The following is a 140373-nucleotide window of genomic DNA, read 5'->3' as shown; positions in this document are numbered from 1 at the left end:
ACAGTTACTGATATTTGTATAATACAGTAAAATATAACTGTAAGAATTAAACAATTGGAAGCTTTTTTCTATATTTCAGATTGAATTAACACTGTATATACTGTATATTTTCTGATGGTCGATTTTCTGATGTTTTTCTTATTTCCTGAAAAAAGTAACACAAGAAGATCATCAGAGGATTCAACACTCATTTTGAGGTAAGCCTATTTCACACGTGTTCTTACCTCTGATACACATGACAGCCCAAACCAACAGAAACTCCTACGATCAACATACATGCCAATACGATTCCAGCAATGGCACCATCAGAAAGGCCAGGATCTGCTCATAAACAATAAGCACATGATAACTTATTGTGTTTCGTTACGTGGAAATCGCTTCACACCAGTTGATTTTTACCTCTTATAGACAGGGTGTGTTCCACAGACAGTGATCTCCCTGTGACTGCGTTTGATGCCTCACACATATATTTACCGCTGTCAGACTTAACAATGGTGCTTTTAACAAGAAACTCTGAGTTATTGACTTGCTGTTCACCATTGAACACCCAGGAGTAAGTGGCTGCTGGTACAGACTCTGCAGAGCACAAGATGGCAAGGGACTGCCCTGCTTCAAGTCTGTTTGGACACATAATCGTAACATCATAGGGCCCATCTGAAAATACAGTTGGATTAAGTGGATTTTAGAATTTTTGTGTATGCTTTGTAAATTACAATTATGATGTTTTTACATTAACACTCAAGAAGCAAACAAGGGTTAAACAAAATGCTAACATGAGCAGTGAATCATCAAACCAGAGCCTTATAATACATTTGTTACCTTGTCCCCAGAGGATTGAACAGGTTTTGTATTCACCTTGTGTGTCTGTGTATGTGTCTGTGTGTCTGTCCACCCGTGATAATTTCCGCCGTTTATGGACCGATTGTGACCAAATTTGGTAAGTGGGTCAAGCCCCTGCGCCCAATGCCGCAAAAAAAAAAAAAGGTTTGGTGACGATCCGAGGTCATTTGAGGTCACACAGGGCAATTGAAAGGTCACGCCATTATAAGGGATAGGCGATATCGACAATTTCTGAACCATCTGTGGGCTAAAATATTCACCCAATCATCACACAAGTTGGCACACACATAATCAAGGTATGGGCTGGGGTGCTCATAAGCTGGCTTCCACGGTTATGAACTGCCCCCACCGATGCCTCATGGGGGACCCGGTTGTTATCTCTGATTGCGCTTGTTTATTTAATGTTAACTAATAAACAAATTAAGGTTAGGTGTAGATGACATTACATTGTTTTTTGTTTTTAAATGCTGTAATTAACTTTTTCTGACTTTTTTGTCATGAGATATCCGCAGCAACATATCCAGCTACATTTCAATATTTTTAGCATATGTATTACTGTTTTGACATTTTTGTGTGTGTTAAATTTATACCAACAGTATAGTCAGTATGTTATGTCTCATACTGCACTTTGAGCATTTTGCACATGTTTTTTCAATGTGTTTTTTAACTACAAATGGCAAATAAACAAACAAACTAAACTAAACTAGTTCTAAACTACTTTTCTCATAGCAAGAAGACCTGATGAACCTGAAGTCTGATGTCCTGGTTCTGTTCTGATGTTTTTCTGATACTTTTCACCACTGGAAACAGTAAGTCAATAGATCTTTACATTCCTTTACTGAATGCACCTAAGGGTGGTTAGTGTGTTGGTTCCGTTTTGATCATTATCCATTAACCAGGCTCCAGCTCCTGTGATCTTAAGTGGAAGAAAAGATGAATGAGTCCCATGATCAATATTTTACAACTTTTAACTCACAGATTATAGGCACGTAGACTTCTTTGCTTGTGCTGTTACTGACAGCATTTGTCACTTGGCATCTGTATGGTCCCTGGTCATAGCGCCACACAGTGTCTATAGTGAGAGTTGCGCCTCCATCAGTGAGGTGCACTCGGTCACTGGCTGTAACTTCAGTGCTGCCATTTAACCAGAGGAAAGACAGAGAGGAGCCAGAGGCAGAACAGGAGAGACTCACAGAACTGTTGAACTCCACTAAGAATGTATTGTTGACGCTTACTGTGACATTGGACACTGGATCTGTGGGAGGAGACCAAAATTGTCACTTTCATTGTTAATTCATTGTGACTTTATTTATTGGTTTAAATTAGGGCTATGCAATTTATCAAATGTTAACTGAGATCAAGATTCAGTTATTTTAATTGTCAATGATCAGCTTGAGTACTTTTAGTCCACAACCAATAACCATAACCTATATTTAAGCAATACTACCAGACATATTTTTTGTTTTAATAAGCCAAAAAATTTTGAATCAATAAATTGCAGTTGATCAATATGCAGGAATAAAAAAACTTGATTGCATTTTTTGTCGTATTGTCCAACCCCATTTTACAGCTCTACATGACTGAAGAGTTTGTCATTCCATAAGGTTAAGGTTATGGTTAAAGTGTCCTTCTTAGAATATTTGTCCTCTGTATTTCACTCATCCTTCAATGCTGCTGGTACAACCTGTCAAGAGCAGTGAGCAGCAGCAGAGCTCTGCCTTATGGATGGGTTTAATCAGGACTATCTAGCTGGAGGTTTACCATTTATGCCAGTTTAGGTTAGCCAAAATAGTTATGTTAAATCATTTTTAAATTTCTGCTAAATCAAGCACATCTTCTTATACATGTTAACCATAACATTCAATTTAGGGGTGGGCAATATTGACAGAACCTGCTAGTAATATCATGATTTTATTTATTTTATTTTTTTCACATTTTTAGATCCCTATGTTGATATTCAGACAATATTACACCAGTCAAAGCATGTCTTTAAATGCATTGGTTGAGGTTTAAGTATAAGACAAATCAGTAAAATTACCCAAAAGTGCAGAAATGTCACTTTATGCCTGTTTGAAAGCTTGCAACACAAATATTGTATAACTTAGTTCAAAACATCATTCACAATACTTATTTATTTCCATATTTTGATAATCTGCCCACCTCTAAGAACTGGACAAATCTAATTACAAACAGCGACTCACAAGTACAATTACAACTTTTAAAACTGCTCCACAGCACAGTTTTTTTTTTACACAGTATTCACTTGCCTTGCACAGTGAGCGTTGCCGTGCCGAACATTTGAGGGCCTGCTGCCGGTATTACTGTAACTCTGTAAGTCCCGGCATCTTTTTGGACCACGTTCCTTAGCGCCAGAGATCCAGTAGCGATGAACAGAGTGATCCTGCCTTCATACTCTGGAGCAGTGAAGTTACCAGTATTGGAGGTGATAATATTTTTGGTGCCAATTTGCCATGTTATAGAAAGAAATGGAGTTTGTGTTGGAGCCAGTGATGTGGTGAACATGGCAGTGTCGCCCACAGCTGCATCCACAGAGTCAGGTAACAGAGCATCTCCTGATGCTAAACCTGGTATCAATATAATACAGTTAAAATAGTGCTGGTTTCATAATTGCAACCATAACAGAAATAGCTACATTAAAACGTGACTTAGTTTGTGTCAAATATGTAATGATAAATGAATTATTAAAATAGAATTCTTACCTAAAAAACCTCCAAGGATTATGACATGTATAATCCCCATTGTCTACAGTGTGTCTTGTTGGTTTGGTTGAATAGAGGAATTTGTGAGGTACAGAAAGCACAAGGGGAGCACTGTGAGGGGTTTTACAACTAACCCTCCCCTGTGTAATCCTGGCCCATGTGTACTTTAGTTAATTATTGTCAGTGTGGTCTGTAAATGACTGCATAAAACAAACATAATAATCTTCCATTTGTAACTGTGATAAAACCATTAGACCTAATGTGTTTTATTGATTAAAAAAAACAGTTAATATAATTTACTACACAATGAATGGAATTTTCTTGGGGAATCCTCTCTGTCTTCCATGTGTTTGAAGATGTTTGTGAATGTGAGTAGCTTGATTTCAAGTTCAGTAGCCCAGTTTAGTCGAGCTGCATATGTTCTCATAGGCCAGATGATATGTGGTCAAGTCTGAACATATCTGTACAGGCAATGAGTATGAGGCTTTGGGTTTCTCCGGGATTAATGTGTGTAAATATGTGAATGGTCTAGCCAAAGCATTTTATATATTTTCTTAAACAAAAAGCACATAACACTGATATTACTCTGTCAGGGATCTCCAATAAGATACAGTTTGACAGTTGGCCTACCCTCTATTCTCCTTAATATCATACAGCTACTTATACATCATACTACTTACTGCTGTATCTCTCCTTACCAGACAGATTAGGTCCCTTATTTATGCCTTATTTATCACTGATGCATACATTTTTATTTTATTTTTTTTTACTTTTTAGAGCAATGCATCCTGGGAGCTACAGAAATTGTTAGCTGAAGTTGCTGTTTTATAAAACTAATTCAAAATTGCCTAGCATTTACACCCATCTCATTGTTGTGAGTAGTAAACTGATTAGTGAATAGCAAGATAACTTCTTTTAAAAGGCTGGAGAAATTATGGTTCATTTTACCACCAAATCAAACATGTTTATTTTTGAATGTGTCCCGCAGTATTTTAATTACAATTGATTGATTGATTGATTCATTCATTTTTATTTCGAGTTTGTGCCAAGAGAGAAACAATAATCATATATACTACATACACATTGTAAACAACAGAAAAGCACATTTCTCGAAAAGGAAAATGGCAGAAAAGGTTTGTGTGATGTTTGGATTTTTATTATTACAAGTGTCTCTTATAAATATTAAAATCATTCTCATACACATTTTCTTCTTTACTGTTGGACTTGTGTGTATTTGAAGTATTCTCGTAGACATGCATCTCCTTCTGACCTGTATGTGGAGGTGTAATAACACTTAAATCATGTTTTTTTTATTTTTTATCAGAATATTTAATAAACTACAAGGATACTTACTGTTATTGCTTAACTTTCTGCCTTTTCTAAAATAAAATTCAAACATACCATTATCAGTTTACATTATATGAATATTATAAATAAAAGGCTAAAGATATGGTGCTTATAACTTACTGGTGTTTATACACATAAAACCCTCCCACTGCAGCTCCAGCAACAAACACTAATACTGCAACAATTATCCCAGCGATGGCTCCAGCTGAGAGACCCTCTGGAGGTGCTAAAGAAATACAATGAGATACAGTTAACCAGTGACCACAACACCACCTAGTGGCCTCATTCTGTTACTGCAGATTATGTAGATAGTGACTAGTGAATGTTGAATTATTCTGACCAGCACAGTCATGTGAACAGTCAACAAGGAAAACACCACAGATCCAGTGATGATTTGTGTTCATATGTTTTAAAGAGAACATATTATGCAGAATTTACTTTTATAAGCTTTTAACCATGTTATATTTTTTCAGCATTAATTTGCTCATAGTTGATCATAGATTGCATGTCTGAGGCATTGCTCCTGATTCTTGCTACGTTGAAATGCTACTGTGAGGAGGAGGGGGTCTCTCAGTTTTGAACAAGAAGTCAATGGATCTATTTCTATGATTTAACTGCTTTAGATCAATACGTGTATTTATGTTATAGTTTAATACAAAATAAATATCTTATAATGTCTGCTTTAAAGAATTTGTAGGGAGTCTGTTTGTCAAGTTGTGATTAAACATAAATCCACTTTTTACCAGTTACAAGCACTGTCTGTGATGCCTCAGATGTTTTCTTTGTGATTTCATTTGAAGCTCGACAGATGTACTTTCCCCTGTCTGAAGATCCAACCATAGGTTTAATATATTCAGATGAGTGAGTGAGAACAGTCCCACTTTTTATCCAGGTGTAGTTAGAGCAGTTGGTACAGAGTCACTCAAGCAGGTTAATTTTAATGTTTTCTTCAGATGAATCATTTTTGTACCTGAGATTCGAACATTTTCTGGCCCATCTGGAAAACAATGTTGAGATAGGAAGCAAATTTTTTACAGTAAAGGAATGAAACATGAAATGCCATTACACTTACAGATTACATCCAGAGTGTAAGCAGTTGTCTCAGAGCTGATGGGGTTGCTGATTTCACAGAGGTATCTTCCACTGTCTGTTTTGTTCAGGACTTTAAAGGACAAGACTCGTTTTTGGTCATAAAAAACAATGTTTTCAGAAGAATTTAGCTCCTGTCCATTTATTGACCACTTTCTGATGAAGATGGCACCAGAGGCATCACAGGTTAAGTTCAGTGAGGAGCCCTCGATTGGCTCATTGGATGATGACTCAACATAAATATTTGTGATTCTCTCTGTGGAAGGAAAATAAAACAAAATTTCCTCAGTTTTCCTCATTGGGCATTGATGTAAGTGCTGTCAAAGTCTGAGAGGAGTTACTGTAAATATGAGTAATTTAATGAGTTTATCTTGACTCATGCAAATTATGGCCACTTCCTCCTTTTGATGTTTTAAGAAAAGATCAGCAGGCCAATGTGATAGATAAAGACACATTTTATGGCCACTGTGGTGTCATGTAAAAATACATGAAGGTTAACAACAGCTGATAAGAGACAGGTCATAGCAGTCACCTGACACCTCTGACGAAGGGGGAAATGCTACCTCCCAAACCTGTCAGAGAAATACGATCTTTTTACAATTTGTCTTATTACAAGAAAACACTAAGTTTCTATATAAAAGACTAAAATCATTTTCTGAATGTAATATAAGGGTTCTTACTTCAGCACAGTGGTCCTTGCAGGCTGAGATGTTGTATATCTCAAAGTTTTGCTGTTGAAAGTACTGTAGTTTCCACTTGTACATATGATCCCTAGTCATAGCACCATAAAGTGAAGTGCACTCTGTCACTGGCTGCAGTGCATGATAATATAATCTATATATGAAAATAGAGAATGGCTGGTGTTTTGCTCAGTAACAGTAAAATCACTGCTTTTGACCAATAACAGTGGATTATGACAAAAATGAAATGCCAAAAGGGTGCCGTTATCCCCAAAGAAAGAAGACTCAAAAGTCTGACAAGTCTCTAAAAAATGACCTTTTACTGAGAAAAAATAATGTTATTTCTAAAAAAGATGAAAATAATGATGAATGACTGACTTCTTCTGAACATGTTCCAATAATGTTGATGTATACAGAAATTAATATGAGGCAGATGTGGATGCCCATAAAATGAATTGTAAATAATAATGCAAAATGTATAATTACCGTAAACGTTCAATGTAGTGTCTCCATTTTGTGCTGCGCCTCCTGCTGGGAAAATGTTAACAGTGTAATTTCCAGTGTCATTAAGAGTCACGTTCCTGAGCTCCAGAGATCCAGTAGAGATGAACACAGTGATCCTGCCTTCATACTCTGGATCTGTGAAGTTACCAGCAGAATTTGAAGTGATGATATTTTTAGTGCCAAAATTCCAGACTATTGATATAAATGGAGTTTGTGTTGGATCCAGTGATGTGTTGAACATGACTGTCCCTCCAACAGCTCCATTCACAGATTCAGGTAACACACCAGCTCCTGAGGTTATACCTGCAGAGTGGATAACACTGTTAATGAAAAACTGACAAGATTGTGTAATTTAGAAAAGTTGAATTTAGTTGTAATAATGTATTTTAACAGTTCTTACCAAATGTAGCACAAAGAATAATAATTTTGAAATACATATCTTCTGTAGGTTTTGTCTTCACTGCAACACTGTGGCGATATAAAGAAAGTATCAGGAAGTACTATCCTGTTTTGTCATTTGATTGTCAACTAGTCCTTGATTAATCATTACACACAGCTCCATATCCCATATCAAGCTATAAAACACACCTATTTTGTGCTAAGCTAGCTTCACTCAGTCATTATTAGAGTTTTTAAATACTGAAATACTCCCTACTGTAATTGTATTATTATGTTTTGGTACATTTTAAAACAGTCATATTTACTTACCACTTCACTCCAGCCCATTTTCCCTAAAACATCTGACTAAAATGACTCTCAGTTCAAACTAAATCTGTTTCTGAACCTTTTGGAGCACAAGCAAATGGCTGGACTCTGTGTGAAGCTGAGGCGCTGTAGTTGTGGCCTCAGGAGTCTGATCTTCTCTAGTTTTAAGTGGAAACAAGCTCTACACAGAGGAAAGTCAGATTTAAAATTCTGCCAGAATTTTTTGGGAGGTAAATATAAGAATAGGTATCCCTGGGGAAGATCTGAGAGACAGTACAGTGAGCATTTGTTTGGTCTTGACAATTCCCATGGCAAAGCTGAAGCTCATTGCACTAAACATGAGATTTAGGGACTTGTGATTGGGCAAGTTCAAGTAGAGTTAGTATAAAAATGCAAACTAGAGCTAGCAGATAATCAAGCTGTACATTAATTAAGATATTCATGTATTTTTGCTTTGATTTTGTCTGAATGATTCAACCATTGTCTCATAACGATTTGAAAACTGTAAGTTTGTGAATTGTCGATTAGCATTGTAGTCTGTAGGCACAGAGAGAGTACTTTGAATGCAAACAGTCCCAAATCATTTTGCTAAACATTTTTAATGTATTTAACATGAATTAACTGCTTAGAAATGTGGATTGTACATGATAAAAATCAGACTAAAAGTTAAATACATTTTTGGGTGTTACATTAATGTGAGTGATTTCATCTGCTGTGTTACAACAGCTGCACAAAGTGTTTCCACTATTTCATCAGTTTGATATCATTTAATGTCAGTATCAATAAATGTTACAGTTATAGAGCTTTATAATCAAGTATATTTTTCACAAACATCTCCAGAGACTTGTTTGATGATTCCAGCTATCTTTTTTTAAAATAGCACCGGTGCCAGGAAAGAGTCATGCTTAATCTACTTATCTGAAAAATAAATTTTATTTAATGACCAAAATAAATAAATAAATAAATAAATAAACCTTCAAAAGCGAACATGGCATCCCTATCAAATTTAGTCACATTATAAAATGCACTCGAACAGGTACTACTGTCTTCCTTTTTTTTTTTTTTTTTTACTGTGATTAGCAATATAATTGTTTATTGTCCCTTCCCTGCCATAGATATTGTGCTGTTAACATTGTGCTTAGAACACTCCTGCAGTTGCACTAATGAGGCAACACTTACCCCAACAGTAGATGGCACTAGATGAAAGGCCTTTCTTAAAATGTTTCTGAAGGAATAGAATGAAATACATAATTGAATTTTCCTGACTAGTATTGCTATGGAAACAGCTATTAAAAATAGAAGAAAGACAGAAATCCAGAAAAAATATTATAATATATATTTATTTTTACAAGTTACAAGCACTATATGTGATGCCTCAGATGTTTTCTTTGTTATTTCAATTGAAGCTTGACAGATTTACTGTCCACAGTCTGAAGATGGATTATCCAGGTGTAGTAGTAGTCGTTTATTTGATCATTTTGCACTACAAAACAATACAAAACATAGACTACAACCCCATGGATCATGACTGAAAGGGTTTAGGCTGAAGTAAAAAGTACTTATAATGGCTTAGCCTAGGGCTGGGCGTTATGGATCAAAAAATATATCTCGATATATTTTGCTATATCTCGATATACGATATATATCTCGATATATGTTCAAGAAAAAATAACCCCCTAAATCTGTAAACTGCAAAAACAAATCTGCCAAATTCCACAAGGTCCTTTTTTTTTAAATTGAAGTGTAAGAGGTCGACAGTTTAACATTTAAGAACATTTAAGATTACAAAAAACCCTAATTACATAAATAATAATTTAACTGTAAAATAAAAGAAATAATACATATTTTCTTCTTTTCATTCATAAATAAAACAACTCAACACAAGTTCATCTTTGCATTAACTCTGTTATCCAGACCATAATCATAACCATGAGCTCATTTAGCAGAAGCTCAGGATGTTCCTTATTTCAATAGATCCATGTTATTATCCAGCAGTGAGGAGCTCTGAGGTTTAATCTCACAATCCACTGCAGATCAAATCAAACGTTTCCAAACACTATTGTACAAGTGACACTGCAGCAGATTATTAATTTAAATATTCTGCATAAATAAACTTTACATTGCTAAACTTTACAATATATAAAGCATAACGACTCTAGAGCCACATCAGCCTGTTTGCGATAATAATGTGTTTAATGCAGTTTTGCGCACGTGTGTTTACATTTTACAGAAACGAAATTTAAGCACATGGCTCATTTGCATAAACAGCGCACTTCTCACGCAGCTCAGCTCGTTTAGCTTCTTTCTGGCTAAAGGACGCGACTCGGTGGAATATGAGGATGTGCTGCTGATGTTCTTGTCTGTAAATGGTGGAAAAGGTTCGTGGTGCTTGAAGTTTTTCACTGGCACCAACTTTCGGCGTTCACGGCGGTAGTGATGAGTGAAGGAGACACGAGCGAACAAAATCAGGGAGGCGGAGGCGACGAGAGAGAAGGTAAACAAGCGAAGCGGCGAAATCAGAATTGAATATAAGCATTATATCGATATATACGATATGTCAGAATTCATATCGAGTTTAAAAACTATCTCGATATATTTAAAATATCGATATATCGCCCACCCCTAGCTTAGCCTATTAAATAATGACAGAATTCCAAGAAATAAAGGCATTGTATGAACAGCAAGTCTGCATTTACAATTTCACTTATGACTTACTGTATATATAAAGAGACAAAATATAAATTAAAACAAACAAAATGTAATGCATAATTCATTTATTCCAGCTTTATACTTTTTTTTTTTTTCTCAAGCCTTCTGTTAGACTTTTTTAAATCATCACTCAGATTTTTCCTTATACTAACCCCTCTAACAGAAATATAATACCTTTTTTTCTTAGTTCTTAGCTTCATTTTATTTTCTCTCCGTTTATGGTTATATAAACCAACAGCAATATTAACAAAGGCACAAAAAGTGTAGTTAGCAGTTGGTACAGTGTCACCCAGACAGGTTCATTTTAGTGTTTTGTCCACTTGAATCTCTTTTGGACCTGAGATTTGAACATTTTATGGTCCATCTGAAAAATAATATTAAGTTAAAGGAAATGTTTTACAATAAATGAATTAAACAGAATGTGGCCCCAAACACTTACAGATTACATCCAGAGCATAAGCAGTTGTCTCAGTGCTGATGGGGTTGCTGATTTCACAGAGGTATTTTCCACTGTTTTTTCTGTTCAGGATTTTAAAAGACAAGACTCGTTTTTGGTCATAAAATACAATGTTTTCAGAAGGATTTAACTCCTGTCCATTTATTGACCATTTTCTAATGACGATGGCACCAGAGGCATCACAGGTTAAGTTCACTGAGGAGCCCTCGATTGGCTCATTGGAGGATGACTCGACATAAATATTTGTGATTCTGTCTTTGGAGACAAATAGAATAAATATCAAATCATTTGTTAAATTACTCAAATCATTTCTGACTAAATGGTATATGTTTTATTGAAGATTTTGAAAGGTTTATAGCATCATTGAATGAAAAGCATCATTTAATCACTGACATACTCAGCACAGAGATCCTCACAGGCTGAGACGTTGTATATCTGAGAGTTTTGTTTGTTGAAAGCCTGACAGCTGTAGTCTCCACTCTGGCTCATCTGTATGTTCTTCAGTTGTATCTGTGCTCCAGTAAAAGACAACAGCTCTCCATTTAAAAGCCATTTAAACTGAGCTGCAGGTCTGGAGTCAGCTGAGCAGGACAGAGACACGTCTGAACCTTCCTCATAGTGATCAAGAGAAGGAGAAGTCCTCAAAATGACATCATCTGGTCCATCTGAAAATATAAATATAAGTTACATAGTTAGACATGGGATTGTTTGTGCATTTTAACAGTAGACAGTTTTTACTCACAGTTGATGGAGAGTTCTGTTGGGACACTGGTGCTGCTACTGACAGGATTAGACACTTCACATGTGAATGGTCCCTGGTCATAGCGCCACACAGTGTCTATAGTGAGAGTTGCGCCTCGATCAGTGAGGTGCACTCTGTCACTGGCTGTAACTTCAGTGCTGCCGTTTAACCAGAGGAAAGTTGGCAGCCTGGTCCCATCAGCAGAACAGGAGAGACTCACAGAACTGCTGGACTCCACTAAGTCTGAGCTGCTGACTGTGACTCTCACATTAGATACTAGATCTGAGGGAGAAAAATTGCTATTTATTCATTTTAGCTGACGATATGGCAAAAAAGGGAAAACTATGTTTAGTCACTTACACTTCTGATTTACTTTTTTTTTTTTACACATAAAGTGGCTTTTAAATATTGATTTTGTGAATGTAAACAAAAAAAAGTTTCTAATCAGTGCAACAAATTATTTCAGCAGACACATTTATTTATTACCACTAATGTTTTATAGATTTGTTGGTGTTTCACTGACCATATACATTCAATGTAGTGAGCCCAATGACTGCTGCACCTTCTGCTGGTATCAGGGTAACACTGTACTCTCCAGTGTCACTAAGAGCCACGTTCCTGAGCTCCAGAGATCCAGTGGAGATGAACACAGTGATCCTGCCTTCATACTCTGGAGCAGTGAAGTTACCAGCAGAATTTGAAGTGATGATATTTTTTGTGCCAAACGACCATCCTATTGCTATAAATGGAGTTTGTGTTGGAGCCAGAGATGTGGGGAACATGACTGTGCCTCCAACAGCTGCATTCACAGAGTCAGGCAACACACCAGCTCCTGAGGCTAAACCTGCAGATTGGATAACACTGTTAATGAAAAATAACAACAAGAGTAGGATCATTTAGAAAAGTTAAATTTACTAGTAATAGTATTTAGTTCAGTAGTATTTTATTCTAACAGTTCTTACCAAATGTAGCAAAAAGAATAATCAATTTGAAACACATATCTTCAGTCGTTTTCACCTTCACCAGTACACAGTGGCAATATATATCAGGAAGTACTTTGTGTTTTGTTATTTGCTTGTTAATGCTTCCTTGATTAATCATTACACACTGCTCCATCTATTATCACACAGGTAAACTGGACTCAAATGCAAAATAAATCATACAGGCAAACAAAGTCGTAGTTCAATAACAGAAAGTGTCCTTTAACAGGTAATGTTTAATATGGCAAATCAGACTGAAAAACAACAAAGGAATATATGATTTTATAATGTGAACTAAATTATCCTCCTCCTTTCTACTCTAAGTAGAAAATGGGCTGGGAATTAACTCAGAAACAGGCACTACATCAGGGAATAATGCAGAATTGCAAACAGCAGATATCAGATACAGAGCTTAAGTGCCTCTCTTGACTGGTTAACAATCTAGGAAAGACTGAATGAACAGGGGGAGTATGTACAGACCATTGTTTCTCAAATATTGGATAAATTTGTTTTGAGTCGCCTTGTCACAAACTGCGTGTAGGTCTGCAATAAACAGTTCTACAGACTATTTTGTTCCAATATTGGTTCAATTGAATGTTGAAAAGAAAAAGAAATGGGCAACATTTAATGTCCAAATAGGTGATTTATGGATCCCTTTTATTGCTGCTTCAACGACGTTTTCATTGTTTAAAACTTGAGTAATACTAATTGTTCAGAGAGACATGATCACTCAGTCAACATTAAATATCCTCATTAATATTCAATAATGGTCAAACCCACCTTTATTTTGTGATTTACAAATAATGTCTATTGACTTGGGTCATGAAGGTTTGTGACTTTTAAAATATGGTTTCCCAGAAAAAAAGTTTGGAAAACCCTGATATAAACTACTCTGGGATGATTAGAGAATGAGAGGCAGCTGTAGGAAAAGGAGGGAGGTAGCAAAAGAAGGAACAGAACAAACGGAAAACGGAGCTGAACTGAGGAAAATGTGTAAACAAAAGGCAAAACTGTGGCACATATCTCATATCAAGCAGTTACCTGCAGTTTGCAGTTACCTGTTTTATGCTCAAGGCAAGTTTATCTGTCTAGCACAATTTGTACACAAAATATTTTTTTTTACGGAATAAGAAAGATATTAAAATTGCAGTACAAACAAATCAAAACATTAGACAAACTGATGCTGATTTCTCTGCCTTTGATAAGATGTGACATTTTAATGGAGCACCTTGCTACTTATTGAGGTTAACTTCCTGATCAGATTTTATTGTTCCTCTTAAACTTTTTAACTAACTGAGAACAACAAGTTTTAGTAAACAGACAATTATCTGAAAGTGTCTTCTTTAGCACTGGTGCTACTCAGGGTTGTGTCCTTTCTCTGATTCTTTCTGTAATGGACACAGACACTTGTAGGAGCAGCCAGCAGGGCAACTTTTCAGATGACACAGCACTACTGCAGGGCACAGACACAGGCCATAGTAGTGCCCTCTTTAGTTTTGTCTTTGTATTTTTATGTTATAATGTTATAATACAAACTCTAAGATGTGGGGTTTTACAGTTTTGTTCTATTGATCAAGGCTTATTTAATCCAAGTGCAGAGACATTGTATTTTACAGTATGTACATACATTCAGTTAAATGCACGAGTCTACACAAAACACAACCAGATAATTTATGTGATGCACCAACTGAAGTTTAAAAAGCTAAAGTTACAAGTCTCGATTGTATGGATTTAAATTATTCTCATATACATTTTCTTCATTGTTGTTAGAGTTGTCTGTATTTGAAGTATTCTCATAGACATGAATCTCCTTCAGACCTGTATCTGTAATAACATTTAAATAATGTTTTTTCTGAATATCTGATAAACTACAATAATACTTACTGTTATTACTTAACTCTGCCTTTTCTGAATAAATAAATAAATAAATAAATAATAATAATAATAATAATAATAAATCACACATAACATTGCCAATATACAGTAGGCCTACATTATAAATAACACTCAAAGATATGATGCTTATAACTTACTGGTGTTTATACACATAAATCCCTCCTTCAGTTCAGCATACAAATAATACCAGAGCTGAACCAGAAGTGAACTAGGACTAAAACAGGACTCACTGTCAGGATGGGCTCGAAGGTGACCGCAGGAGAAAGGAGCGGCTCTGCTCCACACCTCACGGAGGTAAGAGCGGCTGTCACCCGATCGCTCTTTATGGACCCTGCTGCTCGGGCTCGCGGCCCTGATTTCAGCAACTATTTGCAGGTACCCGAGCCGGTGCAAGAGTCTGTTACAGCGCGTAACTTCTACCTTCCTTCAGCGTGTCCAGAAGTCCAACTTTTTGTGTGATGGTTGCATCTTCCTCTGCCTTTTAGGTGCGAGTGCAGGAGCCTTTGTCGGTGCAGAACGTTTCGTCGACGTTGTGGGTTTCGTCGGGGAGAAAACTTGCAACCGTACAACACTTCAGAATCACACTGCTACAGATTGAACATGTATTTAAATTTGGCAGCTGAACACATTCTGTACTGTACAGGAGACAGGAGTCCCTTGGCCAGTCAGGACGCAGCGGGAGGAACGCAATACGCATTCATACAATGTAAAAAAAAACAGGGCATGCAAAATTGCACAAAAAAATAAATAAATAAATAAATCTGCGAGACAGTGAAAAGTGAACTGCGATAGAGGGAGGGACGAGTGTAAACCAGGTCTAAACCAGAACTGACCCAGGTTCAATCCAGGTTAAAAAACACTGTAACGCGCGTTACTCACATTTGTACCGAGTAAAATATTACTATTTTTTCCCCTGTAATGCCTTACATTACTGCGTTACAGCAAAAAGTAATGCATTACTGTAATTCGTTACTTTTATAACGCGTTACTCCCAACACTGGTGCTGCTACTGACAGGATTAGACACTTCACATGTGAATGGTCCCTGGTCATAGCGCCACACAGTGTCTATAGTGAGAGTTGCTCCTCCATCAGTGAGGTGCACTCTGTCACTGGCTGTAACTTCAGTGCTGCCGTTTAACCAGAGGAAAGTTGTCAGGCTGGTCCCATCAGGGAGGGAGGACAGCACATGTTAATCTATATGAAAATAGAGCATGGTGGCTGTTTTGCTCAATAACAGGAAAAAAAATCATAATTTTAACAGATAACATATGATTATGATAAAAAATGAAATGCTATGAGGGTGCTTTTATCCCCAAGGAAAAAAGGCTCAAAAAGTGTCAAAACCCCAGCCCTTTTCACTGAGTGAAAAAAAAGTTAATTATAGAAAAGATTAAAATAATGATGAATCATTGACTTCTGAATTTTCCAGTAATGTTAATGTAATATGAGGCCAATGTGGAAGTAACATACATATAAGCCCATAAAATAAATAGTGAATAATGCTAATGTATAATTACCATAAATGCTCATTGTAGTGACCCCATTTCATCCTGCACCTTCTGCTGGTAAAATGCTAGCACTAAGGTTGGTGGTTCGATTCCTGCTCTTGACATAAATATCACTGGCTGAGTGGTCAGATCCACTGACCCACAGGTGAATGCTGTTCTTGTGTTCTTGGACAAGACATTTAGCCCACCTCAACCCCAGTGTCTGCATACAGTGGTGTATGAAATATGTGTGAATGGGTGAATGGTTCCTTGTTGTAAAGAGCTTTGAGTGCCTTGAAGGTGGAAAAGCGCTATATAAAAATGTGACAATTTATGAAGAGCCATGTTCCTGAGATCCAGAGATCCAGTAGAGATTAACAGAGTGGTCCTATCTACATACTCTGGTGAAGTAAAGTTACTACAAGGGTGTAAAGGGAAAATTGTACTAACTACCAATCTATTGATATAAATGGAGTTTGAGATGGAGTCAGTGATGTGGGGAACATGACTGTGCCTCCAACAGCTGCATTCACAGAGTCAGGCAACACACCAGCTCCTGAGGCTAAACATGGATCACATATTGCTCATGAAAAATAAAAGTATAATAAAAAAGGATTCTTCACATAACTTTTATATGAATTAGTATTAAAATACTATAGTTCTTACCAAAGAACAGAAACTTGGAAACTCATGTTTTTTGTTGTTTTGAGGTCAGACAGTCACGGGCCAAATGAAACACACATAAAGACGTACTGCAGTGGTTTGTTGTTCCCTGTATCTACTTTGATTAATTATTTTCCTGACAATTTTATTTTGTCCTCTTTGTTGTAAAGAGTAACTGTCCACATTATAAACACAAAACTCAAAACTCTCTTTTATATCTAATTTTTTAGCCCCTGGCCTTAATGTAAAGGCAAAACTGACTCCTGTGAACTTTAAGTCATGCATACCTGGAACATACCTGGAATTGTTTTATGTCATTCACACATGCTTGCGTAATCCTGGATTATTAGTCTGTCACTTTCCAAAACTCAAAATACTCCACTTATTGATGTCATTTAGTGATAGTTTTCAAGTTAACAGCTATTTGTAAAAAAAATCTAAGAAAATATAATCATTTTAATCATATGCATTAACTACACTATTAAAGAAATGAACAACAACATGTTTATGTTAATATGAATATGTTATTTATTTTTTTTATTTATAATGAATTAAAGATTTCGGTCATATATTGTTGAGGGATTTTCATAGACATTTTGGTTGCCTTCGTCAGTGTAAATGTTGCTTATTCTTGAAGAGTTTGGTTGTGTTTGTCTCTCTACTGAACCTGTGCAACAGTGGAAAATTATAGCACTGTAAACGACTGCTCTTCTTTCTAACTCTGAATTATTAATACTTACCACGTTTCTTTTGCCTACCGGTGCTAAAAAGGAAATGCAATAGTGTCAGTAATTTTTCCTTAAAAATTTAAATTCATTTGTTCATGACTTACTGATTTTTATAAATAAAGATCGCCGCGACCACAGCTCCCACAGAAACTGCTACACATGCTATAGTTATTCCAGCAATGGCTCCAGCCGAGAGAACGGTCTTAGGTCCTTTAATGAAGAAATGGAAACATTAAACTTTGCTTTTTTAATTGGAACTTAATTATCTTTATCAAAAATACTTGTAGCAAATATAGAAAGTGAAAAAAAAAAAAAAGATCTGATTAAAAAATGCACATATGGGCACATTTTGTACATTTTACTGGGTGGGGAAAATATCATCTTTAACATATTATTGAATGTAATTTATAATTTAAAGGTACCAGCCAAGTGTATACATTTACCTGATACAAGCACTGTATGTGTTGCTTCAGACGTTGCCATTGTGATGTCATTAGTGGCTTGACAGACGTACTCTCCACTGTCTGAGAGCTCGGTCATGTGATTTATGTATTCAAATGAACTAGCTACAGTTGTCCCATTCTTAATCCAGATGTAGCTGGCTGCAGGTAAAGATTCTGCCAAGCAGCTCAACTTGAGGGTTGTTTCTACTTGAACCTTGTTTGGACCTGAGATTTGAACATTTTCTGGTCCATCTGGAACAAATAAACAAGAAATGCAAAAGCCAGAACAGAAGTATCTAATGTAAACTAACAGATACATACAGATCACAACCATGAAGTAAGTTGCTTCCTGACTGCTGACGGGGTTGTTGATTTTACATGTATATCGCCCGCTGTCTGTTCTGTTCAAAACTCTGAAATACAAGAGTTGTTTATCACTCGAGAAATATATATTTGTTGAGGTATTTAGTGGTAGACCATTCTTCATCCACTCTCTGGTGACGATGGAGCCAGAGGCGTAGCAGGTCAAGTTTAGTGAAATATCCTCTACCGGCACTTGTGCAGTCGATGTGACCAGAACATCAGATATACGCTCTGTGGGAGAAAAGATATTTGAAATCATATATCAGCTCTTATGATTCAACATGAGATAATAATAATAATAATGCCTTACACTTGTTCTCTGCTTTATAGGCATGACAGAGCCTCGTAAAGCCCTACACTGTAGTCTTTATTCATTCACTCCACACTTGGTGGTGGGACGCTACTATTGCGGCCACAGCTGCCCTGGGTCCGACTGACAGAAGCGAGGCTGCCAAACTGTGCCATCAGCGCCATCGACCACCACCATTCACTCACGAACGCACCACTGAGCTCTTAACACTGAGTCACTGTCGCCCGAAGATACTTTCTTAGATTTTATGACCTGTACTCTTATATAATCTGGTGCAAAACATATTTTTTTATGATTTTGTATGAGCTTAATGTCTCTCTCTGTACATTGTCCCTTCTAATAAGGCCTAAACTAAACTAAATGACAGAACAGGACCGCTGTAGGGTGAAATGGGGAAAGAGTGGGTGGAGACATGCGGCAAATCTCAAGGCTGGGAGGTGAACCCACAACGGCAGTGTTGTAGTAACACCTTAAACCACTACATCACCAGTGAGCAATTCATTATTACAAACTTTTATAATCAATAATATCTATAGCTAAAATGATCATATATACAATGCACTATTAGGTTATTAGATTAGAGAGTCGTTACTGTGATTTGTTCCACTTACCCCATACGTTTAATTCGATGAGTCCATTCTTTATAGCACCGTCTGCTTGTGTTATGGTAACATTATACACTCCAGTGTCATTTAGAGTCACGCTCCTGAGCTCCAGAGACCCAGTAGAGATGAACAGAGTGATCCTGCCTTCATACTCTGGAGCAGTAATGTTAGTAACATTAGAGGAGGTGATAGCTTTAGTGCCAAACATCCATTTTACTGATGTAAATGGTGTTAGTGTTGGATAAAGAGACGTGGTGAACATCACAGCATCTCCCACAGCTGCATCTATAGGACCTTGTGGTAATACACCAGCTCCTGAGCATAAACCTGGAGAACAACGGAGCACAATCCTAACTTTACTTTAGTATATAATGTTAAAATAGTCAACTTGATGCTATTCATTACAATTTAGAGGAGACTACCTGCAGATTTCGTGCTCTTACCTTCAAAAGACACTCCAATGACAATCAGATATATCAAATACATCATGACTGTTGGTTTTCTAATGCGTTAGGTGCCAGCAAGGCTAGAACTAAAGTGAAAGTACTCCTGAACAGGAAGAAAAATGCTCGATTTTACAACAGTTACGGTCATTGTCCTTATCTAACAAACTTTTGCTCTGAGTTCAGTTTAAGCATATCCTGATATCTTTAGACAGTGTTCTCTGATCGATATAAGAGTTTGTTTTTCACTGATGCCACAGCTCAAAAGTTGCACAGGCATCTAGACAAACTTTTATTATTGTAGCCAGACAAAACATTTGGCTTAACACCAGTCTAGTCAAAACCACTTCTGGCTTTGGGGGGACATGTTCTGGCTGAGCTACTGTTGTGATTAAGAGTGTTCAGTGCAGGAGTTAGCAGAAATGAGATGTTTACTGAAGGTAATACTACAGAATGCTTTGATAACCTGGGTTTCTTCCTTGTATCTGTAGCACATAAAACAAAACAAAACAAAACAAAAAAACAGCTGAAAACATCACAAAGTTATTGAATTAAGCACTAAAAGCTCCTGAAGCTAAACCTGAAGATTACACACAGCTACTAAATAATTGACTGAAAATGTAAAATGTATGATTCAGTTAAAGTTAATATTTGAATATAGTTTTTCAACTTACCAAAAATAGCACAAAGAATAAAAACTTGGAGACTCATATCTTCTGTAGTTTCACCAGCACACAGTGGTAATGTGAAGTATTTAGCAAGATGTATCATATTGTTTGTCATTCATCTGTATAATATACTTTAGTTAATTATTATACTTTAGTAGATTCCATATCAACCTTTGGCTCTTTGTTCTCTTAGAGCTGTACTTAATTAATGTAGCTTCACTGAGTGTGTCATGTGTAATCAGTATTTTATTTATTTATTTTTATGAAATTGTAAATATTCACTGTTAATGGACTGAAAGTGAAAGTGACAAAGAAGGATCAGTGCTAAACAATGTCACAAACATCATTATAACAACACAGCATTGCACAGATTTCATCCAACTGCAGAGACGTTGTATTTTACAGTATGTACATACATTCATAAGTTAAAGTTAAATACAGGAGTCTTCGCACAACATAGCCAGATAATTTATGTTATGTAGATTAATTTAAACATAAAATAAAAGTTACAAGTTTAGGTCATTTTCAGACACTTTCTTAGTTGTGTGTATTTGAAGTATTCGTGTAGACATGCTGCTCCTTCTGACCTGTAGGTGGAGGTGGAATAATACTTACAATAAATAATGTTTTTGAGAATGTTTGATAAACTACAATAATATTTACTGTTGTTGCTTAACTCTCTACCTTTTCCTGAAAAAAAAACAAAACAAAAAAAACCAAAACACCACATTGTCAATATATAGTAGGTCTACATTACAAATAAGACACAAAGATTTGCTATAGCAACAACCACTAATAATGCAACAGTTGTACCAGCGATGGCTCCAGCTGAGAGACCCTCTAGAGAGACTTACAAAATCAAATAAAATAAGATACAGTTAACCGTTACTGCTTGTAGTGACTGTAGTGACTTTAGCAGAGAGCACAGCACCATGTAGTGGCCTCTCTGTGTTACTGCAGATTGTGTAGATGCTGACTAGTGAAGGTTGATTTATCCTGACCAGCTCAGCCATGTGAGCTGCCAAACAGGAATGCCACAGATTCTGGTGATTTGTGTTCATATAGTTTAAAGAATCTGTAGATAGCAAGATCAACATCTACTTGTTTTTACCAGTTACAAGCACTGTATGTGATGCCTCAGATGTTTTCTTTGTGATTTCATTTGAAGCTCGACAGATGTACTCTCCACTGTCTGAAGATTCAACCATAGATTCAGTATATTCAGATGAGTGAGTGAGAACAGTCCCATTCTTTATCCAGGTGTAGTTAGCAGTTGGTCACCCAAGCAGGTTGTTTTCTTCACTTGAATCTCTTTTGAACCTGAGATTTGAACATTTTCTGTTCCATCTGAAAAATAATGTTTGCATTATTTCTTCAAAGTGTTATGTTTAACGTTAATAAGTTAACCTAAAGCAGCTTGTCTACACTTACAGAATACACCAGAGCATAAACCGCTGTCTCAGGGCTGATGGGGTTGCTGATTTCACAGATGTATCTTCCACTGTCTTTTCTGTTCAGGACTTTAAAGGACAAGACTCATTTTTGGTCATAAAATACAATGTTTTCAGAAGGATTTAGCTCCTTTCAATTTATTGACCTGGTGAAGATGGAACCAGAAGCATCACAGGTTAAGTTCACTGAGGAGCCCTCGAATGGCTCATTGGAGAATGACAGAACAGAAATATTTGTCATTCTCTCTGTGGAAGAAAAACAAAACAAAATCAAAATATCATTAGTTTAAAATTAAACTAGAACTGAAGTATGTTTTCTGTGATTTGATGAAGTAAGATTTTGAATGTTTTATAGCTTCTTTCAATGTGTACTTGAATGTTGACTTACTCACAAAGATCCTCACTCACACAGTGACTTTTAAATATTAATTTTGTGAATGTTTCCAATTAATTTAACACAAAAAGATGCAATTTATTCCAGCAAAACAGGAACAAGTAACTGAAAAAGCTTTATCAATGCACCTCCACCTGTTTCAAGCACAAACATATGCACTAAGACACATTTATTTATTACCACTAATGTTTTATATTTGTTGGTGTTTCACTGACCATATATCTGTACTCTCCAGTGTCACTAAGAGCCACGTTCCTGAGATCCACAGATCCAGTAGAGATGAACACAGTGATTCTGATCCTGGTTTCATACTCGGGAGCAGTGAAGTCACCAGCAGAACTTGAAGTGATAATATTTTTAGCACCAAAACAACCATCCTGTTGATATAAATGGAGTTTGTGTTGGAGCCAGTGATGTGGAGAACATGACTGTGCCTCCAACAGCTGCATTCACAGAGTCAGGAAACACACCAACTCCTGAAGCTAAACCTGGAGATTACACAGCTATTAAATTACTAACTAAAAGGTAAATATATATATATATATATATATATATATATATATATATATATATATATATATATATATATATATATATATATATATATATATATATATAAGTAAATTAAACTTAATATTTGAATATAGGCTTTCAACAGTTCTTATCAAAAATAGCACAAAGAAAAAAAACTTGAAGACTCATATCTTCTGTAGTTTTCAGATTAACCAGTTTGATCAGAACGCAGTGGTAATATGAAGTATTTAGTAGGAAGTATTGTGTTTGTCATTCATCTATATCAGTGTTTTTCTTTTTTTTTTTCTGGGGACCCATATTTTAAAAGTCACAAACCTTTGCAACCCAAGTCAATAGACATCATTCGTAAATTACAAAATAAAGGTGGATTTGAGCATTACTGAACATTAATGAGGATATTTTATTGTTGACTGAGTGATCATGTTGTTCTAAACAATTAGTATTACTCAAGTTTGAAGCAATGAAAAACAGTAATTGAACCTGCAATAAAAAGGTATCCAGAAGTGTCCTGAAGTGTAGTGACCTTTGCTGAATTATCATCCTTCTTTTTGGACAACCAAGCAAGTTTTTCTCAACTTTAGCTGCAGGAACACTTGTTCTGGGCAGGCAGATAGGATTCACTGACTCAGCAGTTCTCTCATGTGTCAGAAGTGTATACTGCAGACCTACATGCAGATCGTGACGAAGCGACCCCAAAAAAATCTCTTGCAACCCCTTAGAGCTGTACTTTATTATTGTAGTTTCACTAAGTCCACATCAGCCACTACATTTTTTATGAAAGATTTATTTACTTTACATATATATATATATATATATATATATATATATATATATATATATATATATATATATATATTATATATATATATATTTTTTTTTTTTATAAAATTGTAAATATGTACTTATTCAGTTTTAGTTTTACATTCACTGTTAATGGACTGCAAGTGAAAGTGACAGAGAGGATGTACAGATGTAATAGTGTTAAATTACACAGCTTTTGCTCTTGATTGATCAAGGTTTATTTCATCCAACTGCAGACACATTATTGTTTACAGATTGTACATACATACATTCATAACTATTAAAGTTAAATACAGGAGTCTACAAACAACAATATTTTATGTGATGCGGAAATGTAAATAAAAAATTAAATTAAAGTTACAAGTTTCGACTGTATGGATTTAAATCATTCTCATACACATTTTCTTCATTACTGTTAGAGTTGTGTGTATTTGAAGTATTCTCGTAGACATGCAGCTCCTTTGGACCTGTATGTGGAGGAGTAATAACACTTAAATCATGTTTTGAGAATATTTGATAAACTACAAGAATACTTACTGTTATTTCTTAACTTTCTGCCTTCTCTAGAAAAAAAAAAAAAAAAATCAAACATAACATTGTCAATATACAGTAGGTGTACATTCATATTATAAATAAGACACTAAAGATATTGTTTTTATAACTTACTGGTGTTTATACACATAAAACCCTCCCACTGCAGCTCCAGCAACAAACACTAATACTGCAACAGTTATTCCAGCGATGGCTCCAGCTGAGAAGACCCTCTGGAGGTGCTAAAGAAATACAATGAGATACAGTTAACCAGTGACCACAGCGCCATATAGTGGTCTCATAATGTTACTGCAGATTGTGTAGATAGTGACTAGTGAATGTTGAATTATTCTGACCAGCACAGTCATGTGAACAGTCAAACAAGAAAACACCACAGATCCAGTGATGATCTGTGTTCATTATGGTTTAAAGACATATTCTGTAGAATTTACTTTTATGAGCTTTTAACCATGTTATATTGGTGTTTCCTCAATATTAATTTACTCATAGTTGTTTTTGGTTGATCCTGCATGTTTGTGTAATCCTGTGTTGTCCTGTAGGCTTCTGTGCTCAGACAATTTCAGATTGTTCAAACAGTGGTGTGTAGAAAAGTCACACTGCCATTTTTAAACTGTAAAAAATTAAATCTGCTACTTGCTGTGGTCAAAAGTAATTTTAGGTCAATACTGTGATTAACAATGTACAACATGTAAATATCTATGTATATTATAGGGAAAAACTAAAAAAATATATGATAAACAAATATATCTTCTCTAAAGAGTTGCCTGTTTGACCAGAGAGAAAGTCTGAACTACAGGAAAATAAACATAAATCCACTTTTTACCAGTTACAAGCACTGTATGTGACGTCTCAGATGTTTTCTGTTGTGATTTCATTTGAAGCTCGACAGATGTACTCTCCACTGTCTGAAGATCCAACCATAGATTTAATATATTCAGATGAGTGAGTGAGAACAGTCCCATTCTTTATCCAGGTGTAGTTAGCAGCTGGTACAGAGTCACTCAAACAGGTTAATTTTAATGTTTTCTTCACTTGAATCTCTTTTGGACCTGAAATTTGAACATTTTCTGGCCCATCTAAAAAATTATGACAAGTTAAAGTACATTTTTACAATAAATGTCTGAAACATAATATACCTAGACACTTACAGATTACAATCCAGAGTGTAAGCAGTTGTCTCAGAGCTGATGGGGTTGCTGATTTCACAGAGGTATTTTCCACTGTCTTTTCTGTTCAGGACTTTAAAAGACAACACTCGTTTTTGGTCATAAAATACAATGTTTTCAGAAGGATTTAGCTCCTGTTCATTTATCGACCACTTTCTGGTGAAGATGGAACCAGAAGCATCACAGGTTAAGTTCAGTGAGGAGCTCTCGATTGGCTCATTGGAGGATGACTCAACATAAATATTTGTGATTCTCTCTGTGGAAGGAAAATAAAACAAAAATGTCTCATATCAATGTTCAGTGAGGAAACCTTTCTAAGTGCTGTCAAGATGTAAGAGGAGTTACTGTAAATATGACTCATTTAGCTTGACACATGCAAATTAGGGCCACATCCTCCCCTTGACGAATTTAGGAAAAGTTCAGCTAACAAATCTTATAGATAAAAGACACAATTTACAAGCAGTGAATTTTATGTCCTCTGTGTTTCATGTAAAATATACATGAAAAGACAGGTGTATGAAACTGTATTAGTTCTTACTCAGCACAGAGATCCTCACAGGCTGAGACGTTGTATATCTGAGAGTTTTGCTGTTGAAAGCCTCACAGCTGTAGTTTCCACTCTGGCTCATCTGTATGTTCTTCAGTTGTATCTGTGCTCCAGTAAAAGACAACAGCTCTCCATTTAAAAGCCATTTAAACTGAGCTGCAGGTCTGGAGTCAGCTGAGCAGGACAGAGACACGTCTGAACCTTCCTCATAGTGATCAAGAGAAGGAGAAGTCCTCAAAATGACATCATCAGGTCCATCTGAAGAAACAAAATATTCATATTAGTTTATGTAAAATTATAAAATGGAAAGTCACTGTGTTTACTGTAGACAGTTTTTACTCACAGTTGATGGAGAGTTCTGCTGGGACACTGGTGCTGCTACTGACAGGATTAGACACTTCACATGTGAATGGTCCCTGGTCATAGCGCCACACAGTGTCTATAGTGAGAGTTGCTCCTCCATCAGTGAGGTGCACTCTGTCACTGGCTGTAACTTCAGTGCTGCCGTTTAACCAGAGGAAAGTTGTCAGGCTGGTCCCATCAGCAGAACAGGAGAGAGTCACAGAACTGTTGAACTCCACTAAGTCTGAGCTGCTGACTGTGACTCTCACATTAGACACTGGCTCTGAGGGAGGGGGGACAGTGCATGTTAATCTATCTATGAAAATACAAAGTGGCTGGTGTTTTGCTCAGTAACAGTAAAAACACTTCTTTTAACCGATAACACATGATTATGATATAAAATAAAATGCCATTGATTATAAACACACAAGGAGACCACTCAAAATTATATTAACATGACTGTTTGGCTTCTCATTTAAGACATCAAATACACTATTTGAAGCACTGGTTCATTTTGTGTCCAGATGCACAAGACGAGCATGCATTTTCAATCACAATATGTATTTATGACGTTACACTTTTTCAGTATCGCAGTATTGGTATACAATCACCCAACTCTAAACAGTGAATAATAATAGAAAATGTATAATTACCATAAACCTTCAATGTAGTGACTCCAGTTTGTCCTGCACCTCCTGCTGGTAAAATGTTAACTCTGTAATCTCCAGTGTCACTAAGAGCCACGTTCCTGAGCTCCAGAGATCCAGTAGAGATAAACAGAGTGATCCTGCCTTCATACTCTGGAGCAGTGAAGTTACCCCCAGAACTTGAAGTGATGATATTTGTTAAGCCAAAATTCCAGATTATTGTTGAAAATGGAGTTTGTGTTGGAGCCAGTGATGTGGAGAACATGACTGTGCCTCCAACAGCTGCATTCACAGAATCAGGCAACACACCAACTCCAGAGGCTAAACCTGAAGGAGAATCACACATTGTTCATGAAAAATAAAAGTATAATAAAAAAGATTCTTCACATAACTATATATTATATTAAAAAGTATTAGAATAGTTCTTACCAAAGGTAGCACAGAAAATAATCACTTGGAAACTCATGTCTTTTGTTGTTTTGAGGTCAGGAACTCACTGGCAAAATGAAATACACATAAGGAAGTACTGCAGTGGTTTGTTGTATCTGCTTTGATTAATTATTATCCACTGGACCAGTATATCCGTATTACAATTTCACTTACGACGTACTGTATATATAAAGAGACAAAATATAAATTAAAACAAACTAAATTTAATGCATAATTCACTCATTCCAGAGCTCTATATCTTTCAAAACATAACTCTTTATACTCTTTTTTTAAACATTTCTACAGTGTTTGACTGAATATTCCATATCCTCTCCAACAGAAATACAATCGTTTTTGTTTTGTTTTTTTTCTTTTTTCATACGTCTACTTCTATGTCTGGTTCAAGAGAATAGTTTTTTTTTTTTATTCATTTGACCTCTCAGGTTGTATTTGAATTCATTTGTGCAAAACAGTTTTTGAATATTATCTGGAAGCAGGTTGAGTTTCACTTTAAATAAGATTTGGCAAGTTTTAAATTTTACCAGGTCCCCAAATTTCAGTATCTTTGACTGGCAAAAAAGTGCATTTGTATGTTCTTTATATCCGATTAGTGGTTTGACAGACGTACTCTCTACTGTCTGAAAGCTCAGTCATGTTATTTAAGTATTCAAACAAACTAGCTACAGTTGTCCCATTTTAATACAGATGTACCTGGCTTCAGGTAAAGATTCTGCCAAGCCACTTAACTTGAGTGTTGTTTCTACTTGAACCTCATTTCTTTTATTTGAAAACTGCTGGATAAGATATGACTTCTAACATATAAATCATTATAATAAGAATATTTACTGGTCATAGTTGGCCTAAAAAGTCTCATAATGTTTGAATTTTTCTTTATACAGAGATGTTCAGCAGTCACTTGTGGGATAAATAACAGTTACACAACACATTTATGTCAGTGTTCTTATTTTACTTTAGTTTAAAGAAAATAGATGGAGTTATTCATCTCTGCACTGGTATCAGTTGATGGCGACAATCAGCAGATACTTAAAGCTCTAGTATCGAAATCGGTATCAGAGCTGAAATAACTGGATTGGTGTCTGTCCCGATTTGCCAACATGGAACATTACAAACAAGTTTTGATATTTCCTTTATCATACTTGTCTTATGTGTATTAAAGGCATGTGTGTTTGTAGTATTCACATAGACATGCTGCTCCACAAATCCAGTGGAGATGAACACAGTGATTCTGATCCTGGTTTCATACTCTGGAGCAGTGAAGTCACCAGCAGAACTTGAAGTGATAATATTTTTAGTGCCAAACAACCATTCCTGTTGTTATAAATGGAGTTGTGTTGGAGCCAGTGATGTGGAGAACATGACTGTGCCTCCAACAGCTGCATTCACAGAGTCAGGAAACACACCAGCTCCTGAGGCTAACCTGGAGATTATACAGCTATTAAATTACTAACTAAAAGTAAAAATTATAGTAAATTTGAATACAGGTTTTCAACAGTTCTTACTAAAAATAGCACAAAGAATAAAAACTTGGAGATTCATATCTTCTTTAGTTTTCAGCTTCACCAGTTTCATCAGAACGCAGTGTAATNGTGTTTGTTGTATTCACATAGACATGCTGCTTGAAGAAATCACACAGCTTTTTTTTCTGTACAATCTGTGGCAATTATCACTCAAACAGGCACTGTCTTTCTTTTTATTGAGATTAGTCATATCATTTGTATTGTCCCATCCTTACCATTGGATTATGTTGATAACATTGTGCTTATACACATAGAACCACCCTGCAGTCACACTAATGAGGCAACACTTATCCCAACACTAGATGGCACTAGATGAGAGGCGATGAAAGTGTTTCTGAAGGAATAGCATGAAACTTGACTGACTGACTAGTTACAGTTTTTTGTTTTTTTGTTTTTTTATTCTTATTTTAGTAGAGTTTATTAATATTAACCATTTTATCGTTTTACCCACTGCCTGTTTTTGTTTTTGTTTCTTTTTTCCATACATTTTAATTACATATTTTAAGTCTCATCTCCTTTTATTTACAGACTTATCTGTGGCTTTGGGCATTTTAATATTTATTTATTGATAAAAAGGGTGCCTTAGGTCACACTTTACAATCAGTGATTTACTCAACACAGAGATCCAGAGATCTTCTTATTGCAGTGAGTGTTGGTCAAATGTTCAGTAATGTGAAGGAAATGTTGGGGGCCAAACTCAAAAGTTAAAAAGATCTTGGGGAAACTAAGATATTTCTTTGGCATTGATTGTGCCCTGACAAAAAAAAAAATCAAAAAGAATCAAAACAGAAACATTACTAAAATTCTTGATCAAAATCAACACCATGTGAAATGAATATGAAATTTGATGCTGCTAATCCAAAGAGGTATTGTGAAGTAGTGGCATTTTAATCACATGACATATACCCTGATCTAAGTTTTATTGTCAGTAAATTATCTGTTTTTTTCTGAACCTAAAGAACAACATTGGGTGGCAGTTAAACATGTGTTGAGGTATTTGAAAGGCACCGTGCACCAGGAAATATGTTACAAGAAGCATGAGGTAAACCTAAAACTTTGAGTCTACAGTGATGCAGACTGGGTAGCTGACCATAATTACAGTGTTACTGGTTACAGCTTTAGCTTGTCTGAGACTGGACCTATTATCTCCTGGAAATCTAAAAAACAGCCCAGTTGCTTTATCCACATGTGAAGGTGAATATGGCTATAAGACTCTGTCATCTACAGCTCAGGAGAGCTTGTATCTTTTGAACTTACTTACCGGAATGGACAATACATTTTGATTTACACCTGTGATAATTTTTGGAGATAATCAGGGTGTTATTGCTCTACTAAAAAAACAACAACAAACAAACATTGTGTCGCCAAAGGTGTAAGGACACTGATATCAGATACCACTTGGTTTGATCTGTAATCTCTGATAGCAAAATACATCTTTATTATTATTATAATAAAGATTTATAATTTTTTTTCAATCGCTTTGGCACATTTATCCACTGAAAATCGACATTTTCAAAACAGCTCTAAGTCTAAATCTAAATTAGCTAAATGTAGTTTTACATTGAAAACTGATCAACCATTTCCCAAAAGGAAATTTTACCATCAAAACCCTTACACTTTGGTCATTTGTTTTTCTGTGCTGTTAAATTAATTTCCCACTGCAGCTCCGAAGTTTTAATCCTGCTCTCAGAGACTACAGAGAATAATTATTGCAGTTGGCCTACTGCTGACTATGCCTATACATTTCAAATAAAAAGAATAAAGTGCATTTCTAGGCATTTTCAAGAATTAAACATACGTGAACATAAAACTGCGCAAACAAAACCAATTGCTGAGGTACAGATCCAATAATTAACATTCTGACTTAAGGTTATGAGACAGGTCCATCTTTTTGAATCCCTTGTGTATTCACACATGCTGTCACATGATCTATTTTTACTTTCTTAAAAGTGAAAAGAAAAAAAAATAAAGTCACAACGTGCAATATTTTACTTACTTCTTCAAAATATAGTATATGATGCCAAATACAATTCCCTCAAGCACCATAAGACCAAATACTATTCCAACAATGGCCCCAGGATGTAGAGGTTTGTCTGTGTATGAATGAACAAATAACTTTAAAGATCATTATTGTACATTTACAATACAACATGACACTTGTTGAACATTACCATTGATAGAGAAGATGTAGTCCCTGCTTACTGACTTGCCAGTGACCAAGTTTGATGCCACGCATATGTATTTACCACGGTGAGATCTGTCAATGTTGTGTTTTTGAGACACTGAACCCTTTGATATGCTGTTATCTGGTTCTGACTCAGCAGAGCAGAACGTAGAGCCTGACCAAACATATATATCATTTCCTCTTAAAATGAACAAATTGAGTTTCACTGAGTGTTCCTAACTACTAATGAACTTCAGAAGTAATGTTTGGATCCTGTCATAATTTGCAGTGTCAAGGCGATAATTTCGTGCACTTCTTCCCTAAACATCTGGAATTCGGGTCAATATTTGATTGCTATCATTTGTCTGAAGACTGGTCCTTGCAGCTGAGTGTTTTAATGTGCCACCAAAACCATCACAAGCAATGTACCACAAATAATCAACAATTGTCTTCCCTTACAACAAGCAAATAGCATTTAAGTCTATTAAAGGTAATTTAACCTTTCTAGGAGATGGAAAAGTACCTAAGCTCCACCAAAAATTACCTGTGAGAGCTCCGTTTGAAATGAAGGAAGTTAGTAGATGTTTTTATTACCTTAAACTAATCAGAATATGCCAAAATGTCTCTGGTAAAAATTTTATCCACATCTAACTGTGCCCACATGGGGAACTGAGGGTCCAAAGAAGGGGCCAAAAAGATCACATTTGGTCTGTGACCATATTTGGGGCTCTACACCATACACATGAAAGCTCAGAAAAGTGTGAGATTGTTGTCAAGAATGGTCATTCTCTCATAATTCAGGTTAACAGTTAGTTGTAAATATCTGCTTGGAGAAATAGATCTTAGACCTCAAAAATTGAAAAAATTATAATAATAATAATTGAGCGGCAACCGAATGTGACATTTTGGGGCCCATAGCGCCCCCCCTCCCCCACCCCCCTTAATAAATTAAGGTGTCTGAAAAAGTGAGCATGGCCCCAAAATTTCAACAGCCCATAACTCAGGAACGACTCAAGGGATTGAGCTAAAATGTGAAATTCTTTCATTTGGTCATTTTATAAATTTTTAGAATTTTTTCAGCCAAATCTGAGATGGCTCATAGGGGAGGGTGGCTGATTTCATATGGACCGACCCATGAGATAATGGACCAAAACAAATCTGCAAATAAAACTTTCTATAAACATAAGGCCGTTCAAAAATAAGTATAAAATGCAAATTTTCAAAAGCTACATGGATAAAATGGGAGAGAAACACTAGGAGTACTGTATAGTTATTGTCTGCAGAAGTCTGTTGTTTATACACAGCAATGTAAAATCCTGTAAATAAATGTAAAGTAAGGCTGTGGGATTAAAATACCTTTTTGAATATATGCGATTTCATAATCTTTTATATCACGTCATGTAAGTATATTTTTCTATTGTCTGCAGTGTTTAAATGAAAAAAACTTTTGAGTCCAAGAGAGATGTAAAGTTGTATTTTAAAATGGTTACTTTATTGTACAAAAAAAAAAAAATAAAATAAATAAATCATGACTGCTCCAGTGTTCATTATAAGCGAGCTTGTATCAAATATCTAAAATAACACTGAATGCCATAAAAAATATTCAAGGTAGGATTAGGGGTTAAAATAGTATTAGGGTCAGGGTTCAGTCTTAACGTAGAGTTAGGGGTTAAGATATGGTTAAGGGTTTAAGGTAGGGTTAGGTTAGGGTTAGGAGTTTAGGATCATCGTTAGGGGTTAGCGGTTAAAGTAGGATTAGGGGTTAAGGCAGGGTTAGGTTTGGGTTAGGGGTGAGATTAGGGTCAGGGTGTTGTTTCTCTATAGATCAAGTTTTATTTAATCCAACTGCAGAGGCATTGTTGTATTTTACAGTATATACATATATTCATAACTATTAAAGTTAAATGCAGGAGTCTACACACAGCACAGCCATTTTCACACAAATAATTTATATGATGCACTAATTTAAAGGTGCACTGTGTAACATTTGTGGTAGAGGGTTTGCCACTTGCTTGTCTCCATGGAGATGATTGATTGATTGATTGCTTTCCCTTCAATGCTCTATTGTATGACATTAAATTTAAATCTTACATTTAATACCTTTTTGTTTTTATCGCTCATAAATTTAACAATGCTATCATAATGTAAGCAGGGTAACATCTCCACAGATCTGATCTGTAACTTGGCCTGGTGGTGTCACTTGCCTGTTACCATTGAAATAGACATGCTTTATGTCTTACTGTGGAACATACCAGGCAAAGCAATAAACTTTTTCATGGAGACAAGCTGGTGGTAAAACCTCCACCACAAAAGTTACACAGTGCACCTTTAAGTTAAAAAAATATAAAAGCTACAAGTTTCGATTGTATGGATTTACATCATTCTTATACACTTTTTCTTCATCAGTGTTAGAGTTGTGTGTATTTGAAGTATTCTTGTAGATATGCAGCTCCTTTTGACCTGTATGTGGAGGCATAATCACACTTAAATCATGTTTTTGAGTATAATATCTAATAAATACAATAATACTTACTGTTATTGCTTAACTTTTTGCCTTTTCAGGAAAAAACAATGAAACATAATATTGTCAATATACAGTAGGCCTACATACATATTATAAATAAGACACTAAAGATATTGTGCTTATAACTTACAGGTGTTTGTACAAATAAAACCCTCCCACTGCAGCTCCAGCAACAACCACTAATACTGCAACAGTTATTCCAGCGATGGCTCCAGCTGAAAGACCCTCTGAAGGAACTAAAGAAATACAACGAGATACATTTAACCAGTGACCACAGCGCCATATAGTGGTCTCATAATGTTACTGCAGATTGTGATGAGTGAACGTTGAATTATTCAGCACATGAACAGTCAAAAAGGAAAACACCACAGACCCAGTGATCATTTGTGTTCATTATGGTTTAAAGAGGACATATTTTGTAGATTTTTTTTGATGAGCTTTTAACCATGTTATATTGGTGTTTTCTCAGCATTAGTTTGTACTTGTACGATATCTCTGTTCACTGCTCTGTATTGTGACTATTTCAAAAGATTCAGACTGAGTTATATATGTAGGGTGCAGAAATGTCATTTTTAAATGATAAAAACATAAAAATGAAAATGTGCTGTTTGCTAAGGTCAAATCAAGGACTTTATATATAAATGGAGATAGTTAATGTGCTTACTGCCGCATTCCAAATAGGAAGTTCGCATGCGGGCGCTTCCGGCTCCTACTGACCCTGGCTCCCTTTGACTTACATTGGTATTTTGTGGCTCCTCTCTCTGTAATTGCTGGAGTGAGCCTTGTCATTTTGGTCTTAAAATGTACGTATTTACCCGCACTATCATGACCCTGGTGTTTTTATTTCACAATTTTGTCCGTTAAACAAGTCCTATTCACAATACTGAGCCGGGGTCCAAATTCACCTCTGTAAATGTTAGCATCCCCCGCTTCATTTGAGTGACGTTGAATGCTATGGATGATGTCACACTCGCTTAGTCCACTTTTTTATACAGTCTATGGGTGAAATGCTACTGTGAAGAGATGAAGTCTCAGTTCTGCAGTTTTGAACAGAAAGTAATTGGATCTGTTTCTCTGATTTAACTGTTTTAGATTAATACTTTGATTAACAATGTGCAAAATGTAAACAATTGTCTATTTATGTTGTAGTTTAATATTAAATAAATATCTAATAATGTCTTCTTTAAAGAATCTGTAGGGAGCCTGTTTGTCATGAAAGTTGTGAATAAACATAAATCCACTTTTTACCAGTACTCTCCACTGTCTGAAGATTGAGCCATAGATTTAGTATATTCAGATGAGTGAGTGAGAATAGTCTCATTCTTTATCCAGGTGTACTTAGCAGTTGGTACAGAGTCACTCAAGCAGGTTAATTTTAGTGATTCCTTTACTTGAATCTTTTTTGGGACCTGCAATTTGAATAATTTTTGGTCCATCTGAAAAATACTGTCCAGGAAATGTTTTATAATAAATGACTCAAACATAATGTGCCCAGACACTTACAGATTACATCCAGATTGTAAGCAGTTGTCTCAGAGCTGATGGGGTTGCTGATTTCACAGAGGTATCTTCCACTGTCTTTTCTGCTCAGGATTTTAAAAGACAACACTCGTTTTTGGTCATAAAATATAATGTTTTCAGAAGGATTTAGCTCCTGTTCATTTATTGACCACTTTCTGGTGAAGATGGAACCAGAGGCATCACAGGTTAAGTTCAGTGAGGAGCCCTCGATTGGCTCATTGGAGGATGACTCAACATAAATATTTGTGATTCTCTCTGTGGAAGAAAAACAAAAAATATCTCAGAAAAGTTTCCTCACTGGGTGTTGATGTTAGTGCTGTCAAGGTGTAAGAGGAGTTGCAAATATGTCTAATTTAGTAAAGGTTTGTCTTGACCATTGACAGCCTATGACCTTGACACATGCAAATTGCCCATATCTTTTCCTTGATGGATTAAGAAAAGGTTAAATGACAAATCTTATAGAAAAAGACAGTTTACAAGTGGCAAATTTTATGCCTTCATCTTGGAGTTAAGAAGGGTCAAAAAGTCAGCTCAGCTTCTGACAAATTTACTTTTTACTGAGAAAAATAATGTTAATTCTGAGAAGATTAAATAATTCAAGAAAAGATTAAATAATAAAACAAAAATTAAAAAGTAAAAATAATGATTAATGATTGACTTCTTTTGAAAGTTTCAATAATGTTAATGTATACAAAAATATAAAGTGGAAGTAAAAAATATGGCCATAAATTAAATTGTAAATAATAATGTAAAATGTATAATTACCATAAACGTTCAATGTAGTGTCTCCATTTTGTACTGCACTTCCTGCTGGTAAAATGTCCACTTTGTAATCTCCAGTGTCACTAAGAGCCATGTTCCTGAGCTCCAGAGATCCAGTAGAGATGAACAGAGAGATCCTGCCTTCATACTCTGGAGCAGTGAAGTTACCAGCAGAACTTGAACTGATGATATTTGTTTTGCCAAAATTCCAGACTATTGATATAAATGGAGTTTGTGTTGGAGTCAGTGATGTGGGGAACATGACCGTGTCTCCAACAGCTGCATTCACAGAGTCAGGCAACACACCAGCTCCTGAGGCTAAACCTGGAGAGTGGATAACACTGTTAATGAAAAATGGACAAAAATAGTAGTTTTATTTTAGTTTAAGTATTTTAGCAGTTCTTACCAAACATAGTGTAAAGAATAATCACTTCGAAACTCATATCCTTGCTAGATTTTTGCCTTCACCAGGACACCGTGGCAATGGTATCAGGAAGTAACATTGTGTTTTATTATTTGCTTGTCAATGCTTCCTTGATTAATCATTAAACACTGCTCCAAATCTCATATCAAGCTATGATACTTACACATTTTGTGCTCAATGCTTAGAGACTTTTTATCTTCACTCAGATAATCTTTATTGCTAAACACTCAATTGTATTTTATATTTTATATTTTTGATAATATGTTTTTGTTCAATGAAACAATGATGTTTAATTACGTCATTATTTTATTCTTAATGTGGTAAAGCCGGACATCTGTATTCTTCATTCTGGTTCGGCTGTATGTTCTTCAGTTGTATCTGTTTTATCAGTACAAGACCGCATCTTACAGTTACAGTTAGTTTACAGTTTTTCTCAATAACTTTGGCACTTTTATCTATTAAAAATTGTCCTTGACAAAACAGCTCATACAAAATCCTAAACAGCATTTTAATTTTCCAAAACAATGATGTTGTGTTGACGGCTCCATCAGACCAGGACCTGCAGCATGCACTGGGGTGGGCTTCTGCAGAGTGTGAAGTGGCTGGGATGAATATCAGCTCCTCCAAATCCGAGGCCATAGTTCTCGACCTGAAAAAGGTGGCTTGACCTCTCCAGTTGGGTAGAGATCCACCCAATCACAAGTGATGCGAGGATGGAGCATGAGATTGACAGGCGGATCGGTACAGCATCGGCATGCGGTCGCTGTATTGGACTGTTGTGGTGAAGAAGGAGCTGAATCGCAAGGATCTTCATTTCTACCCTCACCTATGGTCATGAGCTTTAGGTAATGACTGAAAGGAAGAGATCACGGATACAAGTAGCCAAAATTAGTTTTCTCCACAGGGTGGCTGAGCTATACTCACCCTGTTTCTAAGGGAGTGCTCAGCCACACGGGAAGAGCTTGGAGTAGAGTTGCTGCTTGGACATCTATTCTTGATGCCTCCTGGTCGCTTCCCTGGGGAGGTGTTCCAGGCATGTCCCACCGGAAGGAGACCCCGGGGAAAATACAGGACACACTGGAGGGGCTACGTCTCTCAGCTGCCCCTGGGAGGACATAGAGGAAGTGTCCGGGTGAGGGAAGTCTGGGAGTCCCTGCTTAGACTGTTGACCTTGCGATTGGCATATCAGTCATATAAAAGGCCTACTGTAACCCAGGTTAACAGTGACTGTCAGAGAGAAATTATGATAATAAGAAAAGCAATAAATATATAGAATAAAAGCTCAATAAATATGTCAATATGGTTAAATATTAGTTAAAAACATTTGCAATAATTATTTTATTTAAAATACGTTAAAAGCTAAAAAGTATACAAATTAATTGGTTAAATATGTTTTAAAATAGTTTTTGGACTCTTATTTTGGGGGGGCACGTTCCATGGATCCATGTGACTGGCAACAGCCAACCGGATGTTTCTGGGTTTTTCCCTACTAAGCGAGGGAGATCTGGGCCAAGAGGGTCTGGCTGCAGACCATGGATCTATTAAAGTTGCAGACACATGGGGAAAGTGGAGCTCCACGCCAGACCGGAAACACGTGACCTCCACTGAAGACGTCATCTCTACTTTCATGTAGACCAACGGGGCGACGAAACGATTTATTTGGACCGCAATTAAATGTTTATTAAATAAGATTGTTTTTACGTTATGGAATTTGTTCGCACATATAAACACAGAGCAAAAGGACCATCTGAAAGACGGAGAAAACATGTGAGTAACACGCTTTTAACTTTAGGCAATCATTACTAACACAACTGTAAATGTAAAATACAGCCATAACTCCCACAAAACTGTCAAATAAGTTTATTTTTAACTGCGTGAACCTCGGAGATTTGAGTTAAAAGTTTGATTAGTAATCTGCAGCTAACGCGATGAAAAGTCAGCTCAAACTTTCATATTTGGACAGATTTCCATCAAACACTAATCATGTTTTTACTGTTAGGGGTAAAGAAGCTCACGGAGTGATTTAATGAAGCTACGAGGACCGTGGTGAAGTTAGTTTCATGTTAGACGTTCGATATTCAACAGATATTCAACAGCGGAGATGTTCATTGCCTGTGTCCCGCTTGGTCGATCACGGTGCGGGGAGCTGTCATGCGACCACACGCACGGAGCGCGGGATCGTGTATCACGTGATCGCTTTGACCAATCAGAGCGAGAGGAACTAGAGCGGAGCAGTGCGTAGCCGAAGCTAACGATTATAAAGTGTTTTTTTAAGACAACTCAAGGATTTTGAGCGAGAAAAAGTTTATGATCTAAAATAGGTAAAAAATCGCCAACAAATCCGATAATTTTGAAAGCTGTAGGTGACCTGTCAGACGAACCCGAGCAGTTTGTGATTATATTGCGCTCTATGATAAAAATCTTGTCTCGGCCCACGGGACTTTTTCTGCTGAAGTTCCAGTGAGTGACCACTACGTCAACTGGAGGCAGCTACAAGCTAGCAATACTGTATCCAGTTATTTTAATAGATCCATGGGAGCTGTACACCAAAGCTCCGCTGAGTCCGCGGGTTAGGCACCGTCAATAAATTACCATTGCATTGAATGGAGTCTGCTAAAAAAAAAAAAAATAATAATAATAAAATAAATTAAATAAGAAAAAAGAAAAAGGGAATCAAATAAAAAGAAACAAAAAAGGGATTGTGCATGTACGTTTTATAAAATATTTGTTATTTTTATGTATTTTGAGGGTTAATTAGCATTTTTTCAATATCTTCCAGGTCAATTAATCTAAAAACGCTAAACCAAGTTATTATAGTAGTCCTACTCCTCAGGTATCACGCACACCTTTTGGTTTTCCAATTTAACCCTTTATGGAATTTTTAGGAATTTTTAATCTTGAAAATCTGTGATTTTTTTCAATAGCTTCTAAGGTAGATGACCTACCAACTCCAAACCAAATTATTATAATAGTCCTACTCCTCAGGTATCATGCACACCTTTTGGTTTTCCAAATTAACCCTTTGTGGGATTTTTAGGAATTAAAAATTCAAGATTAAAAATTCCATAAAGGGTTAAATTGGAAAACTAAATGGTGTGCGTGATACCTGAGGAGTAGGACTACTATAATAACTTGGTTTGGAGTTGGTAGGTCATCTGCCTTAGAAGCTATTGAAAAAAATCACAGATTTTCAAGATAAAAAAAATTCTTTAAAATCCCACAAAGGCGTAATTTGGAAAACTAAAAGGTGTGCATGATACCTGAGGAGTAGGACTACTATAATAACTTGGTTTGGAGTTGGTAGGTCATCTACCTTAGAAGCTATTGAAAAAAATCACAGATTTTCAAGATTAAAAATTCCACAAAGGGTTAATTTGGAAAACCAAAAGGTGTGCGTGATACCTGAGGAGTAGGATTACTATAATAACTTGGTTTGGAGTTGGTAGGTCATCTACCTTAGAAGCTATTGAAAAAAATCACAGCTTTTCAAGATTAAAAATTCCTAAAAATTCCATAAAGGGTTAATTTGGAAAACCAAAAGGTGTGCACAATACCTGAGGAGTAGGACTACTATAATAACTTGGTTTGGCATTTTTAGATTAATTGACCTGGAAGATATTGAAAAAATGCATTAACTAATTAACCCTCAAAATACATAAAAATAACAAATATTTTATAAAGCGTACATGCACAATCCCTTTTTTGTTTCTTTTTATTTGATTCCCTTTTTCTTTTTACTTATTTAATTTATTTTATTATTATTATTTCTTTTTTTCGCAGACTCCATTCAATGCAATGGTAATTTATTGACGGTCCCTAACCCGCGGACTCAGCTTATTTATCAAATTTAGACTGGTTTTTGCTTCACGTTTGGTCTTGCTCTTCTAATCAGCAAACACTGTGGGAGGGGCTTGTGTTCGCTGTATGCAGGAAGGTGAGAGCGTGAAAAGGCGAGGGGCGGCGTGCTGACGTGAGGCAGATGGACAGGTAGGATGTTTAGGAAGTTGAACCTGCCCTGTGATGCACGCTGGTACACGAGGGCACACGCTGTTACAGACAAGCCGTGCGTAGGGAGCGTGTGTGTTTGTGATGTGCCGTAGAGTCTCTGCGGGCTGCACTGAGACGCCCCACACTCTCTGGCACACCTGTACAAGTTTATTGCCAACAGCAGCGGCCTTAATGAAATATGATCGCACTTGTTGAGTGTCAGACCTTGAGTGACAGACAAGACCGAGTCCAAACGCGAGTCCGAGACGAGACACCGCGATCTACCCACACGACCTTGGCGATCGACTGGTAGATCGGGATCGACGTATTGAGCACCACTCGTTTAAAGGAACGAGGCAATTAGCTGCCTGTCGCCACCCGGACGAATATTAGATCACTCTGCCAGTCATTATATACTACACTGTACTACAGCACGGACACTCGACAATGACATAATATTTGCAGGTAATAAATAATACATTTTAATTAAAAAAAAAAGTGATATTGGATAATTTCTCACGGCACACCTGACGATCTCTCACGGCACACTAGTGTGCCGCGGCACAGTGGCTGAGAATCACTGCTTTAGAGGTTGCACTGAACGGGCCCGCCCGCTCTCCCGGAGCCCTGCAGAGGGCCGGGAGGTGGTGGGCCCTCCGACTCTCCCTTCGACTTTAATTTTAACATTTGTCACTAAAACATAGTAAATGTGTGGTCTTAATAATGGGTTTATATCTTTATTACAATCCATATCATCATTCCATTTTCTCGTTCCAGATCGAGAGATCGCAATGAAAATACGACAAAACCTGTCACAAAACCTGGTCTAATCTTGTCTTAATTTGGTCATAATCCCAAATCACCATCTCCACCGTTTCAAAGGTGTTCTCAGTCTGGTGTGGGATTACTGCAATGAGCCATCCACCTCTGCTCTTGTCATTATTGTTATTATGATTCTGTGATGGGTTGGGAGGGATTTTTGGGCATACATTTGTTAGTAGTATTAAAGATGTACTATGTAACTTTTCTGATGGGAGCGAAAATGGCAGTGTTATATTGTTCCTCAGTATGGCATTAAACTTGTCTATCTCCATGGAGACAAGAAAGTGGCGCATCCAGGCCATGTTTACAGGTCAGATCTTGGAGAGGTGGTTATATAGATTATATATATATATATATATATATATATATATATATATATATATATATATATATATATATATATATATATATATATATCCTGCAACCACTTCTTCGAACTCAGGTCAGATGGCCTTAAGACTTCCTTTTAAACCTAAGTCTACTTTTTGCCCTGTAGTACAGAATGCCACATTAAATACATTTGCAAAAAAAGTTAACTTTGAGATTGATAAATTGTTTAGTAACCAAAGAAAACCCACTACCTCTAATATTTCATTTAAAAAAAAAAGTGCTTTGGAAGAGCTTTCAAAAAATGATAATATTGTTATTAAAAAGGCAGACAAAAGTGGAGCTGTAGTGTTGTGGGATAAAGACATGTATGTAAAAGAGGTTTATCGCCAACTCAACAATGAAGAATTTTATAATTGTCTTACATATAATCCCACAGATGATCTAAAAGTAGAGTTAAAACAGATACTTACTGAGGCACTGGAGAAGAACTGGCTCTCTGAATTAGAAGTGAAATTTCTTTTGAATGAGCACCCTAGGATGGCATCGTTTTATATGCTGCCTAAAGTTCACAAGTGCCTCACTAACCCTCCTGGTAGACCAGTCATATAGGGCAATGACAGTCTTACAGAACCGATTTCTAAATACATAGACTATTTCATCAAACCTTACTTGCCTTCCCTCCCAGCTTATATCCAGGACACATCTGACGTCCTTTTAAAAATCAAGCAACTAAAAAACATAGGCCCAGAGTCCTTTTTAGCCACTATGGATGTTGAATCCCTTTATACAAATATTGAACACGAAGAGGGATTGGCAGCTTTGTGGTTCTATCTGAATAACCGCCCTACTAATACAATGCCACCAAATGAGTTTTTAATCAAACTCACAAATTGGACATTGAACAACAATATTTTTGTATTTGAAGATAAAATTTTCAGACAAGTAAAAGGTTGTGCTATGGGTGCCTGTTATAGCCCATCATATGCAGGCCTGTACCTAGGTAAATGGGAACATGATTTTATCTTTAATACTGAAAGAAATAAGTTTCACAATTCTATTGTTTGGTGGGGACGGTATATTGATGACATATGTCTGTTTTGGTGTGGATCAGAGACAGAGCTAAAAGAATTTCATTATTTTTTAAATAGCATAAATTCTAATATAAGACTGTCTTTGGAGTATAGCCAGGAAAAAGTGAATTTCTTGGATACTACAATTTATAAGGACAATGAAGGAAATTTACACACTACTTTGTTTCGAAAACCTACAGACAGAAATACAGTTCTACATGGTAAAAGCTGTCATCCAAAGCGGCTTAAGGAAAATATCCCGTATGGACAAATGCAGCGTGTGCGGAGAATTTGTGATCAAGATTGTGATCTTGAAATAAAATCATGTGAGATGATGGACAGATTCCAAGATCGGGGATATAAGAAAGAGACCCTCCTAAAAGCTTACCATCGGGCAAGCCATTTAGACAGAGATGCTCTGCTTATTAGAAATCCACCAAAGACTACCAAGGAACGTGTCATGTTTAGCACCAAATTCAGCCATGAGGCTTACAAAATCAAGCAAATTATCAAAAACAACTGGGACATTATTGAGAGTGATGAGACACTGAAAGAAATCTTCCCACAGCCTCCCTTGGTTAGTTTTAAAAGAAGCCCTACTCTGCACGACAAACTGGTCCACAGCTACCAGCCACCAGCACCTAAACATACTTGGCTTGGACCTCGACCAACAGGTTCTTTTAAATGTAACAGCTGCCCCCACTGCACAAACGTATGTCAAACTAAGTGATTTCTGGACTATCATTCACTAAAAGAATACACAATAAAACATTTTATCAACTGCAAAACAACTTTTGTTATTTACAGACTTGTTTGCCCTACTTGTAAGGTATTCTATGTAGGGATGACAAAAAGACGCCTACAAGACCGCTTGGCTGAGCATAAATATGCTATCTGCACAGCCAATACCAATTATCCTATGGCCAGACACTTTTTGGACTTCCATGACAGTAACCCATTGAATCTACAGATACAAGGAATTGACCATATACCAGACTTGTTACGAAAAGGAAACCGGATTGCTAAACTCAAACAATGTGAAACTTATTGGATCTTTAAATTGCAGGCAACAAAATATCCTGGGCTTAATGAAGATTTGGACTTCTCTGTGTTTTTATAACTGCGTGGCATTTTTTATACTGCATGGTATATTTTGTATATATTTTATTTATATTTTTTTGTAAATATTTCATTTTTATATTCTCTATGATGTTCCACTTTTTTCACACTGCCATCTTGTGGCGTTATTAGGTGGTGTCCACAGGTGAGTCTGCACTCCTCCTCTTCCAGGTGGAGCAGCCCTATTGGTGGGTTTTTTGTATTTAATTCACATGATTTGCTCTCAGTTCTGCTTGTCCCCTGAGGAAAGCCATAGGCTGAAACGCGTCGGGACTTTTTAATTTGTCCATTAAGACATGCCGTAAACTAATAAAGGCATTTTATTTTGGACCAGTGAGTGCCTTGGTTTTTTTGCATCTTTTTTCATTAAAGTTTATGTTTGGAAAAGGAACAAAATTAAGGTGAAACTACAAGGAACTGTGTTAAGCCAGACAACGAAAGCATAACAAAGTAATAAAGGTGGAATTCATGCATAAGAAGTTCAAAGTTTACCCAAGTCAAGCTTACAAGTTTAAAAACCACAAGTATTAAATCTGTAAAGTATCGAGAATATTAAACATGTTTGAAATAAGTGAAACTGAAAATGAAGGAACTGTTGTAGACGGGGTAGCAAAGACAGAGCTAGTAGATGAAACTTGTTTAGAGCCAACTGTGCAGACGGAGCCACGCAGAAGTGAAAGGACTCGCATACTGTCAGAAAAAGGAAAGGAATTCCACAAAGATAAGTTACAAGGACTGCAGCTTCGCTTTCACAGCATTTATGACAGATGGAAGGCATTGAGTAAAGTTGCTAAAAAATCTGTACTCAAGAAGGATCCAGATGATGTTCTCCAAGGACACATGAACATTATTCAATGAGAACTGGACGAACTGAACCTTGTTTATGAGGAATATCGCTCCATTGACGGTCCACCTCATGAAATGCATTCCAGGTTAGACAAGTGCACATCAGTGACCAACATTGTTTTGCAGAACACCAAATCTCATATTGAAGGAGCAATGGAAGAAGAGATTATATGGCCTGATGCCGGCTCAATATTTGCACCCTCTACCTCAAGTGCGTCACTCTCAGCTGGTACAGTACTCTCCCAAGTATCATCTGCAAAAAGACAAGAAGCTGCTGCAGAGTATGAAGCTACAAAGGCTGTACTGGAAATAATGTCAGAACAAGAGAGACACAGAGAGAAGATTCTAGAACTTGAAGAAGAAGATAACCGCATAACTGCAGAACAAGAAATAATTGCACTGTCACAGCGCCTCCAAGAGGAGAAGGAGGAAACTGAACGCAAGATTAAAAGACAACAAGAGAAAGCAGCTATTTTAAAGAAACAACAAGAAGAGAGTACTGCAAGAAAAAGGTCAGTTGAGGATTTGAAAAGAGAAGTAGAACGTCTGGAAAACCTGAAAAGACACAATGCTGCTAAAGCCAAGCTCCAAGTTTATGATGAAGACTACTTTTCAGTAAAGTTTGTCACTCATAACCTTCATCCTGTACAAAAAGAGGTAACAGAGCACTACTTACACCCACCAAGAGACTCTGATGTCACTCCTGAGAGTACAGGTGAGCTAGTGAAAGTTTTGGCAGAAGCTATGTCAGCAAATAGACTACCTATTCCAGAGCCTTCAATATTTAGTGGAGATCCACTTAAGTTTAAGCACTGGAAATTATCCTTTCAGACTCTAATAGAGAGAAAGAACATTCCCACCACAGAAAAGATATTCTTTCTACAGAAGTATGTAGGTGGATCTGTTCGAGATGGCATATGCTCAATGAACGTTATGGTGAGCCATTTGTCATTGCAAAAGCATTTAGAGACAAGCTGCATTCTTGGCCAAAGATCACAGGCAAAGATAGTGCAGATTTAAGAAAGTTTGTGGACTTTTTACAAAGCTGTCCATCTGCAATGGTTCACAATAGTAATCTGAACGTCCTTGATGATGGAATAGAGAACCAAAGACTTGCTGCTAAACTACCGGACTGGTTAAGTAACAGATGGAACAGAAAAGCCACAGAGTATCAAATGGAGTACAAGCAGTTTCCACGCTTTAACTATTTTGTGACATTCCTATCCATGGAGGCACGTATTGCATGTAATCCTATTACGTCATACCATGCTATAAGACAAAGTGACTTTGATAAAACCAAGACAAAGCCTCCACTCCCGACCAAGAGACAAGACACAGCTAAAATCTTCACTACTAACACAAATGAGAAAGGTGCCCTCTTCTGTGTGTTCTGTAAAAGGGCAGGACACAGCTTACACAAGTGTCGTAAGTTCATAGAGAAACCAGTTACAGAAAGAGTCAAGTTTATTCAAAGTGAAAAACTGTGTTTTGGCTGTTTAAACAGTGGCCATCAATCCAAAGCCTGCAGCAACAGGATGATATGTGGCACATGCTCCAAACGTCATCCGACATGTCTGCATGAAGAAAGACAAAGACAAGAGACAAAGAAAGAACAACCTAAAGAACAACAAGTAAGTGAACAAAAGGAAACCACACCACTGGTAACACAGTCACAATACATAGCCACTGAGAGCACCTCTAACCGAGTGATTCATGACAGCAGTAACACACAGACCTCCGCAATCGTGCCTGTGTATGTGTCCTCACAAAGTGATCCAAGTAAAGAAGTGCTTGTTTACGCTCTGCTGGATACACAAAGTGATTCCTCATTTATTTTAAATGAAGTAGCAGAAAACTTAGAGACAACCAAAACTCAAGTCAAACTTAAACTATCCACAATGTCATCCAAGAAAACTACTGTTCCATGTACAAGATTAGAAGCTCTACAGATAAGAGGACTATGCTCCACTAAGAAACTCACTGTTCCAGTAGTTTACACTCGTGACTTTATACCTGCAAATCGTAGTCACATTCCAACCCCAGACACTGCAAGGGCATGGCCACATTTGGAGCATCTTGCTGAATATATTGCTCCACCATTGGACTGTGAAATTGGACTCTTGTTAGGTTACAATTGCCCACAAGCTTTAATGCCCAGAGAAGTTGTTTGCGGTGAAGAAAACCAGCCCTTTGCTCAAAAAACAGATTTAGGCTGGAGCATAGTTAGTTACTGTGATTCTATTGTTACAGTCAGTGATGTGATTGGAGTCAGTCACCGCATCATTGTACGACAAGTTATACCAGAGACTGAGTCAAAAACAAACTTAAAGAAAGAAGTTCATTACATCTGCAAGACACAAGTAAAAGAGGTAACATTCCCAGATGTAATCAAAGCACTTGAATCAGACTTTACAGAGAGAGCAGTGGAAGAGACATGCATTTCACAAGAAGACCTCCACTTCCTAACAAAACTAAAAGAAGGCATTAAACAGAAGCAGAATGGACATTATGAAATGTCACTGCCCTTCAAAAGTGATAGACCAAATCTTCCAAACAACGTGTCAAGTGCAATGCAATGCTTAAACAGTCTTGAACGGAGATTTAAAAGGGACCAAAGGTACTACATGGATTATGTCAAGTTTATGGAAGACATAATCACACGCGGAGATGCAGAGAAGGTACCAGAGAATGAACTTTGTAATAGACCTGCCTGGTACATACCGCACCATGGGGTACACCACCCGCAAAAGCCTGGTAAGATACGTGTAGTGTTTGACGCCTCTGCACAATACAAGGACACTTCACTAAATGAACACCTGCTCACAGGGCCTGACCTCACAAATACATTGGTGGGAGTACTCTGTAGGTTCAGGAAGGGTTCAGTTGCTGTGATGTATGACGTGGAATGTATGTTTCACCAGTTCCATGTTAGACCACAAGACCAGGACTATTTACGTTTTCTATGGTGGGAGCATGGTGATATAAGCACTCCACCCTCGGTCTTCCGCATGAAGGTTCACCTTTTTGGTGTATCCTCATCACCTGGCTGTGATAACTTTGGCTTAAAACATCTAGCCACACAAGGTGAAGACAAGTTTGACCCAGGTACCGTTAAGTTCATTCAAAAGAACTTTTATGTAGATGATGGGCTTGTCAGTGTGATGTCAGAAGAAGAAGCAATACATTTAGTCAAAGAAGCAAGAGAGCTTTGTACAACAGGTAAACTAAGACTCCAGAAATTCATATCAAACATTGAAAATGTGTTAAAATCACTACCCAAAGAAGAGTGTGCTGAAAGCGTTAAAGATCTGGACTTAGCATTTGGAGAGTCACTCCTGGAAAGAGCTCTTGGTGTGCAGTGGTGCGTGTCTTCTGATGAGTTTCAGTTCCGAATAACAGTGAAAGAGCACCCTATGACAAGAAGAGGAGTCCTGTGCACCGTAGCTTCAGTCTATGACCCGTTGGGATTTGTAGCACCGTTCATCTTAAAGGGGAAGCAAATCCTGCAACAGTTATGCCAAGAGAAAGCTGGATGGGATGAACCACTCTCAGACCAACTTCAAATCCAGTGGGAATCCTGGTTTCAAGATCTTCAGAACTTGTCAAAGGTGAGAATTCAGAGATGTTTCTTACCTACAAACACAGACATCAAGCAGTGTGAACTACACCACTTTTCGGATGGTAGCGTCACAGGCTACGGACAGTGTAGTTATCTAAGAACTGTTACATCCAAAGGTGATGTTCATTGTGCCCTAGTATTGGGAAAGGCCTACTAAAGTTACTACCGTCCCTAGACTCAAATTAACAGCTGCAGAAGTCGCAGCAAAAACAAGTATAATGCTCAGAAATGAACTGGAGATAAGTGACCTACAAGAACATTTTTGGACTGATTCTAAAGTTGTGTTAGGTTATGTGAATAATGATGCAAAGAGATTCCACGTGTTTGTGGCAAATAGGATTCAAAGAATAAGGTCACTCACAGACCCACAACAGTGGCATCATGTGCCATCTGAAAGTAACCCTGCTGATCATGCATCAAGAGGTTTAAATGTTCAGCAGCTCCTTAACTCAAACTGGTTCAAAGGTCCAGAGTTTTTGTGGCAAAGTGAGCTACACACTGAAAATGTCCAAGTTACTGAAATTATGCCATGTGATCCAGAGTTAAAAACAGTGCATGTGCTCAACACTAACACACAGCAAGGAGAGAGAACAATACTAGACCGCCTCACAAAATGCTCAGATTGGAGAAGAGCTGTTAAAGCCATTGCGTGTTTAAGAAAATTTGTGAAAGACTTTAAAGGTGTCACACAAACAAAGGGTGAAACACACACAAGTATTCAGGACAGACAAGAAGCAGAACTGTTTATAATAAAACTGGTACAAGACAATGCATTTTGCAAGGAAATCCAAAGTTTATCTCTAGGAAAAGACATTCAGCTCCAAGATAACACACACAAGCTGTACAAACTAAGCCCCTTTGTTGATGAGCAAGGAGTACTCATGGTGGGAGGACATTTAACCAGATCATGCCTTCACCCGCATATTAAACATCCGGCCATCATACCTAAATCAAGTCATGAAACACTATCATGAAAGGGTGCATCACCAGGGAAGAGGAATAACAGCAAACGAGCTGCGCTCCAATGGACTATGGATCATAGGATGTAGCAGTGCAGTCGCTTCACACATCCACAAGTGCACAAGCTGTCGTAAGTACAGGAGAAGTACACAAGATCAGCGTATGTCAGATCTGCCAGAGTGGAGATGACACCTCCATTCTCTTACTGTGGTATTGACTGTTTTGGACCCTTTTATGTTAAAGAGGGCAGAAAAGAGTTGAAAAGGTATGGTCTTCTTTTTACTTGTATGTGTTCTAGGGCAATACATATTGAAATGTTAGATGACCTTACCAGTGATGCTTTTATTAATGCTTTTCGTTGCTTTATTGCTATTCGTGGACATGTAAGACAAATTAGATGTGACCAAGGCACAAATTTTGTAGGTGCTAAGGGAGAGTTTTTAAATGCTATGAAAGACTTTGACCAAGAGCAGTTGAAACAATACGGATGTGAGTTTGTCCTAAACACTCCTTCATCAAGCCACATGGGAGATGTTTGGGAGAGGCAAATAAGAACTATTAGAAGTGTGTTAACAGCCATTCTTGATCAAACCTCCAAGAGACTTGATAGTACCTCCCTTAGAACATTTCTTTATGAAGTTATGGCTTGTGGTGTGAATAGCAGACCATTAACGGTAGAGAAACCTAAATGACCAACTAGTGTTGAACCACTGACACCCAATCATATTCTTATGATGAAGTTCAACATTATACTGCCCCCTCCTGGTGAGTTCGTAAACCAGGACTTGTACCTAAGAAAGAGATGGTGCCAAGTTCAGTTTCTTACAAATGCATTCTGGACACGGTGGAAGAAGCAGTATCTTCTGAACCTTCAACAACAGCAAATATGGCAAAAGGAAAAGAGAAACTCAAAGGTTAATGACATTGTTATTCTTCAAGAGGAAAACTCTCCCAGGAACAAGTGGAAGCTTGCACGAGTAACAGGAATCTATCCCAGCGCAGATGGACGAGTGAGGAAAGTCAAGCTTTTACTCAGTGACTCAACCCTTGATAAGGATGGAAAAAGGACTGTAAAATCAGTATATCTTGATAGACCTGTACATAAAACTGTGTTATTACTTGAGGCAGAGTAATAAGCAATAAGTTCTCTATTGTTGTTAATTGTAATATGTTTGAGAAATCACAATAGGTATGTGATTTGGTGGGAGTTTCACTGCATAATTTTGATTTACTTTTTATTTAATTCTTGAATAATATGTAATATGCACATAAGAGAAGATTTCGTGCTTTTATTTTGGTAGTCAGCAGTTAGGAACTGTTATTGTTTTGTTCGATTCCGCTGGACCCCTTGATAGAGACGCACGCCTGGTCAAGAAAGTAGTGTGGCGTGTCGGCAAAGAAGTCAATTAAAGTTAAAATAAAGTGAATAGAGTTATGTTAAATGTCATTCTACCTCCAAAATATGGCAGCGAGGTACGTTTTTTGTAATTGTTCTGTCTTTATTTTATGTCTTTATATTTCTGATTGTACATTTATGTTAATTATTTTAGTTCGACGGTGGCGTTGGTGATATTGGCATCAAAGGCATCCTATCAGTCTCAAAATTGTACAAGCCACAATAGAGATTAAGCAAGCCATCAGTAAAAAGAACTCTTTATTGACAACACGAGGAGGTGGAGTGATAGGCACTATTTTGGTCCTTAACAGCTCCACTACACTGCTTGACACTTGTCAAATATAAAATGTAAAGTTTTGAAAACTTGCTTAAATTTAATCAAATGTTAGCCTTATTTAAAATTATTCATAATTCAGCTGCTCCCCCATTGAGAAAATTTGTGGTGCTTATTTCAGAGAAGACCTGCTGAGTCACACGGTCGACAGCCAGAGGAGAGTGCAGAGTTCCAAGATGCAGAACCTCTTTTGGTCAGTCAAAATTATAGAGCCATAAGCCATCGGAACATCCTCCCACATGAAATCATATCATGTACAAATTATGAAATGTTTACACGACAGACCAAACAATGACTTTTAACCAAAAAAAACAAACAAAAAAACTTTACACATTAAACTGCCTTGCATGAATGCAGCAACATGAACTGTAAAGTCGTAAATAGCGTATGGATGTGGTGGGCTGAGAGTGATTGGGAGTGGTTGTACTTATTGATTGTCTGCATGAATGATTGCATTAATATACATTGTATTTTATTGGCATGTATGCCATTTGTAACATCAGCCTGTCCGAGACTGAAGCTGGAAATTAGCAATTTTGCTATAATGGCACAAACATATTACCTCTTCTGTGTAGGTCATTGTTTTTTTATGTGCATTGTCCTTGATAAATAAAGAACTAAACTAAATAAACTAATTATTTTGGTGTATCTAGAATCCGTGTATCATTCGTTCATTTGTTTTTCAATAACCAAAAATAAGAAAACAAAAAACAATTATTTTCTCCTAAACCAAAAATGAAAAAACTGATAACGATTTGTTTTTTCAGTTTTCGATTTTGTGTTTAAATGAATAATGGAAAAAACGGCTGTTTCCCATTTACATGACTTGAACTGCGACGTCAGACTGAATCAGGACTGAACCAGGTCGAGGACTCAGACCAGGACTGAAAACAGTTCAGTTCTGGTTCAGTTCTGGTTCAGTCCTGGTTCAGTCCTGGTTCAGTCCGGCATCTCACTTTAAGTCACGGAAACGGCCATTTTTTTTCCATTATTCATTTAAACACAAAATCGAAAACTGAAAAAACTAATCGTTATCAGTTTTTTTCATTTTGGTTTTGGAAACAAATAATGAGGAAAATTGTTGTTTTTTCCTTTTCTTATTTTTGGTTTTATATTGAAAAACAAATGAACAAATGATACACGGATTAGAGCATAGAAGAAATTAAAATCTCATTAGATTTCTGACGTGTTCAAATTTCAATTTATCTACCTGAACCTAAATGCCTTTTGTCTTCATTTGAATTGTTTTAATCAAAAAAAAAAAAAAAAAAAGTCTTGTCTGCTCTATCACAATAAGAAAAATAATTTTAATAATAATTTGCCTGAAATACTTTTGCAAAATCTAAAGTGTGGCATGGATAATAATCATTTGATAAAATAAGAAAAATCATGGTCACTCCTCCTCCATCTGCCTAACCAGTCTCAACAGTAAATAACAAAATATTCCTGATATCATGAGTTTCTGGTTGCTGTTAAAAAAAATAAAAATAATAAAAAAATAGAGGTAAGGATCAGAAAAATTGTTTTCTGAAGGTTTAATACACACACACTGGGCTCTGGCCCTACTGTTTACATGCAACGACAGAGAGACAGCAACAACAAATGGTCTATTGGGGGTTCATAAACATTCTTTAATGTAATTTTAGGCAATAACAACCCTATTCTCGTACTTCTTACATGAAGCTTGTTTGTCCTTCAACTAACATTAAAAAAAATAAAAAAAGCATGCCTTCAATTCCAGTGCTCCAGTAGAGGGCATTCCTCTTCTGTGAGTACAGCATACATTGTACTGGCTGGGCGACATTACTTTTAGACACACCTTTACTGTCCTCTGTTTCTCACACAGAGCACATGAGTTCAAACAGTGTTCTGATAATTTCCCAAGGCTTTCAAATCATTGCTTTTCAAACAATATAAATGGAATTAGTCACTTTATTTTGTGGGATTACTGTTGCCTTTACAGGTAGGTCAACATAATTTTGCTTCATTAATAATATTTCTGTTGTGCAATGTTGTGCATTCATTAATCATTAAATCATTATATTGAGTTTAGATTATTATTCATATTTGTCTGAGTATGATATGTTTTCCTGAATTGTGTTTATATTACTTATAATTTCAGGTATGGTCTCAGGAGTTGGTGTGTTACCTGACTCTGTGAATGCAGCTGTTGGAGGGACAGTCATGTTCTCCACATCACTGACTCCAACACAAACTCCATTTATATCAATAGTCTGGAAATTTGGAGACACAAATATCATCAGTTCAAGTTCTGGTGGTAACTTCACTGCTCCAGAGTATGAAGGCAGGATCACTCTGTTCATCTCTACTGGATCTCTGGAGCTCAAGAACGTGGCTCTTAGTGACACTGGAGAGTACAGAGTTAGCATTTTACCAGCAGGTTTTGTACAAGATGGAGACACTACATTGAACGTTTATGGTAATGATACAGTTTGCATTATTATTCACAATTTATTTTATGTCATATGTCTTATTTCCACATTGGCATCATACTAATTTCTGTATTCATTATCATTATTGGAACATGCACAACAAGTCAATCATTCATCATTATTTTAATCTTTTCTACAGTAAATTAAATACAATCTGAGGCTTGTCAGACTTTTTAACCTTCATTCCTCATGGCAGTTCATTTTGTATCATAATCTTCTGTTATCAGTTAAAGGCAGTGTTGTGGTTTTTTACTCTTACTAAGGAAAACACCAACCATTATGTATTTTCATATAGATTAACATGCACTGTCCCCCCTCCCTCAGAGCCAGTGTCTAATGTGAGAGTCACAGTCAGCAGCTCAGACTTAGTGGAATTCAATAGTTCTTTGACTCTCTCCTGTTCTGCTGATGGGACCAACCTGACAACTTTCCTCTGGTTAAACGGCAGCACTGAAGTTACAGCCAGTGACAGAGTGCACCTCACTGATGGAGGAGCAACTCTCACTATAGACACTGTGTGGCGCTATGACCAGGGACCATTCACATGTAACGTGTCTAATCCTGTCAGTAGCAGCACCAGTGTCCCAACAGAACTCTCCATCAACTGTGAGTAAAGGATGTTACCTGTTAAAATGCACAAACAATCTCATGTCTATATAACTTATATTTATATCTTATATTTTTAGATGGACCTGATGATGTCAGTTTGAGGACTTCTTCTTCTCTTGATCACTATGAGGAAGGTTCAGACGTGTCTCTGTTCTGCTCAGCTGACTCCAGACCTGCAGCTCAGTTTAAATGGTTTTTAAATGGAGAGCTGTTGTCTTTTACTGGAGCACAGTTACAACTGAAGAACATACAGATGAGTCAGAGTGGAAACTACAGCTGTCAGGCTTTCAACAGCAAAACTCTCAGATATACAACGTCTCAGCCTGTGAGGATCTCTGTGCTGAGTAAGAATTAATACAGTTTCAGACCTGTTCTTTGTGCAAACTCCTGTGTCCAGAAACCTCCAGGAGTGACCTTACCTGGGATCTAGAATACAGACTCACTCAAATAATTTATGAAGATGTGAGTTTGTTCACTGGTGAATCTCCCCATTTTCAAATGATTGTTAGGGACATGCAAGGAAAAAAATACAACAGGGGGTTAAAAAACATTTCAACAGAATCAGTGGGTCAAGCACTATAGTAGCCCATTCACAATCCTAAAAACACATTTCACTTCAGCTCACATTCTCCAAGTTCCTGACCATTAATTCATTGTTGAAGTGGATGCATCAAGACATAGAAGTTGGAGATGTGCTTACCAGAAGTCTATCCAGGATCAGACAGAAGTCTATCCAGGATCAGACACTCCACTCTTATGCCTTCTTCTCTCGGCAAGGGCAGAGTGAGGCTGATGTTCTGCTGAAGCTCCTGTTTGAGGTTGTTGTCAGACGTGGAAGCATGCTTGGACTGCTCTTCTCTATTATGTAAACCAGTACACCTTTATAGCTAAATGACAATGGCATAAGGCACCAACTTACCACGTGGAAGAAAAGGTATGGCTCCTCATTCGAGATCTACCACTACAAGTGCAATGTAAAAGGTTGGCTCCTACATTTATAAGACCCTTCAAGATCATCAAGGTGGTAAAGCCCATCTCAGTTAAGCTCAAACTTCCTCGGTCCAGGAGAGTCCATCGTACATTTCACATTTGGTAAACTCAGTGCAAGAAAATACTTTGCCCCCAGTTATAGATGGTGATCCTTCACAATTTTCCATCCATCATATCCTCAACTACCAGCTCTCTGATGATTTCCTCTAGCAGTCCTGACCAGCCCAGCGATTGTCCTGAGCATCAACGAGTCTAAGCAGGTTTTCCAGAACTCCAGACTGACCTCTTAATTTGATAATGCGGAATCTTTTACTGGAGAGGAGGGTTCCCTTTACCCACCCAGAAACAGATGGAGTCTCTGATGAAAATTGTATTGTTGGATGGTATGACTGTAGTCCCTTAGAAGGGGCATCCTGTCACACTTCTGCAAGTTTCCACCTGTTAGCCCATTTCTAACCTTCTTGTCAACTGTACCGATTGTCAGTTGTGCTGCATTTGAGTTCAAACTTACCCATTACAGTTGTTCAATTTGTTATATCTACAGCAACTCCTCTTACAACTTCACAGCACTAAAATCAATGGCCAGTGTGGAAACATATTTTAGATATTTAGATAGATAAAGATATTTTGTTTTGTTTGTCTTCCACAGAGAGAATCACAAATATTTATATTGAGTCATCCAATGAGCCAATCGAGGGCTCCTCACTGAACTTAACCTGTGATGCTTCTGGTTCCATCTTCACCAGAAAGTGGTCGATAAATGAACAGGAGCTAAATCCTTCTGAAAACATTGTATTTTATGACCAAAAACGAGTGTTGTCTTTTAAAGTCCTGAACAGAAAAGACAGTGGAAAGATACATCTGTGAAATCAGCAACCCCATCAGCTCTGAGACAACTGCTTACACTCTGGATGTAATCTGTAAGTGTCTGGGTACATTATGTTTCATTCATTTACTGTAAAACATTTCCTTTAACTCAATGTTATTTTTCAGATGGACCAGAAAATGTTCAAATCTCAGGTCCAAAAGAGATTCAAGGGAAAGAAACATTAAAATTAACCTGCTTGAGTGACTCTGTACCAACTGCTAACTACACATGGATAAAGAATGGGACTGTTCTCACTCACTCATCTGAATATACTAAATCAATGGTTGGAACTTCAGACAGTGGAGAGTACATCTGTCGAGCTTCAAATGAGATCACAAAGAAAACAGCTGAGGCACCACATACAGTGCTTGTAACTGGTATTGATTTTTGCTCTCTAATCTGTATTTTATTTCTTTCATTCTAACACATTCTTTTCAATTCTACCACATGCAGTATTTGTCATAAGTTCACACTGTTTCAAGCTCTTTCTCAACAGGCCTCTTACAGGCCTATTGACACACGGCAAAGGACTTGTCTGTGTGTGTGTGTGTGTGTGTGTGTGTGTGTGTGTGTGTGTGTGTGTGTGTGTGTGTGTGCCTGCGTGCATGTGTGTGCTTGATATACATTGATTTTAGATTGCATAAAACAATGGATGGATGGATTGGGTTTCTGTCTCACTTGTTTTTGCAAATGTCACTTTGGATGAAAATAAAAACTATAATCTACAATTGCAGTTTGAAGCTGTGAATCATCTTATTTAATTTAAGCTCTTATTTCTCTTCAGATACCCCCTCCAACAGTGGCTGTGCAGTTGGCTGCATCGTTGGAATAGTACTTGGGTTAATTGTGCTCGCTCTAGTCGTGTGTGGTACAGTGTTCTACTTTCTCAGGAAAAAGTGAGTAGTACAAATATCACTGTGTAATTTTGTGTTATTTTCATGTAAATCCATGTAAATTATTATGAGCTGGATCAATACTTCTTTTGACAAAAAAATGACAACAAAATAACTTGCTTGTCCTTGCTTATCCTCTCCCAAAAGACGAAAGCTGGAGGAGCCAAACACTCAAAGAGGTAAGGAGAAATATAGATGTTAAATAATTACAATTACTAATAACGCAATTATTTAATGTTTCTGTTTTATTACCTTAAAGATGGTGGAGGTCGGGACAACACTGCATATGCACAAAATCAGGTAAGACATCTATAGCATTGCTATGAGCATGTGGATAAATATCATTGGATGATAAATACATTTTTATTTCTAGTATTATAGATAGTGCAGTATAGTATTATATTCAGGACAATAATATTAATTGCACTGAATGGGAATTTTCTTTTTTAAGAATGCAGAAACAATACCCTACTTTGAAATTGATAATGGTCTAAAACAGTATAATAGAAAAGTTAAATGACTTTTCCTAAAGCCTTGCCTTTCCTTTAAAGCCTTGCAACAAAATCTGTATGAAATCCAGTATAATATTTTGGACTTTGAACCAGGAACAAATGAATACTGGAACTGCAACAAATTTTGGTAGTCTTCATTAAAGATTTTTTTATTTTTTATTTAAAATGTACATTATAAAAACAGCTCTACACACTTGAGTAGGTGAAAGGTGTGCAAGAGAATGTATAGTTAACTTGTAGAAGAAAGAAAGCTCCCGCACACTTTTTATATATTTATACGTTTCGGTCGACTGAAGTTTTCTTTTCTACAAGTTGAATTTAAAATGTGCCAATTGTGGACCTCTTGTAAGAAAATTAACACAAATGTTCTTCAAAGTGACATTTTTTGCTCATCATTTTGACTTCTCCATCTTAAACAAAATCTTTTCAAAGCTGCAGTACATAGTGAGAGTTGGTTAATAAATAAGGTTTAGTATATTACCAGCCCATCAGTCACTATTGATCCCATTAGTTGCTGTAGCCCTAACTGACATTACGATTGTTCCTATGCAGACTAGTTTCTTTAATATTTCTCCCACATTTTTATTCTAGGAGGTGAATTATGCTGATGTCAAGTTTGTCAAAAAAGAGGGTGGTGTGGTGCAGCTGGCTTCACCGAATCAGACAGAATACGCAGAGGTGCAAAAACGCAACAATCAACCATCATCCAGTCTGCCCACCTACAATGACCATGTGAAGAGAGGGAGAAGACCCCCTCCTATGCCTCCAACCGCTGGCACAGAGTACGCTGAGATACGCCGGAAATGACCTCACCGCAGGATTTTTCTTTTTTCAACAGACACAGTGATGTTTGTCTGTAACAGCAGAGTGGTTGGACTTGGGATTGTAGCTAGTTAATAATTGATGATCAGACAAGACGTGGCTTTCAGTTTCCCATGCACTATGAAATGAGATGTACTGTATGTAAATATAGATCTTTATCTTAGGCTACAAAGTCAGGAACTCAGGAAGCTTATTTTACTTGAACCTGAATTTAAGCACTCCTTGGATTGCTTGTGGATTTTATTATTATTATTTTTTTTGCTTTCGTTTTGTGTGATTTTTATGATCATGTCCTGAACTTCATCTGACTAATTCAGGGTTTTAGAGTATCAAGTCTTTATAACTTAATTGAAAAAGTTATAATTTTTATATTCTGAAATAATAAATAACCAGATGCATTTAGAATTTGAAGAATGATTGAAGGAAGTTTATCTTGCTTATTACTGAACTAACATTAACATTCATTTGTGACCATTCAACCTTGTAATCTTGATTGTAAGAACAGAAAAGCAGTTTACCTATCCCACAGTTTATTCATGTGTACACCAAGTAATTCTAAAACAGACCAGATACAAAGACTCTGAATGAATAAATGTAAATGTTAAGCTTTAGCTAAAAGATTATATTCAATAAAGTAATTATTTTTGCTAAGAATATATGTATCTTGTCATTTTTTAAAAAAAGATTGAGCACATGTTAAATGTCTGAGGAAGCATCAGATCAGAGACATAATGAACTTTGTGCGTTTATTCATGTTGACCTAATTATACATAGTGTAAATGACAAAAGTGAGGTGACAGGGATCACTAAGACTAGATAAGCAGGAATATAAAATCAACTTCCAGAAAACAATAAAGGGTAGATTACAGTTATAGCTCTAATCAAATTCAGTGCGTGTGACTTGCTTATCAAAGTAACCAGATAAATACACAAATACTTTTCTGTGAAGGTACAATCTAAAGTTCCTTGTTGTTTTTAGATCATAGTTTATCTTTTAGAGAACAGCTTTTCCCCTCAGAGCGTGGGCTGTTGACCAACTTCCCTAAACATACCAGATGGCTCAATGAGTTACGGTAAGGTCATCTGAGTGTTAATGGTTAAAACTTAAGCCATCCTGTGAGAGAAAGGGGACTTTGGATGGAGCATGTACTGTCGTGTAAAACAGCACCATCTACTGTTCATGCTGTTGATAATGTATACAAATAAAATACAAATAAAATGTTATGAGCTACTCTGATTATTAAGGGTGACAGATATTATTATAATTTTTTTTTAAATGTTTGTGTTATGAATTATGTCATGGACACTTTATCCAATTTAAAATGAAAAAAGATGGACCAGAAATTAGGTTGCAGGCTGATTTATAATGACAATAAAGGTGTACAACAGAATATGAAGTGACAAATGCCATAAAGCTTTAATGTTTGATGAAATGCATGTGAAATTATGAAGTGCTGCAGTAACTACCTTTATTCAAAAATACATTTACTATCAAAAGATAATGACATTTACACTTCTCGTAAGAGATATTTTATATACCTGCTTGTTCCAGTAATGTGCACTGTAGGTGAACCTTAGTCTGGGCAATAAAGTTATTAGATAATGGAAGCTGCAACATTCATAAAAGCTTCTCATTCTTTCTTCATGGCAAAAGCAAAGAGAGCAGCCATTCTCACAATCACACATTTTTAAGAGAGTTTAGTGGAAATTCATTATTAGCATTAACATTCTATATTCTTATATAGTCCTGCTGCAAGTCAGACCACATGCATTATTATTCTATTATGCATTTGAGTAATAACCCAGGCTCACTGAAAGAAGCCAGTGTTCTGCTGTGAAAAGTCAGTAAGAAACATAATATTTTTTCTTCAGAATGTGATGATGTCCTAATCCCAGATAGGGGAATTTCATTATTTATATGAAATTATATTAGATTAGATTCAACTTTATTGTCATTACACATGTATAAATACAAGGTAACGAAATGTAGTTTAGCATCTAATCAGAAGTGCATGGAGCAGCAAGTGTGATATATACAGAATGTGGAGTATATACAGTACAGACAATATACAGTATATTACAGTGTAGATTATAGTGAATATATACAGATGAACATGGCATATCTAATATCTAAAAGGTTAATTCACAAACCTGACCTGATCATTCGATTAGTGACCAGATTCTAAAAGTTAGCTCATGCAGTCAAAGTCGCCAACAAAAGGGCAGCACACAATATTTGTGTTATCGTCATATACTTTCTTGTTTTTAATACATTTTTCACTTAGTTGTAATTTATCTGAAGACAGTTTTCTAGTGAGCTGATGAGACCAAGAGAGAAATGTCCTATATAAAAAATTTACTGTATTTTCTTAATTTTATCTTTTTCAAATTTGCCATTCTTGTCCTGTGAGGCTCGAATCCTTGTAAGTGCACTTTGGACTTGAGCTTGCTCAGATAAACACATGTGTTTGCACAGAGTTTTTATGTGATGAGCAATGACGTAGAAGTCAAACAAATCAGAGGATGTTAGCTATGAATTTGATTATTCAATATACAATTTTAGTTTGTTTCTTGAGCAGGAAATATGTATATGCTAGTATATTCAAAATCTCAAATTTGTCTCTATTTTTGTATTTGTATCCAAAAATAACTTTTATAAAACACAATAATACTATTTAACGTGTCACAAATACATTTTGTCATTTTAAAAGAATTGTCACTGTAAATATAGTATTTATTAGTAATGATCATACTTACTTATTTTGTTTAGGTTTTTAAAATATTCTTTCTTTCCATATTCGACCATTGACCAATTTTGATATTGATGCAAATTTGAGAGACTGAACAATGTACTGAAATTCCTGCTCAAGAAACATTATTTAACATTTTTGGGATTTTGTGTTGTTTCTTTATTTTAGATCTGTAAAAATTAACATGCCAAGTTTTTGTTTAAAATTTAAATTTGTTTCAAAATCCTCAGTGATGTCAACCCAACAGTAGTCTCAATGACATACCTTCTGTCATAATTTGTCATATTGTGTTTGGTCATCTGTAGAACTTCACCCCACTCAGCAAACTAACCCTGCAAAGCTTTCTTTGTGATTCTGAATGAAAAATGACTAAACAATGATGAACACCTGCAGATAAGGTGGGCGCAGTGGAGTGTGGGTTTAAGGGTGGGGGGCTGGTCATAATCATATCCATGTATAATAGAGAGGAGTGGGCAGTGGTACTTTCAGAGTAAAAACACAATGGAGAGACTCATGTTTGCAACTGTGGCGCTGCTGGTGTTTCATCCAGGTAGGCTGTTATATGTTTAGTACATCCTGGTATTTTTTATGGAATTAAAATGACTTGTAAAATATTAATTTCTCTCTCTCATCCTCATTGTATCACTTCCATTTTTGTTTTAAATTTGTATTCACCTTCAGCAATTTTTCATACAGACATTGAAAATTGCAAAAGTAGTTCATAGTGGTAAATAATGGAATCAAATAACATATCATGGACTGTTAAAACAATGTTCATGTAAAATGTATTTGGAATAAATTATTAGGGAGCATTGTCAGTCAAGTTTTTTGCTTACGTCAGTATGTTACAGCTGAAAGTACACGTAGGCCTATCACCATATTTATTATATTGACTTTTTGTTCAATATATGAAGGCTGGAACAATGTAGTTTGGATCTCAATATTTATTGTGTACAATTTCTTTCTATAAGTGGGTTTATTTGTTGTAAAACAATAAGATTTAAGCTGTAAAAGGCTTAATAAGTTACTTCTAATTATTGATTCATTCAGTTATTTATCTGATGCAGCTCATTTAATGATGCTGACTCTGTAAAAATGGTTCTCTGGGGTTGTCTTGCTTTATAGTCATTGAGTTCGTGGCATAAAGTAGTTTAAGTATTATCTTTTATTGCAGTATATCTTTATAACATGTTTCAAAATGTGTTAGCGTAACAGGCCTAAGTAACAAAACTGGGCTCCAGTAATAGTCTTCTGCTGTAAATTGCAACTTGTACAAATGCATAGGCCTACTTTTTATATTATACCCATGTTTTATATAATGTTAACAGCAATTGCACCTGTTCCAACATACTGTAAGTCCATTTATTTTCTTCTCCTCCCAGAGGCCTGCAATGCTTTGGAGATCAAACCCTCAGCTAACCCAGCAGTGGTGGGTCAAAGCGTCACTCTGTCCCTGTCCACATCCACCACCCCGAGCAGTGGGAGCTGGGCAGTGGGGGAGGCCCTCATACTCACCTGGACCAGATTAGGTGACCAAGACCAGGTGGCAGTCTTCCCCAGCCATTTGGGCCGGGCATCAATAGATGGCAGCAAAGCACTGACTTTAAGCTCTCTCAGTGTGAATGATTCTGGGGTGTACACCATGAGAAGCACTGTGGACCCGGGGCTCAGTGCGTCTGTCAGACTCACTGTAATGGGTAAGAGTAAGAGGTCATTGTTCAGTGTTAAAGGGCCCAGATTATGCTATTTTCTGATTTGTGTTATAATATTGTTTCCTCATCAGTAACATACCTGGAGTTGTGTTTTGTTTCATTCACACACACATGTTTAACACACAAACTCTGCATATTTAGGCTGGGTTCTTTTCTTCAACAGAAAACGTGAGGTCATCTGGTATTACAGGAAGTGCCACTGTGTCCATTGTGCTTTTAAACTCTTTTAAACTCCATACACCTTCAACTTCAACCCTGGAATTGCACATCTTTACTAAACTAAAGGTCAAGGATAGCTGTTAATTTAAAGACTACCACTTCATGACATCACGAGGTGGAGCAAAGCATTTTGAGCTTTGGAGGTGTAGACAGACTAATAATAAAAGATTTCTTAAAACATATGTGAATGAAACAAACACAACTCCAGGTATGTTTTTGATGAGGTAACAATATAATAACATGGCTAAAACAACAAGAGTCAATTTTGTGTAATATAGGACCTTTAAAATAAGCTCTGTATGTTAGTTCTTTTCTGAGTTATCAACAACACATTATTATTATCTGTTAAAATATAGGCCTACCTCTAAGTGTAAAGTATTGCTCTAGGTGGCAGTATATGGCTATTGATACTTTGATGATCTCTATGTTGTAATGTTCAACTGTTACCATGGAGATGTAATACACACATTAGCAAACACTATATCAAATAGGGTTTAAGATAGTCTGAAAACTCAAGAAAAAATACAAAATGGATTGAATGGACCTTTTCTCGAGCCTGATATCAATACGAGCGCTCATGGTCCGGTTTGGGGGTTTGATTTTCAACAAAAAGTGTGCAAAAAACAGAAAAACAGAACAATCTAATGCTAGCTTGCTTGTGAATGTTATTTTATTTAAGAGGAAACATCTGCTCATCTGTTGTAGTTCCAACTAAATCAGCTCTTTCTGGTCAGATTGTGCTAAAATAAAGATCAAAGTTTGAGTAACAGAGCTTCAGACAGAGCAGTGTCTACAATTAGCTCATCAAGAGGTTTCAAGTAGGACTACACTGAGGTTATTTAGTGGAAGAATACAACCATTTAGTCAGTAAGTGTGCTTGGTCCAAACTATAGCTTAACTAAGTAAAAATATAGACTTTAAAGGTGCATCATGTAACTTTTTGGAGAGATTGTCACCTGTTTGCAGCCATGGAGATGCTATAAACTTTCCTGTAACGTTGCACAGTATGGCATTAAACATATCCATCGCAATAGACACAAGACACCACCAAGCCTAACAGTATGGAGAGAATTTTGAGATAATTTGAACCTAAGAGCCATATTAGGAGTAGGAATTAATTTACCAGCAAATCAGTGATATAATAAAAAATAAATTGGAGCCAGAGTCAGTGGAGCGTGCCCATGCTCACTTCCTATTTGGAGCGTGGCACCTAGCAGCACCTATGTGAATCATACCGTCTGTGGTCAGATCTGCAAATAATATCTCCATGGAGACAAGCAAATAGCAAACCCTCCACCAGAAACATTAGATAGTTAGATAGTCACCTTTACGCAGCGAGTGGTAGGTCAGTAGTTCAATAGGTTCACATTATTCACTATTGTAAAATGTAAAAAAAAAAAAAAAAAAAAAAAAAGCAAATCATAATTAATTCACAATTCATTTTTTTGTTCCCACAGAGCCTGTTTCTAATGTTACCGCAAATGCCAGTGCTTCTACTCTGATTGAACACAAGATGGGTGCGGTCGTTGCCTTTTGTTCTGTCTCCTCTGGGTCCTCTGTTTCACTGGCCTGGTTTAACAGGAGCTCTGAAGTCACAGCCAGTGACCGAGTCCAGCTCACTAACGGAAACTCCACTCTCACCATAGTCAATGTCAGCCGCTATGATCAGGGACCCTTCACTTGCTCCGCTTTTAACCCTGTCAGTAACGCAACCAGTAATGCAGTCTTCTTCACCGTATACTGTGAGTAAAACATTGGAATACAGTAGAATCCCATTTCATTTTGGAGTGAACTTACTCAGAGTTGCATGTTTGAGTAATTTGTTGTGCTGCAAATGAGGCTTGAGTGCTCAGAAAATTGCTGATTTCACCTACACCCTATCTCCACCCATTGCCCTGCTCTTTAGGCTGTACCTGTTTCTGTTATTAAGACTAAAATTACAATTACAATGAACAAAATGTAAATAATGGTCCGCATACATTATACTGTACACATGATATGTCTTCTTCAAATTACTTTTGATTTTTTATTGATTGTTTTTTTCCTAGATGGGCCTGATAATATGAACCTGACTCTTGGATCCCATACCACTGGATCCAATGTGACGGCAGTGTGTGCAGCTGAGTCTAATCCTCCAGCTCAAACACATTGGGTTTTCAACCAGCAGCTTTTGAACACCACTGACTCTATACTGGAGTTGTACCATGTTACTAAAGACCAAAGTGGTTCTTATTCCTGTTTCGCTTTCAACAATGAGACCAACCTGAGCCACAATGTCACCGGATACCTCGAAATAAAAGGTTAGAAGAGAAAAAAAATTACCACTTATAAGAAGACAAATTTGTATATTTAATGATTTTTTTTGTCTTTTGTCCCTTTTGAATAGATGCCACTTCTGGATCAGAACAACCTCCTGCAGATTTGTGGCTTCTCTGTGTGCTGTGTTTGGCTGGGGTGGTTTTTACATTTACTAATATATAAAATACACAACATGGGTATAATCACTATGTTGATGCACAATTTAAACAAGGAATTGAGAATGAATGAATGTAAGAATAAAATCTTAAATTTTTTGCTACCTCATCCAAGTGCACTAAAGATTTACGAAGATAATCCGCATATTACAAATCCCCCAGAAATGAAGCTTAAATGAAAATTCAAGCCTGGAAGACATACCTGCAGCTTTACATCCAATCATTGCCTCTCCCCAGCTCTTTCCCCCTTGGCCTACCTTGGCGCAGCGGCAGGTCACCCCCTCCTGTGTGCAACATCAGCATTTGCACCCTCTTTTCCAGTTGTTTAATAGCTGTCTAGTTTTGAATGCTTTACTTATTTCCATGTTTCTCTGAGTCTTTCAAGGTTGAAATGAATTTAATAGTTCTTGGTTGATTTTCGATCTTAAAACTATATAATAAGCATTCATTTTGTTTCTTTTGTTTGTTTTTTTGCTTGTAGAATCTGATGAGTAATACATCAATTCTCCGTAAAAATCTACACTTCAGAATATTCAAGCTATGACATGCACTTCATGGCTAGTTTTTATAAAGTTGTGTGAAAGGTGGGAAACAAGAGATTAGAATAACAACCCACTTGCGTAAGATTTCAGTAGTGCCTTTCAGATGCTTTCAGTTTATAGGACATTGAGTAACACGAAAACAATGGAAGCTATAACAGTAGAAGTTGACTTGTTTAACCTAATTGGCAAAGCTTTAAATATCAAGTTTTAGAGAAAGAAAGCTAGTTTGTATTCCAATTAATGTGTGTTTCTCTGATGCACATTAATGAGGCTTTATGAATAAAAATATAGCTCAAAAACATTAGTGACTTTTATCTCCTCTTTGTCCAACAAACTGTTCATTAGAGAGCCAGGACAATTTTTTATATTTTGTGTCAAATGTGTGGAGTGATTTTTTTTTCAATGCGGAGACTACAATGAGTATAAGAGTCTCTTTCAGTCAACAATCCAATCTAAATTTATATTAATCTCACATTGACTGTAATAATCTTCAACAGTAATGGACATACTAAAGGTAAAAAAAAAAGAAGTTCAAACTATCCCACAAACACACTTATCTGTAGAAAGTTATTTATTAGGAAATATAAACAAAGAAAAACATTGTTATAATAATGTTTAAATACATGTATGCTGTTATTATAGGTGTAGCTGAGAGACTATGCATATCAGGGAAAAAAGGATGGTTCCTTATTGTGTATCAGATGGGAACAATGGGGCGATGGGGCACCTGCTGGCATATCTTCAGATGTTTCATCTTTTTTCTTTGGCACAGTTTTCCCACTTTTCACAAAGATAAAACACAAGTGAGTCTTTTAAAATTTCAAAAGTTTTTATGTGTTATTTTTTCATGGTAACCTTACACTTTGCACGCCTGTTTTTGCGTCGAGCTGACTTGGTGCAGGTACATGGGTTCTCTTCCCGTCTTCCAGGTACTGGTTAAACAAACCAACAAAACACAATTAAAAATGAATATATTTCTAAGTCTTTTTAGTCATTTTCTGCATACCTTTACATTTACAAAGTCTGTTGTGAAACCTTGTGCTCAGTTCCAGAGAAATCACAGGGTTTCCAGGAACAGATTCTACAATGCACGTTTTTAAAAAAAGATGTTATTGTAAGGTCGACAAAGTAAGCATTAAAATAAACTTACCAGCTTTGCCTGACTTCAAATGTGTGTCATGCATCTTGTAACTTCCTTTAACATAAGAATTAAGTATTACCTACACATTATTAACATCAATTATAAGAATTGTTCATTACCATCAACTTGGTCCATGTAGTATATTAAAAGTAAGAGAGGAAGCCAAATCAACTGTGATCCCATGGTGTCCTCAAGTCCTGTATGCAGATGCAGTGTAAGTGTGAAAGGTGTGTTTCATAGCGCTTTATAAAAGATGGTGTCCATGTCAGTAATTGTAAGCGGGTCTATTCACTGTCTGCCAGTGGTTTGAGACATTTGAGACAGAACTTTTACAGTGGGTGACAGTGAATGAGTAAAATTCAGTGTATTTGCCAAAAAACTGCCTTATGATGATGGTAAAAGAGATAAAGTGATGTTGGGTTGCATTTCAAAACAATTTGAGACCTCCTACAACATGTGTACCAAATGTACTACTTGCTCTTTTGACACTTCTCAAAAAGTATGACTGATTCCAGCAAAATACAAAAAAGTTAATCTAACATCTTGAAATGTACCTGTGCTGAACCAAAGGCAATCACTTATAAGGGCATCTTTCAGCAATCTTTATAAAGCAGTCTGCATCACTGACATTGCCTAATACCTCACCTGATTTGAGCACATGATGAAACTGAGTGAAGACTATTTTGCTTTCTTTTTGCAGTTTAATGCATCACATCCTGGAATATTATCAAGGAAAATGGCAATGCATATTATGTTTTAAGAGTAGATTCATTTGCATTTTAGTTTAAGAAAAAGCCCTGTAACATTAGATGTTCTTACATATATAGTGCATATACTGTATAAGTATTTATAACATACAATATTCATTGTATTGTGGCAACTCACCAACATACAGCAGAGCATAGGAATAAGTAAACAAGACAGTTTGTTAAAAAAAAAAAAAAAGCATGTAATATGAATGGACATTCTGGAAAAAAAGGGGCGAATAAAGCAAATTTGTTCTTATAAGATCTTAAGCCTTTAAAAAAGAGCACAGATTTTATGAGGATATAACTTAAAATATGGAATTGATAAGTGTAAGGCAAGAGTTTAAGGTTGCTCAGAACAAAAAAGTTGTTTCTTCAATGCTCGGCAGGTTTTTCCAGCAGAGACTTGATATGTTCGTGCAGAGGTTCGCACACAGCCTGATAGCCCTTGGGAGTCAGGTGAAGATAATCGTACATGTCTTGGTGGGAGATACTGCCATCGGAGAGCACAAAGCCAGGATCAACATTAAGAAAAGAGGCGTACGGAAGAGAAGATAAGGCCTCTTGCACCAGTTTGTTCACCATGGCATTTCTCTCACGTAAAGGGTTTGGCATTTTACCTCTTGGGAGCAGACCCTGAAAACACACAAAAACATGGATTTGAAATGAAAAGTTTCTGTATAAGTACTGTACTGTACAAAAGTTATTGAAAACTCCCCCTGATAGGTTGTACCAGTAGCATACCTGAACTTACCTTTACAAGTATTACACAATATACAAGAAGTTTGAATAAAAAAAAAAATACTTGCAATTGTACAATGCCCTTCATTTAAGAAAATGTTTATTTCATCCAAAGATACTTGTCCTATTTTGTGAGAGTTGTGTTATCATTTCTCTTTTTGACATTTGGTATATCAACTTTTATGGTTGATAAAGTAGTTAGAAATATAACTGCTGCTGGTGAGGATTTAAGACATAAGCATGTGGTGTAAAAACAAAAGTATAACATACAAGTACAAGTGTGTGAGCCTGTGGGAGCTTGTTCTTGATGACTTGGACAATAGCCATAATGCCTCCACAGATTTCTTCAGAAGTATGACCATGGTTGTTGGTCCCTACCCACAGAACTATAACCTAAGGGAAAGAATGCAAAAAGAAAACAATGACTCAACTGAATAAAATCGCTGCTTTCAGATCAGTATAAAATAACAGCGAACACAAAGAATCAGTTGTGCCAACAAATCCAGACCTTGGGGCTGATGTTATCAAGTTCACCATTATAAAGTCTCCACAGCACATGTTGTGTTGCATCACCACCGATGCCAAAATTAAGGGAATGTAGAGGTGAAAACAGCTGTCGCCAGATCTGTAAAGGAGACAAAATGAAAATCAAAATAAAAAATACAAATGATGAACTGTCTTAAAACTTAAGCAATGTATGTATTTACTCCAAACTGATGCATCAACTGAATTAGTGAGTCTCCCACAAAAACAACCTCAGGCTCCTTTCCTTTGCCATCAGACACAAAACGTTCATGCTGCAATGGTAAAATGCAGTTAGGGAAAACATTGACCAGGAGTAACTGGAAAATCACTTAAGAATTTTTACTCTCACACACCATGGACATCCACCGTCCATCTCCTTGAATGTCTCCACAAGGGGTGGGTGTGGCGGCGGGGTTTGCATCTTCTGCACTCATGTCTTGGCGCTTCTAGATTTGGTAAAAGCTGCGACTTTGGTATTCTTATTTTTGCACCCGAAGAACTTACAAATACATTACAACAACAAGGCGGGCGATGGTTGAAGAGCAGCTGAGTTAGCTTCAACAGCTAGTTAGCCCTCTTTAATGATGCTAGCAATATACGACAGAGACAGTCAGCTGTAGGTTCCACCAACTGTGTACACTGTTATTTAAGGTTAAATAAGAAACTTAATGCTGAATGAAATCATATCCAGTGTTGGTTCTAAGTATATTACTGGACCTAGCATAAACATAATAAAATTATCGACATCACCCAAATCCAGGAAGTGCACGTTTGATCAATGTCGGCTGTACCACAATTGCCTAGTAGGTGACAAACAATTCTCATTATTGTGCAAGTATAGTGTAAAATGATTAAAATGGCGTTAACGATCTGGTTAAGTGAAATATTAATTGCATACACCGACAAAAAACAGCACACCGCGGATTTAAACATTTAGGGAGAAAAAGATTTGCCCCCTTCTGTGTGAATGGACTCGTCTGGTCCTGGCCGCTCATGCGCACACCTGCGACACGAGGTTGCCGGGCAACGGGATCTCCTCAGGCGAATCAAATCTACTGGAATTTAAGGTAGCTTTATATTCATACTTTTATATGAGCACCTTTGTCATTTGTGTTGTTTTTGTCATCTTTATGGGGATTTAGCAACACCCTCTCTTCACCTAATCTGTCTAAATCTGAAAATGAAGCTCACTTGACAAAACACCTGTTGGAAAACTGTCTAATCAAGAAAGTAAATACGGTACCGCTAAAGAGGTAACAAAGTATTTTGAATACTGCTTGTGTGTCGTGTTTCAACGTTAACCGATTTTCCACAAACTTTACTTTTTTGACTAAACTTTATGAAACTGTCTAAAAGTTAATGTAAACATTACTATTGTTTTAGTTTAAACTAATAATTATAAAAGCATTATAGCAAATTTGAGAATGTCATACACACAGTATCAATTCTTTTAAAAGGATAATAGTTTTGTAATGGTTATTTTTTTACAGAATCTTGTCCAGGATGAGCCATGTGTGTGGGAGACCCTCTTTAGCTAAAGATAAAGCATCAAAAGTTTTTTACAGAAAGATAAAACCAGCCTTTAAAGATGCTTTACCTGTGGGCAAGGCAGGTGCAGATTGCAAATGTAGAAAGTGTAGTAAATCAGAGAGCCAGCAAAGAATGAAGACACTGCGCACCCGCAAAGAGAGGAATCAGATACGAGATGGAGGAAAAGAAGCCCCACGAGCCAAATCTTGTCACCATTACTGCAACCATAAAACCAGCAAAGATGTCTCCTGTGTCCACCAGTGTTTCCATAATACCTTAGATGTACTTCCAAATATTACTCATGTTACACATGAGCCTAGTGTGATAACAGATAGACGTCTCATAGGGCATCACGGCCTCTTTAACCATGAAGTCAAGTCTATTGATATTGAACGCCTGTTGAGTGAGCAGAGGAAACATGATAGATGTGAAAAACTGCAACAAAAAAGCAATACAGAATTTGCCAATCCTTCTACAAAAGAGACTGGATGTTTGTTAGATTCCACAAATGAAGAGACTGTAATATCTAACAGCAAAGATTTACAAACTCCAAGGATATTAAATTATTCCGAAAGGCAAGAGAAGAAAACAATGGAGTCTAATAATCAGGTGTCAGACCTCACACCTGGGCAGAGGCCTCGGAAAACTGCTATTTCTTCAACAGAAACTAACAAAAGTGTCAACTCCTCTGATGTTGTATTTACTGGAATGAAGGAGGCCCAACCTGGAATGTATGCAAACAGTGATTCACACCAGACTCCTGGTAGCTTTAATGAAAACAAGAGTATTTTACCAGGTTCTGTGGAATCTATTATAGAGCGAACTCCACAAAAACATGTATCAGCTAATCCAAGACAAGTCAGTCAGCCCACTCCTTTACTGCCCTCTAGTCCTCCCATGGCAAGAGCATCTAGCAGTCTTATTACACAACAAGAAAACCTGGATGCAGATTCTGTAGCTAAGTCTGTGAAAGCAATAGCAGCCAGTTTATGTAACAGCATTTGTTTTTCACTCTTGGGAAAAAGAGACCTGGTGGCAGAGAGTAGAGAGGCACTAGTAAAAGTACTGCAGGAAAAGCACGGAACGCAACTTAGGAGCAACGTTTTGAAAATCCAGCGAAAATTATATTCTTGTGATGATGCTCAAGAAGAAGGCTCTGAGCTGTGTTGTAGCCCTATATTTGCTAACAGAAAAGAAGGGGCCTTTTCTTCAGGTAATGTAAACTGTGTAAGTTTGTTTACTAGGTTAAATATTGTCTGTAATTTTTATTATTATAATTTTTTTTTTCAGATGAATTCCCAGCACAATCTAAAACCACAGGCTTTACTACATCCTCATTTGAACAAACTGGAAGATTTGTCTTTGACTGGCACTCGAATGACTGGTCCAGCCTACTGGATGAGGTAAGGCATTATACAGAAAACTTAGTAGCATAGTCAAGTCAATCATAATTTTGAGTGAATAAACTAGTCTTTTGTGCTTTCTGTAAAGACCGCAGAATGGTTAGGTACTTCACCTAAGAATCCTGCTGTCCCGGACGGTACCTTCAGTCATAGGACCTCTTCGCAGTTCTCTGTGGATTTTGAGTTTAGAAATGCAATGTCAAGAGAGAGGGACTATTTGTTCTCACCTCCTTTCGGATCATCTTGTGTTGATGAGCCTAAAAACTCTGGTCGTGTAGACGACTTTTTCGCTAGCAGACAAGAACAAGAATTTTCCGTGCCTCAACAAGAACACCAAAATTATATGGCTTTCTCTGACATAACTACAGTGAGTCACAGAAGGAACCCACTTGATAGTATTATGAATAACTACAGCGTTGAACCTCTTCATTCAGAAACAGTACCTTTTCCACACATGCACAGCTCATTTGAAACACAGAAATACTTTGATGGAAAATCTTTCTTTAATGAAATCCCTTATTTTGATCACAAATGCTCCTTTGAGCCTTTCAGCCATGTAAACTTCCCGTTAGACTCCCCTTCTTTCAGACCTGTAGACTTGGCACACTACCCTCCCTCCTACATGCTTGAAAAGGGCCCTATTCTACCCACCAGTTCCTCTTTTCCAAGCCCTGAGCACTGGTCCTTTCCTCCCATGAGACTATACTGAGTTGTGCATTTAAAAAAAAAAAAAAAAAAGGCACACCAGTAAACAATGCTTTGACCAAAGAACAGTGCTTTTTTAATTTATCAAGTTACCTTCACAACATTACAAAGTTTTACATGTAAAAAAGAAACAAAAAATTATGGACTTCCACATATTTTTAGAGCAGATATTTGCTAAGAGGCAAAATTCTGAAACAAGCGATGGAAGTTTTTAGGAAAGCATTGTATGAAGCAAATATTACCATATCTGTATGAAACATTGTATATTCTACTGAGTCTACTATAGGTTAACATCATAAAGAGGCATCATCAGCTCAACACTGATTTCATTTATATTTTAAAAAAGCCATCACAGTTTTATTTACATGCTGATAAATTTCAATAAATGTTTATACAATCAAGGTTGCAAGTAATGTATGTCACCTGATATTTCACACTCGGACTGTGTACTTTTGCACAGGTCATTTTCATATTGGCTGTTCTCCTTCATAGCTCTCCGTAGCTGGGTCCAGAACAGCTTTTGGGCTTGTTCTGGGTGTGTGCAGTCAGAGCCGGGCCACTGCAGATAGGTCTTCTTAAGCATGACCTTTCTCATTCGATGATAGGATGAAATCTGTTGCTCCGAAATAGTCTCCAGGAAAACCGGAAGCAGAACGTCCCTGTGCTCATCAAAGAGGCGATAGCTGGCCAGTTGAATTTCCAATGAACACCACTCACTTCTGAGAAAGTTCCTGCTCACCACACAGATGGTTTTACGGCTGCTGTACACTGCTGAAACAATGTTATCGACAATGTTACGTCCAACCTCAAAGTCTCTGTGATGTAGACAGAGTTTGAAAGAGGACCCGTTTCCCTCCAAGTTGGGCACTAACTGCTCCATAACCCATTGTTCATCAGAGGAATTGTATGAGATAAAAGCGTCGTATACACAGTTTTCTTCCTCATCTCTCAGTCGGCGCCACTGCTCACTAAACCAGGCACGAAACACAAAATAGCTGTACTTAAACGTCCAGTAGAGCTTCACGTAAATAATTGGAAAACTTGTAAAAAGAAAAAGAAAAGCTGCTGTGATGAAACAGAGGTACTGTCCGAGGTCTGCATAACACACCTTAGTATCAAAACTGTAGAATTTATGTTTTGTACTTTCTTGACAGGGGTGGTCATGTAGGAACACCACCTGAACGTTGGCATTGTTCACAGTCCAGTTTTGCAGCTGGGAGTTCTCACAGGTGCAGCTAAGAGGAACATTGCGTATGTCAATGTATTCCAGGTTTGGAAGACTTTCAAGGGTGTCCACATCAATACTATGCATCACATTACGGTTAAGCTGTAATGATTGTAGTTTTGTGAGGTTTCCAAACACTTCTTTTGAGAAATTCTGGAGCCCCATGTTTTCAACTATCAGTCGGGTCAGATTCCTCAAGTTTTTGAACATTCCTGGCTGAAGCTGAACGGCACCCACACAGCAGTAAGTCTAAGTTTAAATATTGCAGCTCTGTCAGATCATCAAAAGCATCTGGTGCCAAATGAGAGATGTGATTGTTTGTGAGATAGAGTTCTTTCAAAGAGTGGAGGCCCCGAAAGAAATATTGGGGTAAGAGAATGAGTCCATAAGGCCGCTGACTGTCTAAACTGAGCTTACTGAGCTGACTGAGATTCATAAATGGTGAACTGGTAGTTTGAGTGAAAAAGCTGATTTTATTGCTTTTAAGGCTTAGCACTTTGAGTTTATCAGAAAATGCGTAGTACTGAGAAGAGTCAATTTCTTTGAGATTGTTGTCATCTAAAATAAGTTTGGACAAACTTGTAAGCCCATGAAAGCCTTGTTTTTCTATACGAGTTATTGTATTTCCTCCAAGGTCCAGTATTTTGAGCTTTCCTAAACTGCTAAATACCCTGCTAAAAATGACTGAAATACGATTTGAATTTAAATTAAGTGTTTTGAGGTTAACTTGGTCTTGAAACAATTCACTGTACAAGTCTCTCATTAGATTATTGTCCAATCGTAGATTCTCAAGATTTCGCAGACCCTCAAAGGCCTTCCTGCTTAACTTTGCAATTGAATTCATGTTAAGAGTAAGACTAACCAAATTTGGTGTATTATAGAAAGCATTGTTACTGACAGAGAGAATCCAGTTGTAGCGATAGCTAATGTCTATGAGATTTTCAAAAATAATTTTTCCTTTGCATGAAACAAGCTCACCAAGATGATTATGCTCTGCTTTAAAAACTTTAATGTCTTTGGTGTGATTGAGAAACAACAGACAGTTTGTGTCCTTCAGTTTGTTTCTTGATAGGCTCACCTGCTCAATGTGTTGAGGACAGTACTGCAGTGATGTCGATGACAGTTGTTGTATCAAATTCAAATTCAGATTCAGATGTGTAATATTTTTTGCTCTTCTACCTAGGACCTTGCATAACTCAACTAAACTGTCATTTGTTAGGCTGGTATTAGAAAAATCAACAGAATTAGGTCTTACGTTACTATTATTTAAAAAATGTATTATACTGACATTTGTGGCTTGCAAACGCAAATGGTTTAAATGGGCTAAATCCACTCCTTCAAAAGCCTCTGTTGAGATCCACGGATTGAAAGACAAATCTAAATATTTCAACTTGCTGAAAAAGGACCGACGGCACCCCAAAGAAGACAAATTATTTCCTTGTATGTACAGGTTAGACAGTGACGGAGGTAAAGAGGCATTAGAGTGGCAGAGAGAGGTCAAACTGTTAAAAGAAACATTCAGGGTTCTCAGATTCTGTAGGTGAGAAACTGCAGAAGCAATTTGGGAAAAATTGTTAAGATTATTCTCCTCTAAATGTAGAATTTGCAGTTTTAAAACTGTTAAAAATATTTGGTTTGGAAGGACTTTTAACTTGTTCAATGTTAGTGCCAGAAAGTTGAGATTTTTTAGGTCTTTGAATAAAAAGGGTTCCAGATGTGATATGTTGTTTGTGCTCAAATTTAACACCTGAAGTTGATGCAGGCTCTGAAAAGCATGTTCACCGAGTGTTGATAGCTTGTTTCGTTCCAGACTGAGCTGTATCAGGTTTGGTAAATGAACAAAGCTCTTGTCCGGAATGTGCCTGATTGGATTAAATGAGATTGTGAGGTTGATTGTAGAAAGCGGCAGGTCACCCACAATTGCAGATATATTTTCCGCAGTCCGTCTCCAACAAGTGAATGTTTTTCCATAGTCTTTATTAATGCAGTTGTTAAAGCTGTAACTGGTGACAAGTTGAACAGCGTGGAGCACAGCAGTAACTACCAGCAGCTGACAGGTATGACTTGTCATCACTCTCTTCAGACCCGCAATCATTGTTAACGCATTTATACTTTTCAATGACACTGAAATATAAAAAAAGGGTTAACTTGTAGTCATTGTAAAAATTAATTATGGTAACAAATCATAATTTTATGCTTTAAGGAATTAAAGTCTCATTAAAACCTGAGTTGAATCTACAGTATGTATATACATAAATCAAATGCCTTACCTTGACCAGATATTTTGGCAGTTTCCAGGTGCATTATTGCTTTGTTTCTCATGTACAAAATAAGTCTGTTTTGTTATATCTTACTTCCTCATGATCCACTTTCATATCTCTTTTATTCTTACACACTTCTCCAGTTTTTATTTACCACACATTATATTATATATAGTGCTGTCATGCGATTAAAAAAATTGAGAGATTAATTATGATCTGTAATTAATTAATCTAATTAATCTCTTTTTAATCTCCCCTAAAAAATGCAGAGAAAAGCCTTCAAGTTGAGGTATTTTCATTTAAATTCATTATTACATTATTGTGGCAGATCAAAAGACTGATATAGAACAAAAAAAAGTGACTTTATAAAGTCATTTATTGTTTAACAAATCTCTCCAAATTGACTGTTGAGCCCAAGTCTCCATGAATAAGAAACTGTTTGCTGTAAAGTAGCAAAGATGAGGAAATCTGAACATAATAACTTTTGTTTACTTAAAGACAATAAAAAGTCCAGTCTTTCCTTAACCATATTAAAAATATTATTGATAGAGAAATGCTTTATATATGAGATCACTGGTTTTAGTTCTGGTTTTAGTCCTGGTTTAGTCCTGGACTGGGTTAGTCCCGGTTTTAGTCTTGGTGTTAGTTCTGGTTTAAAGGCGCACAGGAGGAAGCGCAGTTTTCGCAGCGTACGCGAGAAAACGTACGCGGCGCACGGGAGCACGTCGGTGTCCGCGCAGTAACTACGGAAAGAAACGTGGTCCGCGCGTTCTCAGGTTAATGACGATGATGAAGGTGTGTGTGTGTGTGTATTTGTATTTGAGTGTGTTTGTGTGCGTGTCCCCTCATGTGGCAGGTCACTATAGGACAGTAGTGCAGACATCATGAGCCTATGCAGGTTGTTTTCACCAGTGACATTAAGTTGTAGGCGATTTTATATTTGTTATTTTCTTTTATATTTCACGTTGGGAGAATAATTTCCAAGACACGAATGTGTTTTTCCCTGTGCACTGCTGCCTCTGTTCTACTGGCTCTTCGACCTCGTCCATTGTGCGACTAACGCCGGCAAACGTTAACATGACGTTTACATCGCTCTTACTGCGCGCGTTTTGTGTGGGTTTCCGGCAATGAGTGGAATTACCAAAATAAAAAAATAATGAATGTGTTTTTTGTGTGTGTGTGTTGTCCCAACAACACATAAAAACAGATTTTATAATAAAGCAACTCGCATACAGAAACTGTAAAGTTAGAGATTAAAAATGAGATTAACGCGATTAAAAAACATAACACGCTAAATATGACTGTAATTAATTAATCGCAATTAACGTGATAATTTGACACCCCTAATTATATACAAACGTGCCTCGCTATATTTGACTTGTAATACTATGTATGTGTTATTCTAACCCAGTAACAGAAAATACCAAATAATGATGGATAGATAAATACTTAATTGGAAAATAAAACTTCTACCAGAAAATGCTCAAAACTCACAATTTTTTTTATTTCAGTTGGCTTGAGAAGAAAATGTATTTAATATAAATCTTAACATTTCTCACTGTTAAATAGAAATTGATACATAGCATTTCTTTAAGCGGATGAGCTGCAGTATTTACATTTTCAAATAAATAATGTGCATATTTCAAAATAAAAAAAATGTAAATGTCTCTTTTGTTCTTTGTCATGCACTGGGTGGTGCTGTTTATCTGGACTGAAACTTATTTCTCAGTATATAATTTATAATTGGCCTACTCTCTATTTTTTGATAATTTCCTCACATGTTCATTATGGTTCATTTTTATGGTGATTTCCACGGGCATCAAACCTATATTTTAGTGCCCTCTTATCTTCTGCTCTCGCGCCATCTGACATAATCCACAAAGCGGGCAACATGACATGACCACCCAGTCGTCACACACCGAGCCCTGTATGGAAGCACAGTAATGTCAGCTCTCATTGTCTCATTTTCAACAATATGTATAATGCAGTAGTTTGTAGTATTCAATAGGCCTGTCATGATAACAAATTTTGAAGTGCGATATATTGATGAAGAAAATATAGATGTTAAACAATAATATTGAAACCAAACCATAAAGCAGAATTATACCAAAAACACTTTTAAATGTACAATATTGTTAAAAAAAAATACTGCAATGAATAAATATCAGAATGTATCACTTAAGTAGTTTGTTTGTATCAGTGAGTCATAGAAGTTAATAATTCAACCTTCGACAGCACAAATCTCAGCGTAATATAGAAAGATAACAAAAATTTCCCATGATACTGAATACTGACTCCTCCAAAATTAGTTGTATATGACAGATTGTAATTTTGTAAGTCAATATAGTATTTATCATGACAGGCCTAGTATTCGACTTCACACATTTTTTTATATATTTTTTTATTTGCCAACACCAATATTTAGAAAAACAGACAATAATTGGAAATGAAACACATAAAAAAATAAATAAAATACTTACGCTAATGTGATATCTGCTGCGAATGCTTGTCCTCAGAGCGATCATGGCACCTGGGAGGAATGGGATGCAGCAGCTATCCCCATTGTCCTGGGCAACCTTACAGCCCAGAATGCACGGGATGAAGGTGGCACACAAACCTACAGCAAAACAGGGCATTGAACTACACCTGCCTTTCAAAAACGTTCAGGTAAGACTACACAATCGCACTTACAAATGCCGCAGTCATCACAGCAGTCGCACACATTGGAGTTCCAGTCCGAGGTGTTAGAAGATACAGTGTACTGCGTCACTGTGACCTGAGGCTGGGTGTTGATCACGTTCGGCTGGTAGGCCATAACTGCTGAGAAAGCCCCAAAGAAGAAGAAGAAGAAAAAGACTAAATTAAACATGCTATAGCTTCCATGACAGCACATCTTTCAGAAATCCCTATAGTTTAAAAACAGGTCAGAACTCTGCGGTATTTTGTGTTTAACTGGCAGATTTGTTGGCCTGGTTTGTGGTTAATATCTATCCACATGAAACAAGAACTGGCACAAAGCTCAGTGTCTTTGCTGTCAGTATAAATAAACAGATTTTTTTTTTTAGTTTTTTGTTTTTGCAATAATCTCAGAAAGTGGTGCCATTATTCAACACTAGAGATGTGATTGTTGTCAGTTGAAAGGATTTGACATGAGATTAATATTGCAGATTTGTGAAGCCAACCTCAAATGAATAATGATGGAGTTCAGCATTTGTGGATTTCTATTTTGGATATTTCTTCTAAGAACACTAAATCTTCCATAGAGTTACATAGACCCTCACCCACCATCTGACATTATGGGATCATCAAATCTTGTTAAATACACATTAAGAATACTTTTGAAACTTACCTTTTTAAAAGTCTTTTCAAATATATGCCTTGTGTTGCTAATTATCAGGTCCTGACCAAGCAGCCAAGAGCTTGTCCATAGCTCTTATACTCAGTATGACATCACCCCTGTGTCCTCTTGAGTCCAGTTTCTATGCTGATACGATGTGGCCAGCGATTGAAAAGCTGAACCTTTCAAAAGACACAACAAAAATGTTTGATTTAGGGGTGTATATCCACTCTTTGCATGGGAGTGCCTATTGCTATTTTATCTTCAGAGCCTGACTAACAAAGGAGCCATGTTGTCCATATTTGCCTTTAAATGGGTTTGCTTTTAGTGCAGGTGTGCTATGTGTACACACTGTGGGTCAATACGTATAGAAAATATGTCTAAAATGAGTCAAAAGTAGCAATCTGTGTGTAGCATTTGGACATTATAGGCAGCAAGGGAATAGGAATTACATTGATATCAAGGCATCTTGATATCATCTTAAATTGTCCGAACCCTGCACATCTATGAAAATTTGACAGTTAAATTCTGAATTGCGGTTTGTCTCTTGTCAAGCTTGTTTTTTTTGTTGTTGTTTTTTTTGTTTTGTTTTTTATTTATTTATTTTTTTTACTTTTACAACTAATAGGATTTCACAATAATAAGAAAACCCGCCAATCTCCCAGCCAAGACACAAGAGGCCCATCTGTTGCATTACTCAATCAACTGTAAAACTGAAACTCCTATTTGTCTGGTACAAATATGACTCATTTTAGTGTTGCATTTTATTGAACCATAATATTAAGTGCACATTCTATTCATATTATATTATATTCCATACAATTTTAAACACCAAAACACTGCTCGTGTGACTTCAGGTATTCACATTTTCGTCTTTAATCTCTACTTCAATTAAATCAAATAGCCCTACATCAAATACTTATTCAGAGAAACTGATGTCATGCTGTAGACCTAGGTCTTGTTAATGTGTGAGTTACTTTTATCTGATATTATTACCAAAGATTTCCTGCCTGTTCCTTTTTAAGGCTATCTCTAGATGCTGCAGGTTCCGTGTGTTGGATATCATCATCTCTCTTATTGTTTTTGGGTTTCCTGTAAAAGTGAAGACCAAGTGAGGTAATATATAGTTTAGGGAGATTTTTTATATGTCAGAAATGTTTATTCAAAATCATTTTTCCTTGAACTAATGCTTTGTTTGTTGACAGAAGTTTAAAATGAAAAAAAAGTGGAGTAGGACGTAACAGTTTGCAGAAACATTTGTAGATTGTTTGGTCATGTGCCATCAGTCTCAGAGACATTTCTTTTTTCTAAATGCATGTTTCACTATATTTCCTCTCACACTCATCAATTCCTACGTCTTTGTTTGCATCTGTCTAAAGGACTCAGTTCCTGAATTTACAACTTCTTCTTTCTGGACCTCTCTTCTGGACAAATAGGACAAATATAGTGAAAGAAAGGGGATCTTTGACTAGTTTGTTCAAGAACTGCAAGCATTCTCTGTCTCGTACTAGATTACAAGTGTTCTGTGTGCCTTTGAGAAAAAAACAAAAAACAAAGCTATGGATGAGGTGATGCCAACCACAGAGGACTATTGGGTGAGTGTTTTTTACATATGTGCCAAACTTTGTGCATGCATTATTCTCTAGAATTTTTGGGTCCTGTCTGCATTCTGGGTAGTTGAATTATTAATTATGAAAATCTTGCTAATGTGGACAGAAGGTACAAGAAGGTAGGAATAAGAATACAGGCATTACTCAGTTTCAACAAATACAGAACCCTTTAAATCTAAGGGGACAATATATGAAAAAAATATATTGCACCAATTTATCACATTCAACAAACTGAATAGTGGAACCTATTTTACAATAAGTAAGAGAATATGGGAAAAAGACAAGCTCACTGCTTCTTTGGTCACAATAATGTTATATTTAAGAAAAACTGTAGATCTAAGCCTGTACAGACTTTTTCAGTTCAGACTATTTAAAAAAATCTGTGCAAATATTTGCATGTTGCAATAACATGTTTTAGTTTTCTTGTACTCAGCATATACATTCTTAGTATACTCAAAGTAAGAGAATCATGAACCTGTTCTGTTTTTTTTTGTTTTTTTTCTGCAGCCGGAGGACTATGATAACTATACATACATTAACCCAGACTTCATTGCTGCCCCCTGCAGCCAGGCTGATGCGTATGGTTTTGCCCAGAGGTATTCCCCTGTGATGTACAGTCTGGTGTTTGTACTGGCGCTGGTGGGGAACATCCTGGTCCTCTGTGTCATCCGCCGCTACAGAAGCTCTCAGAGTGGTGGGGCCTGTGCCTTCTCCCTCACAGACACATTCCTGCTTCATCTGGCCATTTCTGACCTGCTACTGGCCTTCACCTTACCACTGTTTGCTGTGCAATGGGCTCATGAGTGGGTGTTTGGATTGGCCGTTTGTAAGATCTCTGGGGCCTTGTTCTCTCTCAATCGCTACAGTGGTATCCTGTTCCTTGCCTGTATTAGTTTTGACAGATATCTGGCTATTGTTCATGCCATTAGTTCTGGCTGGAAGCGCAACACATGCCATGCGCAAATCGCCTGTGCTTTTATCTGGGTTCTTTGCCTCGGCCTTAGTGCAGTGGATATTGTTTATAAACAGGTTGTGCAGGTGGAAGCTGGAACATCCAAGACTCTTCTCCTTTGTCAGGTATGGTTCCCAGAGAAGTCAACACAGTGGCAAATTGGGCTGCAGCTGGTCAGTGTGATCCTGGGCTTTGGACTCCCTCTGTTGATAATGCTGTATTGCTACATCCGGATCTTCAGATCTCTGTGCAATGCCACACGCAGACAGAAGCGCAAGTCTCTGCGTCTCATTGTGTCCCTGGTGTCCGTGTTTGTTGTGTGCTGGGCCCCGTACAGCTGCTTCCAGTTGACGGACAGCCTACTGAAGCTGGAGCTACTCACCCCCTCCTGTGGCCTGGGCCGAGTGCTTGACATTGGGACTCTGATCACAGAGAGTGTGGGGCTATCCCACTGTGCACTAAACCCATTGCTCTATGGCTTTGTAGGTGTGAAGTTCAGAAGGGAGCTGGCCCGCATGTGCAAAGGTTTACTGATAGAGCAAGGCTGGTTGGGGATGGAGGCTTGGAGACCCAGAAAACCACGAAGAACCACAGGGTCATGCAGCTCTGCAGACAGTGAAAATACGTCTTATTCTGTTATGGTTTAAAGATGATCAGATGAGGAAATGAAGGTGGATAGTCACCACATTCAAGAGTGACAAAACTGTAAAGTCTTTTTAAGGAATATATTTATGTGCAGCTTATGGCTCTGTTTATGATTTGTTGAATGCAAAGTGGTAAAGAATGAAAGCTTGATTTCCAGTACATGAAAGTGACATTTGAATCATCACAAATGTCTGCATGTCAAATGTTGTGAAACTTCTTCATTTCATTTCAGAAAGGCTTGTTCAGCAACAAGTTGCAGCTTTTACACACATTGCGACATTTGATTATGAAAGTTCTCACAACCTTGAGTTTAAATGAAGTATGTTTTTTTGTTGATGATTTTAGTAGAAGAGATTACTGTAAAGTAAACATTCAGTCTTTTGTTTTTGTATATTTTTTAAATAAAACAAACTAAATATTGAATAGTTTTCAGTAATTTCAGTAATTTCCCAGTTTTAATTGTTTAGACTATGTTATGATTAAATTCAAGTACTAAGATACATAAAAAGCAGTAGAACAGGTTATTATTTCTTTTCATTTTTATTAGTGATAAATTTTGCATATCCCGTATTTATTATCCCAGTTACTTTTTGGAGACAAAACATCAAACTAAATAATGCTAAATTATTAATTTCATGTGTGATGGGTTCAGCATCTTAAAATAAAAATATTTTTCTGTTTGATTATAAGGATGTATAAAGATTAAAAGGATGGAAGAATTCAGAATGTCAGAATCCTTGTAAAAGTAAGTATTCAAATATTAGGTAAAAAATATTCTGTTATGATGACATTTTTTGTACTACAAGATTTAAAACGCTAATCGTGTCTCGCTGAGGAGATCTGTAATTGGTGCAGGGATGTGCTGATGTGTATGTAGGAGACCTAAACTTAACTTCCAAATAACCCAAGTAGTTGCAAAAGAAAAAAAACGGAACAGAATTTTTTCAGTCAAGTCGAACAAAACCACCCAGCACCATCTGCTGGACTATTTTGTTTACTGCGCTTTGTTTTACCCCGTCTGCTTTGTTCAGCGCTCGTCAAATCCAAAGTGTGTGACGCACAAATCAGAAATGTAACACAAGTCCCCTTCAAATTAAATGTTTATTTGAAATTCACAATTTAGTTATCGATAAGAAGTCTGGAGATTCGTGACATTGTTTCTGGAGAGCTGTTGATTTGCTATGTGGACATATGTTTATCTTAAATGGGGAACTTGACCGCAGTTGTACAATATTGACTACAATCTTATGTTTTTTTTTATTCTGAAATCTCATCAGTCGTGTGTGTCCGATTGTCGGGCGTTTGGTTTTCGGTAAATGTGTATGATCGAGCGTAGATCATGTTCTGGCCGTGCGGCGGACTCCAAAACAAACAAGTGTGAATAAACTCAACGCTTGGTAAGTGCTTTTTTTTTTTCGAAATACCTACACAGGACATACAAAAATACTAAAATATCCAAGCGCATTTATAGGACGTAGGCTACAACTCCTCCTTTGACCATGACATATGCACGCTTTGTCTGTTTACAATGGTTAAGTATTCACCTATTCAGTAAATACATCGTGTCTTTCAAACTCGTTCTCGACGCTAACACATTTCTAGTTTCGTTTGACGAGCGTAAACAGCTGCAGTGTCTCCCTCCAAAAGGCGTCGTTCCCGTGAACCCTGCGCCCTGGTTGAGACAGATCTGTTCAAGCTTGTGTGTATTGTCAATATTAAACCGCAGACTCAATGTCTCGCGAGTTTTGAATGCAGCTATCGTAGTATTACAGGTTTTATCCACTATTTACCGGTATAGTTATTACACCATCATTCATGTGACTCAATATGTTTCCAAGTACCTAACTTTACGCGCGGCGATGTCAGCTGACTTACTTCCTGTTGCTATAAAATGTTGTCAAAATCTACTGCGCAGCGACGTATGTAGAAGAGCTACATATAGAAGAAGTATAAATTTGACAATGACAAACTTGTGCTTTCCAAACTCACTCTGAAAATGTTGCCTCATTCCGGACTCAGTGACATCACCATGTATGGATTTTCCCAACAGGGAGGTTTGAGGAATATCATTTCACACTCATGACATTTAGAAAGAAGTCTGTAAGAGGCACCACTGTGTATTTAAAGTATCTCTCATCACTTGTTTTTTGTTTTACCAGATAATGGAACTGGAAGTGGATCTTGGTGGCATATTTCTCCATAATGGCACTTATGACTATGACACTGACTACACATATGAAGATGAGCTGGAGTCAAGAGGAGCGGCGGCAGTGCTTATCCCTCTCCTGTTCTCCATAGTCTTGGCTTTTGGCGTCCTTGGTCATACTCTTGTCATGGTGTTTCTGGGCCTGAAGAGACAGAGTTGGAGCATCTCAGACATCTTCGTGCTCCATCTGGGTTTAACTGATGTCATTCTCCTGATCACACAGCCTTTCTGGGCTGCTCAGACTGCTCTTCGCCTGGGATGGTGCTGTGGCGTGTTCTGGTGCAGGATCAATGGAGCTTTGTTTAATGTAAGTACTAAACACTGTGAAAGGAAAGTGAAAGAAAGTATTGTTTTTCTTGTTAAGGTGTTTCTTTAGTTTCTTTATTGTTGATACAGCCTTGGTTCCTCTGTCGAGTTAAGAATGTGGATTTTTATATCTTTAAAAAGTTCAATAAAAAAACAAAAACTCTGAAAGCACCCATTCATTACCTGTGAAACTGTTTATCAGGAAGGTCTTGTAATTTTTACTTTTAAATGTTAGTTACACAATATACTTTCTCAAATGTTCTCTTCAGTCATTCACATGGCAAAAATGTATTTTATAATAAAAAATGTAAGTACCAGTAAGTAAGAAGTTATAAGTAAGATACTGAAAGTATAGTATAGTATCCTCTTGAACATCAAATATAAACTCAGTAAAGTACCTGTAGGTTATATTTTTTACCTAATACCGTATGTGTATGTAATGTATCTATCAGAGGTGCATTGTCTACAGTACTTCTATGTAACAAACACTATGTAATATGGTAATAAGGCCAGTTAGTCAGTCAGTACGTCTACTTACTCTGTAGGGCTGTGCCACTATTTAAACTTTACTCAAATCGAGATCTAATTATTAAACATGGTCAACAATATGCATAGAGCCTTTTAATCAAGATTATCCTCTGTCAGTAACAGCATGTGGTTTGCAGAGTTCATTTCATCAATAAATTAGACTTTTTTCTACAGTTTCTTAACATCTATCTTACCCGACAATAAGGCTGAAAGCTATTTAATGTACCTTTTGTACCTGTGATGAGAAAAAATGAAGTCTAATAAAAATATGGTTTATCTATGAGGAAGAAATATTAGAATATTCAAAATGCAAATATCATCTTAAATAAATTTCACCTCTCTTTATTGATTTAAAATTATTTTTTGTGTCTTACTTGACACTTTGTTGCACTATGCTTCGAAAACTTCCTTGTGGATTTCTAGGAAGTGGTGTGAGGAAAGAAGAAGGGAAAGTTCAACAAGAGTGTGTTTTTACTTTTATTTTCCTTTTGCAGATCAGCTTCTACTGTGGCATGCTCCAACTGCTGTGCATTGCCGGGGAACGGTACCTGAACATAATTCGCTCTGTCCAACTGTTTACCCAGAAGAAACCATGGCTAACCCACATCGTGTGTCTGGTCATTTGGCTTGTTTCTATTCTTTTGAGTATCCCTGACTGGGTTTCAATGCTTTATATTCAAGAAAAGAATATGGATGGTGAAAACCTTTGCTCCTGCTTTGCCAATATTTATCGATCAAAATGGCAAATACCAGCCCGGGTCATACACCATGTGACCTTCCTACTTCCAGTCATACTTCTCACCATCTTCTTCTACTATATCCTGAAGCAGATACAGGACTCTGCAAAAGCATGTGAGAGGTTACGATCTATGAAGTTAATTCTTGTCCTTGCTCTTGTCTTCTTTCTCTGTTGGACACCATACAACATCTCACTTATCATTGACACTTGGAAGAGCCGATCGAAAACGTATGTACCAGGAAAAATGACTCTCTTGGCTACGTTAGCTTTAGCCTGTGTCCACGCCTGCCTCAGACCTCTCATCTATTTTGGACTTTGTGAAAAATTTCGAGAAAAGACACTAGCTGCTGCCAAATGTGGACTTGAAGACTTGAATGGGGATTTGTGGGACTTGGGAGTGGGGAGTGAGAATATGCCTGATCAGAGTAGTAATCCAGAGGAGATGAAGCAGATAAATAGTATGGGGCAACAGTCAGATAAGGTATGAGATATGAATGACATGGGGTTAAAACCATTATTCACTAGTGACCTTAAGAGGAAACTGAAGGGAAGTAATGTCATGCGGTGGGTGGAGGGACTGTTGCCCTGTAATGATGACAGATGAATAGTTATATAAACTAACCACACTCAGCACTTTATATGAGAAACATTTATGAGAAACATTTAGTTACATCGGTCAAAAAACTTCAGTATCAAAAGCATTCAATTTGAGACACATTTGTATTATATTTTTTCTGTATAGATTATGTAAAACCAACATTTTGTACTGAGCAACATTTGGACTTAATACAAAATATAGGATTATTGTTGTTTTTATATATAAGTAAGTAAGTAAGTCTTTATTTATATATTGCTTTTCACAGTCATATGTCACAAAGACGCTTTACAGAGCATTTTATAGATTCATTATTCTTTTTCTCCACACCCGGTGGTATATATTGAAATGTATTGGTCACATGGTCAGAAAATTCCTATTTTCACCCACCCCCCCTATGGGTGGCCACTGCTGTGTAAATAAGTATGATAAAAAAAAATATATATATAATTAAATCAGACTTCAGGTCATTAATTTATGGGTTTAAACATATCATAATTTTTCAATAATAAAAACACATAAAATCGACTTGTTTTGGTGAAAAGCAACAATAAAAAGACAAAGACTCTGATCTTCAGTTTTGAACAGGCAATAATAATGTTCTACATGTGTAGCCACATACTAAATATCACATAGGGGAGGTAAAAGAATGATAATAGAATTGTGGTGTTTTTGCTCCAAACCACTGTAGCATTTATTTTACACAAGAATCGTGTGAAACATGGGAACCGTGAGTTTCTGTTGTATTGTTTTAAATGTAACAAATTTGCTAAGCTATTAAGGTATAACAGGAGGGTATTTGCAAATATCTGTTTAGCAATGGCAAATGGGTGGTGTGTTTTTCATTATCCAAGTTTTAATTCACCAATTTGTAAATACCGCTAAATATTGCTAAACATATTTGAACTGCAGAAGGCATTTAACAGGGAGTTTCCCCTCTGGTAAATCCTGCATTCATTTTTGACTTGTTTGGTCTGACTGGGTTTCAGCAAATTATGATGTCAGAGTCATCTGACCATGAGCAAATCTGGGGGAATTATGGTAAATAGCATATTCTTTCAGCTGCATTCCCTTAGTAATAAATGCACTGTGTTTGCTATGCATTCATATTGAAAAAGCAGCCTGGAGTGAGAAAACAGTGGTAAAAACACAATTAATAGGCTAACTGCTACCATTTTGTATTGTAGTCTCTGGGGGATGCTACAAGTGATTATGTGTATTATTTATGTACATGTTTATTTTCTTTTAAATAAACTTGAAAATTGTAGAGGACTATTTTACCTATTTATTTTACAGTTATATAAAAAAAGTTCAATATTGTACAGGAATGTATTATTTTAATTGTTAATAGTGTATAAGTTGAAGTGATTAAGTCTGTGACAGCTAACAGCAGAAAGAGTTATTTATCACACCTAGATTAATATATACACAAAGGTTCACATCCTGTTTTGACACTTTAGTAACAACAGTAACTATAGTAACATTGCTATTACCATTAAGAGGAACACAATTCAAATTTTTTTTTAATTACTGTGATTATTTAACATTTAGTTTCTGTTACTTTGGAATAATTCTCAAATTTTGGAGTTTTAACTTTTGTGTGTTTTTTTTGCAGGCTTTCCATAGAAACTTTATTTTAGTGTGCACAGTTTCGTATGTGTATCATTTCACAAGTTATTCTGGTTGTTTCCGCCACTGTGTACCTGTAGAGAATGTCTTGTGTGACATGAGTATTAGTGTGCGGCTTTTAACCTTTCAAAGGTGTTGGGCTTTAACCACTCTGTAGCTTTATGGGAGATTTTATAGTTTCTATTTCCTGTAAGGAAAAAAAAAACTGTAAAGACTGAGCTATTCAAACCACACACAAATGTTCTTTCTTAGCAAAATACTTTCCAGTGCATTGTGTTCTGCAGACAAGAACAAAAAAGCACCAAGGTGGAAATATAAACATTTAATCAAAAATACACATTTTTATGGTCTTCACAAAATTCACATCTATACACAAGAAAACAGTATGTTTTTTGTTTTTGTTTTTTTTAATCTTTTGAAGAGATACTGTTGGGAAGGACAGCAAAACCTTAATCAATATATACATCACTTTCAGTGATGATGATGTGAAGAACAAGCCAAAAGGTATAAGAGGTATTACATAAGATACAAAAATAAGAATATGAATGTACCCTGTATTATTGTATTTTTGTGTAATGTTCATGTGATCCCTCAGACTGCAACAGAATTGCTCGTGTCTCCGGACTCAGACCACATGGAGCTTTTGCGACTACTAGCCATAGACGGGAAGCGTGCTCTGGTCTTGAAGTCGCAGCCCAGGGAGCTGAGGAGACCCAGGAGCTGCCGACGGAACTTGACCCCCACAAAGGCGTACAGGATTGGATTGAGGCTGCAGTGGAGGTACCCCAGTGAAGACGTGATGATTTTGGCTCTCTCCATCCTACTCCCCTCATTGCAAGTCTGGTTGGTACTGTTAGCAGAGCTGAACATGTACACCATAAGAGTGATGTTGTAAGGACTCCAGCAGAGAAAGAACACAGCCACTACAACCACAATGACTCTAGACGCGCGTTGCTTTTGAAGGCTATGGGTGCCACAGCGGAGCTGGTGGAGGATGCAGGTGTAGCAGAAGATGAGAACAGCAGAAGGCAACAGGAAACCCACCACATGAGAGATCAGACTGGTCACCATTTGTCCCACTTTGAGTGCCTCGGTGCCATACATGAAGTAACTGTGAATGCATTCAGTTATGTTGCGTCTGACATCTTTCTGGGCTTTGAAGAATAACCAGTCTGGGATAGAGAGGACCATGGAGAACAACCAGACAAACAGACAGCTCCCTTGGACCATGCAGGGGTTCCTCCGGGAGTACATCTGCGTGGCATGGACAATGGACAAGTACCGGTCCAAGCTGATGCAGGCCAGCAGAAAGATCCCACAGTACAAATTGATCTGATAGAAGGACAAAAGGTGTATATGACTCAGAAGTGAATGAAATGAAGCTCAAATAGTACCTTGTTTGCATATGCAGTGATGATGATGATGACTTGCAAGTGTAGGCTGTCAGTCATACCATGCTATCAGCTTCTTTCCACAAGCTGTTATAAACTTGAACAGCGCCCTTTTAACTTTGATAACACCATCACATTTTGGCTACTTAATCTTTGTAGCTTGTTTATTTCATAGTGTCAATATGTTGTCACATTTGTTGTTTGTTCATGTGGTTGTTTTTAATGTCTCAGGGTTTTACTTTGAGCTTTAGGTGCATGTTTTCCCCATGTGTTTTTTAAGTACAAATGGCAAATAAACTAACCTAATCTTACCGTGAACATAGCCCCTGTGACCTTGCACAGGGAAGTCCCAAAGGTCCAGCCACTCACAGCCTCAGAGGCCCACAGAGGCAAGGTGAGGAGCAACAGCACATCTGCCACACACAGGTGCAGGATGAAGGTGTCCGTCACACTCCAGCCTCTTCTGCTGCGGAACAGAACTGCCAGCAGAGCCCCATTCCCCAGGAGTCCCACCACAAACACCAGGGAGTACATCACCGGGATGAACCTGGCCTTGAAGCGCATGCGGTCCCCAAGATCACACAAGTCCACATTTCCAGATGTGCTGTAATCTTCTTCATTTCCCCCTGTGTAGTTCTTAAATAATTCATCCCAATCATCAAATCCATATCCATCTGCATTTATGGTGCTGTCCCTTCATATTATCATAATGAAGAAAAAAGGAAAATATGATCAAGCCATTAGAATATGTATAGACATTTTTACTTACAAAAAATTTAATGATGTTCAGGTTGAAAAGAAAGAACAACTGTACTTTATATTTTGAATGAACATAACAATATGTCTCTCTTAAATTGTTTCATTGTTTCATAATTAATATGGTTACTATGACAATAAGACTGCAAATGCAGACTAGAATGGCAGATCAAATTTTCATGTTCCTCTGTAGAATATGGACATTTGAATGTCACCTAGCAAGCAGAATTGAAATGTGCAAGAGGAAGCAAGCATACTAGGATTATGCATAACTTGTAAACTTAAAGTACTTAAAGTGTGGCAGAGATGATGGTATAATAATACCACATCACAGTCTACATGTGGTCACATCTGACACTTAATCTCACTCAACAAAATGGATACTCAAGATCCTCTCATTATGAGACACAATTTTAATGTTGTGTTTAAACACCAACAGGCAATGTAATAATAATGCAAATGAAAACTTATCAAAGCATGCTATTAAATATCTACTATAACATATGGCTAACATACCAATCCGAAGACATTATTCAGTTACAGATCCGTCACTGATGAGCTTCACAAAGAGTATGAGAGGCACATTACAAGACTAACACTAGACTCTGGAAGCGTTGAGAGGGTGGGAGGGGGTGTTTCACTCATTTTTTTCAGATTTCCCTTTTTACGTGTTTGTTAGGTTTTAACATACTAACACATAGGAAAACAATAAACCAAATTATCACATCTTCTTTATATGAATATTACATTTGAGTATAAATTATTTTAAAACTGTCAGATCTGTTAAGACTGCTTTACTTCAGTGGCTATGGTCACATGCACACCAAAATCTGAGTTCTGGAGTGTAAACATTGCATAACATAAACAGCTAAATCTTATGCAAGTAAATAAAAAGATAATAATCATGCCCAAAATGTGATAATAATCAGATTTTGAGTGTGCATGTAACCACAGCCACTCCAAAATCTGTGATATTAAAAGTTTTAAAATACACAATAAAACATTTTCATTTTATGACAGTTACATGCCTTCAGTTTTCTCCCCTTAGGACTAATATGGAGACATCAAATTACACTGTACTGAGTGAGCTCTTGTTTTACATTCTTTACATAAGGGGGCAAAGTTCTCTGCTAAAATCACTGTTTACTTACACTTCCCCTGTTTTCAGAATCTATTTCACACCTTTTTTTTTTTTTCAAAACCTGCTAACATGCAAAGGTTACACCTGCACCAACTTAGAGTACAGTTCCTGTTATTCACACCCCTGATCTTTACCAGTGGTGTATTTACAGTCATTGCAAATATGCAAGTATCTGACCATTAAAAAATCCTTAATATTAAATGTTATAATGATGCATTTATGTAGTGAGTTACTAAGATGTGTTTAGGGTATATTTAGGCATGAGTTGCTGAGATATGTTTAAACTATATTTAGGCATACATGGGTAGGTGCTTATCTGATAGACAGAGTGAACACCTGCCTTAATGGTTTCAAGTGCCTTTTTGAGTGTCTCCTTCCTCATTTTCATGCTAACTATAACATGCCATTAAAAAAGCAAGTATAAATACAATGGATGTGTTTTCATTTTCAGTAGGTCTACTATACAGCAGTTAGCAATTAATTGTTATAATTAATTATACTTATTATTATTATACTTATACCTATACTTATTATTATTATTATTATTATTATTATTATTATTATTATTATTATTATTATTATTGTCATTATTATTATTGTCATTATTGTCATTATTATCATTATTATTATCATTATTATTATTATTAAGATTGATTTTATTTGTATTATTATTTTTAAGCTGTAAATCAGAAAAAGACACCGTCTCCTGAAATTGTCGCTAGATGGCAGTGTTATATTTTTTCTGCCTAATCATACGCGGAAATAGACCTCGACTTAAAAACGAAAGTAGAATTACGAGTTTTGTGTTTTACTATTTTTGACCTCTATTTCAGTCCTTATTTTCGGGCTGTATTTGTGTCACCAACATATTGAAGTTACGTGGTATGTCTGTATTGGCTGTGTTTTTAATCAGTTTGTCTTGTGCTGAAAACGAAAAGATAGCCTAAGTAAAGCTGTTACTTCTACGCTGTTCCTAACAGTATGGACGTGGACATGCAAAACGACACTTCAGAGGCCCTACGACAGGACCTGACCTGTGCCGTGTGTCAGAGCATCTTCAGTGACCCCGTGCTCCTCCCGTGCACACACTCTTTCTGTCGAGAATGTCTACAAAGGAGCCTGCAAGTCAGCCAAACGTGCCCATTCTGTAGAGAACCTTGTACAGAAGACCAAACTATTGTAAACCGTGATCTGAAAAACGCATGTGAGACATTTGTGAAGCAGACCAACTGGAAAAGCCCTCCCAAACCCAGTGAATTCTGTTGCACCCTCCATCTCAAGCCTCTGGAGCTGTACTGTGAGTTAGATGAGAGGCTAGTGTGCGTGGACTGCGCCACTTCTCACAGCGCTCACCGGCTACTTAGCATCAAGGATGGAGTCCCGCTTTGTAAGGTATTCACGTCACACTGGTCCCCCGAACCATACTATTATGATCTGGGGTCTTAAGAAAGTCACATGTAACTATTGAAACTTTGCAGTGACATCACGCCGGGGGTGCTGCAATATTATCAGTTATCAGATTGTATGACAACTCAAGAAAAATACAAATTTAAACAACACATTTTTAGGAGCCTGTGATGATCAATATGAGTGTTCATAGTCTTCTTAAGTACTGTATGTTTGAGAGAACTTTTTAAACAACACAAATCATCTTGTTGTAGCTCTAGTTAAATCAACTCTCATGGTCAGACTATTAAAATAATGCTCAGATTAAAGTCTGACAGAGTAGTGCCTACAGTTAGCATCCCCCCCCCCCCCCCCCCCCCCCAACAACTTAACTTTACACTGGAAACAAAACTTTTACACAGTGAATAGGCCTGCATATTTTATTGATCAAAATAGGGTAACAACAACACAGTATGGTATTTGCAGTACTATACATGAGATTAATTATAAAAACAAACAAATGATGCATGCTTTATTTTGCAGAGTGAGTTGAATGACAAAGTTGAATACTTTGAAAAGAAGATTGATTTGTATGGAAGAATGAGACAGACACTTTTCAAAACAGTTGAATGTATTCAAGTAAGTCTTATACCATAACTAAACTTTGTGCAATTTTGTGCATATTTATTACTTTTTCTCAATATTATCAACATTTCTGTTCAATGCAGAAACAAGCAGGGGATGCAGAAAATCAGATAAAGGAAGAATTTGAGAGGCTCCACAACTTTCTTCATGCTCAAGAAAACATACGACTCCAAACCCTGGCCACTGAAATGGAAGTAAAGATGTCAGTTGTACAGGAAAAAATATCTACAACAGAGGAGCATCTAAAAAGTCTTAAAGAGCACCTGGATACTCTAAAAAAGGAGCTGGACAATGAGGACCTTCCATTTCTGATGGTAAGACAAGAATAATTAATAGAAACAACCACAATAAGAAATAACAATTGCATCTAATAGAAGTTAAATATTACGTCTGTGTTTATTTAGATGTTATAAATTCACCAAAGGTTTGTTTGTTGTTTTTGCAGAATTTTCAGAAAACTAAAATACAGTAAGTCATTCTAAAACACACCATCATTGGTTGCTCTTAGTTTTTATTTATTTATTTTTTAATCACTGTGTTTCATAGAACATATTGGTCACAGCGTGTCCCAAAGATTGAACAGGATTGCCTCCTGACCATGAGTAAGCATGTTGGCTCCTTAGGCTTCAACATCTGGAAGAGCATGAAAGACTGTGTCCAGTATTGTAAGTACATTTGTCTGGCAAAAAATTATTACTTATTATATTACACATCACAACATATTTTTGCCAGTCAACCAGTTTTGAAACTTCTTACCGCCCATCCTAATACAGAATACCTGCATTAAAATATATTTTGTAACATATTCTGATACATGTTCCTCTCAGACTGCTGTATCCTGAATACTTTAAATACTTTTACATCAAGTTGCATGTAAATGATAGAGAAAAGATGCAACATAGAATTAAAAACAGCTTTATATTTGTTGGCACTGTTTGTTATGCATTTATCTATCGCTGACCAGGGAAGGAAAAGTCACACTTGCATGCACCATAAGAGCAGTGTTTTATATTTTTCTCAATAATTCTGTGCAGTTTGAAGCTTAAATTGTGTGATCAAGTGCTGCCATGTATTCATTTAATTTTAGAAAAGCCTTCTGTAGTATTCTGAATATCACCAAAGTAAATACACTGTAATACTTTAACTGTACTAGAATACAATTACTCATAAGTATCAGAATATCTGTTCTCGGTACATGTATTCAGTTACTTCCCAACACTGCTAATTAGGGATGCCAGCTTTTTCAGTTCCGATACAGATACTTTGTCTTTAAGTATCTTTCGTTACCCGTTATGAACTGATACCAGTGTAGGGACTGAAAATGGCACTTATTTCCTTAAAACACAGTTACCTTATTACAGAAGAGGTCCAATTGTGTTATACAACTGTTATGTATCCTTCATGTAGCCACAAAACAGCTTTGAATGAATAAAAGTTCACATTCATCAGCCTCTTATTACATCCCATTAAAGGCTTACCCGATATCATGCAGCTGATACTCTATTCAGCTAATTTTTCAGTATTGGCGGTGATATTGGATACCTGTATTGGTATCGGTCCATCCCTACTGCAGATATACTTCATCCGTACTACTATACAGCATTTATTTCATAAAGCTTCTTTCTTTCTTTTATAGATCCGGTAGTTCTCGATCCCAACAGTGCTTCTCCTTGGTTGGCCTTGAGTCCAGACCTGACCAGTGTGAAGGAAAGCCCTGAGCCACTGCCTGTCCCAAACAACCCAGATCGCTTTGACCCATGTGTCTTTGTCCTGGGGGCTGAAGGGTATACCTCTGGGAAACACAAGTGGGAGGTCTCTGTTGGAGATAGCCCCAAATGGATTGTGGGAGTGTGCAAAGAGTCAGTGGTTAGGAAAAAGATGTTTACAGTGTCAACCACATATGGAGTATGGGCTATCAGGCTCAGCAAAGAGAAGTACACTGCTCTAACACCAGAACCTACACAGCTGTCTGTCAATTCATGTCCAGAGAAGATCCGTGTCAGGCTAAATATGGACAAAAGAGAGGTGTCTTTTTATGATGGATTAGCAGAGAAACACCTAGTCTCTTTTACATTTAAATTGGAAAATGGCGAAAAGATGTATCCAATTTTTGGTCCAGGCCTCCAAAATACACCCATGTTTATTTTTCCTGGAAAAGTTACAATACAGACCTCCTAACATTAATAATAGTTGTTGAAAAAATATGGTTTTGAATTAGATGTCCTTTGTGTTAAGCTTTTAGTCTGGATGTCATGTTGTGGGGTGTGTTGCGCATACATAGTTTATTGTTAGAAACTTAATTGATAAGTTAAGTAACCATAATATCCTAATGCATAACCTAGAGGCATATATAAAAGACAAATCAGCACTTTCCAAATGGTGCATGACACTAAATAAGTAAACTAACAAACTAAACTAAATTAAGTTATAAATGTGTTGTTATTTTCAATTTTGTGTCATAAAGTGTGTAATAAAGTTCATCCACTATCAGTTTCCAGTGTTTTTACAAAAAATAAAAATAAATAAAATAAAATAGGTAGCAGTCACATTTACAGGGCCCATATCAGTTTCTGATATCATGTTGTTTCCTCTTCAAAAACATACCCGAAGTTGTGTTTTGTTTAATACACAAGTTTAAGCCATGTTATGATGTTGTCTCATCAAAAACATTCCTGGATTTATGTTTTGTTTCATTCATACGAGATTGAGTAATCCTAGTTTAATCTGTCTACATCTCCAAAACTCAAAATGCTCTGTTCCACCCTGTGATGTCATGAAGCAGTAGTTTTCAAGTTAACAGCTATCTTTACCTTTTTAAATGATGAAATGATCCAAATGATTCTGGTGAAGGTGTATGGAGTTTTAAAACACAGTGGAGCACTTCCTGCATCACCACATGTCACGACAAGGTGGAACAGAATGTTTTCCATTTGAGAAGAACACAGCCTAAATATGCAGGAATTGTAGGAAACTCACGAGAGTCATATTTGCATAATATAGGACCTTTAAACAAGTTCGTGTAGTGAAATGCTGTGCTCGCTAGGGGGCAGTGTAGATATTTACTTGCGCGCTGTCAAAACACGGAAATATCAGCAAGGACCAGCCTGTCCTGTATTGTGACTTTGTACGATAAACTGTAAGTTACTTTTTAATATGTTTAATTCGATGCTTTAATGTGGTTTCGTATGTCTGACATTGGCTATTCGTAGGTTAATGTTGTTCTTCTGATTTGGACTGAAAACGAAAGTAAGTGTAAATCTCCATTATCTTAAGACAGCATGGATGAGGACATGACAGACGAGGGTTCGGAGGCCCTGCGACCGGACCTGACCTGTTCCGTGTGTAAGAACATCTTCAATGACCCTGTGCTCCTGCCGTGCTCACACTCCTTCTGTCGGGAATGTGCACAGAGAAGCTGGAAGTTCAATAAAAAGTGTCCGGCCTGTAGACAACCTTTTACCGAGGACCAAGCTATTGCAAATCGTGCTCTGAAAAATGCCTGTGAGACTTTAGTAAGGCAGATCAACCTGACAAATCCCCCACAACCGAGTGAGTTTGTCTGTAACCTGCACTACAGGCCTTTAGAGCTTTACTGCGAGAAGGACGAAGAGCCCGTGTGTGTGGACTGTGCCATTCTTCACAGTACGCACCGCCTGTTCAGCATCAAGGATGGGGTCCCGCGTTGTAAGGTATAAGAATGAACACTCATACATCGAGGAATTCTGTATTGGGTGTATCTGTTTCTTGAAAACAACATATTAATACCATATTTGTTTTTTAGAAAGAGCTGTTTGATAAACTCGACATATTTGAAAAGAAGGTAGATTTGCACAGAAAAATGAAGCATAGATTTACCAAAGCAGTGGATTATGTAAAGGTATTCCCAATATTACATATTACCTATATTACCAATTATCTTTATTGTTGTTTATTTACATTTGTATATTGCAGCAACAAGCAGGAGAAGCAGAGAAACAGATTAAAGAAGAATTTGAAAGGCTCCACAAATTTCTTTATGCTGAAGAAAATAAGCGACTTGAAGTCCTGGCCAGTGAAGAAAAGCAAAAGATAACAACTTTACAAGAAAAGATATCTAAAACAGAAGATAATTTAAAAAGTCTTAAAGAACATGTGGACATTCTGAATAAAGAGCTAGGAAAGGAAGACCTGCCCCTTCTGATGGTAAGGCAAAATAAATACAGAGAAAGCTAGTACATCCAGTAGGTCATATTCATTTACAATTCTCTGTCTGTTACAACATTGCAGAATTTCCAGAAAGTAAAAAGAGAGTAAGTACTAATAAAATGCCTTCCACTGTGATATTGAATAAAGTCTTAAATAATTGTCTTTCATTATGTTTTCCATTTTGTCAGAGCTGAATGGAAAAAAGGTGACCCCAAGATTTCTCATCATGATCTTCTGAATATGAGTAAACATGTTGGTGCTTTAAGCTTCACTGTCTGGCAGATGATGAAAGATTGTGTTAAATATAGTAAGTATCCTTTTAAACAATCATCATGTCTCTGAACAGTGAATGTGTTATAGGGATGGGACAATAAACAATAGTATTGTTTATCGTAATAAAAAGACGAGACAGTAATCGTTTCTGGGACATTTTATATAAACGTGATAATCGCACATACATAATCGCCATTTTATCATGAGAATGTGCAGAAAAAAACTACTTATCCTTGATGTTTTCTTCTAGATCATTGTTTTCACTAATAACAAAGTGTAATTCTATAACCAGTGTTTAAATATGGATCTTATTCATAATATCAAGTATAATTAATCATATGCATAACATTTTCAAACTGTCAGCAACTTAAATTATTATTGCGATATAATTGTTAATTGCAATTATTTTAACCATGATAATTGTGACAGCAAATTTCAGTATTGTACCATGCCTAATAAGTAACTTGTTTTTATACTTATGTGCAGACCCAGTGGTTTTAGATCCTAACACTGCTTCCCCTTGGTTGGCCCTGAGTCCAGACCTGACCAGCGTGAAAGAAAACCCAGAGCGACTCAGTGTCCCTGACAACCCCGATCGCTTTGACCCGTGTGTCTTTGTCCTGGGGGCTGAAGGATACACCTCTGGGAAACACAAGTGGGAGGTCTCCGTTGGAGATAACCCCAAGTGGATTGTGGGAGTGTGCAAAGAGTCAGTAGTGCGTAAAAGAAAGTTTACAGTTTCGACCAATAGGGGTGTGTGGGCCATAGGGCTCAGCAAAGGGGTATACACTGCATTAACACCTGAACGCCCAGAGCTCCCTGTAAATCCACGTCCAGAGAAAATCCGGATTAAGTTAAACATGGACAACCGTGAAGTGTCTTTTTGGGATGCAATGACAGCTAAATTCTTGATCTCTTTTAGTTTTGATTTGGAAGAGAATGAAAAAGTGTATCCAATTTTTGGTCCAGGACTTCACAGTACACCTATGATTCTAGCTCCAGGTAAAATTGCTGTATATACATCCTGACAGAAGTGGTCATTTAAAAATCATACAATGGAAAAAATAGACCTGTCTAAAAACCCCAACGCAGAAAGTGAAATTAACAAGGACACTGCATTAGCACTAATTAAACATCACTATAACATTACTCGTGTATTGTTAATTTTAGTTTTAGTTCGTTTTTCTTCTCTTCTTTTTCTTTTTACAATAAGCATAGGGTGTTGAAAACATTTCTAGTGCCTTCATTATTTTGTTTGTTGAATGTATTACCTATAAGACCAGACTAATTGTAAACTGTCCTGATAAATAAATATATGAAAGGAAAATGATTACCTGTTGAGCACTTGTTATGGTGTTATTACATTGGTTGCCCTCAGAGAAGGAATGTTTCAAGCCACTGGATGGCAGTATTTAGATAATATTCTCCGCTGTCTTTTGTGTTAACAGCCGGCCACTGGTAGCCCCGGCGTAAACAACGAGCATCTTTTCATCAACCCATGCACTTTGCCTTTTCTTAAGATATCGACCTTCTGATTTTCATAGCTTACTTCCTGCACGATTACAGAAATTTAAAACGACAAACAGAAACGTGTTACGATGGATTTGACGTAGTGATTTTGCAATCACTGGAGATTGCGCATCTGGATTTGGCCGATGCAACTAGCATTAGCTCGTATCTCGTATCTGGCTGAGCTGCGTTAGCTCCAGGCAACGGAGCTGCTGCTAGCTTGAGATTTTTAGCCATTACAGTTGACTGGGACCAGAAGTGAACCGAGCCATCCCACTCGAAAATGTAAACCTAACATGGCCTCGAAGAGACGGGAACTGGTGAGTGTGATCAGACGCTAAAAACGAGTTTTCACAGCCCCCCATAATGATAACGGTATAATGTTGGCTAGCACGCTTAGCAGCCGTTGCATTAGCACTGTTATGATAGCCTGCAGGGAGACCAGGTTTAAAGGACACGCGATTGTCAACCAGATGTTGTATGAATGTTGTACACTGTAATAACAAGTTGTGCTCCATTAAAACGTTCATAAACGGAATGTAATGTGCAGTAATTTGACTTTAGATTTTCGCTTTGCCCCTATGTTTCAATTAGTCAACATTTTAACGTTATGTCAGTAACTGCTTGACTAATGACCTTTCACCACTACTGGTGAGTCTCAAATTTAATTTGGCAATTTTTATTAAAAGGGTTTGTTGGAGAGGGGGACAATGCAGGGAATGCACATTATTTGCAATCTTGACATTCCTGTCAGTGTTAGTATCCAACATGACAATATTATCAATGGGATGAGACGAGTACATACATTTAAAGAGATTAATTTATAGAGATATCTAACGACCCCAAACTAGATTACATTATATTATATCTGTTTGTTCTGTCCTCTTTTGGTTTGCAGGCTGTGCCAGCAATGGCATTACCCCTCCCGGCTTCTGTCCTCCTGGTTTTGCTGTTGCTTGAGCCACTGGTGTGTCATGCAGGTGACTGTAAGGGCCACAGACAAGTACTTAGGGGTCCACCTGGATATGTCACAGATGGACCAGGAAACTACTCTGTCAATGGGAATTGCGAATGGCTCATTAGAGGTATGATAAGTTTCATTTATTATATTGAAATCAGTGTGATGATGTTAACATGTACCTTTTTACCCTAGCTCCTAGTAACAGTCACAGGATTGTCCTAAATTTCACATTTATGGACACAGAATGTACCTATGACTATCTGTTTGTTTATGATGGAGATTCTTACCAAAGCCCGCTTCTTGCTAGTCTCAGCGGCAACACTCTGCCACAACCTATTGAAGCAAAATCTGGCAAGGTATTTTGACTATACATTTATTCCTAAAAGTGCATGTTATTGTTTTATTCTTAATGTTTCTGATCTTGTTTCAGATGCTGCTTCATCTTTTTAGTGACGCCAACTACAATCTATTAGGCTTCAATGCCACTTACACTTTTTCCCAGTGCCCTGGAGCTTGTGGTGGTCATGGCCGCTGTGAAAGTTCAACATCAAAATGCCAGTGTCAACAGGGCTGGGGTGGAGCATCTTGTACAACACCCCTATGCTCTGCGGCCTGCTCCATTCATGGTCAATGTGACAAGGTTAGAAGTGATCAGTGCTTTCTTTAGCTTGAATAAATATACATTTTAAATATAAATTCATATATTAATAATAATGATAATTATTAATCTGATATAGCGCTTTTTCAGGTGCTCAAAATTTCACAATGTAGTGTATTATTCATTAACTTAATACTGCTGTCTTTCAGAAAGGGGAGCGGTGTCTGTGTGAGCCAGGCTTTATTGGCCACAGCTGCCAACTTGGTCTCCGAGATGATTATGGTGTAGGGCAGTGGTGGCGTGTGAGTGAGGGCAACCCTTACACCCCTCCTAGAACTGGTTCTGCTGGGGTCTACCTGTCCTCAACTGGATCCATATACTTGTTTGGTGGTAAGGGGTATTGATATGGAAAACAGTTTGTGTCTAAATTTAGCAATACTGTTTATCTGTTTTTTTCTTTTGCCAGGCTTTGACCTTAACAGGGCTCTCGGTGACTTAATCAAATACAACATCACGTCTAACCAATGGGACAGCAGATCTTATGGTCACTCCCCTGTAAGTGTAACGATATAAATATGTGCAGTAAAGTATTCTGATCCTTCATTACTAGTTGTATATAGCATAAGTTATATAACATAGTATATAACATAGTAATAAGTATATAACATAAGTTAATAGGCAGTGAATATAAACCTGAAATACATTTTCATGGGAAAGGCCTTATTAATGTGAATTGCTTGTTTCTCACATTATTTTTAGGTGGCTCGGCACTCCCATACAGCTGTAGAATGGTTTGGTAATATGGTTATCTTTGGGGGCGAATTGGCTAATGGCTCCTTGGCCAGTGATGTCTGGATGTACCGTCCACTTCAAGATGATTGGCAGCAGCTTGGATTTTCCTTTTCACAAGGTGCTCCTAAACTGGCCAATCACGCTGCAGCTGTAGTAGACAGCTATCTCTATGTTTTTGGAGGTGGGCTTTTTTTGTCTGGCAGACATTGTACTTGCATTATTATATTTTTTAACAGTTTGATTTATGTTTACTGCTCATGTGCAGGTCGCACTGAAGAGGATATGTTTTCTTCCTCTTTGTATCGTTTTGGCCTACATGGTTCGGGCAGATGGGAGACTGTTGAACCGACAGGTGGGAAACCTCCTGCAACTGCTGGTCACTCAATGGTGTTTCACAGCCCATCAAGAACACTGCTGGTATATGGTGGGCACAGACCCACCACTGCCAGGTATAAATCTACTGAATATTCGTAAGTGTGTGGTTTTAACCCAAACTAACATTTTAAACTAATCATCTTTATTTTGTTTAGGTTCAGTGTGAGGGTGAACAACACTGATATATTTCATGTAGACAGACGCTTTTGGACTTCCTTGCGTTCCCGCTTTCCAACCACAGGTCCCAGAGAAAGAGCCTTCCACTCAGCGACAGTCATTGGAAACTACATGGTCGTCTATGGTGAGCAGAGGAGCACGGGAAAATAAATACAGCGAGTGAGCTGGTCTGGGCTTGTGTAATGATAAATGTTTTTTTTGTTTTTTTTTCCAGGAGGAAATGTGCATATTCACTACCAAGAAGAAAAGTGTTATGATGAGGAGATCTTCTTTTATCATCTTGGCTGTCACCAGTGGGTCTCTGCAGGGGAGAGCTCATTGCATGGTATGCTAATACACATTAGTAATAGCCAATATATTTGATATAAGTGGTATAACTGGATATGATATATCATTGTTATCTTGAGAAATACAAATTAATCAATTGAATAAAAATACCATAAAGGGAATGACTATCCCAAAGCTCACAATTTGCTTTATGTTTAAGGTGGCGAAACAGTGAGAGGTCGTTACTCACATGTTGCTGCTGTAATAGATGGACGAGTGTTGCTTGTTGCTGGCGGTTACAGTGGCGTTGCCCGTGGAGACCTGGTGGCATACAAAGTACCATTGTTTGTCACTAGTGATCAAGGTGACAGGGTGAGGACAGCATTTTATTGTTTTTAAATAATGAATTGTTAAAAGGCAAAATACATACAGCAGATACTTTTAAGTCATTCTTAACATCTTGCATCATAGATGTGTCATCTACCTGTATCTTCTAAAAGGCATTTAAAAATCACTAATTTAGTAAAGTTTATCTTGATCTTGATCTTGAATTTGTAAAGGTTCCAATTTGATGCAAATGTTAATTATTTATTTAAAGGATGCTGTCTGTGCTGAGGCTCTGGATGAAAGTATGTGCCTTAAAAACCCAGAATGCAGCTGGTGTGAAGGTCGTTGTCGAGAGTACCAGCCTACAAATCCGGTAAATGATTAGAGGAAAAAAATCTGTTTAGTAATCCTGCATTGTAAAATATTTACATTTCATACCTAATGATGTTGTTTTTCTTCCATAGTGCGGAAGCACTGGTTGCCTGGGATTGGCACGTTTCCTGTCTGACTGCCAATCTTGTGTGGTGTTCAGTGGCACACCAGCCTCCTTGGCCCGTGCCCCTGGTGAATTTGGCTGGTGTGTTCAGAATGAGTCCTGCTTACCTGTGTCAGGTAAGACCAAGGAAGGGAGGAAGGAGAGCTGCCTGAATAGTTCAGCCCAAATACATGATGTAATATAGTTGTAGTTTTAGTATAGAGACTGGGAGTTGGGGGACCACACTCTTCTTGCATGTGCTTTAAGTGAAACATAGTGACTTATCCTAACCAACCTGAAATGGCAGTGGTAACTTGCTCACTGTTGCACTGTTCCACTTTTGGGCAATGGTACAGTTAAGTCATGTTGTCTCACCTCTTGTATTGTGCACATGTGAAGTAAGAGTACAAGTCCATAGTCTGTTGAAGAAAAGTATTGAAAAAGACAAGATTGTTTGTATCGGGGTCAGATGTATCTATATGTGTGCTGACCTCTCCCTCTTGGTCTCACAGAGCGAAGTGCGTGCCGCGTGGACCAGATCTCAGGGGCGTACGGCTGGTGGGGGGAGCGTACCCTTTTCTTAACCTCCCTCCACTCCTGTCGCACCGAGAACTATGTCCCGGGACTGCACCTGCTCACCTTCCAGCACCCTCGCAACGACTCCCAGCCTGACAAGGTACGGAGTTGTGGTCATAAATATATTTCTTTCCACGTAAACTTGTCCCTCCTTCCTTCCTCCTACTGTACTCTCAAACTTACACCTCTCTTCATCCTAAGAGTTTTATAAATATTTTGACTCACACTGTGCCTCTTTTTTCTGTTTTCCTATTCATATGCTATACTTCCTTTAATAGTCTTGTATTGTTACGTGAGCTGTTTGTAGAGAGTAGTGCTTTTGTTGATGTGTTTCTATATACCTTCTGCTATCCTTCAACCATACCCCTCCCGTTAGGTGACTATTCTCCGCAGTACCAACATCATCTTAAGCCCTACCACTGAAATGGACGTAGCGCTACAGTTCAGGGGCTTTATCCACCCTCTCTGGGGGGCACCTCCACCTGCTCCTCCTCCAACAGAGACTGTTTCAATGTGGGCTCGCATACAGAGATTACATTTTGAGGCTAGAGTGGCGTCAGGACCAAATTCGAGCCAGCTGGTATATATTTTTTGTTTCTTTTTATGCAATTATGTTTTACATTTATCTAATTATGTATATTTTGACTGGTTGATTGAACAGGAGGTGGTGGGTCGTTGGGCAGCCCAGCAGGAAAGAGAGTCAAAGCTTCTGGCACGGTCAGATGGAAGCAGACTGTTTTCCAATCTAACCAGAGGAAACCATTACCTTGTTCAAGCTGAAGGGTATCTTAATAACTCTGGCTCTGGACAAACGAGTGAGATGGCTTTAATCTGGAACAGAACATTGCCCGGTGGAAGTGTGAGTACTAGACCAGTTAAATCTGCTTCTTGTGTCTTATTGTTTCTCATGCCTCATTGCTTCTCATCACTATACTTAATATTTTACATCTGTTTCATGTGTAGGAGATTTCCTTCCTTTTCCTAGAGCCTTATCGCTCTGGATCCTGCTCTGGCTACATGTCCTGCCTGGCCTGTCTGTCTGATCAGTCTTGTGGCTGGTGCCCCTCCTTGTCTCGCTGTTTGCTCCGTGACAGTCCAGATTTAGACCCATGTCCCGAAGCGGATGGCAGAGTTGGTCAGCGCCATCTGCTGTTGGCTCCACAACACTGCACACTGTGTGAAGAGTACAGAGACTGCTCAGCTTGTACTCAGGTATAAACCTGAACAATATGAAAACAAACTCATAGATTTTATGTAAATCTTAAGGTTTATAATAAGGATAAAATGTGACTTACAGGATCCTTTTTGTGAGTGGCAAATAAACTCCAGCAAAAAGGGTGACTATCAGTGCAGCCGTCGTGGAAGGTTAGATGGCTCCATACGTGATCCAAAGGGATGCCCAAAAGTCTGCAACCAGTGAGTGAGACAAAATTAGATGCTTTAGGACTCATAGAACTCTCTAACCCCTGCTTTATTTACCTTTTTCCAAAGGAGAAAAACATGTGGAGAGTGCTTGTCTAATTCCAGCCAGTGTGCATGGTGCGAGTCTGCCCAGGCCTGCTTCTACTTTGCAGCGTATCTCACAAAATACCCCTATGGAGAATGCAGGGACTGGTATGACAGGTAAATATGGTCAGGGGCATGTTCCCTAACTCATATTTAATCAAGATAATTTAGAATATATATTTTTTTCTTATTAGTGTTTGTCTTTATAATTATGCTCTCCCAAACGATTTTATTAATAGTCTGAATTGACACGTAGCCAAGAAGGTTAAACTAAGGGATAAAATACTACATTTACTGTAACCGCATTCATATTTATTATTCTTTTGTCTTTTTTGATCAGTGTTCATTCAGTTCCCCAGTGTAAGCAGTGTTCAGCTCTGAGCACCTGCACAGACTGTTTGCGGACTTTCCAATGCGGCTGGTGTGGGGATTACAATAATCCTACTATTGGAAAGTAAGTTTTGGAAATTTGTCAAGCAGCTGTGCATAGCATTTGACTATACAACACAATATCCATCTACACTACACACAGTGATTTCCATTTCAAATGTTTTGTCAGATGTCTGAGAGGAGATTGGGCTGGAATGGATGACCCTTCAGTGTATAATTGCAGTGTTGCTGTGGCTGAAGCTCGGGCTGCAAAGTAAGACTTTATTAAAATATTAAGCTTTAATAATAATTGAAATATTATAATCTTAATTTAATTTTTATATTATCATTTATTATTAAAAACCTTATAGCCCTGAGCCCCAAACATCAGCTCCTCCTCGACCTTTGGAAATGGATATTGACCTTGAACACCTGGAAGATGAAGATCAGGATGCCATCTGGTCCTACCCCACCTGCCCTGATGTAGAAGAATGCAGACTGGGTCTACATAACTGCCACCCCTTTGCTACCTGCATTAACACCCCAACATCATATGAGTGCCACTGTGAAAGAGGGTTTACAGGAGACGGTACATTGCATTGCAATCAGACGTAAGTAACGTGCAAAGCATGTGCAGGACAGTTAATATAGTAAAAAAATATTAAGTGAACACGAGGCCCCTTCTCATTCATCTCAATGGGGGGAATCTCTTCATAAAATAAACAAGTATTATTATTGTGTGCCCACAGCTGCTACAATGAGTGTCGTGAGGGTCAGTGTAGTGGCAGCCCACGTTTTGAGTGCGAGTGTGCTCTTGGATGGACATCAGATCCAGCCACACTCGTTCTGAGTGGTGTCGAATGTGATGTTGACTGTGGTTGCAATTTCCACTCCACATGTATTACCGCACCTGGGATCTGTGATGAATGCCAAGGTATGTCCACTAGATGTTTTGTTTTAAAGTTGTTACCTTAAGTGTCCTGTCAAGCAGTTCTGCTGTCTCTTTCAGACTGGACTACAGGTCCACACTGCGAGCACTGTCGTCCAGGCAGTTTTGGCTCAGCTCTGGCCGGAGGAGGTGGTTGTGTGCCTTGTGAGTGTAATGGCCATGGTGACCCACTGCGAGGCTACTGCCACAACCAGACAGGCCAGTGTTACTGTACACACCATACTCAGGGACCTCACTGTGAGACCTGTCTGCCTGGCTACTATGGTGATCCCAGGTACGCATTTGGAAAAATGGTAAAGAATCACAACAATAATGTTTATTGTCACAAATTCTCTTTAAATTATATGTATATATTTTTATACAGAAATAATGGCACATGCTACCGCCAGTGTCAAGGCCGTTCTGTGCTGCTCTCACCCACCTCCACAGCTCTTCCTCTGTCCTCTTCTTTGGGCTGGCGAAGTGGTACAGAAGGAAGAGGAGGTCTTTCACATTGCTTGTGGGTTCTTTCTGTAACACCAAACTTAGCCCCCTGTTTGCCTCGACAGCTCTGCCCCCCAGTAGCCCTCACTCTACACCCAGACTCTCATACACATTGCAAAGTGAGTAGTATTGAGTTTACATGCATTTTATCTTGTCTGACATATTAAACTGTCACTGCACTTGCAACAATGTTCTAACTGAATTTAATTTGTATTACAGAACTCTTATGTTTACGTCTTTGATGGCTTGCCTCGTTTTCTGTCCAATGGTGTGGTTCACTCGGATCACAATTTGATTGGGGCTTTTTGTGGTACTACCAGGACTGAGCCCATAACTGTGGAGGCAACTTCTGGTAAATACCACTTTGTTATTGTATCGCAATTGTTTGTTTTGGGATGATTATTTGACAAACTTTTCTATTTCTTTAGGTGTAATTTCAGTTTATTATGAAGCTAATGTCTCTTCAAACAAGCCTCAAGGATTCAATGCCTCCTTCTGGATTCACCGGTGTGACTCAATCACTGAAGACGAGGCACCAGTTTGCCCTGGTGAAGCACAGTGTGTTGGAGGGGTCTGCCAGTGCCCACAAGGGTTTGGAGGACCACGCTGTGACCGACCTATATGCCAACATGACTGTGGCATTGTAGATGGACGAGGAATTTGTAATACGGTAAGCAAATTTAACTTATATTTGCCCCGATTTGTTCACTCCTTTATGTTTACATAATACATAGTACATGTTGTTTTTGTACAGACTTTGGGAGTCTGTATGTGTTCACATAGCTGGGCTGGCTCTGACTGCTCTGTTCCTCGGGACTCCAACAGTCTGCTTTGGGAAACACTGCTAGACACACAACTCACAGCGGTATAACATTGGTTAAATAAAATGCAGGCATTTTATTTGGACAGTTGAAACATTTTTATGTTTTATATTCAATAGAACCAAGCTCACAGGTTTCTCCAAAGAATGGGACACTCTCTATTGTCTGGACCACAAGGTAATCTTTGGATGTATGGAGGGCTGTCACTGTCAGAAGGCATACTGGGAAATGTGTACAGGTATATTTTTGCATGAAATCTAGTTGGACTTTTATTTTCAAGAACAAGTTTGTAACTGTAATCATGTGTTGTCATAGATACACTGTTCCTGAGCATCGCTGGACTCAGATGCTAACTAGCTCAGTTGAAGAGGGTGCAACTCCCAGCCCACGCTATCATCATGCCTCTGCTCTGTTGACCAGCTATGACTTTGGATCTGGAAGTCACAGCTTTATGCTGGTCGTAGGAGGGGTCACTCACAGTGGTGTTGCCATGGATACTTGGAGTTTAAACCTCAGCAGCTTAGTCTGGCGAGAGCACAAGGTTTGAATTTGACTACTATGTTTATTTAATCTAACTGGCAGGTGATGTAGCTCATTTTATGCAATGGTAGTGATTCTTTTTTTTTTTTATTATCTGGTGCATTCAGTACAAGTTCGCACATTAAGTAAAGTTGTTATTCATTCTTAAAACTTTAAGATAATTGTAGCTGTTTTGGTACTGGTATTTACCCTATTATCTTATCTTACAAAATGTAAAAACATTAATTTTACAACACTCTCAACACTGGTGGTACAGATTGATTTACTGTTAGATCACCATTATGTGTAAAATATTCACAATATTTATTTTCTTTTGACAGAGTTCAGTTCTCCCCCCGGTGGCAGGTCACACTCTGACAGTCCGTAGAAACTCTTCTGTGCTGTTAATAGGGGGCTACTCTCCAGAAAATGGCTTCAACCATCATCTGCTTGAGTTCAGCCCTTATTCTGGAAACTGGACTATTGCTCCTCACACTGGCACACCACCTACAGGTATTTGAGATAGTAGATCGATTTTTAATATCTATGAATCCCATGTATTGACATGCTTTGTACATAATTTTCAGGTTTGTACGGCCACTCAGCAGTTTACCATGAGCAAACAGATGCAATCTATGTTTTTGGAGGCTATCGCTTTCATGTGGAGACTGTAGAGCCCTCAGGAGAACTTTATAGTTTGTACTATCCCAACCTGACCTGGTCTTTACTTGTTCCATCACAGGGTAACAAGGTAAAAAGTTAATTACTCTTGCTATGACCAGTGTACATTTTAATAGTGAGTTACCAAGTTTAATATTATGTTTTTGGCAGCCGCTGTCTCGTTTCTTCCATGCCGCTGCCCTAATTAAAGACACCATGGTGATTGTTGGAGGCAGGACGCAAGCAGAGGACTACAGCAACTCTGTGTCTTTGTACCAGATCAACTGTAACACTTGGATACAACCAGGTAGCATTTTTATCTCAATATTATTTTTTATTCTAAGCAAAATTGTTACTGTATATTAATTGACTACTTCTACGGAATTGCTTTGTCAGTTTCTGTTGTGGGAGATCCAGTAAATCGTTCAGTGTCTCTTGCTATGACCAGCTGGGGTGGTCTTCTTTTCTTGTCTGGGGGCTTTAATGGTGTCACCCTTGGAAGACTACTCACTCTTACTGTCCCTGCGGATCCTTGCGCCCTTCTGCCCACACAAGATGCTTGTAACACCACTACTGGCAGTTGTATCTGGTGTAGAGGAACCTGTGCCTCTTCAGATATTGCAGAGAGGTAGCCATATATTGAACTGTACATTTTTTTTTGTGCTCCATACAAATATGAAGCCATTTTTTTTTTTTCTTTCTTTTTTTTTTTTTTTTTTTAGAGTGGGCTGTTTCACTGGGCAGTCTCCATGTTCCCCAACCCCACGTCAGGGAGATCAGTGTCGAAGATTGAAGACCTGTAGTGAATGTCTTGCTAGGCATCCCAAGACATTTACAAGTCCATCTCAGGTATCTCAGGCACATAAATCCACCTCCAGCACTATTAATACATGAGTAAACATGAGTTGATAATATTTTTTGACTGTTTCAGCCTGCTCTACAGTGCAAATGGTGCACAAATTGTCCGGAGGGTGCGTGTATCAGCAGTTCGGTGAGCTGTACATCTGAACATGACTGTCGGATCAACCAGAGAGAGATATTCCTGTCCAGCAACTGCACCGAGACTAGCTGTGAAGCCTCTGACTGCCCGAAGTGCACTGCCTCTGGGAAATGCATGTGGACACGCCAGTTTAAACGCACAGGTGCTCAAGATTTAAAGTTGGCATATTCATCATAACAAGGGCTTCTATACCCCCAAAAGACTTCAGACATTAAGAGTGCGTTCCACATGCCAGTATAAAAACTAGGGCCATAAACCCGTAACAAAATCTAGATTTGACCAGGACCAGGACAAGACCAAATCAGCTTTACGGGACTAAATTGGGACTCATATCAGGACAAAATCAGGACCTTGCCTACACTCTTTATGCTATAATCAACTTAAATGTAGTTATTGAAAGCTGTTATTAATGCTTATTACATTATCCTTTTTGCATCAGAAAAAGTAATCAATACCATACCTTCTTATTTCTATAGGTGAAACAAGAAGAATTCTAAGTGTAAACCCCACATATGACTGGACGTGCTTTAGCTACGCCTTGCTCAACGTCTCCCCCATGCAAGTGGAATCTTCTCCCCCTTTGCCATGCCCTCCACCCTGCCACACCCTCCAAAATTGCAGCCTCTGTCTTGGCTCGCGCGGCTCTGATGGGGGCTGGCAGCACTGTGTATGGAGCATGGCTTTGCAGCAGGTGGGACCAAATCAAAATATTTGTAGATTGTCAATTTTGATGATGTTGATCAACTTTCAACCATTTTTTTGTCCTCTTAGTGCATGAGTCCGTCTTTTGTCCCACTGCGATGCGAAGCGGGTCAGTGTGGTCGTCTTCTCTCTGGTGGGGACTCCTGCTCTCCTCAGTGCTCTCAGCTCACTCAGTGCTCACAGTGCATCGCTAGACCTCAATGTGGTTGGTGTGCGGCAAAGGGAGGGAATGGGGCTGGCCGCTGCTTACAAGGTGGACTCGAGGGTGGGTAGAAGCAGTTCAGTTTGTGAACTTTTTTAATCGGTGACATCACAATAAACCAGTGTTGATTTTCAGGTGTCAGTGAGGGGGTGTGTCCTCAGAGAAACAGCAGCTGGTCTTTTCTGCGCTGTCCGAAGGAGGATGAGTGTGCTAATGGGCATCACCATTGTAACAGTACCCAGGATTGTCATGACTTGCCAGAGGGATATCATTGCACATGCAAGCAGGGGTACATCCTGAGCAGGTAAGTTATATCATAGTAGTTATCTTGTATTATCATTTTCAGAATAATAATAAATGTGTTACCTTTTTTAACAGTGTTTCAGGCCAGTGTGAGCCAGTGTGTGCCCAAGGCTGTGTTAATGGGACATGTGTCTCTCCTGGAATTTGTCAGTGTCACTTTGGCTTTGTGGGAGACAACTGCTCTTCTCAGTGTAGCTGCAACAAACATAGCAATTGTGCAGGCGTGAACAAGCCAGATGTTTGCCTTGAGTGTCACAACAACACAATTGTATGTATTTAGAACATATGGCATATAACATATTTCTTTTTATTTCTTCTTCATAAAAGGAAAATGATTCTTTACATATCTAAACATGGTTGTATGAATTAAAGTGAATCTGAAACCATGTGACAACAACCCTCGGCATTATGCCAAATTAAACACACCTCTGGGTGTGCGCTACACACACTCACCCTCTTTGTGACGACTGGGTGTAACCAGCCAATCACTGACACGTGACCAAGGCGGTTGCAGGTTCACTTTTCATAGAACCGTGTTTACATACGTAAATAATCATACTGTTTCATTTCAGTGAACCTGTAACCATGTGACAACAGTATGCCAAAGCAGTCACAGGAAAGGGAAAGGTGAGGTGGCACCCTCAAAGACACACCATTGGATAAAAGAAGTGATCGCATCAACCACAAGTGCAAAAGCATGAGCAGCTCTATTGCAAACATAGAGCGATCTCATAATAATAATAAACACAAAGAGTCACCAATCCATCACAGCCCCTAAAACAGCAGAGGGAATGGTGGAAGTGACGTCTGGTTGGACAATGCCTCCTAACACCTTTCAAAAACTGTGGAAGGACAACACCACAGTCATGTCAGAGGACACAGGGTCCACACCAGTCTTGTGGCACCACCCGGCAAACACGCTCCACCTACACCTGTACAGACATTGGGTGGATTACGCCTGTGCGGCATGTAAGGTGTCAACAATAGTCCTGCTTAGGCCAAGAGCATACCAGCGCCGCCATTCAAGGGCCATACATGGAGACTCAGGGCTTCAGGGTGAGTGTGCCAGATCTTGCCTCTTCCCTGGGACAAGTCCACTCTGGTCGGGAGGAGTCATGGTTCCCTGTCCAGCATCTCATACACCTCGAACATCCAGGGTCTCTGTGGCCAGTTTGGTACTACTAAGAGAACCTGTGCCTAGAACAACCTCACCCCGCCAAGCAGTGAGAAACAGTGGAGGGAATGCTCTGGCTCAGGGCATCTGTCCCCAGAAACCCTGGTGGGCTATTCATTGAGAACCACAGGGGACAATGAGCGTTGTCCTGTCGCAATAAGATCCACTGAGGCCTGACTGAAGTGGCACCATATCTGTTCCACTACCTGGGAGTGCAAGTGCCACTCGCCGGGGTGAGGAGCACCCCTAGATAGATCTGCTGCAACATTGAGTAGGTCAGGAAGGTAGAAGGCTCTCAGAGACATGCCCTCTGGCTGGGTCCACAGAAGGAGCTGGCATGGCGTGGCATGCAAGGACAGAGACTTCAGACAGCCCTGATGATTGATGTAAGACACCACTGCAGTGTTGTCTGACCATACCATCACCTGCTTGACTCTCACTATTGAGAGGAAGTGCTGTAGTGCCAGATGAACAGCCTCCATCTCAAGGAGTTTGATGTGCCAACTTCGTCATACAGAGTCCCAAGTCCCTCAAAGAGACCTACCTTCCCTCAGTGCCTCAGCCTGTCTGGGATGCATCAGCAGTTATAGTGACCCGGGCTGCCCCAAGGCCTAGGGGGCAGGGTTATCTTCCTCAAACTGTCCCTGGGCATGGAAAGCCTCTTGAACACAAAGCAACACTGAAGTGATCGTGTGTGCAGTAGACCCAGAGGCCCTGCTTGAGAACCTGCAGCCAAAAGACCTAGCAGTCTTTGGCATTGCAGAACAGGCACAGTGCGCTGAGCAACATGCTCACTATGCATTGGCCAACACCCGCTTGAGTGTCAGCAGGCTCCCATTGTGTCAGAATTGAGAACCAGCCCCAAATACTCCATCAAGGTGCTCAGTACTAGGTGGCTCTTCTCTGCATTCAAGTGAAGACCTAGAGAAGTCAGATGGTCCAGAACAACTGTAGTGTGCTCATAAGCCATGCTTAGAAACTGAGCGCACATCAGTCAATTGTCCAATAGTTCAACACTTAGATACCCCTCCTCCGAAGAGGGGAGAGTGCAACATTATTTGCACTTTCTGAAAGTTCGAGGTGACAGGGACAGGCCAAACAAGAGCATGTTGTACTCATAAGCCACACCTTGAAATGCAAACCACAGGTATGAAAAAACAGGTGAATGGGCACAGGAAAATAAGCATCAGGTAGGTCAGCAGTTGTGAACCAGTCAAGTGCTTGAATGGCCTGAAACAGTGCTTTCTGTTTGAGCATCCTGAACTGAAGAACCTTAAGGTATTTGTGAATGGAGCGAAAACCACCCGTGCGCTTTGGAACAAGGAAGTACGGGGAGTAGAACTTCTGATTTTCCTTCTGTGGATCCAGCAGGCGTACGGCCTTTTTGAAAAGCAAGGCCATGATCTCGTCGGCAAGTACTCCTGAAAGAAACTTGTCTCCCACCTTTGTCCATAAAATGCCTCGAAAGTGTGGATCGCAGGGGAGGAATTGCAGGTGGTAGCCGCAGTCCAGGGTCTTCAGCACCCATGGGCACTGATGACAAGTGCTGAGATGGGTGCTTGAAAATCTCGACCCAAGCCGAAGAATACAGTCAGGAATGGTGAGCAGACTTGGGCAGACCCTGGGCAATGCACTCCCAGGAGCGAACACAGACCCTCTGTCAGCCCATTTGGGGGACAAAGGTCTGTCTACCACCTCGAGAATCCTGTGAGGAACCCTGACCGACAGGTCTCTGAGGGCCAGTACGTCTCTCTGGGGCTACCTGAGGACCCAACATTAAGAGCCCCTGATTGGTCTTGGTTTGACCACATATTCGCACTTTCTGGGCTTCATCTAAGGCTGCCTCTGCAGCTGGGCCAAACACATGACCAGGCGAAATGCCGGTACTAAAAAGAGCAGCATGTTCCACCTATGACACAGCAGTCCCGCTCAACCAAATGTGGTGCCTGGCCATGGCGAGATAAGTCAAGGAGTTACCCAGGACCTTGGCTTGAGTACTTGCTCCCTGAATCACTGTATCCATGATGTTAGTAATTTCAGGCAGGAGTTCAGATGGACTCTTAGAACTCAGATCCCGGATCAGACCCTCCAGATACACAAGCAGAAGAGAATTGGTGTTTGCCAGTCTAGCAGCCATGGCAGTTGTGGCAAAAGCCATCAGTGGCCCTGCACTTCCTATTAGGAAGGGTGATGATATGGGTGATGGGATGCCCCGGCCAGGAGTGCAAACGAAGGTCCCACCTGTATGGTCCCATCTGATCCATGCTCAGCAGCACCATGAAGCCTACTTAGTGCAGAGCAGGGAGGTAAAGTTTCTCTCGGCCGTGCCCACGACTGTTTGAGACGGGAAACAAAATCTGAATACACAGGCAAAAGGATGTGGCTTGCCGGCCCGCAGCAGCAGCCACTCAAGTGAGCAGGGCCTTGATGGAGAAGTCACCACTCTCAGATGAATGTCCTTCTCCAGTAGCATCGTTTAGCAAAACATCCTGCTCTTCGTCATAACCATCCAACAAAGCGGTCTTATCCAGGTTGGGATAGCAAAGTTTGCAACTGGGAACCAGGAGAGAAAATACTCATCAAACTGCAACAGAACTCACACAGAAAGCCAGAGGGATGCTACATAAGGAGCAGCCCAAATCCGTGAGGATCTGCGAGAAGAACAGCGAACATCTCTAGCCACCTGGTATAAGTTCTCAATAACCAGGAGAATAGAAAGAGGGTGAGTGTATTTACGTACACGTGGCATTCATATATGCTGTAGTGCGCACCCACAGGTGTGTTTAATTTGGCATAATGCTCCTGAACACAGGGTTGTAATCACATGGATACAGGTTCACTGAAATGAAATAGAACTGAAATATTTGTAAATCATTTTCAGTCTTAAGATTTTTATTTGGGACTGCCCTAAAATACAGTTTCAAACACAAATTTGCTCCTAATATTCTTTTTTCTTTGCCTAGGGTAAACACTGTGAAAAGTGCAAGCCATTGTTTGTGGGCTCTGCCAAAGGGGGAGGAACTTGTCGTCCTTGTCGAGAATTTTGCAGAGGAAATAGTGCAATATGTCTATCACATGATGAGCTTAAGAAGGCCCAGGAAAATCCCAGGCTGTTCTCTCTGGATCCAAGCAGTGTATGTTTTTGTGTCCTATTTCAAAGATTTTTAAAGTCTTTCATACAGTCTTAACATTTATTCTCATTTCAGATTCAGAAATGGGTCTCTGAGGGCCCAACAGAAGAAAATGCAGTGTGTGTAAACTGTCAAAACAATAGTGTTGGGGACCAGTGTGAGAGCTGCCTCAGTGGATACTTTCTGTTGCAGGGGAAATGTGAAAAGTGAGTTAAACATTTTGTTGAAAAGAGTCACAAGGTAAAAAAAAAAACTGAATTGCTTCATAAAGATTTTTGTCCTTCACCTATGTTTTGCAGATGTCAGTGTAATGGGCATGCAGACACATGTAATGAACATGACGGCACTGGCTGTCCCTGTCAAAACAACACTGAGACATCGTCTTGTCTCAGTAGCTCACAAAGTGATCGCAAAGATTGCTACAGGCAACAGGCATGTGTCCGTCTTGTATTATTGTCCAATTTAATTAGCTTTATATTTTATAAAACTAATGGGCAATATTTTTGTTTTGCTGTTTATCTGTCCACAGTGTGCCAAATGCAAGGACTCTTTCAACGGCACTCCTGTAAATGGCCGACAATGCTACCGTCAGTTCAATGTTGACACGGAGTGCTGCTTTGACCCAACATCACAGACAAACTGTTTTCATGATCCCAGCATCCGTAATCTACCAATGGGTCGCACTGTGTTCTTTGCTGCCCAACCAAAATTCACTAATGTTGATATTCGGGTCACAATTGATGTAACATTTGGTGAGGTTGAAGTGTATGTGTCCAATTCCCATGACACCTTTATTGTGGATGTGGATCGCAGCACAGGTATTCATGCCATCAGTATCGACAGAGGAGAGGAATCTGCAACTCGATTAACAACTACTGGGATTGACAAGGATTCTCCTCCCTCTCCTATTAAAGTGTATGCAAATGCATCCTCCAGCCTTGGAGGTCCTGTGCTTTCTCACAACCCCTTGCAGCTGCAGGCCAAGCCTCCTGGAGGAGATAGAGAAATTCGGGAGGAAAGAGCAGAAGGACTTATTAGCTACATCACAGTGTGGAAACCTCAAACTGTTTTAATTGTCCGTGGTGTTCGGGATCGAGTGGTCATAACATTTCCCCATGAAGTGCATTCTCTCAAATCCAGTCGTTTCTACATTGCTCTTAAAGGGGTTGGAACGAAGGATCGATATGGAGAGTCACAGGGACTTCTGTTTTTGAGGCAGGACCAAGCTCATATAGACCTTTTTGTCTTTTTCTCTGTTTTCTTTTCCTGCTTTTTCCTGTTCCTGTCAGTTTGTGTGCTCTTGTGGAAAGTTAAGCAGTTTCTGGATTTCCGCCGGGAGCAGCGTCGCCATATCCAAGAAATGACCAAAATGGCATCAAGGCCTTTTGCTAAGCTGACTATATACTTGGAGCCAGAGGAGCCCCAGCTTGTATACTTGCCTTCCGCAGGTGGAGGTGTGGGGGGCACTACTGTATCTCTCACTCATGCTCGCACAAGCAAATTAGGGGGTGTTGTGCTGGGGCAGAGAGGTCGTGCAGGAGCAGTCACCTATAAACACGAACCAGGCTCTGGACCCACGGGTCATCATCACCATCACCTGGCCTTAGGTGGAAGTGGAAACAGTGGACAGCACTTACCATTGCATTACCTGAACACCCACCACTACGCCAGTACCGCATCAGGCACCCCCGGGTCCCACCACCACCATCCGTCCACATACAGTGGTTATCAGCACTTCTGCCGCTCTGACCCCTTCCTATCCCAGCTCATGGGCTTTTCGTACTCCTCCTTTAAAGTGGGGCCTATCACGCTAGAGCCCACAGATGATGGCATGGCTGGCGTGGCCACTGTACTTTTTCAGCTGCCTGGGGGTCTCTTGGCCCCAAATCGTGCCTGTTTGGGCTCAGCACTAGTTACCCTGCGCCAAAACCTGCAAGAATATTGTGGCCATGGCAACAATGGGGGACATCCAGGGGCAGGAGCAGGGCGCAAGGGTCTACTTGGGCATCAGCACCTAACCACAATGGCAATGTAAGCTATATGAAAATGAAGTGTTTATAGATATTAAATGCATCTCTGAAGGAAACAAGGTCAAAACTAGGTCAGCATCTGTTGTTAGCATTATGAACAAAGTTGTACACACTGTAATAAGTGTCTTTTTTGTTGTTTTGTTTTGCTTAACTGTATTTGACTGCTTCGCTTGATCAAGCCGGCTGTCTCTACAATGCACTTCAACTGCTAAGTTAATCAACAAACAAGTTGCATCCTATCTTTAATAACATGTGCAAGAGGGCATGCCTGATAGTCAGCCTCACAGACAGGCTGAGGCTGGACTGTTGTTTGATGTGAGTGGCATTTGCTTGCATAAAAACCAACATGTGCTTTATACACAAGGAAGTGACAATCAGAAGTACCATTTCAAACAAGTGACTTGTTCAGGAAAATGGTGAGGCTTTTGATTGTCAGTGCAAGAGAAATGGTGGTCAAGAGATTTAGAATTTACTGTGTGACATCAGACGCTTCGTTGAACACACTTAAATCTCTACATATTACTGTAACTTAATTTATTTGTTTTCTTTTTTGCTATTCTGCAATCACTTCTTGCCTTGTCAGTAAGTCAACTGGCTGCAGTTATTTGCAAAGTGTGTGTAAAAGTGAAGAAATAATGTGACATTTTCTAGTATGTGATCACATTGTTGCTGGTATGTGGCTAGTTTATCTGAGCTGCTTTCTGCTGGTACCCTGCTTGTAGATGATTGCATACGTCAACCATAGCTACTAATCATACCTAGCTAGAAAAGGTATTACAAAAACACAGAATGGATGTTCTTAGTCTGTGTAATTACACTGTTAATACTTTTGAGTTTTTGTTCTCCTGGTGAGAAATATTGAGAAACTTGACAGCAATTAATTTGCTTTAATAGAGAGACTGAACTTGCTCACTGTTTTGTTACTGTTATATTTTCTTTTTGTTATCTACTTTGCACTGCATGGAGGCAGATAGCCCCTAATTTCATATGAAATACTATGAGTAGGTGATGATCATTCACCATAAACAGTGAGAGGTGCTTTTGGATAGTCAGAAGTATTCCCAAAATTATTGTAACATCATCAAGTCACCCACTCACAGCCCTCGAAGAATAAGCATTACTTTTATTGTGAATGTTCTGTTACATAGGCCTACCATATTTTGTACATACATTTGTGCTTTGAAATAAGGGAGCAGTGTTGTAAAAAATGTGCATAGTACAGACTCTTTTTAGGGTCATAAAATCTATATGAAACAAGTGTGTTTTATTTCTGTTTGTGTGTATTTTATGAACAGCTAATGATTTTAATTATTATTATTGGGTCATCTACTCCATGGCTGCCCCTTTAACAGTTCTGAGCTGTTACCTGGGCAACAGGGACCTGCTCATCTGATTGGTTAAAAATCAAAAGGAAGTCTAATCGTCTTCCTGTGTTTATATCGCTGGAAGCGCCTTATGACCTGCAGAAAAGAACCGGGCCACAATTAATAAATCAAATAATGGATCCATGACACATAGGTTGGTGTTGTCTTCATTCAAATTACTCTTATTTGTAGCTGCACGCACGTGGCAATTTTCATGCAACATGAGCTTGCAACTAGCAACTTAGCCAAAGCTAGCACACATGTAATCAGTAATCATGTAAACTCACAACTTTAACATTTTTTTGTGTTTCATCTTGATGCGGCATGTTAAATTACTGCATTGTTTCCTTGTTCTCTATAGCGAACAAGTAACATTCTAAAAGATGACAACAGTCAAGAAGATCAAATGTGAGCTAGAGGAAGATCTCAATGATACGTGCATCAGTGAAGGTGATCTTGATATCCACATCAAGGAAGAGCCTCAACTGCATGAAATCGACGAGAAACAACACGGAGAAATAAACGACACCCTGGACTCAAACTCTGATGGTCTGTCCTCCAGATGTGGCTCGAGAGATCATGACTGTAGCTGGACTACGACATGCAAGCAAGACCCAGAGACGAGAGTAAAAGAGGAGACCAGTGACCCAGACTGGGACACGGAGGATTGCTGCAGCAGCGCCCAAAACGTCGACTTAAAGGAAGAAGCTTGCTCAGGTAAGAGTGACGATGTTAAACCTTGTTTAGAGTTTGACCTGTTTGATCCTCCACATTGAGACCAAAAAAAAAATAAAAAAAACACAAAACAAAAACACTGTAGATTCAAGTAAATACTGAATAGTTTTTATAATTTGTTTTGGAAAACATGAGTTGACTTTTGTATTTGACCTGGTGGTAAATAACATGTTTGTATCTTTTCCTTGTTAGAATCATCAGACTTCTATCCATGTCGATACTGTGATGTTTCCTTCACTGACCTTGGCTTTTTAGAGAAGCATGTCAAATGGGTCCACCAAAAACAATATCGAGAAAACGTTCGAAAAAATTGTCTTTCATCACTAGATCTGCCTAAACATATCTGTACCATCTGCAGCAGCAGTTTCTTATCTAAAGTGGAGCTTAGAAACCATGTCAAGACAGCTCATCCCTCTCCTCCTCCTCGAAGACTGTACCCATGCCCAACCTGTGCTCGCAGTTTTCAATATTTGAAGAATCTGAAAAATCACTGCCAAAGTTGGCACGATATGTCTGTAACTACAAGAGATGGGCATCTCAGTTGTGCTGATTGTGGGAAGAGTTTTAGGAAAACCTGGGGTCAAGGGCCCCATTTGTGCAATGAACCCAACAATGAGGAAGATGAAGATAAGCCAATCTGTGTGGACACTGGGGTGAAATGTTCCAAATGTGACAAAATACTGGGTACACCTCAAAGCCTCGAGGTACATATGCGTACTCACACAGGGGCTCGACCCTATGTCTGCAAGGACTGTGGCAAGAGGTTTGTAGAGCGTAGTGCCTGGAGTCACCACATGAAAATACACTCAGGGGAGAGACCCTTCAAATGTGAGGTTTGTGAGAAGACCTTTCTACGTTCACATCACCTTAACAACCACATGACCACGCACACAGGCAAGAAAGAATATTCCTGTCCAGAATGTGGCAAAGAATTTGGACTAAAGGCAAGTCTAAATCAACATATAAAAACTCATTCTAATGAGAAACCTTTTGTGTGTCCGGTGTGTTCAAAGACATTTCGAATGCGTAGACACCTGAGAATTCACAGTAAAGTACACAATACTGAGAAGGCTCATCAGTGTGGGGACTGTGGGCTTAAGATTGGAGATATCGGAGCTTTACGAAAACACCTGCGCTCACACACTGGCGAGCGGCCGTACCACTGCACTGTGTGTGGAAACCGCTTTATTCGCCTCACACATCTCAGAAACCACCAGCGCACTCACACGGGAGAAAGACCCTATAAGTGCAATGAGTGTAACAAGAGTTTTGTGCAGTCTGGAGACCTTGTGAAGCACAAGAGAATTCACTCAGGAGAGAAGCCCTTTGAATGCCCAGAGTGCCATCGTTGTTACACTTCCTCTGGTGACTTGGGCAAGCACCGCAGGATTCACTCTGACCTGCGCCCCTACACATGTGAAGAATGCGGGAAGACGTTTCGTTTGTCAGGCCATCTGAAAGCCCACACAAGGACTCACACTGGAGAAAAACCTTACGTCTGCCCCATCTGCCACCGCAGGTTTGCTCGTTCTCATCACCTCTCTGGGCACATGGCAAAGTGTTATTGAACGTGGAGATCAGAAGTACTCAAATGCAGGTCATGTAAACTATGCTGCATTATATTGTTTTTTGCATTCATAACTATGTAGTGAGCATTTATTTTAACCTATATGAAGTTCAGAGCTAATGATGCATATCAAATATACAATAAAACTTGTAGATGTGTAGAGTACAAGACATGTGTCCAACAGACCAGGGTTTACTTTGAATGACACAACATTAAGTTCAGTTTCTGTTGAACATGTCATGCTATCAATAAAATTTAAGAGATCAAAATCCCAAACTGTTTCTGCATTAATGTCATGTCCTGAGGTTGGCCTAGCTTACAGTGCAATGCTCTGCCCTTTTTCCTTTGGCGCAATGATACTCTGAAATTCAAACTTAAGAATAGTATACAGTCCATCTTGGGGAACCCCTTGAAACATGCAAAAGCTAATTCTTAACCGTACAAAACAAAGAAACCCTGAAATATGTCCCTTTTAAAACAAGGAGAATGAGGGGCCCACTATGTCATCAGTACAACATGACAGGTCAATTGGAAGGAGATTTGGCCCTGCTTGTTTAAAGATAGATTTTACATCTACCAACTTCTGGTTAAAATCAAATAGTCTTACAGATGGTAGCTTTAATAAATGCTCTGTTAAATAATACTTTTTATTTGTTTTTGTTACTCATAGTTTTTATTGCCCAGTATAAATATAGTTGTTCCTTAGTGAGATTGTTATTACAAGCGAAAATAATTAACTATATGTATTTATTTTATTATTTATTAATATGATGACATTGCCAGCTCTCATTGTCTCCAAAACTATTGCATTACATTACCAGTTTTTTTGTGGGGGTTGGTGTTCAGCAGTGACAGATTTCTCCCTTTCTCTTGAACACAAATACAAATATAATTTAGCTTGTCTAATCTCAGAAACAAAAACCTCTCTATATGTTTCTTTTTAGTATTTTGATTGAATTTCAAACATGTTTTTAAGTGTAGGTAGTCTTGATGGAGATGTGATTGCTTTGTCTTAAAAAGTGCTACACTGTGAAAAATTCTAGGCAAAGTATTAACATCTCAACCTGAACACCAATCTTAATCTTGTTAGTTCAGTGAAAATAAGAGTACAAGCTTTTAAACAGGACATAACATACCCAGGTGTGATATTCAAGGCCACAGATTAATAATTAGCATGAAAAAAAAGAAAAAAAACACAAAACAGTGCCCATTAAAAAAAAAAAAAAAACACAGCAAACTCACGTTAAAAATGTTAATTAACTAAATGAAAGCTCTGAAACACCTTGAAATCTCCCTTTCTGCTCCTCAGGGCATATGTAATTTTTTTCAGTGGAAGACATTGGCCGCATCCACTGACCCACAGTTGGCCCATGATACCTTTCTACATTTCTAGCAGTAAGTACAGCCACCAACCGTTTTTGTCTGATATTCTTAGTGTCCAATTGTTCAAAGGGATTCAGAGCAAACAGGTTAAAGAAGACATAATATACACTTTTCAGACATTTAGAATTAAGCTATAACCTGCATAGATTAAAAATTTATATTATATTATATTTATATATATATATATAATATATATAAAATATATATAAAAAATCACAGTATTGATCTATTTTAGTTATGTAATTATATTGTTGAAAAATTTTATTTTCCTGTATTATCCAGACTCTAAAGTATAGGCCAATGGGCGGAGATAGGGGGTAGGTAAAAACATTTTCAATTTTCTGAGCACTCAAGCCTCATATAAGTTGAATAGTTTACATAATAGGCCTACAACCCCACAAAATTACGCCAATGTGAACTTTTTGCAAAAGAATTAAAGTGCACAAATATAACAGAAAAGCATGTAAAAGTGCATTTTAATATTGTTTTTAATTTTATTGTTTGCGGTTAAAAGTGATTTTTCTTGTTAAGTTTTAATTGTAAAGACATTTATCATTTATAACGAGACCTACAACTAAACTTGTCTTGGTCAATTCGACGGGAATTGGTCTATTATTTTTATGTCCGCAATTACGAGGACAGAGCAGTAACTACGGCTCCGGCACAGATAACAAAGATATATTTAGGAGTAAATAATATCGACTGTACCTTTGTTTAAAGCTGGAATCAATACTTCTTAAAGCGTGTCCATTTTTCATTTAGCCGCGTCATGTCTGTGCGGAGGAGGGGCAGAGAGATGAATGGGTGGATCCTCTAATTCCCCCTGTTGCAGTTATCATAATTGTTGAACAACCACGGTTTTTAAAGATCGGGCTCCGGGAGAGGCAGGCCGCACAAAGAAAGTTAATAGATTCTAAAATTGAGATAGATTGCATGGCAGACGTTTTTGGAATGTTCCATCGGCGTCGCAGTCAGATGGACAAATATGATCTAGGGCTGGAGTTAGGGGGGCAAAGCTGCACTCAAAAACAAGGCAGCAGAGATTGTATCCTAGCAAATGCAGGTGTTAGTGTTTACTTTCTCTGTGCAGTGTGTCATCGTTTGGTGCCTGATAGCCGGATACATCACCGTCAAAAGGGCCTATTCCAGCTCCAGACTAGATGAGGCTTCCCATCCGAGAGCCACAATGAAACCGCAGTTCCCCTGTTCGGTCACCAGGGGGAAATGGATACCTGTGCAAGGCAAGTTTCTGACTGAGAATAGGAAAGGGAAAAAGTTTGGGTCTTATTCATGAACTTGGGATGTGTGTGTGGTTGTGGGTTGTGCACAGAATAGAGGATGTCACAGTAAACATACAGTGCCTCCTCTGTCATCATACGCCTGTGATTTCTCTGCTGAAACCTGCTTTTACCACCACAAAGGGATGTTGTACAGCACTGATTTGTCCAGAGGGCCCTTTATTTGTTTCCATCCGTTTTGATATCGGTCATTGTTTCACATTTACAGGCTTTCTCCCCGCCTTAGACATCTTCACCCATATCCAATTTTCACCTTTCCTCTGTGCAATTTTCTGCAATATTTTGTTGTTGATGGCATGATGCTTTCTTTCCCTAATTTTAGAATTTTAGTCTTTACCTCCCAGCTCTTATTTCTCCTCTACTCCCATTCACTGGTCATAATGTTGGTGTTTCAAGGACATTTTGTGCCATCAGACTAAACATAGGCACAGCACATGAGCCTATATAGCAGCTACAAGAAACACAAAGCATTTATTAATGCTTCCTTATTGCAATACCAAGTGGCAAAACACATTTTCAATCTTCACCTCTTGACAGAGTGTTGGTAGTGTTTTAGGTGACAGAGAGAGGATTGAATTACCCCATATTGGGTCCTATAACGGTCCAGTTGCAGGGATTTTCTTTTTGTGATGTAATTTGAGCTATCCAATTTTCCTTGTATTTACTGTCTATATTTTGTCAATTTGGCAGTGGAACGCCCTGCTTGCGTTGGCGCTGGATGTCACTGGTGTCGTCGCGCTACGGTAGTTTTGGTGTTGGCTGGCCTCGGAGGTCAGTGTGTGGGAAGAGAAGGTGGCTCTGCAGGGCTTTGCTGCGGCTCTCGATCTGTCCCTTTGGGCTCCGGCAGGCCCACATGCACTTCTCTCATTCATGAAGGGGTCAGAACACGGGTCAAAACACACTGTTTGACTCTCCGCAACACACTAGTGTGTGTGGGCGTACATGAAACCGGGTATTTTGTGGGCCTTTCGAAAGCTGCAGCTGGTAGCGACTTTACTCCTCTCGTCTCAAGTCCAAATGTGCCTAAAAGCATGGCTCACACAAAGGAAGACGAGAAAAGCGCCATTAAATCGTGTGGAGAGTGGGCTGCGGAGTTACACATAAAGGGATCGAAAAACACTGTTTATTCCCTATTAGTATCACTGCGTTGACAGGTTAGTAAAGAGGCACGGAAGATTTCTCTCTCCCTTAACCAACACGCACAATAATAAAAGAAACGCCACTGGCCAAGACCCATGTGTTCCCCAACCAGTCATTTGGCACAGTGGCGACCAGCGGAGTGGATCTTTTGACCACAACCTCCCTCCTCCTCTCATCCCGCCGTAACCTCTTGGACCCTCTGTCTCTTTAGCGAAGGGGATAGAGATGTGGCAAGCGCCTGAGACTGACAGTGTGCCCTCCCTGCTCAGTAAATATGAACTGCACCCAACAGACAGACTCATTCATCACAGGGGAAAGAGAGGGGTGGAGGGAGGGAGAGAGAGAGAGGGAGGGGCAGAGAGGACTAAGAGAAATGTCCCAAAGACAAGAGACACAAAAAGGATGGTGGGAGGATGAGGAAGCAGATGGAAAGAGGATGAAAGAGAGGAAAAAAGTGTTTGGGTGAGCAGAGTGGGGGAGAGGGAGATAACATGCTGAAAATGGGGAGAGGGGCCAGGGTGATTGAAGGATAAATAAAGGATAGCGGATATACATGAAAAAAAACTTAAGCTGATGGAATGCAGAAGGACATTTTCTATCTCATCACCAGCAGATTTTCTGTTTTGATTGCTGCCCTTAAGCTTCATGTCATGCGAACATTTGATTCTGATGCCCTCCAGTCTGTGAGCATGGTTTCTCCAGCTGACTTGTTGCAATTTGACCTTGAATTTTCTCTTAAACAGCTGCCAAAGTATCTTGGTCAAAACTTATACCAAAGCCTGTGAGCTTGGGGTTTTCATCTACTACTGTCTATAATGCTTTTAGTGAATGGATTAACAAGCGATCAAGTGATATGTTTGATTTGTTGATATTTTTGGGCTGCTATCTAGGGCCAGTTTTGTTTATTTTTCCCCAAATTATGCAACTTATATTTACTACAAACTCAACCACAGGCATTCTTTTTACTACAAACTTTTAAGAGAGCTGTATATATTCACTTTTTGTGCAGCTGCGTCTTTGAATTGAAGTGTTAATATGAAGCTTGTGTGTATTTTTTAGGCAGCAGATTGCCCAAAACTAAATACTGGCCTGTGCTGGAGATTTAAAGCAATAGTTGATATGCTAAAAAGTCCATTTATTGGGCCGATTTATTGTCTTTTTCTAGTTTTGACACTTTGCTACTTCTTCTATTGTTCTGTCGGCTTTATTTTGATGTAGCACACGTGTAGTAGTCCTCTTCAATGTTCCAAAAATGTCAAATGTCATGTCATCCAAGTTTTCATTTTAAGAAATAATCTTCAGTAATGACACTGACAACACCCCATACAGTTAGCATGAGTTTTAAATTAGCATTTAATTAACCTCTCTGTTAGACCTGCCTGCTCCCAAGTTAAAGAGTGATCGAGGCTGATAAGCACTTGGATGTTGAAGGAGAGGTATTTTATCCAATAAAAAGTTTGTCCACCACAACATTATTTTTGTTTTTGTTACACTTCAATACTCTGTTACTGTTAACAAGGGCCAAACATGTCTAAATTGTGTAATAGTTATGATTTGACTCATTTAAATAAACAACAAGATCTTATTTTGTTCAATTAAGTTTAAAATGCCTCTTCCTTATATGTAAATTGTCCCTCAATTTTAGATGGAATTTTTGGTATTGGTAACCCAGACTACTTCCTATATTTTTGTACTTTTCCACTATTTTTCCCCTTATACTGCCAAACCATGATGAATATTTACTACAGGCACTTCCCCACTAATCCAAGTCATAATTGGAAAATCACAAAACTCTGTCATATGCACTTTACAGACACTGGGAGAATACTGCCTCAAAGATGGGCATAAACACTGCATGTGGAGTTACTAACAAATTGATTATCTATTTCAATTGATTGTGTAGAAATAGAATTTCTTTGCATATAAAAAGCTGGTCTTTGCCCTTTACGGTGCACATCCTCAATTTCCAACAACTTCCCCCTCTTGACTCCCACCAAAACCACGTCCTCTCTATCTTTTTCCACTCTGGCGAAAGACAGCAGAGAGGGAAGATGATGTGTGACAGATGCCACATTTCGACTTTCTGTCAGGGAGATTAATATTGACACAGTGTGTTTCTTACCAGAGGCGAGTACGGTGTGTGTTGGGCTTTGATTTCATTATGCTCTGCTCAGCCACTTTTTTCTTAAGAATCAGACAATAACAGATGTGGCGACTGAAATGGAGACACTGATATCTGAGGGGCTGAGTGAACAAGGCGTATTGCTGGAAGGGGTGGTCATCAGTCCTGTTTGCCGTGGAAGTGTAGACCCCCGAAGGATGCCCCAAGCACATAGATCCTTCATTTTATCAGCCCCCTGAGATTGACAGTGGCAATACACAGAGCTGTTCTTCATGTTTGTGATAGGACATACCTGGACACATTTATTAACACTTCTATCCTTGTTATAACTTATTATCTTCTATGGACCATAGAAATACAATACTAGATAAGTCACTCATTAGACAGGTAAATTAAGAAGGTTTTTAGTTGTTCCAAGCTTCAATGGATTTAACATATGCATGGGTTGCAGGGCTTATGTCATAGGACATAAGCCCTGCTGATTTGTTTCCCAAATCTCATATTTCATTCAATTTGAAGAATATAAATTTCTCTTACTGCCCATAGGTCACTTTTTGACCAGTGTAGTCTCTCTTAAAAAAAATATGACAATACAATAAGCAACAAAGTCAAATTTTATGATGCCAATATGCTGTAGTCCAGATTTGTTTTAGACTATAGGGGGAGAATATTAGACAATGCTTTTATGCAAAATGCTTTTATGCAAAAGAAAAGTGCATTTATGTGTTTCCATCATATGGTCTCTGAATGGTGGAATGATGCCAAAATTCCCTAAGCGGATCCTTGGGAAACAGCTGTACCGGTCAAGGATTGAAGGATTCAAAATCTTCATTTGCTTTGCTTTGAGGCAGAGCTATACCATTGCATTTTAACGCTTCGGTTGTCTTTAGTGGGTAGACATTTTAACATACTGTATATAACATTTGTTATCATAGCTCCTGGATATTTGTGAATGTAAAGCTTTATGAAAAAAAAAATTCCTTCACAAGAACTTGGTGAATGGTTGGATAGTAAGAAGTCTTTCATTTATGCCCTTTAAAAAAAACTTGTTTCATGGACAAGCCCTCCTGTCAATTCTTCTTTTGCTGTACTGTTCATATCATTACCGTGTGTGGTTAGCCAAATATGCTTCAGGTTCTGGTGGTTATGGGGAATCTTTTGCCTGACCTGCTAGCTAGTGCCTTCTACATTTTGATTGAATCCAGAAGGGACCAGAACTGGACCACAGAGCATGAAAATCCTCCGTCCAAACTTGACACGACCCAACCATAGCTTGCTAATTTGTATCACATGTCTCTCAAATGCAAACATCTCTTCTCCAAAATTCTTGCATCATTCAGAATAAAATATTTAACTTTTTTTACCTGAGATAACTAATAGTTTGGTGCTTCAATTGATGATTCTGTAAAAATACTACTTTGTTTTTAAGTAAGGAAACGAAAACAAAAACTCTCTCACTCCTCACCCCACTCTCCACAGTCAACACATACACAATTCTATGCAAAAAACACTGGGTATACAAACAGTCCAGTAAAGTCCTGTCAAAATGTTCAGAAAGGTGTCCATGTACATCTGAAGTCCAGTCATGTCCTAATAGATATAGTTAGTGATAGGAAGAATACTTGTGTTTCTGTAACTAATGTATTTAGGTAAAGAATACCAAATACCTGCTTTAAAATATAGTCTATAACATATTCTGATACATGGTCTGATCAGAATACTCTGAATACTTTTTACACTCCGTTGCATTTAAATAGGATTGTAAAAATGTACACTTTAATATATGTTTGTTTCACTGTGTAAGTATTTCCTGTCACTAACTGGAGATGGAAAAATCACACATACACTCACCACAACAGCACAGCTGTCTATTTTTCTCATTAGTTATGTGCAGTTTGAAACCCAAATTACATGATCAAATAGCATAATTTATTCCTCTGATTTTAGGAAAGTTATTTATTCAGAATATAACCAAAGAAAGAGTAACTGTTCCAGAATATATTTGGTACATATCTTCAGTTACTTCCCAACACTGTCTATAGTGTAAAAAAAGCTTGTCATTCTCTCTGTGTTGTCTCCCTCTCCAGGTTGTATGGCTTTCCTCTTGTCACCTTTCACCCGTCCCTCACAAGCCCTTCTGTCAACTGTTCTTTTGCTGTACTGTTCATATCATTGCCGTATGTGTTAAGTCAAGTATGTTTTAGGTTCTGATGGTTATGGGGAATCTTTTGCCTGACCTGTGAGTGCCTTCTACATTCTGATTGAATCCAGAAGGGACCGGAACTGGACCACAGAGCGTGAAAATCCTCCGTCCAAACTTGACACAGTCCAACCACAACTTGCTAATTTGTATCACATGTCTCTCAAATGCAGAAGACACCTTTTCCCCAAAATTCTTGCATCAGTCAGAACAAAATATAATGTCTTTTACCTGTGATAAGTCATAGTTTGGTGCTTTGATTGATGATTCTGTAAAAATCTGTGTTGCTTCTCAGTCCATTATGATGTCATCCCCGTTTTACATGTACGCAGCTATGTTTTTGACACGAACAGAACATGCGTCCCTCTGGTTGGTTAATCCACCTGCCAATCACACGCTCTGAAATCAAGGAAACGGGATACGACTCCAAATCCACTCATCTTTTTAAGGCTTTGTCAAAACATGTTTCTGATTAGCGATGTAAGGAAATCTTATGTTAGGTAAATAGGTTAATGTATGTGATGCTCAAAATATATCCTAAGACACAACATTTAGACCAATTTACAATCTTCCAGACCAGTTCATGTCTATCATTCTGTATCACTGAGTTACCTCTGTTTATACACACATCTGTATATCCAACCATATCAAATCAATTCATCTCTAATTCCTTGTTGATTTTTATTTTTTTTCCCAATGCATTGTACAGACACTACTTCTTGTTCTTGGGCCAAAGCTCATACTCGCGGCCTTCATTATCAACTTGTAAGCCTCTGAGAACTTTCTGCCGTTATCGAAACATTTCTGAGCTGGATACAAGAGATGGATCCTACAGCTTCCTGATTTTGTAATTTCAAAGCGGGGTTTGCTGTTAGTGGGAGAATAAAATCAATACGACTCTCTGGAGAGGTACTAGGTATAGGCGTGTAGACCCAGCGTTATGAGCGAGGATTCGAACAGGAAGCTGTGCCGGAGGAGGAGGAAATAAGGAGGAGCCATGCACACGAGTGAATAAACAAATAGAAAGCAAAGCAGGGGAGATAATGCAAGAAGGAGACGAGAGCGCGTTGGGGGAAACAGTTGTCGCCAGAGACTTTTATTGACCCCTCCTTCCCTCTCTCCCTCTCCAAGGCACACGTGACTACCAGATAAATTCACACACACAGTGAGAGAAGGCTACTGAGGAGAGTGAGGAGGAGAAATGAGAAAATAAATTACTCTGGAAAGATATGACGATAGGCTACACGCAGCTTTAAATCTAAAAGGGAATTCTCGACACACTCCACCAATTTGTCACTGTTTTTTTTGCCCCTTTTCATTTCTTTTTTTGTACTTTTGTCTTATTATTTTTCACCCCTTCAATACCCTGTTGCCCCTAATTTACCCCACTTTTCCACTGTAGGCACGTCCAATTGTGTTTTCCAAATGTCGTCTTTACATTTGCTTTGAGGCCATTGTCACATGAGGATTTCTTGCTTTATTTCTCTCAAAGAGCATACAAGTCTACATCTCTGTAATTTATGACAAATCCATAAATCTATCCACCAGGGCTGCTCTTTCAATAGGTTTCCCTTCATCTGTAACTACCATCGGACCTGGACCTCCTCCTGCTTCTGCTCCTCCCGCACAATCAAAATCTGAGAAAAAGGAGGAAATGAGATGCATCGTAGGAAAAAAAATGGAATGAGCAGTCCCGCGGTAAAGGATGGCTAGAAAAGAGGTGGAAGAATGGAATGGAAAAGAACGAAAACGCAGACTTAAAGTATACCCCCTCTCTTTTATTTAATTTAGACGCCAGGCGAAAATCGATCCTGCCATTCGATACGCAATCCGAATCAAGGCGAATTAAGCGGGCGGAAATTAACTCTGAAAATATTTTTGATGGAGTGGCTTGTAGTCTCTCGGCCAAATGGACTGCAAAGTGGAACAAATGACAGGGGCCTAGTGGTGGAGACAGCGCCGCTCCATCTTCCATTAGGCCATAATGGGATAGGTCCAGCCCCCTAGCTCGACTCGGCTGCATTAATCAAAACAGCCGCTATATGAAGATTTATGGTTCTCCACTCCAGCGAAGCCAGAGCCGGAGCCAGTTCTCGGTGTGTATGTTTGAAGGAGGAAAGGAGAAGGGGGGGTCGCCTGCCTCTCCTCCTCTCCCTCCCTTGCTCCCTTTATCCAGCCTATGGACTTGGCCCCTACCTGTGGGCCTATGCACACCGCACGCATGTCACAGCTTTAATCCAGGCACTGTGTAATCGCATCTTGTCATTTTATGTCAACAAGCGTGACAAGGCCCTATTCCCCGGTTGATGCTGTTATACACCTGTAATAGTCATTTTATATGCATATGATCACACTGCTTAATCTGATATTATGTTTGCTGATGTGGGCTGGACTAAAGTATACGGCACTGTGACCTTCAGGTGACATAAGAAACCATAAACACATTTAAAGGTGGAGTGGTAAGATTCCAGTGGCAACTTAAAAGTGGTCTGTTTGTCATTCAAATGCTTCATTACATGCCTATCACTATAGCACACGTTTTTGTTTTGTTTTTATTCCAAGAGATCTCTACAACACTGACTTAAGCACAGTGATTCTAAACAAACTTGATTTATTTTGAATTCCTTCACTTTTTACTTTTAACAGAAGGGGATTGCCATTTAATTCTTGACAGTTTGCTGAATGCCTCGTCCCACTCTTTAGCCCCATATCACACCACCTGTCAGATAAAGCCTACTGGTCTACAAGTACAAAATGTTTATAATATTGAGAAATGTGATGTGTTATGTAATAAATTGAGTCTATCCTTTTTTTTATCCTTTTGCTTCGTATAGAAATTAAAGTTGGGAATCACAGGGTCCCTCACGATTCGATACGATACATGGCTCATGATACGATATACTCACAATATGGCAATACATGTGATAACTGATTTGGTGCACACGTTACAGTGTGATTTTACAGTTTTTTAAGAACCAAATTCATTTTAATGTCAATATTTCTTTGTTAAACCACTAATTGTGCAAAGTTAATATGAAATACATCTATTTTAATCATCAAAACAAAAACGTTTCCTTCCACTAAATAAACATTCAAATTGTCGTGCAGTCACAAAAAAAAAACAATTGTTAAAAAAAAAAAATCCTCTTAGCCGTATATCAATACAGCAGCCCACAATATCGACACTGCATCACCAAACTTCATCACGATATATCAGCATTTCGATATTTTTGCATACGCCTAATATGTGTTTTTGTTTTGTTTTTAATTAAGGAACCAAAAACAAAAACCCTCCCACTCCTCACTCCTCTCTCTACAGTCAACACATACACAAAACTACACAAAAAACACTGGGTACACAAACATCAGTCCAATCCAGTTCTGTCAAAATGTTCAGAAAGGTGTCCATGTATGTCTGAAGTCCAGTCATGTCCCAGTAGAAATATTGGTTTTACCATGAAATAAACGTAAGTGCATTCTTTAGTCAGTGATTGGAAGAATACTTGTTTTTCTGTAACGTATTTAGTTAAAGAATACCAAATAACTGCTTGAAAATATAGTTTCTAACATATTCTGATACATGGTTCGATCAGAGTACTGTATTCTGAATCTGTGTTTTTTTACTTGTTTTTTTCGCTGAGTTGCATTTAAATGATATTGTAAAGATGTACACATTAATATCTTTGTTTGTTTTACTGTTTAAGCATTTCCTATCATTAACTGGAGATTGAAAAATCACACATACACTCACCACAACAGCAGAGTTGTCTATTTTCTCATTAGTTATGTGCAGTTTGAAGCCTGACCAAATATCATAATGTATTCCTCTGATTCTATCAAAGTAAATTATTCTGAATACCATCAAATGAAAGAGTAACTATCTGAATACAGTTACTCAAAATTAGTATTCTGAAAAGGTATTCTTGGTATTTCCCAACACTGTCTATAGTGTAAAAAAATGTTTGTCATTCTCTCTGTGTTGTCTCCCTCTCCAGGCTGTATGGCTTTCCTCTTGTCACCCTTCACCCGTCCTAACCAACATAACCAACAGCCGGCGGGCCAAATGGGCATCCTGAGGTACCCCGCAGTGAGACTTTAGATTACAGCAACCGTCGCCCCCCTCAGCCCATTAGAAGCGGTGCGTGGTGATCTGCCCACTGCTGTGACAAGCCAGAGGGACAGACAGGGGGAGACAGTGTGACGGAGAAGAGTGCGCTGCCTCCAGGAGAGTGGTGCTGGTATCCATCCAAAAAACTTCTGGCAAGTTTTGATGAGATGAGACTGATGATCGGACCCACTGCTGAGAGAGACCTTGTTTACTTTCTTCTTTTTTTCCACCTATTGTCTTTGCCTGTGTGCGTTTCTCTCTTGGATGAACTCCTGGATAGATGGATCACACTTCTATCTATTCACCGGCGCGATTCTCTATTACCTAACTTTCACAGCTCTTTCCCATTCTCCCCTCTCTTAACCCCTGTATCTTGTCAGTGTTTTTTTCCTATTATTTGTGTCCCCTCTCCTTCTCCCCTATCTAGTTCCCTATCTTATTCCACTTCAACCCCTATAGTCCCTCATTCGCTATCCTCTGGCCCCCTAACTCTCCCATGCGGATAACCAAATCAGCACGGAGACATCTTTATATCCATCTCTCCTTTCCCTCTTTTCCCCTTTTTCTCTCCCTCCGCCGCCTTTTTCCTCACGAGCACAGGGGAAGCTCGCTGCCAGTTTCAGTCTGCCAAAGGGTTTATTTAAATTAGAAACGCCTCAATCGCCCCACTCCCCCTTTTTATTTCGTGCTTTTTTTTTTTCACTCCTTACCTCTTACACTAAGCTGGGGGTGACTCGCACCTTTCTCAACCAGCGCCCTCCAGAGTCCCGTCAATGCCAGGTAACTTTGTTTTGCAGATGGAGTGGGCTGAAAGAAGCGGTCCAAGGGATGTAATGAGGAAGACGAGAGGAAACGAGGGAGAGGAAGAGGTGAGAGGTGGTACAGACGGACTCAAGGGGGTCAGTGGAGACCTGTTAGTCAGCGGACTTTAGTTCCTTCTTTCTCTCACGGCTCATTCCACTCAGATTAAGACCTGCAAATAGCTTTAGGCTAGTGCACCTGGCTTTGGATCTCTTCTCACAGCACACCGTTACCTGCACTGTTTTTCATTATCACCCTCTGCTGCAGTATAGAGCACACTGCTGTCTCTGCATTATGCCATTTGGTGCAATAAACAATAATCACATTTCATAACAGTTGATATTTTGTTTGTATTGTTAATTAAAGCAAAAACATTTGACAGGTGGCATTTAAATCATTTCTAATAATTGTAATATCTGTCTGTAAACAAGAGAGCATAATTTGAGAACTTGCTATTGTCAGGTTAGATTTAGCTTTTTTGTGGCAGTATACAGTTTTAATAACAGCATGTTATTATCATATATTTAGAAATTACTCTTTTTCAAATTCTAGATATAGTACACTCCAACAATCCTACAACATGAGAGCATCTACTTTTAGAAATATTTTTTTAAACAAAATAAAACATTTAATGGTGTGCTATGTAACTTTTCTGACTGAGGATCTGCCATCTACTGCTTCCCACAGATATATTGCTTTGCCACAATCCCACTGTATGACAGTAAATGTATCCATCTTGCATATATTCTTTTACAGCTGTTTTATAGCAAAAAATTACTACTGCCTCTCCACAGATATGATCTTTTACGTTTCCCGGTGACATCACCTGCACGTGTGACAGATAAGTTTAATGCCATACTGTTGAACATTCCAGACAAAACCAACATCCCTGTGGACAAAAGCATTTCGCAGGATCTTCAATAGAATGGTTAAATAGTGTACTTTAATTTGCTGCCTTTTCACTCATAACTTATATTTGTAAAAATGTATTTAGTGTAGCACAGACATCTTCCAGTAGAAGCACATCAACTAATAAGTCTTTAATAGTAATAAAGCCACAGGGTCATGTGAGAACTGTGTGTTGTATTTAATTAGTGCTTCCTAATCGTTCTCTTCACTGTGTAATGACTGACCAGGAAGAGGTCAGTCATCACACCTAATCATCTCCTCTGTTAACAGTGACCCGTCTCTCCGATAATCCTCTATGACTCCTTTAGCGGGCTGTAATCCCCCCTCCTCTGCACAGCTCCCACCCGGGGACCCCCTCCTCCTAACCCATTAACACACAATTATTTTGGGGGGCTGACACGGCGCGCCGGGGAGGAAACGAGGTGTGGAGAACACAGGGGGACCACCGCTCTAATCGCTGAGTGACACCAGACGAGCTCATAGATCATGGACATTATTAATACCACTGTTAAACACCCCATTCAGCGGCCGCCAACAGTCACACACACACACGTTCTTGCATACATACATACACACACATACACAGACACATACAGCACCCCCAATCATAGCTCATGCAAAGCACACGTCTTTATACAAGCTGTCATTCATGCTTGGTGAATCAGCATCCATTTCATTTGTGTCATTTAAACAATGCGTCTCATTACAGCACGCGGTTGAGGGGTAGAATCAGATTTACAATTACAACTCTCAATTGGAAGTATAGGGTATTATTCACTGACTAGTTTCCCTTATGACTGCAGCATTGCTAATGATGGTAATTCCAGGTTCTAGCATGTATACGATTTACTGTGACTTGCCGGTAATGACCAGGGAAATGTGGCCTTTATGCGGCAGCGGGGGCCCATTCCAGGCGGAGGAGATTGAAAGGCGAAATGCGTACATGTGACCTGTCCGTTTAACCGCCGAGTGCTGGGGAGATGGCAGGGGGGAGTGCTGGGTGTCCCTTGGGTGCAGGGTCTGGGGAAATCACACTCTCACTTTCAACAAACAGCAGCTGGCTACAGAAGCACGCAGTCACAGTCCTCCTTTCCATATCCTGGTTAGTATGTAAAGTATTACCAAAGCACTAAATTTGGCCTGAGTTACTCATCGAAATGGCCGTGTGTGGAAGGAACAAGCAAGAGTGTGTTGATTTGTCATTTATTAGACATTCAAGGCCACTGTAAAGCCATAACAAGCTGACACACAGGCAGGAGAACTGTCCATTTCTGAGCGATAAATGTCAAGGATAGAAAAATTGTTAAAATATGATTCCCATCAACTGCTCGGTTTGGGCTCATCACTGTTGTTAAATTCAAGTCTTGTGAAATGCTCCTGTAAACTAAGTATCTCCTTTTCATGTATGAATATATGAATTTGTATGGGAGAAGCTCTATGAAGTACAAGGCATTAGCAACTTTATATCTCTGTCCATGGTGCTGAAAGTCTCTAACAAAGTTATTCCTTGTGGGAGTCTCATTTAGGAGTCATAATAAGAAAGCCTTGACGTGTGGGCATATTGGACATATTCAACGAATAGGATTGACTTCAATGTATGATTATAGAAAAATCATAAATGTATGAATTACTGTTAAATGTGTTACTTTAAATACTTTATACTTTAAAATATAGGCCTATACAGGTAAGGTCTTGAATTGCTTCTACATGCCCAAATACAATCACAAATTACTTACCATTATACTGGACCAGTACTTGAATAGTTACCTCACCTGCATCAACAAAGGACTTTGAAGTGAAGTACACAGTTACTTAAGTATTCCCCTGCTCCATTAGCTCTGCTCAGGTCTCTTTAAGCTCCACTAGTGCCAGCTCATTGATTCCTTAACTAATCACTCTAATTAAACTGCCTTTTATTCATTCACTGGTTTACATGCTGCATACCACCAGCATTTCACAATTAATTGCCACACAGCTATGCAGGAAATTCTGTCAATCTGACCACTAGATTTTGGAGATTTAGTTTTTGCTTTACTCCAAACTTTTTGCAAGTTCCCCTGCAGTCAGTGTAGCCAGCAGCCTGACTGCTCTTTTAAAACTCCCTTTGTCACCTGAGGAAATTGGTTTCCTGTTTGTGCTTCGTGTTATAAATGCCCGTCTTTGCCTATGAGTGATTTTGCCTGAGAGGATGCACACCCTCATTATTTGAAGAAATTACAACGGTGTACTCATTAAATAATGAAATAACATTGCCAAAGAGTTATACATTGTCTCAAGTGTCTTCGTTTGATGGATGTCTGTTTATGACTCGTTCCGCCAAGAAATCCCTACAACATTTCTTTCCTGATAATATATCAATTTATCAGCTGAGATTTTTATGTTAATTTCCTCCCCCCTCTTCCCTATAAAATAAAGTATCTTCCTTCCAAACGATCTTGAACTAATTAAGCACGCGTTAATTAAAAATGCAAGAGAGAGGGAGTCGGAGAGGATAAACGTCGAGGATTGTTATGGAAACGTTGAAGTTAATCAAGCTTTCAAATTATTGATAACATCCTTAGAACAGTGATCGATAGGGAAGACATTAAGTGGCAAAATAAAGCAACCATTGAGTTCTGATTGGTGTGTGCGTAAAGCAATACGCAAAACAATCAGGGCCATAATGTGTAATATTTCTCTGGATGACGAATAGGAGATGTTTTGTGTCTTCTCAAAGTTATGGTGTTACACTGGGGAAACAGTGGCTCTTTATCACGCACACAAACGTCATTAATCAAATGTGCGCATTCAAATTGCATTGTGAACTCCCAAGAGACCGAGTTATTGACAGGCGCTGATATGAATATTTCCCCGTTTGCACAGCTTTAGCAGCAGCGTGTATGTCTGTATGTTTCCATGTGTCTCTCTCCCTGCTGCTGTTTACGCCCGTGTCAGAACCTGTGTGGCATGTACTTACAAGGCGCTTCATCATCCCACCAGCGATAGCAGCAATTCACCCATAAAGTGGGTCTTTCGCCTATAAATAATATTCAAGTCGCTCCATTGTTAAGTGAAAAGTTGACTGGTGTTTGATTTTTTCGTATTTTTTTCTTCTTCTTCTTTTCCGCGGCGACCTCGGGTTAGGACTCATACATCACGGGATGACAGCTATAGAAAGGCCCTAAATTAGCAACTAAATCGAATATTGATCAGCTATGTGCGGCCCTGCGAGTCGCGCCTCCTTGCCGTTTTTTCAGAGAGAAAGAGAGAGTGAAAGGGGGAGAGGAGGGGGTAAGAGCGGCAGATAGAGGGAGGAGAGGGGCGCGGGGGCGGTGAAAGGTGCTTCTTTCTCCTCGCTCCTCTCGTTCGCTCTCTGTGTGAGTTTAAGTGTTTGTGTTGTGGGCTCAGAGCAGAAAATGTCCTCAGATTGGATATAGGGCTTTGCTATGGAGCTGCATGCGCATTCATAATATTAATTGTTGAAACTCAACGTCACATCCTTTGGCTCCTTTGATAACGTAATATTTCCAAAAACGACAGGCACTTCTTTGCAACTCTTTACATAAAGTTTCAATGAAGTCCCTCATTACGCACTCGACTATTGGCTCTTATTTATGGATCATTGGCTGTGTTGGTGCTGTTGAATCGACTTCTCTCTTATCCCCTGCTGCTGGGGACGAGTGGGAGGTCGGTGGCGCGCGCGGCAGGGACGCGGTTGATGAAACGATCAAGAGCAACACCCCCTCTTCCACTTTCCCTCTCCCGGGAAACGTTGTGTGTCCGTGGCGCCGAAGCCCAAGGCCGGGGGGAGTAGGTGGTCAAGGTTGCGCCGGGTCACTGAGATTAGCCCCCGCGCGCTGTGTAACAAAGGGCCACGATCGTCAGGTGACGCAGAGGCTGTATCAAAGTATCGGCTGTAGGACAAGTGGGCCGTAAGACAGGGATGAGCCGCGGATTACTGCGGCCTAATTGGAAAGGATGCTTTCACTCCATTAAAGGAGTTCAATCGGATCCCTGACTGTTTGTTCGCTGGTCATTTAATGTCATCAACTCTTACTCTGCCCTGACTTCAGCCTTGCACGCTGACTCATCAGGTTTTGAAATATGTTGTAGTTAATGTTTGGAAACTATTTGACAGTGTTGCAGACGGTACAATATTCGCTGTCCGAGGTGCTGAACTGCCCTGTCTCCGCGCTGCTGAAAATCACTCCGATCGCTGTCTTTATGTGATGTAGATAATTTTCAAAAATGTCATTGCATCAGTGTTGATTTCTGGACTTGAGCGGTTAAAAAGATCAAATTTCTAGGCAGTAAAATACATCTTATTAAAACCGTGTTTCCTGTCAAAACTTCCTATGCATATCAATGAGAGTAAAATTAGAGGCACAGGGTTTGATGCAAATGTGTTGGTTGGTTATAAGGAAGCTCCTTGTCGCACCTTGGGGTAGTGAGTTGAACAATTATCAGTCTCTTCAACTGTAGACTGCATTGAGAAAAGCAGAGAGCTTCACAGAAAAGTTTGTCGGTATGACTCTTGCATTTCCTCCTCCTTCCCCCTCCCGCACAGCCCTTGCGCACCTCACGTGCCTTGCGGGCTTCTCGCAGCTCTTCGAAACTCTGCTCGAGGACATTCCGGGAACCATCTGTTTCCGGCAGAGCTCAGGCTGCGCAGGAAGCCAAACGCACACATTTGCGAGGAAAGGTGCTTGGCTGCTAGAACGTGTTGTGAAATGCTTCCCTCCCCCTTTATTAATGT

General features: G+C 38.4%; 15 protein-coding genes and 1 long non-coding RNA gene across 24 annotated transcripts; 8 read left to right on the top strand and 8 right to left on the bottom strand.

Annotated features, from left to right (window-relative positions):
* Positions 1–138: 138 nt before the first annotated feature.
* Positions 139–12810, bottom strand: LOC110171414 (carcinoembryonic antigen-related cell adhesion molecule 1-like). Its single transcript, XM_055163859.1, is given in 9 exon segments — positions 139–145; positions 225–321; positions 400–654; positions 1817–2095; positions 11449–11500; positions 11502–11716; positions 11794–12075; positions 12317–12637; positions 12756–12810. Coding segments are annotated over 9 exon segments (1545 nt in total). The 5' UTR covers positions 12793–12810.
* An 11057-nt stretch (positions 12811–23867) lies between these two features.
* Positions 23868–36230, bottom strand: LOC110154646 (carcinoembryonic antigen-related cell adhesion molecule 1-like). Of its 2 annotated transcripts, none has more exons than XM_055164285.1 (6): positions 36160–36230; positions 35757–36077; positions 34974–35246; positions 33601–33706; positions 33480–33500; positions 23868–24028 (listed from the first exon to the last, which is right to left on the bottom strand). In XM_055164285.1, the coding sequence occupies exons 1-5, from the start codon at positions 36194–36196 to the stop codon at positions 33482–33484; spliced, it is 756 nt and encodes a 251-aa protein (XP_055020260.1). In that variant the 5' UTR covers positions 36197–36230; the 3' UTR covers positions 23868–24028; positions 33480–33481. The 2 variants fall into 2 exon arrangements, with proteins under 2 accessions (XP_055020260.1, XP_055020261.1); XM_055164286.1 differs by lacking the exon at positions 23868–24028 and adding an exon at positions 32489–33406.
* Positions 25209–27281, bottom strand: LOC129411795 (carcinoembryonic antigen-related cell adhesion molecule 1-like). The gene is made up of 5 exons (XM_055163858.1): positions 27245–27281; positions 26822–27142; positions 26170–26451; positions 25818–26084; positions 25209–25535 (listed from the first exon to the last, which is right to left on the bottom strand). Exons 1-5 carry the CDS (start codon positions 27279–27281, stop codon positions 25258–25260), a joined length of 1185 nt encoding a protein of 394 aa, XP_055019833.1. The 3' UTR covers positions 25209–25257.
* A 16269-nt stretch (positions 36231–52499) lies between the features above and the next one.
* On the top strand, positions 52500–64969 carry LOC110174430 (carcinoembryonic antigen-related cell adhesion molecule 5-like). Its single transcript, XM_055163466.1, has 8 exons — positions 52500–52623; positions 52783–53100; positions 53438–53719; positions 53800–54066; positions 61940–62254; positions 63946–64230; positions 64537–64788; positions 64875–64969. Exons 1-8 carry the CDS (start codon positions 52578–52580, stop codon positions 64967–64969), a joined length of 1860 nt encoding a protein of 619 aa, XP_055019441.1. The 5' UTR covers positions 52500–52577.
* A 2425-nt stretch (positions 64970–67394) lies between these two features.
* Positions 67395–69462, bottom strand: pafah1b3 (platelet-activating factor acetylhydrolase, isoform Ib, gamma subunit). The gene is made up of 5 exons (XM_020940366.2): positions 69011–69462; positions 68840–68929; positions 68641–68757; positions 68403–68525; positions 67395–68027 (listed from the first exon to the last, which is right to left on the bottom strand). The coding sequence occupies exons 1-5, from the start codon at positions 69089–69091 to the stop codon at positions 67767–67769; spliced, it is 672 nt and encodes a 223-aa protein (XP_020796025.1). The 5' UTR covers positions 69092–69462; the 3' UTR covers positions 67395–67766.
* A 163-nt stretch (positions 69463–69625) lies between these two features.
* Positions 69626–72696, top strand: si:dkey-250k15.4 (uncharacterized). Of its 2 annotated transcripts, XM_055163229.1 has the most exons (5): positions 69638–69724; positions 69800–69910; positions 70148–71400; positions 71478–71590; positions 71679–72696. In XM_055163229.1, the coding sequence occupies exons 1-5, from the start codon at positions 69651–69653 to the stop codon at positions 72297–72299; spliced, it is 2172 nt and encodes a 723-aa protein (XP_055019204.1). In that variant the 5' UTR covers positions 69638–69650; the 3' UTR covers positions 72300–72696. The 2 variants fall into 2 exon arrangements, with proteins under 2 accessions (XP_055019205.1, XP_055019204.1); XM_055163230.1 differs by lacking the exon at positions 69800–69910 and having other exon boundaries at positions 69626–69724.
* tlr21 (toll-like receptor 21) lies at positions 72677–75817 on the bottom strand. The gene is given in 3 exon segments (XM_020940533.2): positions 72677–73766; positions 73768–75644; positions 75791–75817. Coding segments are annotated over 2 exon segments (2922 nt in total). The 5' UTR covers positions 75616–75644; positions 75791–75817; the 3' UTR covers positions 72677–72692.
* A 1548-nt stretch (positions 75818–77365) lies between these two features.
* On the bottom strand, positions 77366–84096 carry cnfn (cornifelin). 2 transcript variants are annotated; one of them, XM_055163233.1, is made up of 6 exons: positions 83870–84096; positions 80115–80210; positions 79131–79300; positions 78473–78601; positions 78262–78398; positions 77366–77706 (listed from the first exon to the last, which is right to left on the bottom strand). In XM_055163233.1, exons 4-6 carry the CDS (start codon positions 78594–78596, stop codon positions 77614–77616), a joined length of 354 nt encoding a protein of 117 aa, XP_055019208.1. In that variant the 5' UTR covers positions 78597–78601; positions 79131–79300; positions 80115–80210; positions 83870–84096; the 3' UTR covers positions 77366–77613. The 2 variants fall into 2 exon arrangements, with proteins under 2 accessions (XP_055019208.1, XP_020796197.1); XM_020940538.2 differs by lacking the exons at positions 80115–80210; positions 83870–84096 and adding an exon at positions 81263–81273.
* cxcr3.2 (chemokine (C-X-C motif) receptor 3, tandem duplicate 2) lies at positions 79821–82695 on the top strand. Its single transcript, XM_020940443.2, has 2 exons — positions 79821–80713; positions 81236–82695. Exons 1-2 carry the CDS (start codon positions 80678–80680, stop codon positions 82325–82327), a joined length of 1128 nt encoding a protein of 375 aa, XP_020796102.2. The 5' UTR covers positions 79821–80677; the 3' UTR covers positions 82328–82695.
* LOC110174310 (C-X-C chemokine receptor type 3-like) lies at positions 83565–87966 on the top strand. Of its 2 annotated transcripts, none has more exons than XM_020940394.2 (3): positions 83565–83722; positions 84485–84838; positions 85860–87966. In XM_020940394.2, the coding sequence occupies exons 2-3, from the start codon at positions 84488–84490 to the stop codon at positions 86589–86591; spliced, it is 1083 nt and encodes a 360-aa protein (XP_020796053.1). In that variant the 5' UTR covers positions 83565–83722; positions 84485–84487; the 3' UTR covers positions 86592–87966. The 2 variants fall into 2 exon arrangements, with proteins under 2 accessions (XP_020796053.1, XP_055019206.1); XM_055163231.1 differs by lacking the exon at positions 83565–83722 and adding an exon at positions 84210–84379.
* Positions 87967–88635: 669 nt separating this feature from the next.
* cxcr3.1 (chemokine (C-X-C motif) receptor 3, tandem duplicate 1) lies at positions 88636–91072 on the bottom strand. Its single transcript, XM_020940433.2, has 3 exons — positions 90992–91072; positions 90032–90413; positions 88636–89660 (listed from the first exon to the last, which is right to left on the bottom strand). The coding sequence occupies exons 1-3, from the start codon at positions 91003–91005 to the stop codon at positions 88920–88922; spliced, it is 1137 nt and encodes a 378-aa protein (XP_020796092.1). The 5' UTR covers positions 91006–91072; the 3' UTR covers positions 88636–88919.
* Positions 91073–92358: 1286 nt separating this feature from the next.
* Positions 92359–96137, top strand: LOC110174428 (nuclear factor 7, brain-like). 2 transcript variants are annotated; one of them, XM_055164334.1, is made up of 7 exons: positions 92359–92498; positions 92597–93008; positions 93546–93641; positions 93731–93961; positions 94093–94115; positions 94194–94312; positions 95284–96137. In XM_055164334.1, exons 2-7 carry the CDS (start codon positions 92598–92600, stop codon positions 95823–95825), a joined length of 1422 nt encoding a protein of 473 aa, XP_055020309.1. In that variant the 5' UTR covers positions 92359–92498; position 92597; the 3' UTR covers positions 95826–96137. The 2 variants fall into 2 exon arrangements, with proteins under 2 accessions (XP_055020309.1, XP_020796191.2); XM_020940532.2 differs by having other exon boundaries at positions 92363–93008.
* Positions 96138–96674: 537 nt separating this feature from the next.
* LOC110174327 (zinc-binding protein A33-like) lies at positions 96675–99435 on the top strand. Of its 3 annotated transcripts, none has more exons than XM_020940420.2 (7): positions 96675–96783; positions 96857–97336; positions 97429–97524; positions 97599–97829; positions 97914–97936; positions 98021–98139; positions 98592–99435. In XM_020940420.2, the coding sequence occupies exons 2-7, from the start codon at positions 96926–96928 to the stop codon at positions 99131–99133; spliced, it is 1422 nt and encodes a 473-aa protein (XP_020796079.1). In that variant the 5' UTR covers positions 96675–96783; positions 96857–96925; the 3' UTR covers positions 99134–99435. The 3 variants fall into 3 exon arrangements, with proteins under 3 accessions (XP_020796079.1, XP_020796082.1, XP_020796080.1); XM_020940423.2 differs by having other exon boundaries at positions 96676–96783; positions 96925–97336; XM_020940421.2 differs by having other exon boundaries at positions 96684–96783; positions 96921–97336.
* Positions 99436–99542: 107 nt separating this feature from the next.
* On the top strand, positions 99543–119268 carry megf8 (multiple EGF-like-domains 8). The gene is given in 44 exon segments (XM_055164332.1): positions 99543–99934; positions 100513–100699; positions 100768–100931; positions 101006–101215; positions 101383–101563; positions 101640–101728; positions 101933–102146; positions 102231–102414; positions 102496–102641; positions 102732–102842; positions 103005–103156; positions 103383–103484; positions 103576–103723; positions 104099–104262; positions 104539–104742; positions 104824–105021; positions 105126–105374; positions 105460–105578; positions 105654–105785; positions 106009–106122; positions 106228–106311; positions 106409–106648; positions 106787–106971; positions 107047–107260; positions 107351–107588; positions 107689–107821; positions 107898–108139; positions 108224–108334; positions 108410–108528; positions 108606–108831; positions 109151–109322; positions 109397–109558; positions 109561–109776; positions 109866–110097; positions 110192–110318; positions 110401–110611; positions 110946–111160; positions 111241–111436; positions 111509–111677; positions 111752–111944; positions 115814–115984; positions 116057–116187; positions 116281–116413; positions 116511–119268. Coding segments are annotated over 44 exon segments (8718 nt in total). The 5' UTR covers positions 99543–99910; the 3' UTR covers positions 118017–119268.
* LOC129411923 (uncharacterized) lies at positions 104973–105571 on the bottom strand. Its single transcript, XR_008633505.1, has 2 exons — positions 105458–105571; positions 104973–105335 (listed from the first exon to the last, which is right to left on the bottom strand). It is a non-coding gene; the product is annotated as an uncharacterized LOC129411923 (long non-coding RNA).
* A 153-nt stretch (positions 119269–119421) lies between the features above and the next one.
* Positions 119422–121953, top strand: LOC110174391 (gastrula zinc finger protein XlCGF57.1). Of its 2 annotated transcripts, none has more exons than XM_020940494.2 (3): positions 119422–119529; positions 119737–120092; positions 120303–121953. In XM_020940494.2, the coding sequence occupies exons 2-3, from the start codon at positions 119759–119761 to the stop codon at positions 121676–121678; spliced, it is 1710 nt and encodes a 569-aa protein (XP_020796153.1). In that variant the 5' UTR covers positions 119422–119529; positions 119737–119758; the 3' UTR covers positions 121679–121953. The 2 variants fall into 2 exon arrangements, with proteins under 2 accessions (XP_020796153.1, XP_055020308.1); XM_055164333.1 differs by having other exon boundaries at positions 119463–119529; positions 119938–120092.
* The last annotated feature ends 18420 nt before the right edge of the window (positions 121954–140373 follow it).

The sequence above is a fragment of the Boleophthalmus pectinirostris genome, unplaced genomic scaffold (assembly GCF_026225935.1).
Source record: "Boleophthalmus pectinirostris isolate CB_2022bp ecotype Guang Dong unplaced genomic scaffold, ASM2622593v1 HiC_scaffold_6, whole genome shotgun sequence".
NCBI classification, from domain to species: domain Eukaryota; kingdom Metazoa; phylum Chordata; class Actinopteri; order Gobiiformes; family Gobiidae; genus Boleophthalmus; species Boleophthalmus pectinirostris.
Note: the sequence above shows the minus strand (reverse complement) of the source record. Positions and strands in the feature narration are given on the sequence as shown.

Excerpts from the sequence above, each read along its gene's own strand:
- pafah1b3 (XM_020940366.2), bottom strand. The coding sequence starts at position 69,091 with ATGAGTGCAGAAGATGCAAACCCCGCCGCCACACCCACCCCTTGTGGA. Across the intron at positions 68,930-69,010 it reads ATGGACGGTGGATGTCCATG|CATGAACGTTTTGTGTCTGA; the intron begins GTGTGTGAGAGT and ends TTACCATTGCAG. Across the intron at positions 68,758-68,839 it reads AGTTGATGCATCAGTTTGGA|ATCTGGCGACAGCTGTTTTC; the intron begins GTAAATACATAC and ends TCTCCTTTACAG.
- cxcr3.2 (XM_020940443.2), top strand. The coding sequence starts at position 80,678 with ATGGATGAGGTGATGCCAACCACAGAGGACTATTGG. Across the intron at positions 80,714-81,235 it reads CAACCACAGAGGACTATTGG|CCGGAGGACTATGATAACTA; the intron begins GTGAGTGTTTTT and ends TTTTTTCTGCAG.
- LOC110174430 (XM_055163466.1), top strand. The coding sequence starts at position 52,578 with ATGGAATTAGTCACTTTATTTTGTGGGATTACTGTTGCCTTTACAG. Across the intron at positions 53,720-53,799 it reads AACAGAACTCTCCATCAACT|ATGGACCTGATGATGTCAGT; the intron begins GTGAGTAAAGGA and ends TTATATTTTTAG. Across the intron at positions 62,255-63,945 it reads TGTCAGACTCACTGTAATGG|AGCCTGTTTCTAATGTTACC; the intron begins GTAAGAGTAAGA and ends TTGTTCCCACAG.
- LOC110154646 (XM_055164285.1), bottom strand. The coding sequence starts at position 36,196 with ATGAGTTTCGAAGTGATTATTCTTTACACTATGTTTG. Across the intron at positions 36,078-36,159 it reads TATTCTTTACACTATGTTTG|GTTTAGCCTCAGGAGCTGGT; the intron begins GTAAGAACTGCT and ends TCCACTCTCCAG. Across the intron at positions 33,707-34,973 it reads TTACAATCTGGATGTAATCT|TTCCTTCAGAGGGTCTTTCA; the intron begins GTAAGTGTCTGG and ends GTATTTCTTTAG.
- LOC110174327 (XM_020940420.2), top strand. The coding sequence starts at position 96,926 with ATGGATGAGGACATGACAGACGAGGGTTCGGAGGCCCTGCGACCGGAC. Across the intron at positions 97,830-97,913 it reads AAGACCTGCCCCTTCTGATG|AATTTCCAGAAAGTAAAAAG; the intron begins GTAAGGCAAAAT and ends ACAACATTGCAG. Across the intron at positions 98,140-98,591 it reads GAAAGATTGTGTTAAATATA|ACCCAGTGGTTTTAGATCCT; the intron begins GTAAGTATCCTT and ends ACTTATGTGCAG.
- si:dkey-250k15.4 (XM_055163229.1), top strand. The coding sequence starts at position 69,651 with ATGCGCACACCTGCGACACGAGGTTGCCGGGCAACGGGATCTCCTCAG. Across the intron at positions 69,725-69,799 it reads CAAATCTACTGGAATTTAAG|CAACACCCTCTCTTCACCTA; the intron begins GTAGCTTTATAT and ends ATGGGGATTTAG. Across the intron at positions 71,591-71,678 it reads GGTCCAGCCTACTGGATGAG|ACCGCAGAATGGTTAGGTAC; the intron begins GTAAGGCATTAT and ends CTTTCTGTAAAG.
- LOC110174391 (XM_020940494.2), top strand. The coding sequence starts at position 119,759 with ATGACAACAGTCAAGAAGATCAAATGTGAGCTAGAGGAAGATCTCAAT. Across the intron at positions 120,093-120,302 it reads AAAGGAAGAAGCTTGCTCAG|AATCATCAGACTTCTATCCA; the intron begins GTAAGAGTGACG and ends TTTCCTTGTTAG.
- LOC129411795 (XM_055163858.1), bottom strand. The coding sequence starts at position 27,281 with ATGAGTTTCCAAGTGATTATTTTCTGTGCTACCTTTG. Across the intron at positions 26,452-26,821 it reads CACTACATTGAAGGTTTATG|AGCCAGTGTCTAATGTGAGA; the intron begins GTAATTATACAT and ends CCCCTCCCTCAG. Across the intron at positions 26,085-26,169 it reads AGCAGAACTCTCCATCAACT|ATGGACCTGATGATGTCATT; the intron begins GTGAGTAAAAAC and ends TTGTTTCTTCAG.
- LOC110174428 (XM_055164334.1), top strand. The coding sequence starts at position 92,598 with ATGGACGTGGACATGCAAAACGACACTTCAGAGGCCCTACGACAGGAC. Across the intron at positions 93,642-93,730 it reads AAACAGTTGAATGTATTCAA|AAACAAGCAGGGGATGCAGA; the intron begins GTAAGTCTTATA and ends TGTTCAATGCAG. Across the intron at positions 94,116-94,193 it reads TTTCAGAAAACTAAAATACA|AACATATTGGTCACAGCGTG; the intron begins GTAAGTCATTCT and ends TGTGTTTCATAG.
- cxcr3.1 (XM_020940433.2), bottom strand. Across the intron at positions 89,661-90,031 it reads TCACAGGGGCTATGTTCACG|ATCAATTTGTACTGTGGGAT; the intron begins GTAAGATTAGGT and ends TCCTTCTATCAG.
- LOC110174310 (XM_055163231.1), top strand. The coding sequence starts at position 84,359 with ATGGATTTTCCCAACAGGGAG. Across the intron at positions 84,380-84,484 it reads TGGATTTTCCCAACAGGGAG|ATAATGGAACTGGAAGTGGA; the intron begins GTTTGAGGAATA and ends TTGTTTTACCAG. Across the intron at positions 84,839-85,859 it reads TCAATGGAGCTTTGTTTAAT|ATCAGCTTCTACTGTGGCAT; the intron begins GTAAGTACTAAA and ends TTCCTTTTGCAG.
- cnfn (XM_055163233.1), bottom strand. The coding sequence starts at position 78,596 with ATGGCCTACCAGCCGAACGTGATCAACACCCAGCCTCAGGTCACAGTG. Across the intron at positions 78,399-78,472 it reads CTGTGATGACTGCGGCATTT|GTTTGTGTGCCACCTTCATC; the intron begins GTAAGTGCGATT and ends GTTTTGCTGTAG. Across the intron at positions 77,707-78,261 it reads GCAGCAGATATCACATTAGC|GGCTCGGTGTGTGACGACTG; the intron begins GTAAGTATTTTA and ends GCTTCCATACAG.